Source organism: Amphiura filiformis, chromosome 16 (genome assembly GCF_039555335.1).
Source record: "Amphiura filiformis chromosome 16, Afil_fr2py, whole genome shotgun sequence".
NCBI classification, from domain to species: domain Eukaryota; kingdom Metazoa; phylum Echinodermata; class Ophiuroidea; order Amphilepidida; family Amphiuridae; genus Amphiura; species Amphiura filiformis.
Genome location: NC_092643.1, coordinates 55,267,213 through 55,411,391, shown reverse-complemented (window position 1 = coordinate 55,411,391; position 144,179 = coordinate 55,267,213). Strand labels below are relative to the sequence as shown.

At 35.8% G+C, this 144,179-nt stretch overlaps 2 protein-coding genes and 9 non-coding genes across 13 annotated transcripts; 10 read left to right on the top strand and 1 right to left on the bottom strand.

Annotated features, from left to right (window-relative positions):
• Nucleotides 1–26,346: 26,346 nt before the first annotated feature.
• On the bottom strand, nt 26,347–108,471 carry LOC140136231 (protein APCDD1-like). The gene is made up of 4 exons (XM_072157955.1): nt 107,988–108,471; nt 103,459–103,630; nt 77,304–77,850; nt 26,347–27,286 (listed from the first exon to the last, which is right to left on the bottom strand). Exons 1-4 carry the CDS (start codon nt 108,055–108,057, stop codon nt 26,534–26,536), a joined length of 1,542 nt encoding a protein of 513 aa, XP_072014056.1. The 5' UTR covers nt 108,058–108,471; the 3' UTR covers nt 26,347–26,533.
• Nucleotides 108,472–111,315: 2,844 nt separating this feature from the next.
• On the top strand, nt 111,316–136,963 carry LOC140136230 (uncharacterized). Of its 3 annotated transcripts, XM_072157952.1 has the most exons (25): nt 111,316–111,332; nt 116,144–116,196; nt 116,544–116,596; nt 116,854–116,926; nt 117,364–117,446; nt 117,832–117,893; nt 118,137–118,174; nt 118,702–118,766; nt 119,245–119,293; nt 120,130–120,189; nt 120,639–120,683; nt 121,086–121,132; nt 122,238–122,281; nt 122,954–123,000; nt 123,685–123,729; nt 124,041–124,090; nt 124,417–124,459; nt 124,740–124,789; nt 125,147–125,189; nt 125,534–125,576; nt 125,874–125,926; nt 126,317–126,360; nt 127,703–127,781; nt 129,618–129,678; nt 130,977–136,963. In XM_072157952.1, exon 25 carries the CDS (start codon nt 130,979–130,981, stop codon nt 132,158–132,160), a length of 1,182 nt encoding a protein of 393 aa, XP_072014053.1. In that variant the 5' UTR covers nt 111,316–111,332; nt 116,144–116,196; nt 116,544–116,596; nt 116,854–116,926; nt 117,364–117,446; nt 117,832–117,893; nt 118,137–118,174; nt 118,702–118,766; nt 119,245–119,293; nt 120,130–120,189; nt 120,639–120,683; nt 121,086–121,132; nt 122,238–122,281; nt 122,954–123,000; nt 123,685–123,729; nt 124,041–124,090; nt 124,417–124,459; nt 124,740–124,789; nt 125,147–125,189; nt 125,534–125,576; nt 125,874–125,926; nt 126,317–126,360; nt 127,703–127,781; nt 129,618–129,678; nt 130,977–130,978; the 3' UTR covers nt 132,161–136,963. The 3 variants fall into 3 exon arrangements, with proteins under 3 accessions (XP_072014053.1, XP_072014055.1, XP_072014054.1); XM_072157953.1 differs by lacking the exon at nt 111,316–111,332 and having other exon boundaries at nt 116,127–116,196; XM_072157954.1 differs by lacking the exons at nt 124,417–124,459; nt 124,740–124,789.
• Nucleotides 122,096–122,158, top strand: LOC140136674 (small nucleolar RNA SNORD31). The gene has a single exon (XR_011856735.1). It is a non-coding gene; the product is annotated as a small nucleolar RNA SNORD31 (small nucleolar RNA).
• LOC140136667 (small nucleolar RNA SNORD27) lies at nt 122,782–122,855 on the top strand. The gene has a single exon (XR_011856727.1). It is a non-coding gene; the product is annotated as a small nucleolar RNA SNORD27 (small nucleolar RNA).
• Nucleotides 123,545–123,610, top strand: LOC140136672 (small nucleolar RNA SNORD31). The gene has a single exon (XR_011856733.1). It is a non-coding gene; the product is annotated as a small nucleolar RNA SNORD31 (small nucleolar RNA).
• Nucleotides 124,275–124,340, top strand: LOC140136671 (small nucleolar RNA SNORD31). Its single transcript, XR_011856732.1, has one exon. It is a non-coding gene; the product is annotated as a small nucleolar RNA SNORD31 (small nucleolar RNA).
• LOC140136670 (small nucleolar RNA SNORD31) lies at nt 125,006–125,068 on the top strand. The gene has a single exon (XR_011856731.1). It is a non-coding gene; the product is annotated as a small nucleolar RNA SNORD31 (small nucleolar RNA).
• Nucleotides 125,376–125,441, top strand: LOC140136677 (small nucleolar RNA SNORD31). The gene has a single exon (XR_011856737.1). It is a non-coding gene; the product is annotated as a small nucleolar RNA SNORD31 (small nucleolar RNA).
• LOC140136673 (small nucleolar RNA SNORD31) lies at nt 126,174–126,239 on the top strand. Its single transcript, XR_011856734.1, has one exon. It is a non-coding gene; the product is annotated as a small nucleolar RNA SNORD31 (small nucleolar RNA).
• Nucleotides 126,616–126,681, top strand: LOC140136668 (small nucleolar RNA SNORD31). The gene has a single exon (XR_011856728.1). It is a non-coding gene; the product is annotated as a small nucleolar RNA SNORD31 (small nucleolar RNA).
• Nucleotides 128,370–128,435, top strand: LOC140136669 (small nucleolar RNA SNORD31). Its single transcript, XR_011856729.1, has one exon. It is a non-coding gene; the product is annotated as a small nucleolar RNA SNORD31 (small nucleolar RNA).
• Nucleotides 136,964–144,179: the final 7,216 nt, after the last annotated feature.

The window sequence follows — 144,179 nt, the reverse complement described above, 5'->3', positions numbered from 1 at the left end:
TTTTAATTAATAAAGAAGTTACCAAAAGAAAATCAAGTTTGGCACTAACATTTTTGAAGAGAAAGGTCTTCAGTTGCTGTTTTGAAGTGTTCAACTTTTCAATACAAAGTCTGAGACAGCTTTAATTCATTTTTGATGCTCAATTCAACATCAAATCAAAAACCTCTCAGTTCAAGAGTCATACCTGGGAGTCATACTTAAACGGGCTATTCCAGGTGAAATCCATACTCCCCCTGTAGAAGTCATGGCCTTCATCTCCCCATAGACCCTAGAGAGAATCTAGGGTCTATGATCTTCCACACAGTGGGTGTAGATTTCAAACGGAGTCACCCATTTAGGTAACCCTATTTGAAATTCACACTCCATGTGTGAGAGATTAAGGTCATGTTTATCATAGGGGGTGTATGGATTTCAACTGGAAGAGCCCAATGGCAAAAGACCAATTAAGCTCAATTAGTAACACTTGATGCAATAAAACAGTTCAATTGGCTGAACCACTCCACACATAACTACATTTATATGTTAATCTGGTGATTCAATACATTATTTTGCACTAAAACCACTTGAAAAAATATGAAGAACTCTTCATGATTTACAGTGGACAGGCTTTTTGAACTTGAGTATTACTCAAGTGCATCCAATGGTACAATCAATACCTTACTCAAGATGCCTGAAGGCAGGAGGTCTGATCAACAATTATCACTTTTCGAAACAGAAGTGATTTAAAAATTTGAAAATGGTCAATTTTTTGCTAATTGGGTATTCATAAAATGTTATAAAATTAAATTAATTAAATTAAACCTAGTACAGTTCAAGTTAAGTTCTGGTGTATATTCATAAAATTTTATAAAATTGAATTAAAATGAGTATATAGTTCAAGTTAAGGTCTGGATAGGGCATGACACTTTTGATGAGTTTACTTTTATGTGCATAAGTTCACTTGTAAACTAATTGCACTAAATAAAAATAGCCCAGATCAAACTGATTTTGATCCATATCAAAATTTAAGCTAACCTGATTACAGATTATTTTATCTGGAATCCTAAGCAGATTTGATCTGAACCTGATCGTATGTGATCTGAAGTGGATCACATAATAGTAGAGTTCTGGATCAGATTGATCCGGAATGGGAAAAACTCATATCTGATCCAATTCAAATTTGATCCGGACTTACTACGAGCATGGCTAGGGAAGTCTCAAATCGCAACCAAGCAATATCATAAATATTCATAAACAAGGATGCTTGATACATCAGGTGTAAGACTGAGAGAGAGCAAAGTCAAATTAGCCTCGTAGCTGTCTGCCCTATTTTTGTACACATTTTCCTCGTTGTCATGGTTATTCGATACTGGAGGTGAAGATGCCCTTGGTAATATTGGTAAATTAAATTCAGCCATGTTTAATAAGAAGGATGTGATATAGTTGGTTGATGTGTGACCCTGCGGTAATGATTTTAATTATGTTACAGATTTACATATCGGTTTAAAATGTGATGTGGTATTTTCGTCAGAAAAGTGTTTTTGATTAATTTCATAACTTGAAGAGATATCTGTATAGATTTTTATTTTCCATAAAGTTTAAACTCTTTTAATGTATGAAAAATGTTACTATAATCTCTATAATCCTAATCCTGTGGCTTACAAAATCATTCTTTGTTCTTCAAAATATATCATTATTTAAGCTTAAACTTCTGTTCCTAATCAAGAAAGATGTGTTACGGATTATTTAGTAATTTTGATGAAAAATTCAGACATGATAATCCAGTTCACATCTGTGCTATGGGCTATTCCAGTTGAAATCCATACACCCCCTATGGAAGACATGACCTTAATCTTCTACACATGGAGTGTGAATTTCAAATGGGATTACCTGAATGGATGACTCCATTTGAAATCTACACCCTCTAGAGATTAGGGTAATGTTTTCAATAGAGGGTGTATGGATTTCAACTGGAATAGCCCAAATATTATCGGTGCCATGATGATTACCCCGTCAACCAAAATTTACATTCATACATCTATCCTGATAGGCAACAAATCATATTTGATATTATATGAAAAGAGCCTTGATTGGTTTATCAACTTAACGATGATGTCATCATTTTCATCTGCGTTTTCATAATCAGAATTTGTGCATGCAAGAGTGAAAGAGATTTATATTTGGGCAGAGAACCTAGCCAACTAGTAGCCATCCAAATTAACTCGGAGACAATTTGTAAGGTATTTGTAATTCATATTCATAATGGACTGTGCAGAGCCAAATTTCCTTGTTTTGTATCTTATCCAGGACAAACATGTTTTTTGTTTGTATCTTTAACCAGGGAAAGTACGTTTTCTTGTTCATTTGTTCATCGGAAGTAGCGTTTGGTTTTATTATCTTGTACTTTGTTCTTTTGTCATTGAAAAGATATTCAGAAATTAATAAACAAAAATTTAGCATTACTATTCCATAAATGTTATCAATCACAAAATAATGGTGATATGTTTTTTTATTCTTGAAATAGCTGAAGGTTTGGTTTGCAAATTTGATGAGATTTGCTTGCAGTTTTGTTTTTGTTGGCAATATTATGCTAGCAAAAACAACTAGTTTCAGATTCTTGGAAAAAGCTGAAAGAACATGTGTTTAAAGGTTTGATGTCAAAGACACATGCAAAACATATCAAATATTTTCTGTGACTTTAGATAAACATGCAATAAAAATCAAATTTACTGAGTGCCAGCTTTAAGCGAACTATGCATAGGGATACTTTTTCCCCCATAACAGTAACTACAGTACATACACATTATGGTGAAGTGGTACAAAAATACTAGGAAGTATATGCACAAGAAACCTTTAACAGAACTTAATTTGCATTAAGCTTTTGCAACATTTTAGACATTTATGGATATGTGTACAAACCTGGTTAACACTTGTTCAGTGCATAGGGGACTCTGACATGCCCACTCTGACATTACAGATGCCACCAGTCCTACTAGAAGGCCACTTTGCGGCCGTGCATACTTTGCGTGCACCCTCCTCCTGGAACCAGTTCTATAAGGTTTGGTCTGTGTGTGTTTGATAGGCAACTGCTATCTATTGAAGATAGCAATATGAGAATTAGGGAATGAAATTCAAATGAAGCTATATAGTTTTACATTATGTCTCAAAAAGGCTAGCTCTGAGCCTGTCAATTGAAACAAAATGTACACAACATCTCAGAATTGATGAAGAGTTTACTTACTCAATAAGATGTTAAGAATGCCATAAATGAAGCAAACCTATTCCAAATACAATCACACCAAGCCTATTTTCACTTTTCATTCAAATTGGATTAACCACTATGAAGTTTTGCACAACAGCACTGGACAATTAAGTTGGGTACAAATAAATTATTTGGTAGTATGCGAAGGCATCTCAGAATCTACATTGATGTATATAAATGTGGACCAATCTGGATTCCAAGCACCATATGAAATGTGCAATAGGTGTGTCTATCTAGTGTAAGCAGGGCACCAGTGCATTAATCCCTATGTGGATCTTAACCCGCTGCAAACTTTAACAACATATGTGGACTAGTTAACACTTTTTGATTACAATTTTCAAAGAGGTTAAAAATTTAATTTACCTTGCTAATATTTAAAATCTACTTGCACAAGTATGCCTAGTTTTAGACAAGGAATTCTTTTAAGAAAAACCTGTGTGTCAGTATATCAGCCAATTCCTAATCCTACAGCCACATTATTCACAAATTGTTATTAAAAAGGTGGGAGGAGGCGGTTGCTAGGATCATGAGGTATGTGCCGACAAGATGTGCAGTTATTTCCCCAGATGACTCAGAAAGGGGGAAATTATTACCGGTGATATGGTTATCCCGCAGGGGAGAAACGCTTGCTCATTGTGTCTCCAGGCACAGTGCTCTGATTTAACACACTATAAACAGGTATGGGTTACTGTAGTTATGTTTTGGGTTTTTTAGGGGGAAAATGACTGATTCTAGCATGTTTCAAAAATTGGTAGTGGAACCATGTCACTGAAAATCTGTGCAAGAGAGCGAAAACATAAGATAGTTTGGGGTTATATAGGCCTACATGTATTATATAAGCCAGAGTTAGAAGCTCTTATAGGTCTGTAGCCAGGATTTACCTTGGGGGTGTGGGACTTTTTGTGCACAAATATTGGCTTGTATGTTAAAAGGGGATTTTAAAAATCCCTCAAAAGTGAAATGCCTGAAGAGTCTCTTTAGAACAGTTTACTAAAAATGTGGGCACTTTGTGTGCATTTTGCTTAATAATTTGAACCTTTTGGGTGTATTTAATTTCAGCATAATGTCTACACACAATTAAATCTGGTGGTGGATTTGGGCCAGCTCTGGGTGTGCTTTGCTATCTGAGGAATATGAATGAGTCAGTACTATGCATTAAGTAGGAAGAAGACCTACATAATGGAGTTTCATAGCATGAGATGAAGCGAGATGGAGATGAACCTGGTAGTGTGGTTTGGATGATTGGATCACTTGTCCGCATCTCTATCATCTTGCAATATCAGTGGAAATTGTTGGGATACTTATAGTTGACATGTTTCTATATTATGCTTCCTATTCTAGCAGATCATTGTTTGAGTCATTTTGTTTTGTGTATAGGTAACCAAATTGATTGTAGTGGCATTTGATTTGTTAGAATGTTTAATTTGTTAATGGTGAATCAAATTGCAATAAGTTCTTAATTTAAAACAATATTTGTGTACTGTCTTGTCACATTGCTTTTGATAAAGATCCTGCTAGGATTGAAAGCTCAGGCCCCTAAAATATTTTTTAATTAATAAAAAAGGTACCAAAAGTAAATTAAGTTTGGCACTGACATTTTTGAAGAGAAAAATCTTCAGTGACTGTTTGAAGTGTTCAACACAAAGATGGCTTTAAATTTCATTTTTTAATACTCAATTCAACATCAAATCAAGAACCTCTCAGTTCAAGAGTCATACCTGGGAGTCATACTTATCATGGGCTATTCCAGTTGAAATCCAGACACCCCCATAGAAGACATGACCTTAATCTCCTGTACAGGAGGTGTAGATTTCAAATGGAGTCACTCATTTGAAATTCACACTCCCTTGTCACCCATTTAGGTAACCCCATTTGAAATTCACACTCCCTGTGTGGGAGATTAAGGTCATATTTTCCATAGGGGGTGTATGGATTTCAACTGGAATAGCCAAATGGCAAAAGACCAATTAAGCTCAATTAGTAACACTTGATGCGATAAAACAGTTCAATTTGCTGAACCACTTAACACATTTAACTACATTTATATGTTAATCTGCTGATTAAATAACTTATTTTGCACCAAAACCACTTAAAAATATGAAGACCTCTTCATGATTTACAAAGGACAGGCTTTTTGAACTTGAGTATAACTCAAGTGCACCCAATGGTTCAATCAATACCTTACTCAAGATGCCTGAAGGCAGGAGGTCTGATCAACAATTATCACTTTTCGAAACAGAAGTGATTTCAAAATGTGAAAAATTGTCAATTTTTGTTAATTGGGTATTCATAGAATGTTGTGAAATTTAATGAATTAAATTAAACCTAGTACAGTTGAAGTTAAGGTCCGGTGCATATTTATAAGATGTTATATAATTAAATTAATTAAATTAAACCTTGTACAGTTCAAGTTAAGGTCCAGTGCATATTCATAAAATGTTATAAAATTAAATGAATTGAATTAAAATTAGTATATAGTTCAAGTTAAGGTCTGGATAGGGCATGACACTTTTGATGAGTTTACTTTTATGTGCATAAGTTCACTTGTAAACTAATTGCACTAAATAAAAATAGCCCAGATCAAACTGATTTTGATCCATATCAATATTTGAGCTAACCTGATTCCAGATCATTTTATCTGGAATCCTAAGCAGAGTTGATCTGAACCTGATCGTATGTGATCTGAAGTGGATCACATATTAGTAGAGTTCTGGATCAGATTGATCTGGAATGGGATAAACTCATATCTAATCCAAGTCAAATTTGATCCGGACTTACTACAAGCATGGCTCATAGAAGTCTCAAATCGCAACCAAGCAATATCATAAATATTCATAAACAAGGATGCTTGATACATCAGGTGTAAGACTGAGAGAGAGCAAAGTCAAATTAGCCTCGTAGCTGTCTGCCCTATTTTTGTACACATTTTCCTCGTTGTCATGGTTATTCGATACTGGAGGTGAAGATGCCCGTGGTAATATTGGTAAATTAAATTCAGCCATGTTTAGAATGTTTAATAAGAAGGATGTGAAGTTAGTTGGTTGATGTGTGACCCCTGCGGTAATGATTTTAATTGTGTTACAGATTTTGATATCGGTTTAAAATGTGATGTGGTATTTTCATCAGAAAAGTGTTTTTGATTAATTTCATAACTTGAAGAGATATCTGTATAGATTTTTATTTTCCATAAAGTTAAGCTCTTTTAATGTATGAAAATTTTTAGTTTTTTCAACATAACTTGTGAATTGAATGTGTTTTAGTTTATCTGAGTATATGGAAAGCATATGTTTGCATTTAACAAACACCCTTTTTGGTCCTTTAGTAAGTGCCCAAAGGTGTTGCAGTACTTTCTGATGGCATGCAAAGTGAGAAAGTTTGGGAGGGCTGAATAAATTTAGAATTCCCAAAGCTTGTTGTTGTTTACAACACCTGATAGCGGGCCCCAAGGGATTCCAGAGTCTGACAAGATGGGTTTTTTCCGTCTTTTGTCACTGATCAATAAGGGGCTGTGCAATAATTATGAGCCCTGGTGGGAGGGTAAAATTAGGGATAAGCAAGTTTTGGCAAGCTGAGGTGGGGGGGGGGGGGGGGCAAGGCAAGCATTTTTGGCACACATTCATGGGGCACCTTTTAAATTAAATGCTCTAGGAAAACAGTTTGGACGCACTTTAATATGCAAATTTTCCAACTCACAACGCTCGCAACATACGTAACATAGACCATTTAAGGTCTGCAAATTGGGATCCCACAAATTGGGCATGTGCAAAGGGAGGGGCCAGGGGGGCAGAGAGGGGGTAAGCAATTTTTGGCGAGCCGTTCAGAAATTTTACCCCCAGGGGCTCATAATTATTGCACAGCCCCAAAAGAGTTTGTTTCCAAAGTGTATTTTCTCTTGACATATTTTTGAATTTGCAATTTCTAATTTGAACATTTGTTGAAATTGATATATTTATGATTCATTTTATTTCTTAATTTTTAATTCCTCCGTTGAAATTTCAAACAGCAGGCAAAACATAAAAGCGAAAATTCACTATTTTGGTCCAAAGTTACACAAATTTTGATTTTCGGCAAATTTTTATATTGACAACAAAAAATTACTTTTTCCCGCATACCACCTAGACAATAAGTGATTTAGGATTTACTCAGTAATTGAGAAAAAATGCTTAAAAGAGCGTTTCAGACAAAGGTTTAAAAAAGAAGACGTTAATTCCTAGTATTTGTTGTGCGTCAATCAGCTGTGATTCTATACTTGTTATGTTCCATGTTATGAACATTGGGCTATTCCAGTTGAAATCCATACCCCTATGAAAAACATGTCCTTAATTTCCCACACAGGGGGTTTAGATTTTAAATGGGCTTACCTGAATGGGTGACTCCATTTGAAATTAACACTCCTTGTGTGGGAGATTAAGGTCATGTCTTCCTTAGAGGGTGTGTGGAATTCAACTAGAATAGCCCGTTGAAGATGCTGCTTTCCTTGTTGACAAAAATCACTTGGTGTAAGGTGTCAGTAGAAAGAAAAACAAAGATTGTCACTGAAGACGTGTAAGGTTTACTGGGATCAACAACAAGATTTACTGGTATATCAGGTATGAGAAACAAACAAACAAACGAACAAGTCAATAAACAAACAAATGGAGAATGGGTGTGTGCGCAGTGGCAAACTGGCAGCACCAGAATTTTGTTTTCGGAGAGTGGACTTGATCCCCAATAAAATCCCAAAATTAGGAAAATGTCCTCTTTTTATGGTAATTTTGCACAAAATTCATTGATTTTCACATCCTCTGAAACTCACTTTGAACCCACCCCATATATGCACCTCCCCCATGTGGCACTACCACTGTGTATGGGTTTGGGTACTTGTATCTGGTCATTCTGGTGCATAGGCTACACTTTCAAATTTAACCCCTGATGGGGCCAGAAAGAAAAAGAGAGAGGAAGGTGGAGTAGGAGAGAGTTAAAAATAAATAAATTATTACACAAAGACAAATTACTAAAAGAAAGAAATTGTGAGAAAGGAAAGAAGGAAAAAGTTATTTGCAAAACAAAAGTGACAAAAGTAACAGAAATTCAGATTACTACTAAAAGTGTACAATGATTTACCCTTAAGAAATATTCCAATATAAAGCCAAAAAAAAAAAAAGTTTGTCTCAAAGCTCACGAGAAATTTAAAAACAAATGCGAAATGCGATTTTTTTTTTTTTTTTTATTCCGACTTTTTTTTCATGGTATATTGAGAAAACAGTCTGATTTTCGCCGATTTTTCTGGAAAAACTAAAAAAAAAAAAAATTTGAAATAAAAAAAATGTCCGCATTTGTTTTTTGTCAAATCGTGGGATTTTACAAGCCTTGCGCGCATAATCTATGAGACGAACCTTTTCTTTTTTTGGCCTAATGTATGTGAACTTTAACATATATACATGTTGGATTATAGGCTAATACAATTATGTTACAAATTCAGTAGTTTGGGCATTTTACCAAATCTACGAATTTAATTTAAATGAAGAAACAATAACCCTAGATTGGTCAGTTGACATATCTTATCCAAACACAATCAGTACCATACGCAAACAAATTTGTAGATTTTATTCAAAAAAATTCTACAATATTGGTAGACAAATTATTAAACATTGTGCATCACATCAATTTTGAAATGGCAGACAAAATTGACATGAGCTCGAGGATGAAAAAATAGCATAACATAAGATATATGAGTATTGATTAATATTGGAGCTACTCCATCATGGCAGAAGCCTTAGACCAAACAGAAGGGCGAATAAACATACGGACCAGGTCAGCGATGAAATGGGCTATTCCAGTTGAAATCCTTACACCCTGTGGAAGACTTGACCTTAATCTTCCATACAGGGAGTGTGAATTTCAAACAGGGTTACCTAAATGTGTGACTCCATTTGAAATCGACACCCCCTGTGTGGGAAATTAAGGTCATGTCTTACATTGGGGGTGTATGGATTTCAACTGGAATAGCGCATTGATTTGAAGACCTGATTTATCTTCAGTTGATAAGATTTGGGGACGATGTCACACAAGAGTGGAAGCGTTCGATATCTTGTGGTCATGTAATATCTTGTAATGAAATCATCAAACAAATTGCTGTGGATTTTGGTTGCATTTGTTTTAATGTTGCAATATTTATTCATTCATTCATCTTTATTTCCAACATTTCCTCCACAATGTGTTCATTTTTAACCTGTAAATGATCATGCTGTCCATGAGCCCAAAGCAGGCCCTTGGTAGACCCTGCTATGCATAGACTCACCAATTTATGGTTCAGTGGAGGGGTGTAACCAGAAACCGACTATTATACGCCGGGTGCTGATTAGCCAAAATGTGCCTAAAATAGACTGATTTTGCATGATTTTTCAGAAAACCCACAGATGCGCACACACCATCACACAACCCCTCCCGGATCCGGGGTGGGAGGAGTCTTCAAAATATTTTGAGCGGGGATGTGCCACACATACTTTTGGGTGATAGACTTTCCCTATGCCTACTTTTTGAACTTTTTTGCTGTTCTTGCAGCCTATCAGTATACTAATTTTTCACATAAAGCACTCATTAATTTCATTTGCCCAAATTACATGTTTTTAAGGCAGTTTTGCCCAAATGTGCCCAATTGGTTGCATTGGTCTCTGTGCCAAATTGGGTGCATTGGTCTCCACTGAAAACCCACCCATATACCAAAATTGCTGAAAATGTACCCCACAACCATGGCACATCCCTGTACACGCGTTCAGCCAGGAAGAACCCGCCCTGGATAATGCTCCTGCTGTACCACAGACCAAAACAAAAGCCAAATTAATGTAATACATAAGAGTGTTCAGCTTTAAATGGCAGCTACTTTCACCAATGATAACGTGATAGTTTAGTTTGCAATGATGCTATGTAATTCAATATGACAGAGTAAACTGAGTGAATTGAGTTGGGATTGACATAGGTATTTACAGAAGCTTAGGTCGGCATCATCAGCGTCATCATTGGATTCTGTGATGCCAAACAGGACAATCAAAGATTTTCTGTTCATATTATTTTGGCAACCTGTCTAGTGGCATAGCTAGGGCCAGGGTCTTAGCTAGAAATTGAGGGTTGCCCGTCATTTGAATAAAATTGTCTGTCCTAATTTGACCTTTAAAACATTTACCAGACATCTATAGCCCATTGGGGGTTCAAAGAGTTCAAATATATGCTGATATGGCCTTGTTCTACAAATTGGGTCTACTAAAAAGGTCAATTAGCTTCTCAAAACATACAATTTATAATATAGCATCTGTCAAAGGCATTAATTTTGCCCGTCCCAGGAGCAAACTGGCCGTCTAAAATGACGGCCAGACGGGTGGCTAGCTAAGACCCTGGCTAGGGCCTACGGGTGGGCAGGACTAGCACAGGCTCTGTGCTGTACTCTTAATAACTATGATGATCCATGATATTGCACCTCGCTACACTCTGTGCTTGATTCGCTTGCTATTCGAGAGAGACGTCACTGTTTGTGGAAAGGGGCTAGTTCTAGGCAGGACTTGCCCACCCTGGCAAAATTTGGCGAGAAATTTTGCAGCGACAAGGTGAAAAAGGAAACGAAAGGAAGAAAGAAAAAAAAGGAGGGAAAGGAAAGGAAAGAAGGGGAAAAGAAAGAAGGGGAAAGAAATGAAGGGAAAGGGAAGAGAGAAAAAGGAAAGAAAGGGTCCAGACTCCAGAGGGGAGGAAAAGCAAAGGAATGGATACAAGAAGGAATAAAAAAAAAGAGAATTGAATAAAAACAATAGGAAAGTCTAAGTTGGAAGAGTAAGCTAAGTGAATTGAGTTGGGATTGACATAAGTATTTACAGAAGCTTAGGTCGGCATCATCAGCGTCATCATTGGATTCTGTGATGCCAAACAGGACAATCAAAGATTTTCTGTTCATATTATTTTGGCAACCTGTCTAGTTGCATAATTAGTCCTATTTGTGGGCAGGACTAACACAGGCTCCGTGCTGTACTCTTATACCTATGATGATCCAAGATATTCCACCTCGCTACGGTCGGTGCTTGATTTGCTCGCTATTCGAGAGAGACGTCACTGTTTGTGGAAAGGGGCTAGTTCTAGGCAGGACTTGCCCACCATGGCAAAATTTGGCGAGAAATTTTGCAGGGTCAAGGTGAAAAAGGAAACAAAAGGAAGAAAGAAAAAAGAAAAGGAGGGAAAGGAAAGGATGGGAAAAGCCGGGGGGAAAAGAAAGAAGGGGAAAGAAATTAAGGGAAAGGGAAGAGAGCAAGAAGAAAGAAAAGATCCAGAGGGGAGGAATGGAAACGAGGATGGATAAAAAAAAGAAGAGAATTAGTCTAAGTTGGATGCAGGAAGGAATAGGGGAAGGGGAATGAAAGAGGGAATAGAAGACAATTGCCATTTTCAGTTTTGGTCTTGGTGACCCAGATCTTAGCTTTTTCTTTCATTTTGAGCATATTGCAGTGCTTTTGCTCTTTTCCCCTCTTTTTTGAACAAAGTTCCTCTTTTTTCATAGAGGTCACTCACACCCCTGCAATATTCAAAATTCCCACGCCGAAATTGTCTAAGTGCAATGATGTAATGGTTATTGTGCTCAATTGTCTTCAGCCTTCATTGTATTACTGGGACATGCACTTGACAATTTTGAATATCACGTGTTGAGAGACGGATGTTTTTATTTGTTTTCATGGTCAATATGAGTTTGTTTTAAATAAAACCATGTTTTTCGTGCTTGATAATTATTTTTCTTACATATAAGGCATAATGTTTTGATTGCCAGAGACTTCCTTTAAGAATCCAATGAGCAAATTATACCCCTCTTGATTATTCCTTACACAAAAGTGAAATGTGTCAATGCAGTTAAAATCTATGATGTGATGATGAATACGAAAATATATAACTCTTACTGTTACTTAAATATTTACATTGCATGTGGAAGTAGGCCATGTCACCCATGCATACAAGTGTGTATATAACCTTATATCCTGGCCTTATATACCTGTTATATTTTCAATTAAATCCCTGGTATAAATTAACACACAATGATTCACTATATGCTAGGAATGACAAATCCAACTTATAACAAACACCAAGAGGGCATATATTCTTGTATAAATATTATGCTTGAGACCTATAACAATCTTTACTGGTCCAATATATCACCATAATATTTTTTTCCATATTTGACAGATGTGGTGTTACCCAGCAAAATTTTACGCCTGAAGGAACTTAAAAATTAAATTGATTCTTTAGGTGATTATTCCACTTAAAATTAATCATTTCTCTGCTCAAAGATATGGTATGATTAGGGCTACTATATGTATACTAACTGTTCCTGATCACATTGGTAAGGAAGCTACCTTACCCTAAAGGTTAAGATTTGTTTTTGTATGTGCAAATATGTTGTCCAAGTCCATAGAAGTCAACTTTCCTGTGTAAATGTTTGAAAAAGAGCAGTAAAAATCCATCAGGTCCACTTTTCAAATGCAAGCTGATTTTGAAGCGCCTGTGCATCCCTTCCCCCAGAATAATCCTGACTACTGCATGGGCTAGATTTTTTAAAGTGCATTAGGAAATAGCTAAGGTATAAAAAGCAAAAAGCCATTTAAATATTACCATGTTTTATCTATTTGTCATTTTGACCCAAATAATTTATTTTTCTTATTTAGTCCTTCATCACTAGTCAATTCTTGATGTACGTCTATGATGTCATCAAAAGCGGTATGTTTATTCAAACTAGTTCTTGGTTAATAAACTTCATCTATGATTTATATTACAAAATGTACTAACCCTAACACTGACCCATGCTTTTTGATATCGGAAGTCAAAGAAGATCCGAATTTTTCAAGAAGAAGAAGAATTTTGACTTGGCACCCCGGGATTGAACCTTTTACCCCCGCATGCCAAGCACATGATCGTGGACCGGTAGCTGCACGGGTTATTGCTGCCCGGCCAGCAATTCCATGAGCATATCACACTTAGGGCGATTGCGTCATCGCAGACCCTGGGATGCATGCATGCGCCAAATTTTTCATCGTGGTATTTTGTGGTTTTTACTGGTGTTAGGGTTAGAAGACACTCTAATCTGGAAAAATACATCTTACCTAATAAGACACTCTAATCTGGAAAAATACATCTTACCTAACCCTAACACTGACCCATGCTTTTTGATATCGGAAGTCAAAGAAGATACAAATTTTTCAAGAAGAAGAAGAATTTTTGACTTGGCACCCCCGGGATTCGAACCTTTTACCCCCCGCATGCCAATCACACGATCGCGGACCGGTAGCTGCACGGGTTATTGCTGCCCGGCCAGCAATTCCGTGAGCATATCACACTTAGGGTGATTGCGTCATCGCAGACCCTGGGATGCATGCATGGGCCTAATTTTTCATCGTGGTATTTTGTGGTTTTTAATGAAATAGTGTCATTGAGGTATAAAACTGGCTGCATTTCCTGTCACTGATCGACTACATAATCTGCTTAACGTTCATCTTATTATAAATAATTCATAAATATAAGCTTCAATACATTACTAATGTTATCTTTTGTGACATTTCACAATTATTACATCACTAATGATAGTATACCAACATGTGCAGCAGCAATTTGAGGAACATTTTACGGTGTATAATTGTTGCACTGAACCATTATCTATTTTATTTCTATAAGGGATGATTTGATTCTCAGGGGGTCATGGGAGTTGGGTCAAGCAATTTTTTTTTTCAATTATGATGTATACCTTTATACAGAAATTTGTTTTTGTTTTTTTACTTATCAGTGGGGATTTTTTCCCCATCTCACTAAAGTGGGCAAATTACTAAAAAAAACCTCCCATGCCTCTCCCTGGAAGTCAAATGGTACCCCCTAAATGTGATCAAAACACAGACAGAACTGGCATATATTAAATTGGAGAATTTTGAAATGAGGAAATGTATATGGGATTTTTTTCTCATGTATGAAATAGTTTAATATGTGTATCACTTGTTGCTTGAGAACTGTTCAAAATAGTGCACTTGTACTGTGTTTTGAAGCATCTAAATGCATACAAAATTGTATTAAGGGCATACTACACCCATATATTGGTTTGATTGGTCTAAAAAAATATTTTTTCATTTATAGCTAGGCGATATATGCACGGATCATGTGAAATAAAAAAAAATGAAAAAAAAGAAGAAAAAAAATGCTTTTACACATTGTAGTAAGTCATTTTAGCCCTATATATTTTTTGTTTACTGTGTATCCTAGTAACTCAGATCTGTGTTTCATAACAAATTGTTTGTAGTGGGGAATAAGAAAGACCTTTTCAACTTCTTTAAGATTCATTGTTATTTGCAACATGAAGATATTAATTCATCAGAAAGAGAATTTGTCAAATATTATGGGATTTTCAGCATTGCATTTGCACCCTGTTTAATTTGCCAGGAAAAATTATTTTGTGCAACTAACAATATTCATTTTATAAGATCATGTCATATACGGTGCTATTCCAGTTGAAATCCATACACCCCCTGTGGAAGACCTTAATCTCCCATACAAGGAGTGTGAATTTTAAACAGAATCACCCATTCAGGTAACCCCATCTGAAATTCACACTCCCTGTGTGGAACATTAAGGTCATGTCTTCCACAGGGGGTGTATGGATTTCAACAGGAACAGCCCAATAGGAGTTAAACATGATACTTGACATATTTACAATATTCTAATCTATTACAATATGCGTGAACAGGTACAATCTCTCCAACATTTGTAAGATATTAATAAGGCATGTTTTATATAGCACATTCTACATGAACTACTTCAATTCCCACTTCAATACAGAATTATAGTTGCAGATAAAAATTTCCTTCTTTTTTATGCAAATTTTGAGCAGTGCATAAGGTGACAACCACAATGGCCTCATCCCAATGGCATAGTTCAATAACATCAATTAAACAATCATAGTGAAAAATTTGACCTCAAGTTGCGGAGTATGAGTTTTTGTACCCAAATTTTTGTACTCAAAAGGTCATTCAATGAATGTACAGATGTATTGGGGTTAAAGAATTGTGCCCTGATAGATGAGCATGTTGAGGATCCTAGTGATAATCATTTTTATGTATCAAATTTTGATGTGTTGGAATTTAGACTTGAATAGAAAATATGATTTGATAGAATGTTTCCTATCAAATTTCTTGATGGTTGAGTGTAGTGTGCTGAGGGTGATCACGCTTCGTTTCTAATTAAGCCCTTTTCTCCTTGAGTAGACACCTATTCATATGCAAATGTAACACTCTCTTGTCTTTAGGGCGCTTAAAATCATGCGAATGCACGCAACTGTGCCGCCACCGCCGTCGTGTAAGCTTAATACTCATCAACAAATTTTTAATTAATCTAATTCTCATGCCCTCAAGATTTATAGTGAGACTATAAACAGTTGGCCTTTTCCTGTGGCCGATTATAAAAAGTCATGCGTGCCGCTAGAAAATATGAGCTAATATTGGAAGTTACTTTTTTTATGGAGAAGTCTGGCTAGATTAGGACTAGGTACTTGAGATATAAATCAGGATTTCAGTGTTGTATATGCATGTATGTATACTTTGAATATTGTAGTGCAAGGTTGTGTGAGATATTTTTGGTGGGACTTGGTAAATGTGAAGGTGGATTTGGATGCTGCTGGGAGTGGGGGGTACTCCGGTTTGGTTTGGATAGGGATGTGCTACTGCATGAGAATTTGAAATTGGACCCATCAATATACCAATTTATCAATAAATTTAGCCCCATCGATATACCAAAAGTCACAATTTTCAGCCAAATTTGACACACATTGTCTTAGTTTTTACAACTTTTTCCTCAAATTTTGGGGAAATTTCCAAAATGTTGGCTACAATCAAAACAGTGGTTTTTAAGTGGAAAATTTGCCCGAGAAAATGTACCCATTAATGTTGACTGTCAATCTTGTGCTTGCAAAATGACATTTTAGCCAATGTTTGACCACTTTCATTCAATTTTTCCCCTTGAAAGATACCATACCTCCTTGCCCCCCCTGAAAAACTCCTAGCTTCGCCCCTGTTCAAACTCTAAAGCTTTTCCCAAAAGCACACAAAACTCACAATTGAAGAAGTGGCTTGTCTTTATCCACCCTTCAACTAGCAGTAGTAACACACATGTGAAAAATTAACCTGGATATGTAACGGCACCAGATCAAGATTTTGGTTATCACAGAAAAAAATCTTCCTCCAGATGACCATCTTTAATGATACTAAGTTGACCCCTTAAAAAAAGGATAATATCTGATGAGTAATGATCGTAAAACTTTAAGCTGGTTAAGATTTTATGTAGTGCCTCACTGTCTTTGTTGGCCTCTTCATTAGTGTAGCATAAAAATCAAGATAAAAATTCTAATTTAGTGGTGAGTAATGATCGTAAATCTCTTCGGTTGGTTGAGGTTTTTATATTAGGCTATGCCTCTTTCTATCATGGTCAGCATCATTGGAAATGCAAACGATGTTTATATGACAGAGAGAGAGAGAGAGAGATATGTTATTTTTCAGGAAATTTTATGAATTTATGGAAAGATAGCTCAATCGATAAAGTATTCGAATATGGTGCGAGAGGTTGCGGGTTTGAACCCAGAAAGTTGTTTGGTACACTTTTATATAAAAATCGAGTTAGCTTGAAATTCCCCTGGACAAAGAACTTATTGCTAATAGTCTTGTTGTAACCTGTATGAAACTCGGGGAGCTGATCCTGGCTGTGATGGCCAATTGTGGAATGTCTAGGGCGTGAGCTCTTAAGGTGCAAAATCTCTGAGTTGTTGTTTAATGGTTTATGGAATGATGTAGGGCTGTAATGGTCAGCGAGAACCTTCAAAAGTGTGCTGAGGCTTGTGGATCAACATCTAGGCATTCTGCATGTGCCTAGCGCATAATAAATCAATGTGCTACACAGGATTGTTATAGTATAATAAGGAGCCACAGAGCTTCAAAGAACTCTGTAAGTTCTGTAACATATCTGTATGACATATAGAATTGGGGATTTTTATCATTATTTTGTTTCCAATTTATTTCCAGTTGGGATAATCATTTGGGGAATTGAGACCCATAAAAGAAAAGAAGAACATAACAACATTTTTTATCAAATCACATCAAATTCATATAGTTTATTCATCTTTGTTTTCAACATATATTTACAACATAATGGTAAATGTGTAACAATTTATCACCTTTGAAAAATTTGTATTTTTTGATTGTGAACATGTTAGAATGACACATGTAACCATGCATAATACACAAATAAATGGGCAATTCCAGTTGAAATCCATACACCCCCTATGGAAGGCAAAGACATCACCTTAATCGCCCACACAGGGGGTGTAGATTTCAAATAGAATCACCCATTCAGGTAATCTCATGTGAAATTCACACCCCCTATGTAGGAAGTTAAGGTCATGGTTTCCATAGAGGGTGTATGAATTTCAAATGGAATGGCCCTTTATTAGTGTGTATTTGAAAACCTTAGAACCGTCATGATCTCTACAAGATAGCATATTTGATGCCATCTTCAGTAGAAAGCAAATTTAATGTAATATGTATCTTTGGTATAGATAGCAAATTTAATTAAACATGCTATATTCAGTAATATCTAATTAAATTAAAATACTATCTTCAGTAGATAGCAAATTATTCTTATCTTCAGTAGACATGATATTATCAGTAGAAAGCAAATTAAATTTAACATGCTATCTGGGTATGTAGCAAAATCTACTGAAGATACCATATTTAACTAATGATGTTAAATATGCTATCTTCAGTAGATAGCAAATTAAACCGAAAATACTATCTTCAGTGTATAGCTAATTAAATTACACATGCTATCTTCAGTAGATAGCAAATTCAATACCATCTTATCTATATCTATAGTAGACAGCAAATAAAATTTAAGATGCTATCATCAGAAAATATTAGTTTAACATGCTATCTTCAGTAGATGGAAAATGCCAATTTAACATGCTATATCATTTTGGAGATCTAACATGATGTCTTTAGATTTCTTTTTCACAAAATGTTAGTTTTCACTGTAAAATATGTAAGAAATTTTAGCCAAACAAATTAGGCAAAACAAAGTAAATCACTATTTAAATCCAGTGTCCATGCTGTAGATCCATGTTACTCCATCAGTCATAACTGAGGTGGTCTTTTGACAATTTGATAATTCTGTTATGCTATCTTCAGTAGATAGCAAATTGAAACTAATATATGAAGCTCAGCTGATGTAGAACTAGTTCTAGTTCCTCGAGGGGGGTGCGCGTGAAGCGCACATGTCCGTGAAGCGGCCAACGAGGCGCTTGCGCCGAGTCAGAGAGGGGTTGTCATGGTCCCATACAGGCACTGAACAAGTGCTAAGATGATGGCAAACTAATTCAAAACTCCTTTGGTAGATAGTAAGTTAGTTCCATTATGCTGTATACAGCCAAAGTAGATAACAAATTGAAACTTGACATACTGAGTTGCTATCTTTGGTAAATAACAAATTAATCCTATCTTACTAATTATCTGTTGAGAGCAACTTAAATATAATATGCTGTCTTCAGTAGATTGCATAATAATTATTGTACAATGCTATCGTCTGAAGTTAGCATACAAAATATAACACCGTGCATGTATTTCTAGTAGAAAACCAGTCAACACAAAGTCAATATCTTAGTAGATAACATGTTACTTTCAGTAGAAGTTCTTTTTTTTAAAAATAAATAGAACAAAAAGTGAATCAATGAATCAAAAGTAGTTTCAGTTTCTATGCTGAAAATGTAAGAATTCAATGGAATGTAAAAACAAAAATAAGTAGACAATTCAAGGGAAATATGGTTACAGGATTGGTATGAAGCAAAGTTAATTTGTCCATGTTTCCAAAGTTTTACTTGATCATTTCAACAAATGAATAAATCAACAAACAAAGTTCATCATAAACAAATACAGTGTGATTTTTAAACCAATACGGCCATTTTTGCCCAAAATATGCCCATTCTCACCCAAAATAGTGGAGCTTAATCCCCTTCAGCTCTAATGACTATTCTTACAATATCTGTGATTGGCTCAATACATGATATAACCCTGTTGGTAACCAATCAAAATGGTTCTTTGAGGCTGATAATTTGGCTGGTAGTGCCCATGGGGTTAATAACAAATGGTTGGTAGGTATTATTTGTTGCACTAACAAGACCACAAGACTCTCACCCAGGTCTGTAGCCAGGATTTATTGGGGGGCTCAAAAGTAGACCATTTGTGAATTTTCCTTCAAAAAAGAGCCAATTTAAATGTTTTTATTCAAAACTGGACCTTTTGTGAAGTTTTCAATTAAAAAGGGCTGATTTTCAATCTTTTTGTCGAAAAAAAGTGACTTTTTTATTTATACAGATTGACATTTGGAGGGGTGTCACAGCCCTGCACCCCCGGCCCTGGCTATGGCTTTGCTCCCACAATGCATAGGTCAAAACAGAGAGACTGAGGTCATAAAAAGATTACATAATATAATAATACACAAGTCATATTACAATAACAATATAAATGTACGTACATATTTGCATAATAATTATAATATCAATTATCTTTTAAATATATTATTAACATCATGTATACAAATAAAAAATTACATTTACTTTCTTAATAGTTGTACAAAACATTTCTGATCATTCTATATTTAATTCTCATGTAAGAGTACACTTTAGGTATAAAAACCTCACCTACGTACCAAATTTCAAACCAATCTTCATGTTAGTTCTTGAGATACTGGCACAAAATTGTGTGTCTAAAATGTACTCTTGTGTCAAATTAGTTGATAATAAAAATCTTAGGCCTCTGTTGGAAGTCCACATTGGTTGAATGCAGCATTATTAATTTGCTGTTCTTTTCACTTCTTGGGCTATTCCATCTAGAATCCAATCCACACTACCTCTGTGGAAGATTTAGCTAAAGTCTTCCACAGAGGGAGTATAAGTTTCAAATAGAATAGACAATTGAGTAACTTCCATTTGAAATACTCACTCCAGTTGTGGAAGATATGGGTAAAGCCATAATACAGGGGGAGTATGGGTTTCAAAACGATTACCTCTAACCAATTATATTTAAAAAACATACTCCCCCTGTGGAAGATATTTCCAAAATCTTCCACATGGGTAGTGTAGATTATAAATGGAATAGCCCATTATAACTTAAACAAAGTAGGTAATAATTTTCCTCAGCTTTTTTTTTTACAAATTAAGCAAAACAGTTACAAGAACATTCAAATAATATATGCTGTAAATTTTAAACTTATGAACAAGCAAAGCAAAAGCTGAAACAAAATAGGCCAGATTAGGTGAACTGAGACTCTGTATAGCCCTATGTGTAATGCTATGGGAAATCCAACATAATTGATTCTAAATATTGGATCGTTAAGCATGGGAACTAAAACAGTATACTCTGTGATACTTAGACAAATGTCAGTATCAAATTGGTGTAACTATTAGCCTAAGTGTTAACAATGTTTGCCCTTGCAAAGCTGAGTAATTTCCCTTATACATGGATTGGATTGTACACCAATTGGTTATTCCAGTTGAATAAATAAAAATATGGTGGAATCTGAGCTCTCCTACTCTGAACTCTTTGATGGAAAACATAAATAAATGCCAACATGAGCTGCTATACATCATATGTGAGAAATGGGAGGCATCAAGAAATGTATCCATTGCTTCCGAATTAACACATTTGTAAGAAAGGGTCATCTTCTTTGGGGCACCCTGTACATGTAGATGGGTTACAGAAAATAGTGAAAGTTTGATTTTAAAAAAAATGTCATCAACTGATTTGCATAATTGTGACTTGTGGGCTTGTGGCGCTAGTTGACAATCAACAAGAACAATAATTTCTATGTACCTTGAGCACCTTAAAGGCACATTGTACATGGTGGAAATAAAGATACTGATATTGTTCACACTATAGAGTGACATCAAAACTGTTAAAAACTATCATTGACATTTTCTTGTCAAAGTGAAGTATACAAACAAACAAACAAAATAATACAAAACAAAGGGCAAAACATGGTTTTCAAGTTTAAGAAATTCTTGTCATTGTTGATGTCATTGTTGAAAGTAACATTAATTGCCTACTTTTAAGTATTTGTGTGACCCTTAAGGGATCTAAAATGAGCGTTTATTTGCGTTTCAACAGTATTTTTGTGGGACATGAGCACCTCAGACCTATCGAATTGCATTCTGAATACGAAGCATGTCTTTCTGATATCAAATAATTTACATTTTTGAAAATCACAATATAATACAAATTTTATGACAAATTATAAAAATTTGATATTTTTCAAATTTTGATATATAACAGTCCTCGAAGTAAATTATATAAATCTAATGATATATTCTTAAAGTATATGTAGCAGGGAGGAAAAGCCGACGGTCAATTGAAAATTTTGACCTTTCATATTGAAGATATGGATTTTTTCCCAAAAGACCTAATTTTTTTTTGGTGTTTTGGGAAAAAAAATCCATATCTTCAATAAAAGGTCAAAATTTTCAATTGATCGTCGGCTTTTCATCCCACCTACATACACTTTAAGTATAAATCATCAGATTTATAAAGTTTACTTCAAGTACTGTTAAATATCAAAAATATCAATTTTAATGATTTGCCATAAAATGTGTATTAAATTGCAATTTCAAAAATCAAAATTATTTGATATCAGAATGACATTCTTCGTATTCAGAATGCAATTCGATATGTCTGATGTGCTCTAATGTCCCAAAATAAATACTGTCCAAACGTTCATACCCCAGCCCTTAAGGGTATCCGTAGGGAGAACACTTTGTTTTACGGCCAGGTCTGGCCAGGTGCATGTTTGTTCGCAGTCTACAGGTGTAACTAGGTTGTTGTATATTCTATAATTTTCCTGGTGTGTTAACTGTGATTACATCTAGACACCAGTTTATTTTTTATTTGAACGGGACCCTAATTTAATGAGAAAATCGCCGAAAAAGAGAGGCCCGGCAAAAGCCGATTTGCAGACAATTTTGTAGCTACAGACAGCTCGTATTCCATATAACAACTACGGAAACCAATCAGTGCCAGAAGTGTTGATTTATATTTCATCCACTTAATAGATTTGGCTTAACCCACTAAAAGGTAAAACTTTAAGGCTGATCATTTTAATTATAAATGTAGTGTGTGTGTAAAAGTATATTTCTCAAAATGGAGGAGAGCGCCTATGACTATTGTCCGTTCTGTCTACATGGTCTATGATAATTATTTTCTTATCGAAACAGACCACGGTTGCCAAACAAATGAGGGCAAACCATGGGTCAAATCATTGAAAAAAATTTTTATCAACCGTTGGTTTCTATGAGATAAAAAAACTACCAGAAGTCGCGTAAGCCAATGTTGAGAAGTCATGCAATATTTTTCTTAACCATCAATTGGTGTCTATAGGACAGGAAATTGTCGCGAGGAAAATCTTCAAAACTCATCCTATTGACCTAGGCCTATAACATCGCACCGCATTGTGAGGTGAACGAACTGAATGTTGACATTGTATTCAGGATTTAAAACAAGAACTGTCTTTAACCAGACAATGCGGTTGGTATAAAGCATAGCGTGTGATATCATGATATCAACTTCAAAATCTAAAAACAAAAGTAAAGAAATAATTTAGGCGAAATAAATAAACAGCGACAGCAGGTGCTATCTTGTCAATAATGATAAGAGGAACATGAAAAAACCAGCAGAGAGCATGCACCCCAGTAAAGAGTTAAATAAAGCAAGGAAAAATCATAATGTGCAGAAGGCCTACTTTTCGCATGATATTCACAGAAACAAAAATAAAGAACTAAAGATCTAAAAACAAAAGTAAAGAAAATGAGGGCGAAATAAATAAACAGCGTACAGCATGTGATGATAATTATACACTTCGACCAAAAATTAAAAAAATACTTAACACGCGACATAAATAAACAGCCATCTATCAAGAATGACAAGAGGAACATGAAAAAAAAAAACACCTAATATATGAGAGCATGCACCCAATAAAGAATTGCTTTAAAATAAAACAATGAAAAATCATGACATGTGAAATGTATGTTGATACACTTATAAATAATACTCAAGGGTGAAATAAAAACACCTTATCTACCGATATTTCCACAGTTAAACATACTCAGTGATCACTTGTACTAAAACAAAAATAAAGAAATACTTCACAAATGATAAGAGGAACACATAAAAAATAAATAAGCGAGCATGTCCCAAAAAAAATTAGTAAAAGATAAAATAATGATAAAACGTACAAGAAGGGGCAAAATATTTGTCGCAAAAACTTATTAAATACTCATTTGCTCTAAGATATTTAATGTTTGCAATTTACTCCTAGTTTATCATTTATTTATTATTTATCTAGGCTTATATATCTTTTATTTATTTATCTATTAATTTATCTATTTATCAATTTATTTCAATATCATTATTATTAAGTGCCTATTTATAATGATATTTAAATCTATCAACATTATGCTTACGTCATCCAGGAGTTATTATCCCACTTGAAATCGCCATATAAACACAAATTAATAAAGAAATACCCAATGGGTGAAATAAAAGCATGATCTATCTTTTCAAGAATGAAAAGAGGATATAAAAAATATAACAGAGCATGTCCTATAAACATGATAAAGAATTATTTAAAATCGTACAAATGTGAAACATGTAATATGACATATACTTAAGGGATCTGGAATGAGCGTTTTGAAGCGTTTCGACAGTATTTTTGTGGGAAATGAGAGCACATCAGACATATCGAATTGCATTCTGAATACGAAGAATGTCTTTTCATATCAAATAATTTTCATTTTTGAAATTCACGATATAATGCAAATTTTATGACAAATTATTAAAATTTGATATTTTTCAAATTTTGATATATAACAGTCCTCGAAGTAAATTTTATAAATCTAATGACATATTCTTAAAGTGTATGTAGCTGGGAGGAAAAGCCGACGATCAATTGAAAATTTTGACCTTTCATATTGAAGATATGGATTTTATTTCCCAAAAGACCTATTTTTTGGGGGGAAATCCATATCTTCAATATGAAAGGTCAAAATTTTCAATTGATCGTCGGCCTTTCCTCCCAGCTACATATACTTAAAGAATGTATCATTAAATTTATAAAATTTACTTTGAGGACTGTTATATATCAAAAATATCAATTTTTAATGATTTGTCATAAAATGTGTATTACATTGCGAATTTCAAAAAAATCAAAATTATTTGATATCAGGACATTCTTAGTAGGCCTATTCAGAATGCAATTCGATATGTCTGATGTGCTCTAATGTCCCGCAATAAATACTGTCCAAACGTTCATACCCCAGCCCTTAACATAAAACAAAATAAAGCGGTCATGATAATATGACATTAAGGCGTAACACCACTAATGAAGCGTCTTGGTTGAAATGCACGTGAAAATTAATGTCTTTCTTTGCTCAATTTGAGGCCTTTTTGGCTCTCATAGTTGCCTGATGTACCCGTTACATTTTATTAAGAAACAAGGTAGTATAGTTTCTCTCCATTGATTTTGCAATAGCGTCTCCAGGAGGGGGCTCAGAGGGGCTTTCAGATTTATGCGGTGGGGGGGCTTAATGGCTAAAATCGCCAAAAACCGCCTGATTTTACATATATCCTCTAGCGTTGGTTGTCAGTAGATTGCAGTCACTCCTCATCAAGTGTTGACAAAGACAACAGTGGTTGTTGAAAGCATACACAGTAAGTGCATTTTCTTGGATCAGATACTACGAACTCTGGTTTACTAGTTTACTCTACCGATCTGATGAATTTGTTCAATCAATAACGATATCTGGGGGACCAATCACAAGCCAGATTCATTTAAAGATGCATTACATCATGACCAATTTTAGTTAGGCCAGAAATTGGCCTAACTCTCCATAGAATCCCGTGTTAAAAAGTTATCCGCAATCCAAAGTCAGTAGTCCACTTGGGAAGCTAACAAACAGAGGCGACGGTGACTGAAAAGATTAGATGTGAAAATCTATCAATTGTGCACAAATAATAATCAGAGTTTTAAGCTTAAATGCAATAGCCAGAAGCACAATTGGCAAGTGGAGTACGGAGAAGTCTAGCTACACCCTGGAAAAAAACAGTATTTGAAACGAGGAAATGTGCAATATGACTTAATGTAATACATTAGAAAAGCCTTAAAAGGCAACTATTAGGCCCTGATTCATATTTAATCATCATTTAGGCCTGTAAATTAGATTGTCTGTGTAAATTTAGCAGGATCCGACTTTTTATGACGACTTTCAAAATGTGTTACATTTCAGAAACACCAAGCTGTTTGTGAGGTGGCGTTAGCTGTATGGGTTATAGGTTGAACTTTTTACAATATTTCTGGAAAAAAATCCTGAAATCCATATATTAATTTTTACAATGGATGTCGTCATCTGACCTTCTGCTTGCAGAAAGGGAAGTTTTGAAGAACTGAGTTGTTTTCCGGCCCCTGTCTGTACAGAAAGTCAGTGGGGTTATTTACTGGTGTGCACCCTAAAAGGCCCTTGTCATAACCAATGGTGGCGGCATGATTTTTTTTTTTCTTTAGGGTTTAGGGAAAATTAATTTATATGTCTAAACTTGAGGTTGCATGTGTAAAACATGGTCTTTTTTTAACGCATGTTTGGGGTATTGAAATGATATTTTTTTGGCTTGCACAATCATGGTAAAGATCCATGTCATACATAAGAGATTATAGGACATACAATACTTGGTAGGCCTAATGATAATGCGTAAACTTTGTACCTGTTAGGGAACTGAAATCAGACTGAAAACACAAACGCGTCATTCGAGGCTCTGTCTCACCAGTTGCATTTACAAGGCCCTTGTTATAAGCAGTGGTGGCGGATGATTTTTTTCTGGGGGAAGGGTCACACAAGGTTCTGAACAGAAACGTCACATACGGACCAACCCACACTACCGAGAACCGCGAATGCCGAGAACCGCGAAAGCCGAGAACCGCTCTAGTTGTATTTGATTTGAGTAAAATCAAGTCTAAATGGCAACATGGCTCAATGGGAATGCACTGCACACATTTTAACTAAGTTCAGTTGAAGTTGCACAACTATTTGCAGGCGCACAAAAAGTTCAATAAAACATTTAAAAATGATATTTTGTGATAGTTTGATAAATGTAACACACACAAAACATTGGAACAAAATAATAAACAAACATATACTTTGGCTTATGAAAGTACTTAAAAACCACATTGTCAATGTTGCACTGTTAACATACTAAAAACCATTAAAACTAATATAAAACAAAGACTACTTGTTAATCCAGCTGCACCCCCTGTTCCGTTGGTGTCAGCAGTCACTGCTAGCTGCATAAGGGGATTAACCCCTGAACACCTCATGAGTGGTGTCTGATAAGATGTAGGTCTTAGTTCTTCAGAACTCGGAGAAGTTTGTAATGTCGGTCTTTGACCGGTAAAAAGTAAAACACCGCCCTCTTTGGTTGTTTCCATCCTCATTAGTTCATATTCCGTATATGGAAGTGATATTCCTAAGGCTGCACAACCATTGGTACTCGTAACTTCTTGCGGTCTATTAAGTCTCCAAGAGTTTCTTCTTGCACAATTATTTTCATTAAAATTATTTAATTGGTCTTTTATCATATTATTTTGAGGCGTAATCCACATTTCTATTGTTTTGAAATCAAATTCAGTTCCACCTGAGACTTCAGTTGAATGCACACCCATCGTATGTGTGCCTTTCACATATATGCTATATTCAGGATGGTGACAGTTGGGGTCGTTGTAGTAGTGATAATAAGCCTCCCAGCTGTAGTTATGGTGAAAGATGATGTGTCGGATCACGAAGTAAACTTGGCGGACTTCGCAGCGTGTGCTGATGAATTCTCCTTGTAGCGTCACCTCAACGTCTGTCTTGTCCATATTCTGCCACATCTTGGGCGGGCTGTTTTCGTCAGCGTCATGCATAAATTGGCACACAGTGCAGTTTGTCTGAAAAATATAAGATACGTAAAGCATTTATTTAGTGATGGCATAATATTTTATGATATTTTATAACAATTTTTGTTACTGATTAGTCTGATTATCTATGGAGTAGTATGAATAAAATAAATTGATGTTTACATCACCAAGAAAGTTGGTAAGAAAATTGATTATGATTATTGAGTGAATGAATGGTTGGATAGATCACCGGTGGGTGGATGAAGGATGGACATACAGACAGACAGACAGACACACTGACACCCTGACTGACAGGTGAGTGGATGGAAAGTAGGATGGAAGGAAAGAAGGGAATTGGTGCACTGGGAGCTGTCTTGGTTTGTCTTACCAGCTGAATTTGAGGAAAAGTGAAGGGACTCTTGAAGTGGAATACGCAGATTTAGGGTTTCTCTACCGGTAGTCAATTTGTACCGAAATTCCTTCCACAATGCAATATGCATATTGCATAACAAAGAATATTAATTAACCTCCGAACTGTATCTATTGTTATGCAAAACGCTTATTGCATTGTAGGAAGGAATTTCGGCACAAATTGACTTCTGGTAGAGAAACCCTAAATCCGCATATTATAGCACAGGGGGCACGGTAGCGCAGTGGTTTCAAGGAGGATTGCGAGTTTGAGTCCTGGCACAAGGTGCCATCATTTTGTGCACTTGGGCAAGACACTTGCCGCTTTACCTCCCTTGCCTCTCTCTACCCAGGGGTGAAATGGGGAACTGTTATGAATACTGTCCATTGAGCACCACCTAAAGATATGAGCATGCCTTGGCAGCTGATATTCTAACAACAGCGGAATGAATGTAAAGCGCTTTGATACACATCATAACATAATATGAAAGTCGCTGTATAAATGACAACATTTGTTTTTTTATTTTATGATTTATAGGGAAGAGGTCTGCAGAATTGCAGAGGAGCCTGATTTCAGTGTCTGAACAGGAGGAACTGACCATTATTATAGTAGTACCCCCTTTTACCCAATTCAAAGTATAAGTATCCAATATATCCAGTATTGTAATATGTCAAGCAATAATACAATTCAATCATAATCAACTTCATATCATGAATAAAATCAAACAGATAAGGTAAACTGAGAACCCCAACACTTTTCAAACACATTTAACAAGAACTTTACACTTCAACATGTCAAAGTTTTGTTTGGAGTATGCAATATCATACTTGAAATCTGAAAATTAAGCAGAATTTAGCTACAGGCGTACGGTGTCTATTACAATTTACACATATCGTACAGATGTAAGAAAATAAATATATCTGACCTTTGTAATGTTTATCTGAGTGAAACAATCTTATTTGTATGAATGGTTTGTTTGTGTAAGGAGCTAATGACTTGTAAGTAAAGATGGTAAAGATCTTGGAGGTAAAGTTTGTTTAACGTTATGTAAAATATTTAAGTTTGACAACCTGATCAGGGAGAAGTTGAAACACAAATCACACTTTTGGGTATGAGGTGAGATATGGATTGAAAGTTGTAACTTCTGTAAACCATCATCATGGCTTCTTTTTCAGGAAATATGCCATGGAAGTTTTCTTGATAATGAAAGTTGTACCAAAATATGATTTTTGCAAGTTTTTATTTTCACTCAATCTTAATCATCTTAATCTAGTATGCTGGTAACAAACCATTACCATTTCCAACCAAGTTTCAGAATTTGATAGTCTCAATACATCAGACAAAGTCTAGGAACTATTGTCTGTTCTATGTGAATCACTCCTGCTTCTGGGGAGGAGGTTTGATACAAACACATCAACAAGTCATTTTATCTATGTACATGTACATCATCTATGTAATCTAATAATGTTACAAGCAAGCCTTGAAATAAGCATGAACCAGGAGCAATTTGTTTTTGAACATTGTTCCTGGTTCACTGGGATTTTACAAGAACCTGGAGCAATTTCTGAAGAAACAGGAGCAATTTTCAATAATACAATAGAGTATACAAGCACTACTGCATCAAGTGCAAAACTGGAACCAGAAGCAAATTGGTTTAGAAGACTTTTAGAAAATTGCTCCTGGTTCATGTGAATTTTACAAGGACCTGGAGCAATTGGTGGCATTTCAATGGCAAATTTGCTCCCAGCACCTGCTTATTTCAAGGCTTGGTTACAAGCATTCTCAGAAATGGACACTGTCAGAACAAGATAACATCACTGCAAATAGCGTGTAATGGTTATTTGTACATCTTAGATAATCTTGTTTGCAACGATAGATAATCATGTTTACAAAGATAGCTTCTTTAATTGCTCTTTGTCTTGTAATCACGGGTTATTGTCTTTCAACCGTGTCTTTGTAATGTTTCTAGGCAACTGTAGTATGAAGATTTCTATAGCAGCTGTTGTCATCATTAGTAATCGTTTTATTTGTGAGTTATGGTTAGAATTATGGCCATATAATTTACAAAGTTGTACAGAGCATGATTTGATTCAGTTGTTCTTGAGTTGTGCCTTAATAATGTAGGTAACACCTGATTTTCTTTGACAAAATCATCAACATCAGACGTGGGTGCAGTGGTACGGAGAGGGTGATAGGCCACTGTCAGCGATCAGTAAATCAACCTAGTCCAGGTACTAACACAATAAATTTTAGCCTCTCAGCCCCCCTGCAATTTAAAAAATCCTTTATCAGCCACTGAATATTAAGAACCTTAGTATATTCGAGGAGAAAAATCATAACATTACGGCTCATATGTTGAATTCAGTTCACTAGACATGAAAATAGATGTTTCTGCTTAGGCGGTAATCTATGGTGGTGGTAATCTACGGTGGTCTGTGTACCATTTTAAAATCTTGATGTAGGAAATGTGCCACAAAATGGGACTTTGTCTATTCAAACATTATGAGCAACAACAATCTCATGTTCAAAGACACAATTCAATAACCTATATTTACCAATGAGATCAATGAAATAGACCTCATGTCGTGGGTATGAGTTTTAATGCCCAAATCGTGAAAGGTCATCACATGAATCAACATACATATAAAGGTTTAAGGAACTGAGTCCTTAGCATTGAGATTGACATGTATGTGATCCTGATGTATTATAGGGATCTGCTACTAATGCATTTCTATTATGGCAAGCTCCGTTTCTTTGATTCACTATTATTTGGACAAGAACTGTGCCTGGAGTCTATCTACTTTAAGTTAACTATGCATCTATTTTAGGAGCTATGGTAATTATAAAGTATGACAGCAAGAAAAATGTGCTATTCTAGCTGAAATCCTTACACCCACACCTTCCATAGAACCTAAATGCATTACCCAGGGGTGTGTGTAACTTGAGAGAAGAGCCACTATAGCAGATGGGGAGTTTAACAGGAGACTCTGCTATCTACTGTAGATTTCAATGTGTTGAAAACAACATGTTTTCCATAGAACATATACTGCTATCTACTGAAGATAGCAATCTGAAATTCTTCAACAGACCTACCAGAATTCTACCAAATACGTGTTCTGTTTTGTGTGGGGGTGTGTGTGTGGGGTGCATTTGCATTACAAATACTTCCGAGGACTCTGACATAACAACACATAAAATTTTTTTACCGAGGACCTAAACACGCGTCCTCACTACGCAAACCTTGTTAAACGGTGAAAAATGAGGTATTATACCCTATCCCCTCTATAGCTTAATGTCCTTGTAGTGTTAACCCGAATCGAATTTATTCGGTATTACCGACCTCTTGAGCACTTGACATAACAATCCACCGACACACCGAGGACACACACACATTTGGACTTGTACAAATTTCGTCATTTTTTTTCAGGTCCTCGGAAGTATATGTAATGCACGGAGGTCCGTGTGATGAAAGAAACAAAAGGCAGAAACCCTCCAAACAACCATTACAATACACTAGTCTTACAATAATACAGGTTTGTATAGCCACCTGTATCAGTAATATAGCTGCTGAAACTCTCATTTACAGGTATAAATGCTTATAGATTGAATTCTACAATGGGTTCTGAATTGAGTTGGGTTACAGCAACCCCCGGGGGGATCACTCATGTATAAAAGTTGTAAGCATCCGCGTGAATTGACTTTCAAAAATGACCCTAAGCTAGGATGTCGAAAAACAAGGATTGAACTGAAATAAAAACACCCTAAGCAAGGAATTGTCTTGAATTTTACCCCTAAAACAATAGACATTATAAAAACACCCTAATCGAGGAATTGGTTAGAAATTTGCCCCAAACAAGGATAGACATTGCGTGTGTCGGTACAGTGATATCAGTAAGCTTAAAATTGGCACTGTTGAAGTCGGCTCCATTTTTAAAATCTGGTTGGTAAAATTGCTCAGAAACCACTCTTTTGTGCCGAATAATTTGATAAATATGTCACCACTAATGTCCGTTAATTGGGTAATTTTATAAAATTACCCTAAGCGAGGATCATCCTTTAAAAAAACACCCCTTCTTTTACTAAAATGAGTGTTTTGAGACCCTAATCCCGGATCCGCGCGGATCCTCGTTTTGCTTTTCAAAACCACCCTAAATCCGCGTTTTCTTTCACGCGGATGCTTACAACTTTCATATATGAGTGGCCCCCCCGGGCAGCAACCACTTGCTCCAACAAATCTTCAAGAGTATCTTTCTCACTTGAGCTTAATGTATAATGTCAGGTTACAAGATCAGAATAAACAGAGTCTGATACCAGGAGATTATACAATCTAATGTTGATATAAAGATGAGTACATTTAATCAGTGCTGCAATGGACTAATTGCTGTTACTATTGTTAGTGTTAGATAGTGTTCTGACCATAGTACACCACTGAAATGATTTTTTTATTATGATGGTTTTGGCTTGTTTATTGGGGTATTGAACTTAGAGCATGGTGCAGTGGTTAGGATTTTCTCTTGTAGAACTACAATCAACGAAAAAAGTCTTGGAACGCTTGCGTGTAAATAACGGAAAACTGTCACCCCCTCTCCCCCGTGCAATGTTGAGAAATGCCAATGTCTTCAGCGGTTCCCCAATGTGTTCCAACATTGCTTGATGGGGAGAGGGAAGGGGAAATCATTGTTGTAGATGTCACGTTTCTTCCCAAACACAATATAGGTCATTTCCATGAACATAAGAAATTCTGCACGGAATCTTGACAGAGTCACTGAGAGTGTGCCAAGCGCCCAAGGACTTTTTTCGTTGATTGTCTCTACCGAATGCAAAATATTTCATCTAAATTTCGTTTTTTGTCTCATAACTCAAAAACGGAATGTCGATGAGCTTCAAATTTCACACGATTTGAGCGTGGATTATATGCTTTGCAATCATAATAAAATTGTTGATAAAGAATTTGGTTTATTTAGGGAGTGGTCACCGAAAACACCCCATATGCTAAATTACACACGTTTCATAATTATGGCTCTAAACTGCTCTAAAATGTCGTTTTTTTCCATAGCTCAAAAACAGAATGTTGTATGAGCTTCATATTGTACACGATTTGAGAGGGGATTATATGCTTTGCAATCATAATAAAATTGTTGATACAGAATTTGATTTATTTAGGGAGTGGTCTCTGAAAACACCCCATATGCTAAATTACACACGTTTCATAGTTATGGCTTTAAACTGCTCTAAAATGTCGCTTTTGTCCATAACTCAAAAACAGAATGTTGTATGAGCTTCATATTGCACACGATTAGGGAGTAGATAATATCCTTTTGAATCATAATAAAATTGTTGATAAAAATGTTGAGTTATTTAGGAGTGGTCACTGACAACACCTCCTATGCTAAATGACACACGTTTAGTAATTATGGCCCTCTTCTGTATGATACTGAGTCAATTTTCGTTTTTTGTCTCATAACTCAAAAAACACTACAAATGAATTTTTCAGTACAATATCACAATGTTTTGCAACATGTTTTCCAAAATGTTTTTTAATGTTATTAAAACGTTTTGCACCCTTTATGATATAACCTAACGTGTTAAATTTATGTTTTCACTAAAACTTGTGTTTGCTGAGTATAGGCACATCCGGCGAATCAGAAAGATTATGATGTAACAATTTGAAACAACTCATTTCTGAATATTATTTATAACAAAATACGCTTTTTTGCGATGAGAAAAAATAAAATGAAAATGAAACAACAATTTAATACACTTAAAGAAAAATATAGACCACCATTGGGACTCGAACCACGCACATCAGTCAATAGCCAATAGGTTAACAGTCGGAGGACTAATCCACTCATGCGCTGTCATTACTGAATCGAAGTAACAAGTTTTGTTCTTTTATCAAGTCAGGTATGGAAAGTGTAAACTTTATAGTAGAAATGGCAAAGTGTATCAGTTTACCATAATGACAAAATGGTCCAAAAACATTTCAATTTTTTCAGCATCTCATGTAAAGCGTGACGTTCATGAGATTTACATTTGCTATACCAATTGAGAAATTTTGTCATTGCAAAAATGATACACTTGATCTCTACTATAAATTTGTTACACTTTCCCATTTGAATTAAAAGAACAAAACTTGTTACTTTCGATTGCATGGTAAATGGCAGCGTATTGAACGGATTAGTCCTCAGACTGATAACCTTTTGACTATTGACCGATGTGGTTCGAAAGTCCCATTGGTGGTCTTTTTTAAAAGTATATTCAATTGTTGTTTTTTTTTCTTTTCTTGTTTTTTTTTCTCATCGCAAAAGCGTATTTTAATATAAATAATATTCAGAAATGAGTTGTTTATATGCGTATTTATTTCAATTCAAATTGGTAAACTTAACTGCTAGCAAATTTCATATATAAAACGAATGTTTCATTTCTTTTGCAATAAAACATTTTCAATTGGTATAGCAAATGTAAACGAACGTGACGCTTCGTGAGATGCGGCCTAAAAACATAAAATGTCGCTTTTGGACCATTTTGTCATTATGGTAAACTGATACATTTTGCGTTTCTACTATAGGGTGCTTGCATGGAAGATCATTAAGTTCAAACTATCCTAAAGACACGCTCCAGAGGACGTGCAAATGCACGGAGTACAATACCAATCACCTGTTTAACTGGTTTTGATCGATGTAATTCTTTGTACTCTATGCATTAACATATCTTATGGAGCGTGTCTGGAGGATGATTTGAACCATGACCTTCGTGCAAACACTCTATACAAGTTTACACTTTCCCGATACCTGACTACTATAAAAGAACAAAACTTGTTACTCGATTGCGAAATGGCAGCGTGGCGAAAGCGGAATAGTCCTCAGACTGATAACCTTTTGACTATTGACAGATGTGAATGGTTCGAGTCCCAGTGGTGGTATAAAAAAAAAATAGTATATTCAATTGTGTTTTTTTTTTTTTTCTTTTCTTTTTTTTCTCATCTCAAAAGCGTGTTTTAATATAAATAATATTCAGAAATGAGTAGTTTCAAATTGTTATATCATAATCTTTCTGATTCGCTCGGATATGCCTATACTCAGCATACACAAGTTGTAGAGAAAACATTAACATGTTGGGTTATATCATAAAGGGTACAAAATGTTTTAAGTTTTAATAACATTGAAAATATTTTGGAAACATGCTCCAAAACATTGTGATATTGTAAAAATGATGTATTTGTAGTGTTTTTGAGTTACGAGACAAAAACGAAATTTGACTACAGTAGAGAGCATAATTACGAAACTTGTGTAATTTAGCATAGGACGTGTTTTCAGTGACCACTCCCTGAATAACTCACCATTTTTATCAACAATTTTATTATGATTCAAAAGGATATTATCTACTCTCAAATCTGGTGCAATATGAAACTCATACAACATTCTGTTTTTGAGTTATGGACAAAAACGACATTTTAGAGCATTTTAGAGCCATGATTAAGAAACGTGAGTAATTTAGCATCGGGGGTGTTTCCAATGACCATTCCCTAAATAAACCAAATTCTTTATCAACAATTTTATTATGATTACAAAGCATATAATCCACTCTCAATTCGTGTGCAATTTGAAGCTCATACGACATTCCTTTTTTGAGTTATGAGACAAAAACGAAATTTAGATGAAATATTTTGCATTCGGCAGAGACAATCAACGAAAAAAGTCTTGGGAACGCTATGCGTGTAAATAACGGAAAACTGTCACCCCTCTCCCCGTGCAATGTTGAGAAATGCCAATGTCTTCAGCGGTTCCCCAATGTGTTCCAACATTGCTTGATGGGGAGAGGGGAAGGGGAAATCATTGTTGTAGATGTCACGTTTCAACCCAAACACAATATAGGTCATTTCCATGAACATAAGAAATTCTGCACGGAATCTTGACAGAGTCACTGAGAGTGTGCCAAGCGTTCCAAGGACTTTTTTCGTTGATTGTAGCAAGAATCAGGACACGTCATAGTGGGGCATTGAATATGAAACTTTTTTGGTATATAAATGTCTATAGTTTGAATTCACATTTCTGCTCTCCCTGTGATGCATTTAGAATTGGTTTAAATGAATCATGAGAGTATTCTGTCCTTGGGAGGGGGGTGTTAAGATGATAGTTCTGTGCACAATGCTCATTAGAAAGCCACACCTGTTTAAGTTTGCAATTTTGAGAATGAGTACAGTTTCGAATTCACAACTCCACAGAGCATTGATCTTCACATCATTGAAGTTTGCACTGAAGCCCAAACCATCATAATCAAAAGTTCATATCGTAGTGTAGTATGGTCATAATATTGTCATACTAACATACATTGCAATTGCCATTACCCCTCAAAATAGGAACTCACTCACTCGCTTATTCTTTGATCTTATGGACATTTCCAAACATATGTAAACATCAAAATTATGTGTCAGAAGGAAGAAAGTAGGAAAATAAGAAACTAAATTAATAAATGAAAACTACCCCTTTAATTGTCAATAATATTAAATCCAACCATTTAGTTCATTGCCTGGTCTCTCATTGCAAGTCATGCATAAATGGTTCTGTCTCAATCACATCACACAGCCCTAGTTTTTAATTCCAAGGTCCAAGGAAAGGCTATTTGTATTACTGTCCAAATCAAATTCTGCCAATATTTATATCGATTGCTCTTGATGCCATAAAATGCCCATGGGAGAGAAACACTTAAACATGTTTACCCTGGCTAGGTTTGATCAGCTACTGACTGCTAATGCATGGCTATGGTATAAAAAAGTTTCCAAATTCTATGTTTACCATACATATTTATAATGCTTGTTGACAACAAATGGGTCTGAACTGGGCATGTTTGCACCAGAACAAACATCTCACAACAAGTAAGTGAACCTGGAATTTATTTAAAAATGCAAAATTTGACAATTTATGGCATTTTTTGACAATTTCGAAATAGTCGTCTGCTTCTCATAATCTCATCCAGTAGAGGGCTAATCAATCATGCATAAGCCTCAATAGTCTCAACCCATGCATCATATCATCAATTCAATTAGTATCTCAATTATGACCTATTCCATATGGGTATGAGGTTAGGTACCCAGAGACATCCAATATAATCTATGAGCATATTGTTAAATGGAACTGTGCCTGCAAGATTGTGTTATAAGAGATCATAGTCATTGCTGCTGCTTCAGCCTGTGAAATGAGTGGTGGAAAATTAATTCTCCATCTATTTTCCACATGATGAATTTCAATCCTGCCGTAGAGTTATTAGTTAGGTGGATTCTTGTTGCTTTATTATATACAATTGGCAAATGCGTGTTTCTGTTAGAGGGTGAAAATGCACTGCACATCTTAGATCCAAATACTGTTATCCAGCATTTTTCACACAATAGAATTTTTACAGTGCTCTTCTATATGCTATCAAGCTTGCACAATGTTAAATGTGTATAATGTTTATTGAGTCTATAGTAAGTACATGTTGGAAACTCTTTACATTGTTAATTGGAATTAGAATATTTAAGTGGAATAAATAATGTTTCAATTTTCTGTATACATTGAAAATTAACCACCCTAAAAATAACTACTTTTTACAATATGTTGGAAGATTTTTAGTTAATATAGATATTCAAGCAGTATTCTGTGATTAGTTTTGAAGGAAACCAATACACTGTAATAAGGTATTGTATTTCACAACATACAATGTGTGTATGATATCTTCCTAGAATATAACACACATTGCTATCTTCAGTAGATAGCAGTGATATGCTCAGTGCTGGACCAATTGTACTGTACCCATTACTATCTTCGCCACTGCAGTAGAAAGTACACATATACCTTATCGTAGTACAATGATTCAGTACAATGGGTCTAGTTCTCATTACATCACTGCTATCTACTGAAGATAGCATGTTCTGCTAGATATACAATCTAAATTACAAGGATTTTAAAAATAAATCCTTAAGACTGTAGTTAGGGACCAATCAATTTTAGATTTAAAATAAATCTTATAGATTTGAATTTTAAATCTAAAAGATTTAATTTTAAATCTTAAAGATTTAATTTTAAATCTAACACTTGATTGGTCCCTAATCACAGTCCTTTGGGATTTATTTTAAATCCTTGAAATTTAGAGTGTATCATTTTTGTAGGAAATGTGCCACAAATCTGCTGAAGAAAGTAATGTGCACATTGACACAGACCACTGCTATCTACTGAAGATAGCAATCTGGTATATATAAGAGATGGTACAATGCTATCTACTGAAGATTGTAATACAATAATGCATGTTTTCTGTACAGAAATGAAGTTAGTATAATGCCTAGCACTACACAAGTCATTTCTATCTACTGAAAATAGCAACTGTATTATACTAGAATTAGATGAAGTATATTTATGTATCTAGTATGCATCTATTGAAGAAAATAATGTGCACTAAGACAACTGCTATCTACTGAAGATAGCAATCTGGTATATATTAGAGCCAGCCCAAGTCTATCTATTGAAGGTAGTAATCATGGTAACAGTGTGTATTTTAAAGTAGCAGTTGTTAACATTGTCTTCCATAATGTGCCATCTACTGAAGATAGCATATTGTGTTATCCACTGAAGATAGTAATATGCTTCCTTCTATTTAAGAAAACAATGTTCTCTCTTATAGAGATAAGAAGATTTTACTATCACTGGTGATACTATATGTGGTATCTACTGAAGATGACAAGCTAATTTATCGTAAACATCTTCATCTTTTTATCTTGAAGATGTAGACCGGTAGCAGGCAATGCACATAATCAAGTAATACTAATAAATAAGACATTTCAATACCCATATTGAATTCATAACATCAGAACCAACTGGTAGAGTCGAATCAAATTGGATTTTGATATATGCAATGATCTTAACAAAAAAATTAAACAAAATCTAATCATATTTTCAAGTTCGCCAGCACGTACGAGCGATGCAAAAGCTTATTTAAGAATCGTTGACATTGATACAATATAATATGTCATGCAATTGAAGTATTCTTGGCACTCTTTCTTTGTGCAATTACTCTCAGTAATATTTGGGCTTAAAGATATGAAGTTACTGACCTTTATTATAAGTAAAATTTTAAATGATTGTTGATAATTTAATCTATTTGAAACCTATTGCATTGATCCAATTATACACATTTCCTTTGATATAATTGCTACAGTTGCATATATGACATGAATATGATGATATTAGTGGGCAGAATTGAATGTTTTTCATTTTGTATGTTGTTGAACCATTTGCTCTTTTCACAATAAATTTATTCATGTAATTTAGCCACTTAGTTACCTTTTTGCTTTTATTAAAATTTTGACCTCCATATAGTCAAAATAGTCATCATAGTCACAACTATTTGATGCCAGCTAGTCGACTAGTCAAAAAGCTGAACCCTACAACCTTAGTGGTGACACTATGCTGACCAATCATATGGTTTTATCCTCAAGCATTTGATCTCATACCATCAATAAAGATATGATTTCCTAATCATGAATCCTTCCTGTCTTGTCCATCATATATCGCAAAATTAGAATAAAAACAAAATCCCGAGGCAAATAATTGCCTCTTCAACATGTGTTGTTTCCTGTTGTCTTCCTACTAATGAGGAATTAATAACTTAAACAGCCTCTTGTGGCATGACTTGGCATAACTTAATACTTTGAGTGGTGGCCATACAGGCTTCAACATAAAAAGTCCACATTTTAAGATATTTTATCAAAATATCGAGAGCTATCTCAAGAACCACTGATCCAATACAGGGCTTGTTTGTACTCAATTTAATGCATTTTATATGCTGATATCAAATATGGTCATACAAATGTGCAATTCTGAAATTTTTGAATTTTTAAAACAAATTTGGAACTTGTCGTCTGCGCTTGGAGAGGGTTAAGTTTTATTGGAATATATAAGTTGATTACTAATTTGAAGATGGAACCAGAATATAAGATGGCTAATGGCAAATTATGTAAGCAACCGAGCTGGCAACTGTACAATGCACATGGGGGAGTAATAATGGGTAATTCCAGATGAAAATCATACACCCTATGGAAGACATGACCTTAATCTTCCACACAGGGAATTTTAATGGGGCTAACGGAATGGGTTACTTGAAATCTACACCCCCTTTGCGGTAGATTTAGGTCATGTCTTCCAAAGGAGGGTGTATGGATTTCAACTGGAATAGCCCAATATGCTTGGTGTTCAAATGACGTGTTTGGTGTTAATTTATTTCTACATTTTTACAACAATATGTTTTTTTCTCAAAAAAATATGTTTTGTCTTAATGATTTCCCAAACCAACAGAACGGTAGAGATTTCCGGATCTTGAAAGGTGTATGTATATCTTCAATTCATTAAAAGTGCATATTGAACATGCATATTTTTCTTGCACCTATTTCTGAATCTCCTGTTTTCTGAAAGCAAAAAGTTTTATTATTTTTCCTATGGGCAGGGATACATGATTTGCACTGAAAAAGTTCCGTGCAATCTCTGCGCAATTGGCTATTTTTTTCCGCGCAAATCACTTGTCCCTGCTTATAACTGGTTGCCCCTTTGATTGGTAGCTCAAAATACAAAATCAAACAAAAATTGTGTTAAATGCATAAAATATATCATTTACTGGGCAATGAACCAACCAAAATAGTGTAAAATTGTACATTTTCATGAACTATTTGTACATTTGTCTTGGTAACAGTTATTTTGGAAGTGGGTAAGAGGGATAACATGAAGACATATCTTTTAAGCTTATATTTTGCAAATACTTTGCTTTTGCTCTGACATGTACCATATTTAGTTCTTTCAGAAGTTTCAATATTATGTAGAAAATAGTATTTAAAGTTCATTGTATTCATATCATAGTTACTACCTTTCAACTTTCAAAACCTTTCAGAACCGGTCCAGCTGCTCTTTCTTGACCTATATAAATTGTGACCACTAAAATTAAGCTTTTCTTTATAGAAAAATATTCCCATGCATATGGTAACTTCCTAATGGCACACTATCCAAAACCACCAATGTAAAGTCAGAAATCGCCTTGTGAAATCAGTAGAAATAGGTCTAGACCATTCAACTTTGAATACATAGCGTTTAAGCTTACAAATTTGTTCATTCATCTAGAAATGATTAGGGACATGTAATCTTGTGCACTTACAAAGTTTGGTTTTGTATGTCAAAAATGATTAGGGACAACTCAACTTACCACACCTGTATAGCAAATCATAGAATGTGACTGAAAATATGTTACTACTAAAGTTGGTTTTTTTAAACTTCCGTGGTCGGGGTACGCGCTGGTGAATTGCGATCGCGTAAAAGTGACAAGGTCGCCTAGTACGCGCCGAACAGACAACCAATGGGTCAAACGACTTGTTGTCAAGTGCGTTGATCAGCCAATCAGCGTGATTGCTTATTTTTTCCGTGTGTACACTCGTAGACGCTTGGCGCACAGCTCGGACCACAGAAGTTTAAAAAAAATAACTTTAAGGATTTCACATCTATAGTGCACATCAACACAAACTGGAGTTTGAGCTATATTACTGATACAGGTGGCTGTACAAATATATATTATAGTAAGACCAATCTACTGTAATGTTTTTGGAGGGTGTCTGCCTTTCGACGCTTTCATCACAAAAATAACCCCTCATTTAGAGGCATATGCAGAATTCTATGGTATATTGCTTAATTGCTCCAAAAACTGATACATTGTTCAGAATAAGTATATTTGATCATAGCTCAAGTACCCTCATGTGAGAAATAATTGTCGTGGTGTTGACTTCATATGGACTTTATAATAGCCTACATTGTATTTTGAATGTTTATGTATGTGGGTTCCCATTTGTAACTTCTTTCTTAATTTTGATAAGCACCCATGAAATTGACTGACTTATAAGCTCGAGGATGCTAATTAGGTCGAATTTTGATTCTTCTGGTCAAGTCAGATCACTGAATGAGAATGACATTTACGAAGTTTTGACAACCTTATATGACATGTACCTTTAAGCTCCAACACGCTTCAAAGTTGCAACATATAATCATCCCCAAATCCTCACCAAAGGTATCAAAATAAATTTACATTATCAGAACCGAAAATAGAGATTACCAGGATTAAAAACAATACAAATCTTTTCCCATGTGAATTTACAGGGTGATTTAATTCTCTCAAAACTGTAATCAACTAAATCAGCAACCATAAGAAACAGTAACTACACCCTTAAGGGATTCATCTTGAAAAAGTCTCTGTCACATACTTAAGTATAACAAAATAACAACATCTTGCGATGAAATATGGTCTTGGGAAGAGGCTACTTTGATGTAATCTCCTTGTTTTATAACTTCAGGACAAAAAATGGCAACAAAAGTTTAACTATTTCATGGGCGTGTATTTTGGAGGTCAAAGTAGGGCAGATTGTGGCGTTTTAAGCTGGTATAAATATTCATAACAGTAACGCAATGCAAGCTAATGCCCGATATTGTTATAAACTTGTTATGTTGTGTGTAAGTACAGCTTTTAGAGGTTAATGACAGTTTGAATTTGACCGATTTTGAGTTTACAAAAAGTTTGGTCTAACACCATTTGACTCTGATTTAAAATGAGTTTAATTATAAAATTTGTATAAAGTGTCTTTAGGTGACAAAAAACCGCTGTTCTATTGGCCCGTTTTGGGTCTAATAGTAGAAAGTTTCTAACAAGTACGGCCTATAGAATAAGTCATCAAAATTGGCCATTTTGAAGGAAAAAAATGAGGAAAACATCAGTATTGACAAAGTTGAAGCCCCATTCAAATACATAGAGCTAATTTCTCTACAATTACATGTAAAATGTCATATTTTGTCTTTAAGTTTAATATATCAGCTTTCGGCTCAACCACTTAACAAGCTATGTTAGCACATCTGTGATATTAACAAAGGTGCTAAAATCTGAATTTTGATCATTTTTATGATTTTCGGAATGAGCAAATCATTGAATGGGCCTTTAAGTAGCTTTTGAATAGTAAGGATTTTTGGTTTTGGTATCATCAAATAACTTCTTTAATCATAGTTTTGGGCCACGTTACATTATTTCGTTTCCATGATTTTGCTTAATTATGGTAGTAAATTTATAATTCACTGCATTGTTATCCTAGTTGATTGTGTTTCTCAAAAGAATGTCTAAACTGTGCAATGAAGGAAGCAACTTCTTCACTGACAATACCAGGATTAATGTATGATTTCCTTGAAATTTTAAATTTGTCATTATATACTCATGATGCTGAAATAATACTAGTAATAATTACGGGGAATGGTTTCTGTCCATTTTGAGCTGAAATAACGAGGTAAATTGAAAGAAACACTGCTTGTTATTTTGGCCGTTTAACACGCAGTTCTATAGGAGGACATAAAGTCATAATTCTTGAATTTATGACTTTATGTCGAACTTTGCTCTGTTTACCTACAAACACAACAAATTTGGCTGATTCCATTTAGGTGCAAGTTGTGACATGTGTAAACATTACAAATATGCCAAAAATCAGGTTTGAAAAAAATTAACCAAATTCATATTATAAGATCGTACATTATGACTTTAAACATTGGTAGTTGGTCAAACAATAACCCTTCGGTCACATGTAAGGAAGATGGGGGCTTAAACTTGGTCAAAGACCGAAAAACTTGTATTTTAAATATCGGAACAATTGTATTGTTGTATATCCGAGGGGCATATAGGAAGTACAGGCCTGGTAAGTGAATGGCCATACAATCAATGACTCCACCATTGTGTTCAACTTCATTACATGTTTTAGACATTGTGATTTTAAAAGAAATTGCATAAAACCACAAGCTGAATTCAGACGGGTTTATAAGCTTTATAATTAACATGTTTTTGGACGCATTTAGAGAAAAAATTTAATAGAACCACAAGCTGGGTGACTACTAAAAATATTAAAATTGTGTGCGAGTGTGCATGGTGCATGCATGCATGTCAAATATGTAAGCATAGTTTAATCATTTTACTTTCAAATGTGAAATCATTGGTTTAAAATTGGACTATTGCCCAGGTGCAGATGACCATATTTTCCCTTAAAATATGAAATTATTGGTTTAAAGTAACACAATGATAGTCCAGCTGGATATGGTAATTTTGATGGTCACAGCTTGTCCATCTAGATATGAACTGGCTTGGTCCATGAGGACTGGACCAGGCCTATTAAAGACCATCTTTGTGAGATCCATCATTAATCACTTGAATATAATATCTCAACTTGCCTTTGTTCTCTCGTTACCATGGTTACTGAAGAGTGGAAAGACCAATTTTATGGAAATTGTACACGGTTCGTAGTCACTTTTTACGTGATAGTTACTCCACTGTCCACAATTATAGTGCACTGGATCAGACCAGCTGATAGTAAAACATAAAAGATATGCATGAATCATGCTGTATATTATTATTCTACCACATAAAAGGTTAACAACACCAAATTTCACAGATACCAGTTTGCAGTTAATATTACTGATGTTAGAAGATGCCAACTAGTTACTGGCTGCTACTGGGAGGAAGTCACTGATGGTGTCTTCATTATATGCATGGGTATAGATAGCTCTATTAGAAGCCAATTTGCCATGTCTGGTCGCTACTCATTGTCATTCAATCATCGTCAGTATTTGGCGGGATTTGTCAGATAGATTTCACATAGCAATGAGACTGATTTTCTACATGGTAATTGAGATGCAGATGAATGTGGACTGGATCCAGATCCCATTCAGCATGTGGCGGCCCGGTGTGACCGGATTGGTCGCTTAGATTTCACATCAATGGGACTGACTTTCTTAAATGGTATTTGAGATGCAGATCTATGTGGACTAGATCCGGATCCCAATCAGCATGTGGTTGTCCGGTGTGGCAGATTTAAATTGAGATTCACTTGTCACTTAGATTTCACATAGCAATGGGGCTGACTTTCGAAATGGTATTTGAGATGCAGATTAATGTGGATTAAAACCAGATCAGATGTGCACATCCAGCAGGACTGGACATTAATCATGTTAATCCTTCCAAGACTTGAGTTCTCAAGAAAGTTTTGGCATTTGCAGAAAAATTTACTTCCCCCATATAGAGAAATATAAGAAATTGTAGTTTGGGTTTAAATGCATTTCCATATTTTAGTTTTAATTTTGCTCTGGAAATTTGCCTTAGCAAGGCCCGGATTATTGCATAAGAGGAGCTGGAGAACAAGATCTGACTGTTTGATTAGCCAATGACATTTAGCGATAAATTCAACCCACCAATCAGAGCTTTGCTTTTATACTTTGCAATGTTTCGTACTACATCAAATCACAGAAATGTCTCAGACAATTAAGAGTTCATTGAGTACTGCTAAATTAAGGTCATTTAACATATTTATGTGAATTCTTTTCATTCTTACAACAAAATTATGTTGTTTGTTAAAACTGCTTCTCAATCTTAAGTAGATGCAGATAAGACATTTATACACAGTTAACCTTACTCCTTTCATCAAATGTTTTTGTCTTCATCATCATAAAGAACAAAGATCAGCGACCATCACAATAACTCAAAATTAAGCTTATTAAATTTAAAATCACCATATGACCCTCCACAAGATGAGTAAATTGCTCTGATTATCTTGTTCGTAAATAGGTCTAATTATCAAAATGTCCTTGATGAATAGTAATTAGATGGGTTACAAGCTGTTCTTTGTCTTGAAACAATACAATGGTAATAATTGGACTATCATCAGTCAGTTTTGTAACTGATAAATGGGTGTTGCAGGCAGCTGGTTTGAAAAAGCTCAAGAATTGAGCCTATTAAATGGAGCTTTATTATATCTCATGAAATAATAAGCTATGTTGCTATTGTTGACAAAACCAGATATGGTTTTGTCATTAAAATTTAAAAGGAAAATATCATGTTGAATGATTTCTTTTGATATTTTAACATACAAATATCATAAGCTTATCATTCTATTGATTAAATATTGACTGATATCATAATTTTGATAAGTATACTCATCTTCTCCGCAACAAACACACTTTTTCTTGCGTCATAATAAAACAACATAATAGTACATTTATGTTTGTCATAAATGCTTCAATTCTTGTTTTTCAAAGTCTCAAATTACTTTTTATAAAATGACAAAATAGTTTCACATCTTTGCTGTTTTTAAAAGTCATAAACCATTGATTTACATTAGACTTCTGTGCAGTGACTTACAGCCCTCCAGAGTGATGACTATTTCCAGGAGTGTTTTTTTCTTCAGTGTTCAACCGCCCCGCCTACCTAATTCAATACCAATGACCTACAAAATACTTTATTATTGTCCTATAGATTTATAATCCAACAGCTGAAGTTGCAACCTTATAAATCCATTCTTAGCTTGTGTGTTGTTTGTCATGTTCAAGTCCAGGTTCAGAAGAGCTGTAAAACATGCCATCAGCTGGGATCCATTCAATTATAGCCTGACAAACTTGTGAGTTATATTTTGCTGAAATGCAAGTTATGCTGAATTTTTATTTTCTTAGATTTTGGGTATCCATAATAATTGGTCCAAGAAATGCAATAATGATAATAATAATAATGACTAGGCATATAATATTTGTCCGATTCACAATATGTCACTAAAATCCTGAATCAAGTTTCAAATTTGCTTTAACAGTAAGGAATACAATGTAATCAAAGTTTTTGTTGGAAAATGCTGTGATCGTATTTAGGCGCTACTTTCACTACCATGACTACATTTTGGTCCAAAATATGATCACTTTCCGATAGTATCAGCCTCATGCATTTCATATAATTTGATTGTGCATTCTTAATTAAAATTTCACATCAACAACTTATTCATCTCAGATAATATATACAGGTTTTTCAAACACGCAACTCTATGAATAAATATACATTTAACTCCATATAACACAACTCATTAAAATAGAATCCTCATCATTTTTGGAGATTATTATTTCATTGCCAAGTCAACATGTGAATATTTAACTAGAAATTACTTGCAGACATGGTAGACACACTGATTTAATTTGTCAAAATATGAACATTTGCATGAACAACATAAAATCACAATGAATTTTAAGTGTAACTCCAATACAAAACTCCATATTAACACTACTCAACATTAAATCCTCTCTATTTTTGCCTACTCCACACACCTGAGACATCCAATAGCTCTTGTCCCCAAATGACCTATCCTGAGGAAACTTGAAAATCTGTTTTCAAATCTGGCCTAATCCTCAGGATTGCATATGGTTGAATATAAATGCTTCCTTTGCCATACAAGTTTGTGGCATGCTTGTGGGTTTGCTACTATTAAATTTCAATTAGACGGCAACATTGTAACACAATGAATGGTACTGTTTTAAAATTATATAAAATCACAGCTGGTGCTATAGATTTACTATAGAAAATTGCCAGCATGCATGGAAATTTTAATCACTTCTACATGTATGGGCACCAGATATGCATGCCACTGGAGCCAGCAACTATTTTTTTTGACGAATTTGAAAGAATTATTCAAGTTATATTTCTGGTTCCAAATTTGGTACTTTTGCCATTTTATAGCATGTTGTAACTAGGCCTGTCTGTATAAGGCTGTAGCCAGAATTTTTTTTGTGGGGGTACGGCCCGGGATGCGGATTTTTCAAATACCTCCCTCAATTTCAACAAAATTTGGTTTTGTCAGCCCTCCCTATGTTGAAAATCTTCATAAAGCGACTGAGCTGTGTCTATTGTTATACTCCTATTATCTTTGGGATAGAATTTGGTAGAAACTGCTTTCCGATAGAGCAATCCACGTACACAATACTACGGTACATTATTTACTGCACATGTTGTTTACTGCACATGTTGCACATAATTACTTAACCTATTAAGAGCACAGATAATAAGGTTCCCATCATTGTGATGTGTTAATGCATTTCTAAAACTATTAAACTTTTGACGTTTCATAAAGACAGAATTTGCTTTGGTGAATAATTTTTTCAATGCACATTACAATATTGATTGCTTTCAAATACATTTTGTGATGTTTTAGCCATGTTAGCAGTGTGGTGACTTATCCTTTTTTTTGTCACACAGGAAAACTGTGTTAACTAACAAATGCTACTTACAAAATATCATGCAAAGTGAAAATATTTGTATCCCCCCCCTCCCAGCACCTAGTAAATTGAGCAAAGACAAACCATAACCATACACAGAAGAATGCCCAAAGGCATGAAGACACTGATTAATATTTTGCTGGAGGGGAAGTTTTTCCTGAACATGCTGAAAAAGGGACAACACAAAATTGATGAACTCCGAGGATGAACTTTAGGAATCAGGGGGAAAGGCAACTTTATTTGAGCAAATTATTAAAATTCAATGGAGGAATCATCATACAATTTTTTGTCCAAAAATTCATCAATTCACCCATTGCCTGCATCATTAATTAACGCTTGATTTTTTTGTTTTGTTGTTTTATGTTCGTTGTTCTCTTCTATAGTTAGCCATAATAAAATCTAGATGTTTTTGTTAATATCAGGAACCAGCTGAGCCAATTAACACAATATTTGGTGTCATTTCAATGTTTGTACACTGCGATGAACGATGCATCAATTCTGCTTATAATGAGCCGGTGATTTAGATTAGATGTTATGTTTGGTTCTCTCAGGGCTTACATTTACCAGTATAGGAAGAGTTAATGTTATCTTTGGTTCTCTCAGGGCTGACATTGCCAGTAGAGGAAGATTTGAATAGGATTACCAAGCTACCTGGCTTTGCAGTCTTCCAGGGTGGATTTAAAGGGCCAATCAGGGATTTTCTGTACAAAATATTCTGCCTAACTACACCAAATGATCAAAGAGCATAAAGAAATAAAATGTTATCACAACAGCCTGGAAACCAGCTTATGCTATTTCCTAAAATATCCCAAATAACTTGTTCAGGATATCTCCTTGGATTTGTATGTAAAACATGGTTCTAAATTTGACAGATTCAAGATTCACTTGCACAAGGATAAGAGAACATTTATCCCTTTTTCATGTCAAATGTTGTGTTTTATTTACTTCCACTTGCCATTTGAAAGATTTATAATTGTTGCACCACAACTGGGGGGTTGACTCTTGCCCCCCCCATGTAAACCCAAAATTTCCACTTTTTGTGGCAATTTGGCCCAAAATTGGTAGATTTTTACCCCATCCCCCACAATTAACTTTCCCATAAGCCCACCCCCCTTCAAAAACATTTTTTCTGGATCCACCACTGATTGTTCCAAAATGCTAAAATCTATTTTTTTTATTAAAGTACAGTGTACATAGCATTCTGTTATAGCAAATAGCTGATTGTTCCTTTAAAAACAATTTTCAAATATAACATGAGCTGCTTCGTAAAGTTAAGTACTGTATGCATGTCCTATTTAGTTTTATTTGAATATGCTTCCAGACAGAGTCATTATTTGCATTAAACAGTTCCAGATAGATGTGAATGGACTTGGACTGTCTGAACAAAATAACACAATTTGTGTACATAATTATATATAGATCTATATTCATGATATCTGAGCCGCACTTGATCCAGATTTACATAGATATCTGAGCCGCACTTGATCCAGATTCACATCATGAGAATAACTATGGATTGAACCCCATGAGAACTACTTGCTGATTGGCCAAAAAGAAGTTTTCATTATCAATTGGCCCAACCAGCAACATTGTTAGAATAATTTCACCATGCAAAAAAAATTGGGGTGAATTTTTTGCAAAGCTCCATTCTGATTGGTGACTAAAGTGAAGATAACATGTAGGCCTAATTGACCAATCAGAGGCAATGTTAGATTGGCAGGTAGTGTGCAGAAGACAAGTAAATATGGCTCAGGAGTTGAAAATTAGAAATAATTCCACAACAAATACATTAAGATTTATGTACATTTCTTTAAAACATGGCTACAAATGAATGTGTGCCATGTCACACACTTCCCACTGTTTGCCAGTTGCAATATTTTTTTCCAAGTAATATTAATCAAAATGTCAAAATGATATTAAAGTAAACCTTTTGCTCTTTCAGTAGTGTTTACTTAAAACAGGAAAGTAATTTATCACACTTTTTGCCACATCACACAGTTATTTTCATCAGAAAATTTTGGACTTTGATCTTGTTTTGTACAACTACTGTATCACCTTCCTATCAAATTATGGTTAATCATTCATATGTGCTTGCACATCATTAAGGCCTACCATGAGAGATGCAATAGATTAAGCTTAAAGGAAACTTTGAACTGACAAAACTTAATTTATAATTTATAGCTCACTATGCCAAAACCACCAGAACTCTGAACACATTGAACACTTGCAACATATAGAAGCACAGACCCTGGACATACCATAATCAACCTTCACAGCCAGAATCAGTTCCCAAGTTACATATACCTGGACAGTTAGCAGTAAGGGAATAATCCGAAAGAACTCATTAGAGTTGACAAAAATCTTGATTATGTTTGTAAAGAAAAACATTGGATGTGAAAAAGTTAAAATTTGCTACATTTCTGGCAGGTAGGGAAGGAATCGGCCAAGAAATGATACTAGTGTTGTTTAATAAGGACTTCGTCAATCTGAGTGGTTTTTCATGGGGGACTGCTCTATAATCCGACGCTTCTATAATCCGAAGGTTCTTTAGTCCAAAGGTTCGCTAGTCCGAACATGTGTTCATAGCATTCGCTAGTCCGAATTTTAAAAGAGGTTCTTTAGTCCGAAAAAAATTAAAAAGAGGTTCTTTATTCCGACGCTTCTTTATTTCGAAGGTTCTATAGTCCGAATTTTATAAAAGGTTCCCTGATCCGAATATTAAAAGAGGGCCTTTAATACGAATTTTAAAAACTGTTCTCTAGTCCGAATATGAAAATAGGCTCTATAGTCCGAATTTTAAAAGGGTTCTATAGTCCGAATATGGAAATAGGCTCTATAGTCCGAATTTTAAAAAGCTTCTGTAGTCCGAAATTGCAAAACGGTTCTATAGTCCAAACAGATACCGTGTTCTTTAGTCCGAATTGGTAAACGGGTTCTATAGTCCGAATTTTATTTTCATCATTTGTTTCAGTGTCAAATCATCAATTGTTAAATACATATCCGATGAAGTTCAACATGGTTGCCTTTTCTGGATATTTTCCGTAGCATACATCGACGTTTATCTTAGTTTATTCTGATGGTATTTTCATCATTTTTATCTGTTATTCATTCCGTTATAATATTATATACTAGTAAGAGACTCAACACTCTACGGTGTATTTGAGCTCTAGTTTTATTAGCGCTATCCTGCGATGCATGTAAATGCTGCGGCTTTTGTCTAAAACAAATTTGTTTACAGAATAGTATGATTTTATCTTGCGATTTGAAGGGGGTGTAAAATATCCTGGCTGGCTTTTATCAAGGATGCGAAAGCGGGTAACATGCATGCAATTGGCAGTGATGGCGGCTGGCCCTGGGATTGCTTGTCCCTTTTTGTGTTCGTTTTCATTCTGTCTTTCGTTGTTTTTTTTTTTTTTTGTATACCTTTTTCCGAATCGTTCTTCTTTTGTTCGTCGTTTAGTTTGTTCTTTAATTCATTTGTTCATTGTTTCATTCTTGATTTCGTTCGATATTTTTTAATTCCCTTTCCCATTTTGTTTGTTTGTTCTGTTTTCAAAATGTAGTATACGTTAATGTTATAAAAATTCGGACTATAGAACCTTTTTACCAATTCGGACTAAAGAACACGGTATCCGTTTCGGACTATAGAACCGTTTTGCAATTTCGGACTATAGAACCCTTTTTTAAATTCGGACTATAGATCTTATTTTCATATTCGGACTATAGAACCCTTTTTAAAATTCGGACTATAGAGCCTATTTTCATATTCGGACTAGAGAACCGTTTTTAAAATTCGGATTAAAGAACCTCTTTTAATATTCGGATTAGGGAACCTTTTTTAAAATTCGGACTATAGAACCTTCGAAATAAAGAACCATCGGAATAAAGAACCTTCGTAATAAAGAACCGTCGGATTAAAGAACCTTCGGACTAAAGAACCGTCGGAATAAAGAACCTTCGGACTATAGAGCTTCCACCTTTCATGGGACAGTTAGCAGCAATTTCTTTGTTGCTGCGAGAGAATTTCAAGGTAGCTCCAATTTTTCCATGCTAGCAAACTAATGACAGGACTGTGGCTTGAAATCCTCACAGACCATACAAGAGCTCAGAGGATAATATAGTATGACTTCTGAAGTTTTTGAAAAGGGCAAACTTAATTGAAAGAAATTGACTTCCAATTTCATTTGAGACTTTTTCTCCATTGGCTATCTTTCTCCTCCATCAAAAAGGAATCCAAATATTTATATGGTCAAGATGACCAATGCCCTTAAAGACCCTGGTCAAACATGTGAAGTCCATTGGTTTGCCATTCTAGAAAACAATTCTGATCATATCTTGGGACTCGCTTGCTCTCAATACAGTGAATTCTTATGTTATTTCAATTTTTATACAGCAAAATGTTCACAAGAGTAAGTCTGGTGTTATAAATGGCTGCCATAAGTTTAAAATGGCTGTGTATTTAATTCTATCCAAAACAATGACAAGGACAGGCAAATCACAATAAAGCTCCAAATAGGAAGGAAGCTTAATAGGAACATGATGTTTCAAGAGTACAGGTGGACATCTTGGATAATGAGAGATTGTGGGTTCGAGCCTTGGTAGAGCAAAGCTGTGTCATTGAGCAAGATACTTCATCACATTTGCCTCAACATAAATAAATAGGTATCTATAATATTTTAAGTTTGTAGTGGTAGTGAACTTTGTTCAATATTGTTGAAATTTTATATTGATTCTCTGAATACACATAAAGTGTAAAAACCAGAAATTCAGAGTTTAGCTTAAAATTATAAGGGGACATAATGTGATCAGTGAAAACTAACATTTTATGGAAAACAAAATGGACATTGCACATTATTGCTTGAAGTACAAAGTAGTAGTCATCACATATTTAAAAAAATTACTACACCACTATGCATCATCATGACAAACTTTCATCATTAATATCTACAATCGTATTTATTATAAAAGAGCAGCTAAAATGGTATCTAGTCATTAGAATCATGACATCTAGTATTTACTCACTCCATGGTGTACAAGAGCAAAGCGGAGGATGAGGAGGAGGATGTTATGCAGCCAATTTGAGTTGTGTAGTGGTTTACAAGCATCCCTGTGAGATAGTAATTGACCAGATAAAATTTCTCTCATAACACTCACGATTTCTATTCTGCTATTTGATGTGAGTGGGTTATATGTAAACAAAATCTTGGTTTTTGTTTTAATTCATGATTTGGATATGACATTTTTTTTATCGGTAAACATAATATTTGTAATGAATGTCATCTGATAGCAATGTTCATGATATATCAGTTCAAAAGTCACCTGGTCTACTAACCCTCTCCACACCAGTGTTGTTGACTCCAGAAGATATATCAAAAACAAAATTTGAAATTCAAAAATTTCAGAATTGACATTTTCATGACCATATTTGGAATCAGCATGAAAAATGCATTAAAATGAGTACTAACAAGCCTAGTATTGGTTCAGTGCAGGGGTAGCGCTAGGTTTTCAAACAAGGGGTCAAAAACGTCTAATTTTTTGAAACTATGGATCCAAAACAATAGAAATAAGGGGTTCAAATGACCCTTTAGCAACCTCTAAATGGTAATTTTGTGCGCCAAAAGTAAAAAGAATGCGCCCATGACCCCATGGCGCAAGTTAGCGCTACCCTGGTTCAGTGGTTCTTGGGATAGCTCTGGATAGTTTGATAAAATATCTCAAAACTTGGACTTTTTATGTTAAAGTATGGGTAGCACACAGATAATTAAAGATGGATTTATATAATATTAAGGTCAAATGTTGAAATCGTAGGTAAAATATTTTTAGAGTTATGTGATATAATGTAGGCCTAGTTCAATAGTCTTTCAAACCAAACAAACATAGACATAAATTGCAAAACTGATGGTGTATGTTGAAAATTACATTATTTTTGTACAATCCAAAAGGTAGATTTTTGTAACACATGCATTCCATAAGTAAGCCAACTTGGCATGCATGGGAAAACAAGTTTGAAATGCTACCATGATACCACCCTACATTCCGTCCTTTGAGTTTTTATGCTGTTTTCTTTTATTTGCTGCATTTAAATCCAAGACGCCCTTTGGTAGATTTTGTAAATACTAACAACAAAATAGATGGCACCAACTGTTTGCAAAGTAAAATGTTTCAAGATTTATCAAGGGTTGAGAATGTAGACTATATAAAACACAATAATATCTGCAGAATGTAGGCCACAGTGGAATGACTTTGAGTATCAGTCCTACGTGCCAGAATGTGTTATGAGACAGTTGGGTGAATTCACCTCATGATATTTGCCAGCATTAAGCAGTATTAATTAAAGAAAGGTTCAGACTTGAACATGAAATGGGCTGTTCCAGTTGAAATACCCCCCCCCCATGGAAGACATGACCTTAATCTCCTACACAAAGAGTATAGATTTCAAATGGAGTCAACCATTCAGGTAAGCCCATTTGATATTCACACCCCCTGTGTGGGAGATTAAGGTTATGTCTTCCACAGGGGGTGTATGGGTTTCAACTGGAATACCCCAATGCAGGTAAGGTAAGATGAGACGTACGTATTTACTCATTTTCATGATCTTATCACAGATTCTCTTGATACGTGATGCGATCTAATCAGACCAAAGATGGCAATTGTGAAATTAAAGCAACTATGTGTGATTTCATAAAGAATAGATTCTTACTTGTTTTCAACAAAATGTTAGTTTTCAATGATCATGTTATGTCCCCTTCTTATTTGAAGGTTATGAGGAGCAGAATAATACAAAAACTTTTTTCAAAGTTATTCATGTTGCTTTATTAACCTTTTTATCATCATAATGAATTTCTAGACCTTGTAAGTAAAAAGTTATAATTGGAAAATTAAAAAAAAAAAATATGGACAAACTCTAAACGGCGGGGATGAGAAGCAAAATAAATAAATAAATAAACAAATAAATAATATGGCTTAAAGATATTTGTTTTTAAATAATTGAGCATGAAAATTTTCAATTCTAATCAATTCTGATCAATTTGTACTTTCCTGAAATGTTTCAATCAAGCTTTTTTTTGCAATTATTTATAAAAGAGGCTAATAAGCGTTGCAATTTACAACACATCAGTAAAAGCATCTTGACAGACATAAATTTTTGAAGGAGGAGAAATCAAGAAGGATAAATCAGTGTAAAAACTCTGTGTTATTAGCGTGCATTACTGAGACGACAACATTCTGTGTTTGGCTGTAAGAGACACTATGACAGGCACCTGTAACATGCCTAGAGCTTGGATGATAGAGTTATAGATGTGATGGCTTCCTTAGATTACTTTGCTTGCTTCCACCAATGGGCTATTCCATTTAAAATCCACACTACCCCTGTGGAAGATTTTGGAAATAGCTTCCACAGAGGGAGTATGTTTTTCAAATGTAATTGGTTAGGCTTAATCATTTTGAAACCCATACTCCCTCTTGTGTTATGGCTTTACCTGTATCTTCCACAGCAGGAGTGAGTATTTCAAATGGAAACTACCCAATTGTCTATTTTATTTAAAACTTATACGCCCTCTGTGGAAGACTTTAGCTAAATCTTCCACAGGGGTAGTGTGGATTTTAAGTGGAATAGCCCAATCCAGATCAGTTTGGACTGCAGAAAAATTCTAGATTGAGTAGTGTTTAAGAACATTATTTTAGTGTTTTTGCCTATGTGTAACATAGTTTGCACAACATCAAAAGTGAAAAAAGGTGAAAAAAATGTTTATGTAGGGGCCTACTAAGTACAGTTAATTAATAATAGAATTTATCTTAATTATTGATATGCTGATACTTGATCAGTTAATGTCTAGTAATTTGAGGTCTTTCACTTAATTGCCTCATGAATATTAATCAAGTTTATGAATTCTTTTCAATGTTAATGACAATTATATTCCAGTTGCTACTAGTAAATCCAATAGAATACTGTAAATTGTGATTTTCTTTCTTACCAAATTATTAAAACGGTAACCATACATTATGTGCATATAATTCACAATTTATAAACAAAGTGCTATTGTTTTGAATAGTTGTAGCGTAATCTTCATTGATATAAAAATGTGATTTGTGAAAAACCGTAACCACATATTAGATAGATATTCATATGAAAGAGTTTAAATCATGATATGTGTCCAAGGACCTTCCTAATTCAGACCTTCATTCTCCACAGGCTTCATTCATGGATCTCATTAGAGCTACTCTAAGAAAATACTCAATGTCTTTGTGTACATTAACATGATCAAACCTAGGTCAAAATCACCCCGGAGCGCATCATCTTTTGATCATGACGACCGTCTCGGCATGTTCTTTTATGACTGTGTAATCAGAGTTTCCTGGGACTAAAAACACAACAAATGCGACAGATTCATCCATGCTTAAGCAAATTTGAGTGAAATATGAAGAAGTTGTGGCAAAATCCAATTTTGTTCACTCCAAAAAATCTTGAATCGCTCAAAAATCGGCAGATTCAAAACCGTGCTTCCCAGCTGGTGGTTCTTAAGAAAATAATCCTAGTCTTTATCATTGTGCATCCAATTATTCAATTGACTAATTCACAATAGCGAAATGGTTTTGGCATTGTCTTATTATTTAGTGATAGGTTTATATAGCTTTTCTTCATGGTTGGGTGTGTTCATGCTGCGTCTAGCCGTGCTGGATTGGTTTGTCGGTAGACGCATCAGCAGTTGGTATTAGCCGCCTTAGACTTACGCCGTTGCTTCAGGGCTTCTGAGGTGAAATTTGGATATGCTTGAATGGACCATCTTAGTGTGCTAAATCTGTGGCTTTTGAATTCACTAGGACCCACTACATGCTCATCTATCAGGGCACAGTTCTTTTACCCCAATACATTTGAACATTCATTGAATGACTTTTGAAAATTTGGGTACAAAAACTCATACTCTCCAGCTCGAGGTCAAATTTTATACTATGATTGTTTAATTGAGGTTATTGAACTATGCCATTGGGATGAGGCCATTGTGGTCCATAGTGATTTAATGGAGTGGGATTGAACTTTCTCCTTATTAACAGACAAGTCTGGGTGTAATTTTCTTTGGCCGCAGCAGATTGGATTTTCTTCTTCTCAGCCTGTCATTTATGTTGAGTGGTAGCTGGTGGTGGTGGATTTCAGATGTATTTGTGCTATTAAGTTACCATCATATTGAAGTAAATTTTTATGAAGACAGATTGGATTTTTCTGTTTGACAAGATTTTGATGATGCTGATGTGCATGTTATAACAAAGACTTTAAAATATATTATTTATAGATATAATGGTATATGCCTATATTTTCTGTTTTCACTATCACTAGTTAGATATAGAGCAGTGAAATATATGTGTGCTCTGTTCTTTGTTACTGTGTTGTTTTTAATTGATGTCAAAAGACAGACAGTACAGATGAGTTTCCTGTAGACAGTGGTGTTATCTTCAGTAGATAGCATGCTATTAACAAGATATGAAACTCAAACTTTTCTTTTAATGCATGCATAATTTCTAATATTGGGCATTCTGAAATTTATATATTGATATGTGAACAACCCCATGTCTGCCAATTTGACTTATGATGCCACTTATTATAGAGAAAAGATCAGCCTCCTATAAAGATGTCTCTAATTATAAAGGGGAAGGATAACCTCTTACTTATCTATATACTACTTATCCTGGAAAGATATCTTCCTAGGATTTGTGTCTATATATCAACCTAGACAACCAAGTACAATTTCAAATCAATGTTTGAGGGATTTTGTTTTTGTTTGTTTTGTATTGTTTCATCATTAAGGAGTATTTTGTGATCCTAGCATCCTGGGACATTTTTCAGTACATTTTTTGTACATACATGTAGCCAAAGCTTTCCTGTGGTATAAAAATCTCAACTTTTTTTGAGAAAGTAGGGGATGAGGCTGTGGATCATGAAGTGCCCCTTTAAGTAACAACAAATAGTTATAACAACAAATAGTTTGTTGAAAGAACTGTTTTTTTACAGTTTATGAAATATGAAGTCAAAATTGCAGTTGTATATTGAAGATGTACACTGCATGTGAAAATTGAGAATAGTCATCCATAAATTAGAAATATTCTAATACTGCTTGGCAGCGTATCCTGCTCTGTTTTTCTCACAGCCTCTTGGGAATTTGCATTATGATTATGTATTGTTAACTTTTTAAGTTAAGTACTTTAAAAAGGTGAGAAGAAATCCACCATTTCTATTAGAATAGCAAAATAGGAATTTTCTAGCTCAATTAGTACATTATTTAACTCTTTCCTTGAACTGCTCACTATAAAAAAAGAACCATCTCAATTAAAAGAGAAAAAGTGTGATTTTATGGCTCACTTGGAGTCAAATGTGCAGAAATAAATTGGTGCTGAACAGTTTTCAGGCCTCCTCTAGAAAGGTATGAGAGCGTATGATTTGTTAATTTGCATAGTGGGTATTAGAGGTGTGTCGGAATACTTGAAAGTATCAATTGTTTTGCTTCGTTAATTTTTATGGGATTTACCCACTTTCAAGTGGGTGTGAAATATATAGAAACTCACAAATATGTTTACTTAAGTGTAACTCGGTGTATTATACCCAACTTTATACAACAAAGTTCAAAAAGTTGAAAGTAAGAAAAATATTTTACAGTGTTATTGAGGTGTTAGAATTCTTCCAACACCAATTGTACATTGATTGGTAATGAAACTGATATCAAAGGCTTAAATTAAACAAAGGCTTTTGAAAATTAAAAAATTTACAACTAGGTTACCGGGCAAGTACAGATATGCTAAAACTTGCGACTAGTGGCACCAATATTGTTATCGCAGGGAGGGGCATGTGAAATTGGGGAGGGGAAATGGGTGAGGAAGTGAAATTGGGGTGGGGGATTTTTTTATAAAAATAACTTAATATTTGGCATTTTTGCTCAGAATAATGAGATTTTCAGTGATTTTTTGTTCAGAATAGGGGTAACTGGGGTAGCCCAAGTTTTGAGGTAATCCTCCATCCCTTGGTCATGTTGGTAGGCCCATTGGTACCACCACTGCTGCTTGGCTGGATCTTGTACAACTCCAATAAGGAAAACTTAGCTTATTCAGCCCTGGTACATGCATGTAGTTAACATTAATGCATATGAAAACAAAGCTACATGCTTACAAATTACAAATTAGACTTGCCCAATTAAAATCCTTGGGATTACTAATTGTCTGATATCTCAATTATGCAAATTAAAAGCAGTGATTTAATTGAGGATGCAATTGTGGTTTACATCATAACACTGATGAGGACATAACGGGAAAGGTTCCATTGAATTTACATGTATAAAATTCATGTGATGGGAATTAGACATGTGTAGTGCTTATTTACACTGTCAATTCTGAGGATGCTTGCCAGTTTCAATCATGTTTTGTATAGGGAGTTTATGCGTATCAGGCTCTAAAGTCTCGGTAACTTAAAGTCAGTCGATTTGAAGTACTATAAAAATATTTGTGTGCATGCCATTTTTGCAACTGGCAAGAATTCTCAGTTTCAAATGGATGTTAAATTTCTAAATTCCAATTTACATGTTAAATACTAGTGTTTGCACATTCTTGAAAAAAGAAGGAAAAACTCCACCCAATATGTTCAAATTGTAAATATTTCATACCATGAAAATGTTTTGCTCTATGACCCTTTCCAGGGTCTGTGTCTATATTAAGGATGTTTAAAAATTGAATTCAATGATGTTATATTATACCAGAATGAAATTTTAATTGCCAATGCATAGTGTGAAGTTTTCCTTTAACACTTTCCATGGGGGTGTTGTGTGCAGACGACATATTTAAAGAAAAAAATCAAATTAAAAATTTCAGAATTGTAAATTTTCATAACCATATTTAGAACCAGTATGGAAAATGCATTAAAATGAGTACCAACAAGCCTGGTATTGGTTCAGTGGTTCTTGAGATAGCTCATGATATTTTAAGAAAATATCTCAAAACTTGGAACTTTTATGTTGAAGCTTATAGCTAGCATGTAGTGCATTAACTTATTTTGAGCAGGTTTTGAGCATGTGTGAGGGGAAACTCACTGCATGCGGTTTGATGAAAAAGTCATTGTTGCTATATTTAGCCAAATACAGGTGAGATTGGAACATGAAACATATGCAGAGGCAGATCATCTGACTCTTCATTGCCACACTATATAAATGACACATACATAGCAATAAATTCAATCATCAGGGGTTCTTTTTTTCGCTTATTGTGTAATACAAGTTTACAATGTTGTGTTATTCAGTTTGAAGCACTATTTGAAATAGAAACAATAAGAACACTAGACCTCAATTATTATTTTAACAAAGAGAAAAGAAAACTGTGTAATGTCAAAGTCATAATTAATGAATTAATGTCATAAATACAACATTAAATCCCGATAGAGCTGCACATTGAGGCAGCCGGGCCCGTAACCGGAGGCTGGGGGATGCCCTCCAAGTCCCATTTGTGAGCGAAAAAAATAGGGTAAATTTTGAAATAGGGTAAACTTTTTCAAAATCTGCCCCCTAGTCCAAAAAAGGTCCAAATTTTGAAAAAAATGTCCACTTTTTAAAAATCTGCCCCCCGTCCAAAAATTTTGAAAAAAGGTACACTTTTTCAAAATCAGCCCGCCCAAAAAATCCTGATTACAGCCCTGGAGGCAGCCAAGATAGCCAAATTTTTTCAACTTCATTTTGGATGTAAGAAAAATGTAACATCTCTGACAGTTGCTACTAATTTTATTTCATGATATTTTGTAAAGAATAACAATTATTGTAAATTTGACCAAAATCATAAATTATGTGACTTTATTGTAGAATGCGAAAAAAAAAATTAATGGTGAAAATGTTGATACAAAATGATTATTTACAAATTACATTGTGTCCATATAAAAAAATTATGTTGAATGTTACATAGCATTATGTCTGTAGGATATCTTCAACCTCATAAAGGATTTCTAGTACGCATTCATCACATTCATGTTGCGGAACTTGTTGTATGCCATTGCAATGCTCACATTTTATGTTGTTGAGTATAATGCATGTAAGCTCATGCAGGAAATGTCTTCAGCCTCTTTCTCCAATATTTAAGTGCTGGTCTTCATGTTATACTTATGATGCAGCAATGCTCTGCTAAACCAGCTGGAAAATTGTAATTTTGTTGAGCAATTTTCCTCCAATACTGTTTCAATTCAAGCTTGAAAATGGATTGCTTGAAACTCAATTTAGCTCTCCCTTATAGTGTGTCTCATAGTGAAATGGTTGTGGATTGGTTGCCTGTCATCCAGTGTCATTACATTCACTGCTATATTCTAGCTACTGCTGCAGAACTGAGCAGTATAAAGGCCTACAATGACAGCACCAGGAAATGTTTTTGGGAAAAGTGAATTTCAGGGGGATCAAAAATCATTAAATTTGTGAGTTTTTTGTTTTTTATTGATAGTACAAAAGTCCTAAAATACCGGTACTCGAATAGTTTACATTCACAGTTTTAATGTTTATAATCATTCAAGTAATTTAAGTTATACTTTTGTCAGAGATGTATTGTAGAATATTTTAATGGTATCTAATTCCAGTCTACTAATAGCAGAGATACCTAAGTGAATTTTAAAAAAGGAAAACAATAAATGAATGTTTTAAGACTTCTTCAAAATACATAGAAATGTTCAATGTCACTCTACATAAATCTAAATTCAGGTATTGTTTTTTACAACATGTCTCAGCCTGATATTCCAACTTAATATAATTTGACTACCATTTTTCACCTGATGTGGCAGTGACATGAACACGTTGAGGCAGCTGTTTGGCGCGCACATATATGCAGCATCATAAAACGTGTGTGGGGGTGTATGTACGCCAGCGATTTGAGTGAACACTAGCTATTTGAACCTGCGCCCAGTGAAATACGCACTGATGTTACTGCCACATCAGGGTCAAAAATGGTAAAAACATAATACATGATTGCTCTGACATGGGGGGTGGGAAAGAAATAATGATTGACTTCCTCTAATGTGAATCCATAACCTTCAATTTACTAGTTAAGTGCTTTAGATTATGTACAGTTACACGAAGAACAGTCTTTATCAATCTATTGTCAAACCCCCATCCCATCTGCATCATGTAAACTGTTATGATGACTGACTGAGATAACACTTAGGCTATACTTAACCCAAGTGCCCTTTGATGCTCAACGAATGTCAGTGGACAGCTTCATTTCATTGTCATGTGCAGTAAAGATGGGTAAAATGGTGAGGTGCTAAATGGTGAGTCCTTAGCAAGAATTGAGTTACAACAATGAAGATGTATGTGGAAATTGTTAGTGGTGAGGAAGGGTCTAAGGAGAGGTTAGAAAGTTTTAAAGTGGACATTGTCCCCCTCCCCAAAATTTCGTTATCAATGTGTGTGAACACAATTTATCTGGTTTGGTAAAACTTGAAACTCTCTCACTGGGCTATTCCAGTTGAAATCTACACTACCCCTGAGGAAGAGTTTGGAAATATCTTCCACATTTTGAAACCCATACCCCCCTTCTATTCCCAGGCTTCTATTATGGCTTTACCTATATCTTCCACATTGGAGTGAGTATTTCAAATGGAAGTTACCCAACTGTCTATTCTATTCAAAACTCATACTCCCTCTGTGGGATTTAAGCTAAATCTTCCACAGGGGTAGTGTGAATTTTAAATGGAATAGCCCAATTTGCATCAATCCGCTTCCCAGACCATAAGTTAACAGAGGATGCCAGCGCACACCATTCAAGAAAAAATGTTGCCGAAAGGCTTCTGTCTCTCTCGCCTGGTTAGGATCTGTGCAAAGTGTGACTGCTGTTGAACTCAAGTTTATTACACAGTACCCCATGTAACAATTATGTCTGCAGGCAACTTGTTCAATGATGACCCCATCAAGAATTAAAAGCCAACAAATTGCATGTTGTTGTGTTAGAATAAGGAGTGTGTTTGGGTGGGCTTTTGTTTGCTACTAATCTTAAGGGTATACCCACTGCCTCTTTGGTTATGTTCCACTTTACTCCAAGTGATTTTCAGGAAATGGAGGAAAAGACCTGAGGTGAACTCTGTGTGATTTATTTACTTATTTTGTGGGGATATTTCCCATGGTGGAACATGAAACATGAAAGAGTATCTTTTAAGTATGTTTCAACATGGTAGTTTGTATGTTAGCACTGCCATAAATATGGTAAAAAGATAGATGAAAAGTGGACCAACTGAAGGATGTCATGCATGGGTTGTGAGAACCTGGATATCGGTGAAAAAGATAAAGAGAGGTTCTGTTCTATTTTTGCATGTATGCTTTATTACAATAACATGGGTCAGTGCAAACACCATCCCCACGGTTAACATACAGACAGACGATATGTGACATGATCAAGCATAATTATGATGGTGACTCTTTTGTTGCTAAAATAGCTTTTGAAAACTGTCCTTCCCCCCAAAAAAGTGAACTTCTTCTGTTTTATTGTCTAAATTGTCTGTATTGTCTAAATTTGACTAAAATCATGAAAATTTGTTGTTTTTAGAAATTACACATTATCCAGTTCATAATTATTATGGCAACAACAGAATTTTGACAGAGAGTCCCAGTCTTTGACTCTTGGAGGCATCTCCCGATTTAATACTCACGCAGAGCACCCCCTGGGCTATCTCTTGCGATTTCACCCATGACAGATACAGGTCTACGGCATACATCACTGATAATGGCCCTTAACTATTTGACTAACCACCAGCATCTTGGGGCATTATTTTCACATCTTTTGTTCCATATTTGATTGGATTTCAATAGAAGTATATTTTCTCAGCAGAAAGCATGTAATAGCTGTGAGTAGGCAAAATCAACATTGAAAACAATTAAGAGAAATCCAATTTGTGGATTTTATTCACGGGCCAGTGGAGTTATATGTTGTTGAACTTTATGGACATGATAGACCTAGTTTATTGAAAGTTTGATTGGTATTGTTTAAAATGAAGTCTTTATGTCACCAATTTCCCACCAAAAATCTAACTATTGTGCTCAGGTGCTCATATTCAGAAGGGGCTCATGAAAATGCACAATTTCCAACACTGATTCAGGGTTTTTTAATTAAAAGTAAATAAAAATGATTTGTTATGCATTTATATACTTATTTCTTCCTTCCTTCATCGCTCATTCTTTTCATTCATACATTGCAATAATTAATTGATTTATTTTTTCATTCATCCATTCATTCACTCATTCGTTTGTTCATTCTTTCATTTTTTCATTCATTTTGCAATACCTCCGCTGCTCAGTCTGATACCATTTATGAAACACTCCAACTCCATCGGTCGTCACACGCCAAGTGCTTTGCGGCACAATCTCAGCATTGTGCTGAGCTAGTTCTATATTCATTCATTAATTCAATTCATTCATTCATTCATTCATTCATTCATTCATTCATTCATTCATTCATTCATTCATTCATTCATTCATTCATTCATATGCACTTAATACTTTATTTAAAAACAATCTGTTGTAATAATAGGATGTAACCATGGTATAAGATGTATTCAAAAACATCATAAATATGCAAGAACTATCAAAATTGGGACAACCATTCCCAAAATTCAAGATGTTATCCATCATGTTGGGAAATGGGAATACTTTAGTAGTAGGCACAGATGAGTTTTCATCATGGTACTCAGCAATGGAATTTCAAAAGACAACAGGTCATGCCCCCACCCACCCCCACATCAATGTTCTCACATTCATGTTCTTATAATATTAGCGTGGGACCAGCTGTATGTTTGGAATCTTTATCAATTTCTAATGCCAAAAAACAGAAGTGTCTACAGTAAATTTGACACAGGGACCGTTCACAAACACTTGTAAGGGGGGCCTGATGCAAAAAGGGGGGGCCTGAAAATTGTTGACCCTCCTAAGGGGGGGGCCTGAAAAAAATGGCCACAAATTTTTGTGTGAAAATTGAGTTTATATGCTTTTCTATGGGGTTGACCGATAATTTTCATGTCAAAAAGGGGGGCCCTGAAATTTTTGAGGTCTGTAAAGGGGGGCCCCGAAAATTTTTTGCGATAAAATTTTTTTGCATCAGGCCCCCCTTACAAGTGTTTGTGAACGGTCCCTAAATATAAGTGAGTAGGGGGGAGTATGGGAACCTTGTTTTCAAATTCAAGCCCTCAATATAGCAGTCATAGAGACCTGAATGGAGCTTACCCATAAGAGGAGGGGAGTGGAATTCAGTGGCTCAGAGCAGCTTTGGCAGTGGGGGAGGGGAGGGGGCTGTAAGAGATCTTTCCCCTACTAATACTTTTCCCCTAATAAAAACTCAAGGCCTATTTCATTTTTGATACTGATTCATATTCAATGAAGAAGGGAGAGCAAAGAGAAATTGGCTGAAGCATGGTTCGAACCGGTGACCTCTGGTTTGCTGGTTCTGTTTGCTGGACCATTGAATCATACAATAATTACACCTATTGAAATTAATCAAATCCCTTGTTTCAATTTGTTCCATTTCTTAACATATTTTCTTGCAGATTAACAACATGATTTGTTCACATTCATGCATGCATGGATGGGAAAATGAACCCAAATAGCAATCCAGAAAATATGTCAAAATAATTGGAAGTGGAGCAGCAAGAAAGTTGACTGAGCTGAATGAAAGGAGTTCACAACCATCAGCTTGAGGGTATGTACATGAACAAGTAGTGAGGAACAGGGCTGGATTTGGGATTTGATTATGATGACTTTTGCCCAATTTTTGCTGACATTTTGGTGACCTTTTGTTGGGATATTAGGCAGGTGAATGAGTCAGGGTATGTATGGGAGTTTGATTGGATTTGGCATGGGAGGAGCAAAGAGGCCTGGGTATAAAAGCATTGAACCACTGAACTGAGGTTTCTGATTTTGACAAAAAGCAGTAATCAAGACCGCTGTTTTCAGTGTTGTAGGTCTCGAGACCGGCCTCGGTCTCGAGACCAGCTAAGCCTGGTCTTGGTCTCGGTCTCGGTCTCGGACGTGCTGGTCTCGGTCTTGGTCTCGGTCTTGGCGCTCCTGGTCTCAAGGTCTCGGTCCGAGACCGGCTTCGAGACCAGTAAAATAGCACCATTGTGGTCATCTTGGCAGCAGTTAATTCTGCTCAACAGTTTTCATAAATTGAATCAGTGAAGATTTAAAACTAATTATCCAATTAACATTCTCATCCTTTACCTTACCTCAAGACCTACTAAAGTAGTTATAATTAGACCCAATTATTAATTAAATATCATATAAATTCATAAACAAACTCTATCTCGATCTCCAGAATCCTAGATTATATTTGCAGCTCTGTTAAAATATATATTCAGCAATTCTAAGCCATTATATTGCTTTGCATTTGCCCAAATAATCATATACGTATACATCATTCTAAATGGAGCAACATTACAGTTAATCCTAGAAAACACAGAAGTACGTCCTTCTTGCTTTTCTTCATAGCATTAAAAGGACTCACAAAGGTTACCAGATATTGTTAACATGTCTGCTCTAGACACTAGGAAAGATTATGAAATATTTTCTTCTTTTTTTACAATAAGGTTTCACAGGTTCAGAATTTGCAGAAAATATTTAACAAACAACATTTTTACAATATGGCTGATATTAAATATATAGTTATTTTGAAATCTTTCCTAAAGTCCACATTATAGACCTTAGGTTATTATAGACCTTAGGTCATTAAAGTGTTGTACAACTTTTGGGGAAATGCTCTGCAACACGTTTGGCTTCAAAATTATATATGAATGATTTTTAAGTGAATTTATTATCTTTTTAAAAAGCAACATTTATTTTTTCCGAAGATCTTTTTTTTTCTTTCAAATTCCATACATAGCAGATGATGCTGCATAAAATTTGCACCATGGATCATATAGGCCTGATGATCAAAGGCGCATCATAGAGCTCTATGAGTGCATGTTTTGGGTATATTAATTATTATGTTGTATAGTGATCATTTTAACTGCCCTTATTTTCTCTTGTTTTGGGATCCAAATTTTTGTGAAGAAATTTTGGTACCTTGCTTGAAAAAATCAAAATAGAAGAAAAAATAAAGCAGGATTTGCTCTGTGTATCTGTGTCTTGTGCCCAAATATAGGGTAAAATTGCAGCATTTTGCGTGTGTATAATCAAAACACCTTCCTTAACAGCTAATTAACCGATATTAATTTTTTTGCACGTTTCGCACGCACAAAAGGTCTCAATAAAACCAACATAAATATGCCTATGCTTGTTCCCAACTGACCACTTCCCCTAACCCCCTAAATTTAATGCTTGCGGCACCACTGTTCATTGATATTACTTTCAAGCCCGGTCTCGGTCTCGGTCTTGGTCTCGGACCTGCCGGTCTCGGTCTTGGTCTCGGTCTCGGACCAGCCGGTCTCGGTCTTGGTCTCGGTCTCGGACTATCTGGTCTCGACTACAACACTGGCTGTTTTACCAGGGGTAGCAACCGTAGCATAGGGAAAAACGTTTTTGGTCCTTTTGTGAATTTTCCCTTCCAAAACAGGTCTGATTTCAATGCTTTTACAGAAAAAATTTAACTTCTTTATTTGGCTCCCCCTATGGCTTTGTACTTGATTTCATTATTTTCCAAATCATTGCATGCATGGGATGGGATAGATAGCTAACCATTCAGCTCCCCTCAACATAGTGGAACACATTAAAAAGGTGAGGGGGGGAGATAAAAGCAAACATCAGTTAAAGTTTGTTTTACAAGATTTCCCTGAGGAAAGTTGACTATGAATGGTTCACATAGAAGCTTAAAACATCTTGTATTCTTTAAATCCACATTATATCCCAGCAGCAGCAGCACCTCAAGACAAAGTCTGGTAACTCTTAACACCCAAGTTCACACCAAGGTTCAACATTATGACTTCAACATGGAAACTGCAGTGCAAATGTTTTACTTGCTGAAAATGTCAACCTGATGAATGATATCTGCATGGACTACCTGAGAAAACCAACTGGTGACAACTGTGTCTTTATAATGTACTATAAGAGGAGGTTTTGAGGTGCTCCCAGAATCCTTTGCAATACTATCTTTAATGATTTGATCTTGTTGTCCAGATCTGTGTCCCACTCCCGGGGGGATCACTCATGTATAAAAGTTGTAAGCATCCGCGTGAATTGACTTTCAAAAATGACCCTAAGCTAGGATGTCGAAAATTGGTCAAACTGACCCTAAACAAGGATTGAACTGAAATAAAAACACCCTAAGCAAGGAATTGTCTTGAAATTTACCCCTAAAACAATAGACATTATAAAAACACCCTAATCGAGGAATTGGTTAGAAATTTGCCCCAAACAAGGATAGACATTGCGTGTGTCGGTACAGTGATATCAGTAAGCTTAAAATTGGCACTGTTGAAGTCGGCTCCATTTTAAAAATCTGGTTGGTAAAATTGCTCAGAAACCACTCTTTTGTGCCGAATAATTTGATAAATATGTCACCACTATATGTCCCTTAATTGGGTAATTTTATAAAATTACCCTAAGCGAGGATCCTCCTTTAAAAAACACCCCTTCTTTTACTAAAATGAGTGTTTTGAGACCCTAATCGCGGATCCGCGCGGATCCTCGTTTTGCTTTTCAAAACCACCCTAAATCCTGTGTTTTCTTTCACGCGGATGCTTACAACTTTCATATATGAGTGGCCCCCCAGGGTCCCACTGATGGTATGATAGGGGTGTATTTCCAGACATATTGGCGAAGTTACAGAATTAACTGTCATATTTCAGTGTTTTGGCCTTTACTATACCTTCTTGTTATTGAAATCCTAAAATTATAACTTTAATAAACATCAGTCGGTTGGTGGGTACGGTGTGGGTGGGTGTGGTGAGGGTGGGTGTCGGGGTGTGTGTACATAGGGAGGCATAGTTGAGAAGACACAAGTTTGTTGAATTTCATCCTCCGGGATTTCATCTAATACTGGAACTTACTTGATTTTGCAACTTGCTATGTCAGGGCCGTATTAAGAGGGGGGGCAGCCAGGAGGCCATGGCCATCCCACTTTTTGAGAAATTTATTATGTTTTTCTTTATATCTTTAAGTTTCAATTGCGCATATACAACCATCAGACTTTGAGCAACATACCCAATGTGTTGGTCATTCCAGTACTAGATTAAATTCAACAAATTTGTGATTTCACCCAGGGATTTCAACGATGGGATGACTGAGAACATTCACTATTTTGAAGTTGAGAAGCTATGGCTAATAGGCACAAAGTATTATGGGAAGGCCGTAACCTATCCTTTGGCATGGCTGTATCTGGGCTTGGTAGATAAAACCAGATTAGTCCCATCTGTTGGATAATACTTTGATGAAATTATACGTAATTCTTTGGGATCTCCAGCCAAAATATTATGAGTTTAACTATACTCAATACCCAGATACCACAGTTCAGTAACCTGCATAATATCTGTGCAACTAATGTCATTTGGGTATTGTGATATATCCTCTAAACCAGAGGTCCAATGCCAAGATTACAGTAATGAATGGTAGTTCATGAACTTTGCCATAATGATGATGTTTTACCTCATTGGATTTATCTGACTAGTTACTGACACAGGTGCAATATATATTGTCAATATTATTTCTAAGTTTATAATGGTGGGAAAATGGCATTTTATTTCTGCTAGATATTTCAGCTTTAGAGCCTTTCTTTTGACACTTAGTTGCTAAGTGTCAATTCATAATAATTATTGTTTCATGCTACTGAAATATAAATCTGAAAACAATGGAAATTATGGATTACATAAAGTGTAACACAAAATTGGGAGTACTGCATTTTAGAAATTTTTGATGTTTTGAAGGGAAAGTGATTTTTATATAGCAGGATGAGGATGACAGTGATGAAACACATGTTGTACTATGATCATAATATGCTAATCTTAATTAGGAATACATATGTAAAATTCTCAAAAACTTGTTTAACAATAGTTGAACAATGATCTGACCTCATTTGGTACAAATTACTATTAATGCAGAAATTTATGGAAACAACAGAAATAACATTTTGCCTGTTTTTGATATTGAAATAATTTTACCAGAACCAGCAATTAAAAGCCAATAACCATGATAACCAGAAGGGTTTTGTCTGAACTTGTATGGACATCAGCAAATTCAATAGCCTAAAGGGGTTTTGTCTGAACGAACTTGTATAGACATCTGCAAAAGCTGTGTAGCAAATTGCTATTGTTATACTAGCAAAACCAGGACATCCTGTTGAATTCAAATATTTGTAGCTCTACATGTTTTTGCCTCATTATCTCCTGTGTATAACTTGACATTAATGAAATGTAAAATGGCTGATTCCACATCATCAGTGAGTGCAATAACTTCGGTTAAATACCATTTTTGTGGAAAGTGAGTTTTTGGTAGATTTATGAAAATATAGGTAAATACACATGTAATTTTTTGTACACATATTTAATGCTATTTTACAAGTCTTAACAATTAGTATTTACTCGAACATTAAAAATTTAATTCAAATTTAATTTTAAATCTAAATTTTTAAAAAAATTAAACATTTTTTAAACATAATTTAAATATAAATTTTTAACATTTTAAAAATAAGTAAAAAATTGAAACACAAAAATGCTTCTCTTACAAAATGACCATATGACTTTCTTGAACCAGCACAACAAAATACTCTCTCCTAAAACAACAAACACATGCTTTAGCTATGATATTAAAGATTAAGAAGATTTTGTTATGCTTATAAAATCTTCAATCTTCTCCATGTGCTAAAATGTTAAAAGACACAACAATGCTCTTTGAGATGTTTGTCTAGCATGTTAGATATCAAAAGTTTTGAAATTGTTAGCCGGTTAAAAGTGATGAGTGTTATGACAGAGATGTGGGGAAACAAGAAACATGAGATGTTTCTTTGCCCCTTTTTGCTGATGTGGGGAGCAAACGAAAGGGACCAAAAATCACCCAATTGTTACAAAAATATCAATATTTGATATTTGCATAGATAAATTCAGAATCTATGAACAAATTTCTTTTTCAATGAGTACTAACAAGCCTAGTATTGGTCCAGTGGTTCTTAAATTAGTGCTTGTTATGAGCCTAAGAAATGCAAGATGAGTTGTTGCAGACAAACTCTTATAACCATCTGCAGGGCTCAAGAGATGATAGGTGCTTTCTTTCATCATAGATCCAGTCACATCTATACTTAAATACGTCTGTGATTCTGTCACCTTTTCTGTTAATTCGTACATAGATGTAATCTTTTTTTAAAGAAATTAAATTAAGCACTATATTTAATCATATATAAAGCTTTCAAACAAATTGGTTGTGTTAAATTCACTTAACACTGAAATATTTTATAATGTTATAAAGATCATAATCTTTATATCTAGGTGCATTGAGCTACTCCATTTGAAATCCACACTCCCCCGTGAAGATTTTGGAAATATCTTCCACAGGGGGAGTATGAATTTCAAATGGAATGAACACATTAGCAGCTCCATTTGAAACTCACCCTCCCTCAGTGGAAGATTCAGGTTGAATCTTTCTCAGAGGGTGTATGAAATCCAAATGGAGCTGCCTAATGAGTTCATTCCATTTGAAATTCATACTCCCCCTGTGGAAGATACTTCCAAAATCTTCCACAGGGGGAGTGTGAATTTTAAATGGAACAGCATATTTTGCCATTTTTGATTACTTTCCAGTTTGTTTGGGTATAAATTGAATCCTTTGTCAACAGACAGCATCTGTGAAGATGGGTAGAGGATTGAAGGATTTGTGGCAAGGATGGAGAAGCTATCAAAGTGTAATAAACTGTTATCTGTTGTTGGTTTTGGTGGATCAATGCTACACATCATCAGATGGAAGAAGGATGTGTGTTAAAGTACAAGTAACTTTGAATGCTGATGTAAACAGTTCACCCCATAAATGTTAGTGGGTCATTGATATGTATTCTGTATGTTGCATGTTGTTGTATGTAAGTTTGAATATGAAAGAAAGGATTGTGTTAATTACTTTTTGTTAAAATTGTGTTAATTACTAGTGAATAAACAAGTATGAAGTTAACCTATAAAATTACAAAACCATTATGTTGAGTACTATAAACCAAAGTATGTTTTCACCACATTCAACAAGGAAAACCCATTTTGAATTCAAATGAAGAGTATCCAGATGTGACAATCTCTAAAAATCCAAAAATAAGGCCCAAGTATTCCAGATTTAATATTAATCAGACCGGGACCAAAATATGTGAACCGACCAATCGGTTATATTCCCATTTTACATTTAATGCAGAACTGATGTCAAATTTGAATATAATTTGCTATCTACTGAAGATAACTTGGGAGCATCTAATGCAGAACTGATTGCAAATTTAACCCTAACACTGACCCATGCTTTTTGGTATCGGAAGTCAGAGAAGATCCGAATTTTTCAAGAAGAAGAAGAATTTTTGACTTGGCACCCCCGGGATTCGAACCTTTGACCCCTCGCATGCCAAGCGAACGAACCCGGACCGGTAGCTGCTCGGGTTATTGCTGCCTGGCCAGCAATTCGGTGAGCATATCACACTTCGGGTGATTGCGTCATCGCAGACCGTGGGATGCATGCATGTTATGAATTTTTCATCGTGGTATTTTGTGGTTTTACTGGTGTTAGGGTTAAAGGACACTCTAATCTGGAAAAATACATCTTTTCTAACCCTAACACTGACCCATGCTTTTTGGTATCGGAAGTCAGAGAAGATCCGAATTTTTCAAGAAGAAGAAGAATTTTGACTTGGCACCCCGGGATTGAACCTTTGACCCCTCGCATATGCGAACGAACGCGGACCGGTAGCTGCTCGGGTTATTGCTGCCCGGCCAGCAATTCGGTGAGCATATCACACTTCGGGTGATTGCGTCATCGCAGACCCTGGGATGCATGCATGTTATGAATTTTTCATCGTGGTATTTTGTGGTTTTTACTGGTGTTAGGGTTAACATAATTTGCTATCTACTGAAGATAACTTGGAAGCATGCAAAACTGATTTCAAATTTAACATAATTTCTATCTACTGAAGATAACCTGGAAGGATAGATACAAAGCCATACCCAAGCCCACAACATTCCAGCCTTAATATTTGTCCACCAAACCCCAGCTGTGGTAGTTAATGGTGTGTGGTCTAATTACAATTCCACATTGATGTGAGGTTGTAATATAGATATCATTGGACAGAATTTCTCAAATTTCTTAGTCCAAGTTATACTAATGGATGTCTGTCAATCTCAACACATAAGACTCATTACGGAACCAGCTCAGTCATTAGACTCTCTTTCTACAGTCTGTATGGTCTACTCTCAACTTTGCTCTGTTCAACCTGTACCTGCTCAATGGCAGTGTGAAGGAGGCATGGAAGCATCCAAAAAAAAATCTGGTACCACCACACATGCCATTAGATCTGCTTCCATGTGTGACTGTGTGTTGAATACTGCTAAGAGTAATTTATCAATGATTTCATATTTTACAAAATGATTTAAAAATCATTGGAAATTCCAAGTTAAGTAGGAGTTTTTTCTTTAATAATTCAAACATACTATATCAGTTTCATATGCGAATTGGCAGTGGCGTAGATTTCTTTTTGACATGGGGGGGGGATGGGGTTGGAAAAAATTCTTGAAATATAGTGAATCCAGCACCTTTTGCTTACAGAATAAGTTTATGGAACAAAATGTGTGCAAAGTGGGTGAAAAATTGGCCATAAGTACAAACTTACTGGTGAAATCTGGTGCAAAAGTGGAATAAAAATTGGCACTTTTGGGGCTAAATATGAGGTTACTTTGGTCAGAAACCCACATACAACATGTGGGGGAGGATGCCTCAACATGGGGGGATGGACCCTGGGAAAATATTGTTATTCCCCCCCCCCCATCCCCCCAGGATCTACGCCTATGCGAATTGAAGAACCAAATCGATCAAAGTGACAGGTAATGTTCTGCAAAATATTAAGCTTCATTTTACCATTCTTTATTCAAGTAAAGGTAGTACTACAGTAAGGTCATTGCCCGTATAATGTGTCCAAGTGGTCCAATCCAAATTGTAAAGGAAACACCATGTATTATAAGTTATTTCTTTGCAATGAGCTGTAGCTAATTTGTTCCATATAATAATTACTGCTTTACCTGCAGAGTCCAATGAACTTACAACTTTAAGAAAGTTTCCATGATACCACACCGTACCTGGTGGACATTATCATAATGTCACATAGTTCAATGACTTTCCCATTGCATGACAACCCTACCTTGCAAGAGTGAGTTTCATTGAGAGCGGGGTGAGAATTTTGGTCCAGTGTCTTTAATTTGACAAAGGTTCAAACTTGTTAGAACAGTCACATATCCTGGAATTTCTTTCCAGGATCTGTGGGGGGATTTTGAAAAAACAAATGTCAACAAAAATCTTAAATATCAGCAGGGCGGGGTGGCAAGCATCACACAGAATGGAATCAACAGCTGAATTTTAATTTCAGTTGAAATCAACTGAACTTTTGGGAATAAGTTTGTTTTTTTATCGATATCTACTGAAAATTGTCATGAAAAGAGGATGCTAGAATCACAAAATACTCCTTTAATATGTTGTTAATTTAATCCCAGTTTTGTTGAATGTTGAAACTGTGTAGGCCTACCCATATTTTGACTGGCAAAGTTCAAAGATGATTGTTTGGTAAATTCCAACCCTCTGGGTTTGTGGCTAGATGTCCATAAGCTATTGATGACAAACAAGAATCAGTCTCGCACTCCTCCATATGGAAGTTCAGATACTTCGACATTTTCTTTCTCTTTAGTTGCAAAAATGCCCATATATGGTAAAGAAAGTATTTTGTGTTGTACTCATTAACTTAGGAAGGGTTTTTATTAAGAAAATAGTATATTTGCATTTTATTTGTCATTTTTATTGTCACTCTACGAAGAATAGGCCCTATGTCAGCAGATGTATAATAATGTATAAAATATGCTCTTTAACTTTTTAGAGATCTTTGGTGTTGATAGGTTATTACATAGACATTGTTTAATAGAGCACAAAGTGTATTCAGTACAACTACTCTTGTAATTAATTATTACCATAATATCCTATTCTACCCATCATTAAATCAAAAGGTGGTTTTCATTGTTGTTGTTGTTGTTGTTTTTGGTGTTTGTTTTTCAAAACACATGTTTATTGTATATTCTATGGGAGTGTTTGATTACATGTAGTAATATTAAGACAGCAAACTGAGTTGTACATATAAGCAGCAAACTATGATGATCATCGGCGTGAAAGAAGAGCACTCTTACAACACCTCTGTGACATTTCAGTTTTCCCCTCAATAAAAATATACAACATAGTGTTTGACATTTCTACATGGCAGCCATATTGATATACCCTCTGGTGATTAGCCTCAGGGGAGAGATCCTGCAAGATCTTCTGACTGGTAATATGGGAATGAATTTCACCAAACATCACGTCCTGTATTCAAAGCCATAAACAGATCAATTCTTCATGAGAATCAATATCATGCTACTACTGCTGGTTTTGCTCTGTGTATATTATTCAGCATAATCAAACTTGCATGCAAATTCAGGCAACTACAGTTTTTGAACAGATTTTCCTCCCATATTAAACCAAATACATATAATCTTTTTTCAATTTGTAGTACATGAACTAGTACATTGAGGCTTACAAATTTGTTCAAAGATTTGCTAATATGACTTTTCTATACTCCTCAGTAAGTCAGTATGAGACTATTTTTGCTTGTGAATTTAGAGTATCTTCAAATGTATCAAATACCAACATTTGGTATACAACTTTTTTTAACAACCAGGATTTTAAAAATTGCTTTTACCACAATTTTGACAAGCCATTTTTTGTTCATGTTGTCTTTTGCAAGTTTAAGGAAAAAAAGAATTAAAACATCAATAGAGAATGGATAAGAAAGTCTACAAAATGAATGTATGGTACAGAGTGTCTTGATTCATTTCTCTGCATAGAGATGGTAAAATAAAGAAGGAAAGCTTAGAAATTGAAGAAAATGAAAGCAGATAGAAAACTGTTGCAGCTCGTACATACTAGCAAATGTCAATGGTTATAGTATTCAACCTAATTAGCGCCACAGGCACTTAAGTTAGCCATGTTTGGGGGAAGCTACTGAAATTATGAAATAAGAACCAGGAATAAAAGCTACAAATGAAAATTTCCACACATAAACATTCAAAATAAAGTAATCATCATCATGAATTGGAAGGTTTAGAATGTAGTTTCATCCAGCCACTTGATGGCATTTAGTTGCATAGGCATTGAAAAGGGGCTCTTAAACAGTTTAAACACCTGAAAAATGCTATAATGAAGGGCACTTATTAGGAAGATGGCCTAATTAGGTCGAATACAGTATTGGTAATCAGTGCTTGAAACAGATATATGTTTCATGCATTTTAAACATACATAGCTATGTGCTTGTAATGTTTGTTCAGTATATGGGAATGTATCAAAGCGGAGATTTGTATACATTGAAATTCAATTACCCTAGCTGTGGCATCGCAATTGGAAAGTTGAGTGATTTAGCCCTACATTGTGCTTGTAGTTTTAATAAAACATCCCATTGGATGTCTGATGTATAACTAATGTTTCATGTTATCTTTACTATAGCTCTGTAATACATGTATAAGCAATCAATTTGTAGAACTAAGGCAAATTGATTGTTGGGCTATTCCAGTTGAAATCCATACACCCCTAATGGAAGACATGACCTTAATCTTCCACACAGAGTGTGAATTTCAAATGGAAGTACCTCAATGGGTTTATTCCATTTGAAATCTATACTCCCTGTGTGGGAAATTAAGGTCATGTCTTCCTTTGTGTCTTCCTTAGGGGTGTATGGATTTCAACTGGAATAGCCCATTTTTGCACAATCTTGAATGTGGCTCCGGAATGTGGCCCATTTTCAAATGTTTGAATGTGACCATTGTCCATCCATCAGATCCAATGATATTATGTAAATTGGATTTACAATGTAAAAGGTCAGCTTTTCAATAGTGAGTGACATGTTTTAAGGAAAAGTTGAAAATCCAAAAATCTTTCAAGAAGGAAACGCAGCTTTAATATGCATGCATACAAACATTTTATAGGGTTGTATATCTGAATCCATATCAGGGTTGTATCTCTAAACTTTGCAGTGAGGAGGAACCGCATTACAAGGATGAGTTACCATCAGATGGGGGAGTGAGACAGCTTATACCCTCTAGGTCTGATGTTGAAGAGGAAGCCCCACCAGAGCAGTTTTTCTGGGATAAACCAAACCTGCCTGGTTATCATATTAATCAGTGACAAGGGTAACTCTGAATGTGACAGTGCTAAATGATGTTAATGTTATTGCATCAATTAGCTCCAATTAACATCAAATTCAGAGATAACCTTGTCACTGATTAATTTGATCACCAGGCAGGTTTGGTTACCCCCCGAAGAACTGCTCTGGCAGGGCTTCCTCTTTAAGGCACCTTATGAGCTCTTATGTCAGAAGATAAAATATTTTATAGAAAACCTACCTGATATTTCCTCAAAGGTGTCTGATACGTCTTTGGTCTATGCGTAGTCCTCAAAGAGTTATCAGTGTGAACATCTCCTAAAAATAACTCATGCCATGATACAAATTCCGATTTCTTGTCATCAAATTCCGTATGAAATTCTTCTCTCATCAATTGCAACTCGTGCATTGTAAAGGCAACCCCTTCTATACAATCTCCATAAGGGTCGTCCCTATTCCAATCAAACACAGTGTATTTTTCAAAAAGTTGCAGAACTTCTGGATAATATTCTCCTGGACAAGTTTTATTGAGTAGTTTAGATAACGCCTTTGCGTAGTTGTCTTTATAGACCATCAAGATGACTTTATCTAAGATATAGTTGGCTTCTCTGGCACCTTTGAGCATGAGGGAGTCACTTTGTAAGGCTAGAGCACCTTTCACTTTGTATGTATAGGCTGGTTCTGTACACCTATGATCGGTGTAGTAGAATTGGTGAAGGGTGAATTTGTTGTCATGGTGGAATTTGTACTGTCTGGTCAGATATTGTGGCCCAGGACGAACTTCACATCTGTAATTAAGGAAGATAAGATAAGATATCAAACATCAGTTAGTCTATACGGCACACAATTTACATAGGATGATCTCAAATAATAGGCTATTATGTTCCTCATGCTGCAAGGAATGACTCAAAATTCAGTCTATAGGGGATTTGAACCTGGGACGTCTGCATGGATCCCTAGTGCTCTTATCAAGTTTACTATTTAAATATGTCCATTGTCACATGGTATGTGAAGGTATTTTTAGTGTACGTACATGCAAATTTTACACTTTGTTTTAACCTGTATAGTGGTCTGCAATCTCAAACATCATGGTTTTGTGACTTCTAGAGGATGCACCCAATAAAGCTAAGAAATTTGCAGTTTCAATTTCATTCAAATTTATTCCTTGTTCCAATCGTATTCTACAGAAAAAATGCAACAAGCATGCAGATAAATGAAGTGATTGCATATACTTTTCATTCGTAGAAGTAGTATTTTTCTATAATCAGCGATACTTCACACTCGCAAAAAATATTTTACTCAACATTGAGTAAAAAGGTCACAACTCAACAGTTGAGTAAAAAATTACTCAACATTGAGCTCATATAGGTCACAACTCAACAAATGAGTAAAAAATTACTCAATATGAGCTAAATGTTGAGTAATTTTTTACTCATTTGTGACCTATATGAGCACTTGAGTAATGTTTTACTCAGCTGTTGAGTTGTGACCTTTGTCAATTTGAGTAAAATATTTCTTGCAGTGCAGTAATTGGAAGACAAAGTGAAAATTTGTAAATAAAGCAACTGGATTTGTCTCAGATTAAATTATATTCGATTGTGAATCAATTACACAATTACCATAGATATTATTGGAGACGTGCGGTTTTTTACATGAATTGCTGTACGGTTTTTTACATGAATTGCTATACTGGTGTCCCTAGGGGTGTCAGAACGGTTCACTTTGTATGACATAAGTGTTCCGACTTCTGGCGGGTTGAAAACATAATGCAACCAAAGTAATTAGCTTCCCAATTTTTTTAACAAAGCAACCGCTCATTGCAACAAATAAAAAATTTAAGTAACGGGGTATTTTATAATTATACTGGTCCTCCGTGTGTTTATTAGATTCCCGTATGTTCACGCACCAGTCGTGCCTTTGTCTTAACTGGACTTTCGGCGGGGGAAGGGCCTTTGCAGTCTTGCCGCCGATACTTTGAGCTTCTCTGGTCATCAATGACCGGGAGTAACCGATGTGGAGGCGGAAGAATCCCGAGGTCTGGGTTAGCGATGGTTCATCTCCAACACCTGGACATCAAGATAATAACAGATATCAAACACAAGTTTTGTAAATGGGGCGTGACCATCACTTGGCGATATCTACTAATTACGTCCAGTTGGAATGTCCAGCCGGTATGGTTTGGCTGAAATGCCAGGAATAATTTCTTCACAACTTTAAACTTAGTTTAAATGAAAATAGTTTTAGCTGATGAGTTACACATGGACATAATCGGTGACAAAGTGTATTCGTATGAGAAGTTGTGCCATTTCGGGATTATCAAGTGTTGCAAGTCCAAGTATCTTATTTAGGGTTACAATTTGCCCGGGTAATTTGCACACTATGCACATGTTAAATTAATCCATCTTTTGTCCAAAGAAGCTTATAATTACCACGAATACACTAGCTCATTTGTAAACCGCAACATTGTTTTGCAGAGGAAAAGGCACCCTGATTTGCGTCAGAAACGTTTCTATCATGAGAGTAAAGTTGAATTCATTATGTACCTCAGCTGTACAGCATTATTTCTTTCATTCAGCACGTTATAAACTTGGGTCATAAACCCGACAAATTGGCAATATGTTGACAGCTATTGTTCAATATATTGTTAAACCTCTTTCATGATCAAGTTCTAGTATAAGAAAGCGCGGGTCACAACATCACCTCGGGGCTACAGATTTTTAAAAAGTCCCTACACCAATACTAATTGTTCTGTTTTGGATTTGGAGTACTTAAATCGATGTAAAGGGGTTGTAAGACATCAGAGGACGTAGTTTTTCAAATCTGGTCACCATGGTCACTGACATCTGGGATTGCTGTATGGGATAAATCTGGAAATCAAGTTTTGAGGCACGAGTATGGGGAGTTTTTGCTGCAAATAGCTACAGGCGCGTTGGATTGATCATTGATGAAGTCTTGGGTTCTAGAAGAGTTTGCATGGTTGGGAGTCGTTCGTGCCTTCTGGCAGAAAATAGCACAAAACAAACTGATCTAGTGGTCAGCCTAGATCATGTAAATGGTCATTAGAATAAATTAGCCGAAATGACCAGTCTATAATTATGGACATGGTAATGGCACGCGTACACCTGCCTTTTAAGACAATTACTTGTTTGTCTTTCATCTTGTTCCACCTGCCTTCAGATATGTTGATTTGATGTCAAGATCAGAATCGGTGACCGCAAAAAAAGGACTATTAAAATACTTGTACATCTTTCTGCGTCCTAGATGTCCACTGACCATGATGACCCGGTTGTAGGACGCGTATGGAGAGCAGCTGCCTCTTCCTCAGCCCTCAGTCCATTGACTTCTAGGGAACCACACATATCAGCATGGTAGGGTCTGAAAGAGTTCTGTTTATATTTTCACTGTTTATAGATATTTATTAAAAAATATTGTGATAACGCTTATTATTAATTGATCTTCAAAAGTTTTAATGCAGGTTTGGAGACCTTCAGGTTTGAGCACACTGAAAACAAAAGCTTGTTTTTCGTTGTGTTCTACTAATTTAAATTAGTAAAATAAACTGCTTGAGCGCATTCTACCAATTTTTACGATGTCTTACGATATATGTAACTAAGCGGACGTATGCAAGACTCGTAAATGAAGGAATAATAGTTGTTGAGTGGGTCCTACCAATTGGATTTGGAAGTTCTACGACAATGCAACATTTAGTACAGCATCGATAATTCGTAAACCCTGTCATCGCAGCATTTACGAACTCGTTGTACCATTTGGTTTTACAAAGCTCTGGTGGTTTTACGATGTTTTAAACATTCCCGCTGTTTCGATCATGTGTTCTGCACTCGACCACGCTTGCAGACGACTGACCGAGTAGCGGTTGTGCAGCGACAAACTTGAAGGTGAAAAACTATGCTAACAGGTAATATTTCAAGGTATTTCTTTCAAAATGAGCACTAGATATTGTATTGATGGTGTAAGCTTCTTTTCTGTATGATCAGAAATGCTGTGCCACATGTACATTGTGGTCGTAAAGACTAAAAGTCACGATGCTGTGTCACATCGCATGTAAGCTTAAAGCTACATGTATAAGCTTACATGCGATGTGACGCAGTTATGACTTTTAGTCTCTACGACCACAATGTACATGTGCACAGCATTTCTGATCATACAGAAAAGAAGCTTACACCATCAACACAATATCTAGTGCTCATTTTGAGAGAAATAACTTGAAATATTACCTGTATGCATACTTTTCCACCTTCACAACCATCGTACATCACATTTGTACAACTGATTCGTTCCGCCAGTCAAACGAGTTCTAATCTTTGTTGAGCCTGTCCAACTAACCAATATTAGTTAGTTGAGCCTGTCCAACTAACCAATATTAGTAGGATGAGACATCGTTTTTACGATCCTATAGGTTAGTACGGCAGGTTTGAAATTCGTAAAACCCATGCCGTACTAATCATTTCGTTGGTAAGGCACGTTAGTTAAGCATGCCTAACCAATATATAGCATCGCTTGTCATGCCGTACAAATCATTGATTAGTAGAACGAGACATCGTTTTTACTAACTTTTACTTAGTAGAACTTACGACATTATGTTTTCAGTGCATGTGCGATGTGGATGTCTGGTCGGTTAAAGAGATTGCCATTTTGCTACTTTGTTTTACAAATCTTACATCGTCTGCAAGCATTAAACATATTCGGTATAACGTCATGTTCTTTTTGATTCGGCCCGCCGGCCTTTTTAAATATATTATATGTAGACCAATCCCTTGTTTCAATTTAGTTGTCATGATGCTTTGATACTTTTGTAAATTTCATTCTTAAAATTTAGGATCTATCTTTCGGTCAATGACATTTTCAGAAGTGCGTTCATAACATTGATATCACTCAATATTTAATCAGAGCAACAAAATTATTCTTAGAACAACCCCGGAGGGAACAGAATTCGGACATATTCGGACTCGAGCGTGAAGGCGATGAAGGACGGAATCCCGATGGTCAAGTATAAGTTAATAAGCCTATTGTATCAATAATAATCTGAGGACATCCCATTATAATGAACTAGGTGAAAACACATGAAGAACATGAACAATTTGGCTTAAGGCTTGTGGGTAAACTGGCGGTATGTGCAGGTCATTCCAATTAATGTAGCGGCTTTTTGACTATCAGCAGTAGACAGCACTCAACACGCAGTTTGCACTATTCGTCGTATAAAGTTCAATGACGATTTTTATGATCATGATGATGCCAGCAGCTTTCCATCCAAACGAAACAAGTTGCTCCAATCAAGTATTTAATCAAGACATTGGCTCATCAGACACATAAGAGGATTAATGCATAAATCTTAACTCACGGAACCACATTATATAAATGGTGAAATATAGTGTTATAAATTCGACATATATAATTAATTATGTATATGGCATAAATTCGAGTGGAAACCAAAATAATAGAACGTGTTCAGTTTTCTTTCACACAAAAGAGAAAGATTCAAGATATTTGACATTGCGTACTGTTGATAAATGCATGAGGCGATATCAACTGAAATCAGTTTAAGACAATGATTTGACAATTGAAACAAACTGTTCTTGAGTTTAACCATAGACCGTACCATCTAAAGTAATAACATGTTATTAGAATGTGTGGGTTTAATGCACAGATTTTCAAAATGGGGCAGAAATGCATGGTTGCCATTCATGCCATTTAAACAACAGCTAACAACAACATGATAACCAATATGCTAACCTAAAAAGTTACACTTTCACATCACATCACACGCTGGGTTTGAATTTCGCAGCGGCAACATTTCAGACGCATCTGAAGTTTGCGGAACGTTTTGGATGCCAAGAGCAATCAGCGCTAAATGCGATTGATGAAGACGTTTGCATTACTCGTGTTACTGTCTGGACCAAGGACCAAGTAACATATTGTGGACGATAAGGATTCTGTGCCTTCAACAAAGTACTGGACCAAAGTGCAAACCTTTTGATTTTAAGGTAATAATAATTTTGTTCAGGAAGATCCCGCACAGTGCTTATTATAGATGAGCAAAATAATTAAGATACCAGTTATCATAGTTATGTTCACCCCTGTGTATTTACAAAGACAAAGTATGTCAAAATTAAAACCCAGTTTCTGATTTAAGACCTCATTTGTTGACATTGGTTGAGCATTAAAGAAAGTGTTCGAAACCCACTGAAGGAACGAAATCATACATTGCATTTTAATGATATAATCAATGGAAAGTACTGCGCTAGTTCTCCTGTTCGGGAACGCTTTGAGTGCAAGGGCTTCCAAAATGGAGCATTCTGCAACTTATGAACTAATTTGCATCTTTCTTGGGACATTGGATCACTGTGTCTTTATTTCTTGACCTATTTCAATGAATTAGGTTTTAAATCCGAGCTAAAAGATACAGCTATTGGTTGCTGGTTCTATAATTATGACATATTATGTCTTCGTTAGGATATACATGGGTGAAAATAACGGGTACCTTAATTATTCTGCTGTCTGTATGTATTATAATGTGTGTCAAAATGGTCCAATATCCGATGACAAAGTTCAATAACCTTCGTTTAACAATCATAGCTCAAAGACCTTTTGGAGTTCAAGAACTGTGTCCTGACAGATGGGAATGTTTGAATATAATGTTATTTAAATTAAGACACAGTTGAAATTCACATTGCCTTTGCAAGCGAAAGGTGAAACGTTTGAGTCTATATATTGTAATGTGAAACAGTTACAATACAGCAATGACAACCTGTTATTTTGACCCGGTCACATCTTCATCATGTTCATAATTGATATCAGCAGTCATCGGCGCAACTTGACTAGCAAAACGCTTGAACTTGCTGCACTTTATCAACTTTCTCAAATCACAGATGTTCAAATATATTGCATGCATATGTGAACATTGTTAAATTGTTAAACGTTCAACTTGATGTTCAACGAGGCTAAATACCGAGTTGTTTATAGCCTATGTACTTTGACATAAACTATATTTTTGTGATATACAAGAATGGTAAATGAAAATTGCCATTATCATACATAAACATAACGTCAGCCAATGCGAACAAAAATAAAGATCGTAGTCAAGTAGAAGACCATTGGAAGTCTCATAGACTCTTTTAATTTGAATATCTAGAGCTTAACTATAACTTTATATTTAATCCTCTCCATGCGGGTATCGACTGCAGACGACAGATTTCAAATTTTCTTTAAAAATTCAAAATTTCAGAATTGTACATTTCCATTATAAAAAAAATATTTGTAATTACTATATTTGGAATCAGAATGAAAAATGTATTGAAATGAGTGCAAAGAAGCCCAGTATTACTTCAGTGGTTCTTGAAAGAGCTGTTGATAGTTTGAGAAACTTTTTTTTTATGTTGAAGCTTTATGGTTATAACACGTATATTCAAATTAAAGAATAATACTGAGGATGCTACTATATAGGCTATATGTTTTAAACGACGATGGAAAGACATCTATCTGGCTAACTCACCACAACGAATTGACTCCGAACAGCAAGCAACCAAAATCTAGGTTAAATAGGATAAGGAGCAGTCGCTGCATGTCATCCCATTTGAGACCATTTGGACTTTAATTCCCGCTGTGTGTTAACCATTCGAATTCGACAGACATGACAAGAAATAACTTGTAGGTCTATTACTGGCATTCCAGTGTACGGAAGTGATATACCTACTTTATCGTGGTTTATATAGAGTTTCACAAACCTGTAAAACGTAAGGTCGTAATATTTTCAAATCATATGTTGAAATGATGTGGATTAGGCCTATTGAGCTTTTGAGCAGATCTTTATAGGTTAAAGAAACCAATTGAATTTACACATAAAGGAATAATTAATGAACACTTCGACTGAAAGGTTTAAATTACTTTCACGTATATGCTTCAAATCAGAAGACGCATGTTTCTTAAAGGGGCACTTCGTGATCCACAGCCTCATCCCCACTTTTCTCAAAAAAAGTTGAGATTTTTATATCACTGGAATACTCTGGCTACATAATGTTTATGTACAAAATATTTCTTGCAGATTAATTCGTTTAGCAAAGATATCGCGAAATTTGAATTTCGTTCTGGTGCACCAGAACGAAATTACAACGTATTGTCTATGGAGCAGTGTAATACACATAATCATGCATAACTCGCAAACGCAAAATCGGAATCAACTGAAATTTTGGGAATATGCTTTTTCGTGGATATGTACTGAAAATGTCATAAAAAGAGGATGCTAGGATCACGAAATACTCCTTTAAGATTTGGGCTTAAAATTGGGAAAGTTCCTTTGCATTGTTGAGTTTGCACGATTAGCCTGAAACGTAAACTTGAATTAGACGCCGGAACATATTGCCAAGATGTTTGAATTGTAGTTAGTATCACAGGCATCTTCTGCAATTACCAAGATCCAAACTGTTCTCACTGTCAGTAGCATAGTTCGATAACCTCCAGTTACGGTACTAATCATGGTTCAAGACATGACCTCAAATAGTGTATGCGTTTTTATACCCAACACATTAAAAGGTCATTCTGTCAATGTACAAACATAACGAAAAGAAATAAATACGCGGAAATTTAAACAGGAATTCTTTTTTAAAAGAGAGTGACTGCTTTCAAATCTACGCCTGTGACTGTGATTGCATTTAAGTCTTCCCGAACCGAGGTGACAATATTACGGTTTAATCGGTGAAGCTTGCGGCTAATTGGAGCATGCGGCAAATAACCGGCAGTTTACAAAATTACGAAAATTAAGAGGTGTGTTCCGTCAAGTCCGTGCTTTATTATATCGCTAGCCTGTGGGATGTGTTCTTAATGATGTCACCACTTGGAAGCTTGCTTCAAAAGGCTCATTTCCTAAAACACAATTAACTTTATAAGTGTATTGAAATGAATGTATTATTATATGTGACGTGTCATGTCAAAAGGAGACACTTTTGGGCAGGATCGTAAATGGAGAAATAGCCAAATATCTGCCCGGGGTGATTTTTTCACAATTTGGGTTTGTTGCGAATTTGTAATGTTCTTAACGTTTAAAATATTGTCTGATAGTTTCAGACCGGAATATAACTGGCATCTTGTATTTTTTGAGACATTTATTCAAGGCAATTCCTACTCTCAACATTGTCAATGATATTTTTAAAGGCCAATATCTCAATTTCCAATTTTATGATACCATAACTTACGAACTCAATATCTTTACTTAGGAATGTCCGATTTCATTGGGGAAGACGGCATTGTGGAGCAAAATATCTCTATATTTAAGATATGTAAAAACCTCAAAATTGATAACCTGCCCAAAAGTGTCTCCTTTTGACATGACACGTCACATATATGAATGGCTTTTTATGAAATGAAATTAAATCTGTTAATGGTTATTAAATATGGCTTTTGACTGAAATGAGACGCAGTGACAGACGAACAGGCTTGGACAGACAAATTAATATTTAAGGTAAACAAATCTTTAAATACAATTTACATTAAACTATTTGCTTTCCAAGTGTACAAACAGCGTCACTGGATGTGTTTTTGTTTGTACGCAGTATCATACACATAAATCAGACAGAGAGAGACACATGGTCAGGGACAGAAGACAGGGACACACCCATGAATGGATGACAGGAGCATTAACTGTTAAGTACATGATTGTGTATTGTTAAAAATCTAAAGTAAGAATGTGCACGCGACACAAAGCTATATTTCAACGTGACAATACATAGGGTATCTTCAGTAGATAACACCGTTGATGAACTACGTCAGATATTGATGGGGCATTCATATCATGAATTTCTGATCAGAGAGAGGGAAGAGAGACACGGTCAGGGACAGAGAGACAGGGACACGCTCATGAATGAATGACAGGAGCATTGAACTGTTAAATATGTGTATTTTTAAAAAGCTTAAGTAAGAATGTGCAAGCGACATATAAAGCTATATATTTCAGCATCCCGATACACAAGTTATCTTCAGTAGATAACACCGTTGATGAACTACGTCCGATATTGATGGGGCATTCATATGAATTACTGATCAGACAAAGAGGGGAGAAAGACACGGTCAGGGACAGAACGACAGAGACACACTCATGAATGAATGACAGGAGCATTGAACTGTTAAATGCATGTGTATTTTTAAAAAGCTACATTAAGCATGTTAAGTAAGAATGTGTAAGCGACACATTTCAAGGTGATGATACATAAGTTATCTTCAGTAGATAACGCCGTTGATGAACTACGCCAGATATTGATGGGGCATTCATATGAATTACTGATTAGTAAATGAAATATCTAGGGCACAAACATGGTGATAAACACATCAACAGGGTCATATACAATGCTACATTTATAATGTTAAATCTATCAACTGCGCGGATACGTCCACGTGATTTATCTTCCATAATAAGTTATCTTCATACGATGGCACCATTGATAAACTACCCTACATTAAAATAATGAGACATTAAATCTTTATTTAAGACAAGTTATTCATTAATATGCTACTTCACCGTGTCCATTCCATATAATAAATGGAAATTAGCAAAAACTATACATTTAGAACGATGATGACTGATGATGTATCTCTCGCTGATGGGATCGTTGATAAACTACGTGAACTAGTAAAAAGACATTAACGACTCAGCGATATAAAAGCACACATATCTTGCACATACTATGATTTGTGATATACCAACCATCAGCCCATGTCAACAAGATATTATGTATGTTTTAATCAATTAAAAGCTGACAGAATTATATCCACGTACAAGATTTAGATCTGCCGGAACATTAGAGACACTTTCGTGATTGCTAATAAATATGTCATACTTCTGTGTCGTAAAGTTGTTTGTAATGATAGATAGGGGTACTGCAATATACATGTATATAGTGTAATAGTCCCTGCTTGGAGGATTCTCATAATGAAGACTTCGTTTTATACATGTGCTGTTTGCCTTGATTAGTCTGAAAAAAGTCGGCAACGTATTTGGAGCTTCGTGGATTCAAGTTACTTCCAGTATAGAGTTTCTTCCGCTTTATAAGAGCTAATATAAGAGTCGTAATTCATGTATACATATATATTGCGTGATGCAAATTTTCTCCATGCAGATATCTATATATCAAACAATTTTTGTGAACAAAACGATCATCACAATTGTTAGGCGAATCAATTAATAAATTAAAACAGTCAGATATCATTCAGACATGATTAATCTGCCCACAGAGCCAAACTTTTGCAGCGTATCTCGCCGACACACATCATGACATTTGGTTGCTGAATTTCATTTGTACAATTATCTGTGAATCTGGACATTCTGATGATTTCAAAGGATGGGTGAAACTTGACCTCTCGACCGATGAGATTAAAGGACTCAGGCTTACAGATCTTTATAGGCCTACTTGACCTTTTCGAAGACTGACCCGCATTTAAGAACGTGCTGAATTCAGTCTGCAAGTTCGGGTTTCCATGGAATTTTGTGTTGCTCCCCTCTCATATCTAAACCCGTCCCCGACCCCGGACGCGGACTGCCGACCATTCCAATTTTGTGTTGCTCCCTCTCTCATCTGAACCCGTCCCCGACCCTGAACGCGGACTGCCGACCGTTCCCAAAATGCTGCTTCTATTAATAGATTCCCCCCACCGCCATGTCGAAAAAAAGTTAACACTTCCCAAAAGAATAGTGATTTAACATCGTATAGTGCCTCTATATTGAGAAAGACACTGATATCCAGGCGATTAATAGCAATCAAGCAAATGGTGACTGGATAGGAAACTTCCATGTTTAACTGATTGCTCTTTAATTTGTCAAATTATTAATGTAATTGGTCCTAATTATCGTTGGTATCTGTGTTTCTCATTAGATGGTGAGTATTGATGGAGTCCCAATGGCCTCATCCCAGTGGCATGGTTCAGAAACCTCAATTAAACAGTCACAGTGCAAAATTTCATCTCAAGTTGCAGAGTGTGAGTTTTTGTACCCAAATTTTCAAAGGTCATTCAATGAATGTACAAGTGTATTTGGTATTAAAGAACTGTGCCTTGATAGATGAGCATGTTGTGGATCCTAGTGTTAAGATATGCAACGGCGCGGGGATATTAATCTAACGTACACAAATTAATTATACTAAATGTATCTTAATAATTGTTATAAAGTGGTTTTTATCAGATTAAGCTTCTATCCATGATTACTTCAATACTTGCCCGAGTCATTCAAATATTTTTTGCTTCGAAAAGTGTGAAACTCACATATAAATTTAATTACATATTGATAACCACATTGTCAAAAACAATTAGGGAAGGATAAGATCAAACAAAATGCCAAATTGGAACGATTTTCACTCTTTTGGAGAGTGAGATTTCACTGAGTGCTTTTCACTCTTCTCACACTCTTTTGGAGAGTGTCTTTTCATATCATAACCTGAGGGTATATGCTTTTAAAAGTTAAACTCCTGCTAAAATAATTTTGTCATCGCTAGTCTACCCCCGTTCAAAGTACCGGGTCAAAGTTTAACTAATCACGATATGGTACTTTTTGTAAATCAAGGCGTTATAAGGTCAGTTAAGGTCATACGATAATTGTTAAACCGCATGACAGCTGGCTGACCCGAGTGAGGGGTCAAGTCTTAATTTGAGAGTAAATTGACCTTGCATGTTGTATGCAAGATGTTCTTGAAATAAAAGTTTGTTTCTAAGATGTTTCTAAATTGCAATTATATATAGTTTTTATAGACATAATAGCTGTCAATAATGCGGCAGAGTACGGATAACCTCTGAAAGTTATTCTTTGAAATTGAGACTGTGGAACATGCAGACAACAATTTAGAAAAAACTGAGATTTAGTCACTTGGTTTATCTGGTTTAGTCACTTGGTTTAGTTGGTTTAGTCATTTGTTTTTGCTGGTTTAGTCATTGGTTTAGCTGTCATCTTTTGGAAAGAAGCTCATCTTGGAAGAAATAATAATGTTCAAGATGTTCATTTGTTCATATGCTGGGCGCATGCAAAAACACACCTCAGTCCTAACGGGACCATGCTTTGGCAAATTTCTTGAGCAAAGTTAAACAGACTTTACACTCTTGTATCCTTGTATAAATAGAATGTGTGCATGTGCAGACCGTTGTCACTAGGATCCACAACATGCTCATCTATCAGGGCACAGTTCTTTAACCCCAATACATTTGTACATTCATTGAAGGACCTCTGAAAAATTTGAGTACAAAAATTCGTACTCTGCAACTTGAGGTCAAATGTTGCACTATGGTTGTTTAATTGAGGTTATTGAACTATGCCACTAGAATGAGAAAATTGTGGTCCATAGTGACAAGTTTCGCCCACCTGAACTTTGTCAAATGTGATCCCTCCTTTCTCTTTGGTCTTTGCAGTGAAATTATAGACGCACCAATGATGGAAAGTAATTAAAAGGCTTTCTCAAACTGTCCCAGCTAGCAAGAGCATCGTGTCATGCATTCCTTCCGCTTCTCCGATTCCAAAATTAAATGTCCAAACAATAATAATGCATCAATTGAGCTGAGCAATGATCCCCAGTGAGATATAGTCCGTATTTTTACATACCGTACAACTTAACTTAATGGATTTTTATAATGGGGCATAGAATAGAGGCTTTTCGTGGTTCTGCCTTTTGCTGCTGTTTTTATTTGCAATCACGGCTCATCCTGACATTGGGGTGGCTAGAAAAAACAGTTCTAATGGCGCAAAAAGCCAAGGGGCGTGACACAGTGTTTACGAAGGACTTATGACCTAAGTGCGCCCTTTAGGCATCTGGAGAAATTAAGTGATTTGATGGTGGAGGAACGATTAAAAATCATCTGCACGAAGTCAGATTAAATCATGATAATTTCAACCGATTTTAAAAATGAGAGAATATTTGCTCATTTTGCTTTTTGGAAAAATTCACACGACCTATACTAAGAAATGTTTTTTTTTTTTAGAAAATGTGAAACCTGTAAAATTACATTTTAGGGGCTATATGAAAGGTCTAGGTGATAGCTCAACAGATGGTAAAGATTACTTTCACCATAGACCATTTCACGTACGTTAAATATAAAGCTTAAATAGTACAAACGTATAGGCCTATGAATCAGTAAAATGCCCCACATATAAGAACTAAAAACATACATTCCAAAGTTACATTAAAAAATCTTGTGCTTGTGCTGTGAATCTCATTTTTGAAGTTTTTTTTTTACATCCTGCAGATGTTTTTACCCCATAAATGAAAGAGCAAAGGCCTACATTGTTGACAAAATCACTATGGTTAAATATAATTCAAATACACTCTTGTTCCGGCAGTTAACAGTCGCCAAGTATAAGAAGAAAAGTTTAAGATTTTTAAACAATTAATGTTCAAAGGCGTGATTTTGCGCTTAATCTGCAAAGTTTAACGTATGTTAAAAGACTGTTAAACTCGAGCGTATAAAGGTGGTTATTTTTTGTTACGTTAAAAGGCGTTAAACTGTGTAATGTTTAGTGGAATTGTAATTTACCTGTTTAACGATACATCTCGCGCCACGGAATTTTAACCAATTATTGTTTAAAATGACAAAAGCAAATGGCGGCCACGAGTGAATGCTGGTCGTGCTGCTTATGGTATCCTGAAACTTCGTTCAAATAGGTAGGTTTGAGTCAATCAGGTTGCACCAAACTCGAGATTCGTTTGATAAGTTATGCATAGACATCATTGAGACATAAAGGATAGATATTGATGCGTTCATTTGCTAGATTTAACAACGTCATTGGGATTGCCATTCTAGCGATACTGTACTGTACTGTTCTACGTGCACGGTACATGTATATCACCAATGTGTGTACCGCCGCGGCAATGTTCAGTTTTGGGCATACGCACAATAGCTTACAATGTAGACGAGATGCATTGAAGTATCGGTATGCTGGATACCGTATCGAGTGTGTGAATTTATTAGCGTTGATGTATTGTATTTTAGCATTGTATCGTAATGCATGCGAGACAGAAAGGCTTACTAGATTTTAATTTTTTACTCGGATACATTGCCCGGATACATAGCGGGTTGAACTGATTAAAAAAAATACTTTATGCATGAAATTGTATTTTTGAACGAATCTCACAGTTGACCAAGATCTGATGACTTCAAATCTATCATGAATTATGTTTCAGTATAAAATTTTTAAAAAAAGAAAGAAAGAAAGAAAGTCCCAATCATAATTAAATCCAATACAACCATTGATTAAGCAGTTGTATTTCTTAAACAATCCTTAGATAAAATAGAACATATAAATCATTATCTGTTTAGAGTTATTAAGCAAATATTGATTAAAAGACCTTAAACAACCTAGTTGGTTAAGCACTTAAACTTGAAGCTGGTTAAAGTGCTATATGCATTTATTGGTTAAAAGTTTTAACCAACTATTGATTTGAGCCTTAAACAACAAGAAAATTAAGGGCCCTTAACCAATATTTCGACGAGAGGACCACGTAACTAACACGAGTTTAAGATTGATTAAGATTGTTTAAGACTTTTTTAATTGGCGAAATAAGAGTGTAGGCATAATCTGCACACAAATTTGGATACACATGATGAACTTTTTACATAGCACCACAATGTTCCAAGACCCTAAATTGAATTTCATGCCATACTGAAATGAAATTACGGCGCCGATTCAGCTGTTTGTTTTATTAATTTTAGTTTTCAGCAGGGTATCTATACTATCCCGCTGCTCAAAATTTAACACAAGGTTCAACTCGATTTGAAACACTTATTCAGTTTCCATATTTTCTTAGATTCACTGTAGCGACGTATTTAGCTAGTGTTGCCAGTTCCCGGATAAAATCGCCGATCTGGGCTATATATTAATTTGACGGTGTCCATGCATATGCATGCACATCCTGAAAACACTTAATTTCCGAAACCAATTAGGTAAAAAATAATTGTTTGTTTCAATAGCCTTGGTCTGGGCGGACACACGCTTGAGTCCTGATGGGACCAGCCTTACGCAAAATGCCCATACAGTAGTGTACAGGCAAAGGTGAAAAGCCGGGGTGAAAAGCTTTAAAACTAGCAATAAACCCCGGGGGGTTCTTCGAAAAATTTTGTACGGGGGTGTGCCACGCAGGCTTTCGGATGCTGACTTTCTCTATACCTACTTTTTGCTGTTTTTGCAACCCATCAGTATACCAATTTTCAAGAAAAAGCACCCAAAAAGCACCCAAATTTACCATAATTGGGCGCTTTAAGGGCATTTTTGCCAAAATGCACCCAATTGGGCGCATTGGTCTCCACCCGAAAACCCACCCATCGATATACCAAAATCGCTGAAAAGGTACCCCAAAACCGTGGCACATCCCCGTATACCTTCAACCAGGAAGAACCCCCTCCGGGCAATAAACATCCCAAGAGTTGAACTTGAAGAACTGAGAGTAAGGAAAAAGAAGCTAGAAAGGTCACTCCCAACACATTTCTTATGTTCATGTCCCAATGCAAAGGCATGCATGGATGGTTCATCCCGCAGGGTCAGGGGTTCCTCAAAATTCTTATCTGAGAAGTTGGCATCCAAGAAGGGTTGCGGGTAGATGTGGCATATAGGGAGGACCACGCGATGACCGATTATTCCAAAAGATAACTTCATCTTTCAAATTCAAAAGAGCGTCTGCAGCCTTCCCTCTCGTTTTCTATTTAGAAATCACTCCTAAAAGAGTAAAACCACTCCTAAAAACCACACTTTCAATGTATGATTTTAGGAATGGTTTTCATTCTTTAGGGGTGATTATCACTCTTTTGGAGTGATTTTCACTCGTCTCACTTTTTTGAGAGTGAGTTTCACTCTTTTGGTGCATGTGATTTTCACTCTTCTCATTCTGTTGGAGAGTACGTTTTTCACTCATTAAGAATGATAGGAAACATTTTCAGAAATCATCAAATTTCCTGAGAACATTACTAAGTACATTCTTGGAAAATATTTCAATTCGGGACCTCGTAATAATGTTATAACATCAGTGCAATCATCTTTTCAGTCTCAAACAAAAGTCACTTGGGCGTCTTGTCAAAGCTTGTTGTGAAATCTGCGTGCGCCATGATAAATAAGATTTGGCAATGCAATGTGATTGTAGCAGCAGACGACATTGAACATAATCCGATTTCATGTTTTTCAAGCTTTTAAGCTTTAATATTATGTTTTGTCATCATTTTTGAGTGTAATTTCTGTTGACGTGACCTACATGGGTTATCCAAGTCTGAAATGCTGCCGGGAAAACGTAAACACTGAAGCCAATTTTGTGATTGCTTTCCAAGCTTTTAGCATCATGCATGTTATTATTATTACTTACTTCACAAATATTCCCATGAATGCAAAGCTTTTACTTTGGCTTATTTTTGAGTGGAGTTCATATATCACAGACTGGGGAACCTATTTATACATTGTAAGAGTAATAAGAACTCAACGAATCATTGTTTATGTTACTTTTATGTTGTATCATCATTCATTCTTCTCTTTTTATGCCAGCACTCCTACTATCCCATGCATCTACTATACATAAACACTCAGAAAATGCTTTATACCTGGTTGTCAAAATAACTGTTGGGATATGCAAGAAGCGTTTTTCAGAAAGAGAGGAGGCATGCAATAAAATATGAAAGTAACGACAAATCAGGATTTGAGGAACGCAATAACAGAATTGCAAGATCGAATAAGAACAAAAGTGGATGGAGATGTGCAGGTCACCTAGGCCTAGTAAGACGACAAGATGATCATGAGTTAAATTCCACATCGTTCATACCACAAAAAATTAACCAAGATTGTCAAAATACCAACAGAAATATCTTTTAACTTTGAAATGATTTTCAAGTTACATCTATTTTTTTTTTCAGACTCATTTAGCTTAATATCACATTATGACTTGCTTTTTTCCGTCGTGTACTTTTTGAGGTGATAATTAAATTTGATGGAATAGAGTGGTAGATAATTAAATTTTTGAACCTCCATCAGGGAATCACCCAATGAAATTACACCACCACCACGACAAATCTAGGATTAGAATTCCGATGAGCAAAGGTGCGCATGGGTAGACCCTTCGCGTATCACCTCAAATCAAATGTGTACTTTTTTAATCCATTAATTTGTAAAAGTGCATCTTTTAACAATGTTTCACTAATTAAACCAATCACGGAACTTCCAGTATACGTTTAACATGTTTAGAGGTTCTCAAAGGTATGCAAAATAACTTTCACCCCGAATTACGCCACAACATGCTCATCTATCAGGGCACAGTTCTTTAACCCCAATACAATTTGCACATTTATTGAATGACCTTTGACAATTTGGGTACAAAAACTCATACTCTGCAACTTGAGGTCAAATTTTGCACCATGATTGTTTAATTGAGATTAATGAACTATGCCATTGGGATGAGGCCATTGTGGTTCAAAGTGATACCTGTAACAGTCTTTTCTTTGGTATACCGATACAATTTAGCAAATAAAGAGCGACTTGAAATCGAAAGTCACTAAAAATAAGATTAAACCCGCATTTTTAATACCATCACATCGCCAGTTAAAAGGCCGACTTTTGAGTGACTCAACCATGCAAGATTGGATAATATAAAGTGCCAGAAGTGGGTAAGTGTAATAGCTGCCCTGTGAACATTTGGCAATTTACATACAGTATTTTGTACTCATCTACACATGGCAGCTATTGCAGTTACCCACTTCTGGCACTGAGCAGTCGATAAGCCCAAGACGAAAAGAACATTACATTTTTGTAGGTGCATCCCTATATAACAACTCTTAGGGGAGTTTTATTTACGTGATATGTTACGAGAGCTTAGGATAAATAGTAATACCAGAAAAGATGGTAGGATTCATTAAAAATTCTTCTGTGGATGCGAGTCACAATATGTGCACTTTTGAAGGGATTTTTGATGAAGAGTTTTAATTATACAGTATCAAGTATATCATAATGAAGACGTCGTGAGTTGGTGTATAAAGAATTGGGATTCATATGGGGTTAATGAGAATTATATTATAATTATTCTCTTGTATATAATGTATATGTTAGTTACCAATATAAACTTAGCTATAACCCAAATTGCGATAAAATATGATGTTAATGTATGTCGCGATGTCGATTTGGAGAAACTTTGGATGGATTTTTCAATATCTGTGGGTTTGAATGTCGCAGCCCTCCCTATAATAATTCTGTATAAACGCTATTGACTTGCATTCATCTTAATTACAGAAAAAAATTGATTCAATTATCGAAGTCAAATGCAAATAAATGAAACAATTGTCATGGATGGTTAGGAAACCGGCAGATATACAATCTTGGCTAACAATAGTATACGAATGACTTGGTATGATACATCATGACGTGGAAATATTTCTTTGTTTTCAATTATCATTGTATCATCATGCTCATTGACCTTATACAATAGATCTTAATTTGAAAGCTAATTTATTCATCGATTTCTTGTTTTGACTTACTCCGGTTATTAAACTCAAAATATTGGGGTTAATAAGCGGGAAAAGAACCCAATTGATATGGAAATGGAATGATATTAACTCTCGGTGTTGACTGCAGACGACAAGTTTCGATTTTATTTTAAAAAAATCAAAAATTTCAGAATTGTAAATTTTCATGACCATATTTGGAATCAGCATGAAAAATGCATTAAAATGGGTACAAACAAGTCTTGTATTGGTTCAGTGGTTTTTAAGATAGCTCTCAATATTTTGAGAAAATATCTCAAAACTTAGACTTTATGTTGACGCTTATGGTAGCACGCAGATTATTATTACTTGGCGGATGACGTATAGTGATTTATCTCTCGTCTACCGTAGATAGCACAGATGATAACGCACACATGAAATGCGGTGCGTGATTTTAGAAGTATGGCAAAGGGCATACAGGATGCAATGATATGAGAGCGGTCTCGTATGTGTGTGTCGTAGGAATCTGATAGCTATCTATGGGGTCTAATTACTTGAACTTGGAACTTGAATTCAAAGGTGCGCTTCCTATTAAAAAATAAGATGCTTTAATATTTATGATCAGATAATGAAGGGATTTACCGGTTTTATGTAGTTTTATTGTTGAGTTTATAGGTTTCATTGATTGATAAACTGTAAGATCTAGAAGCGACGAACATACAGAAGACTGAGGAAAGAGAAGAAACGAGAGGCAGAGATATATAGAAAAAGAAAGGAAAGAGGAAGACGGAACAGGAAAAGCAGGAGAAGATAGGGAAGTATATAATTAAAGGAAGAGAAGGAAGTGAAATAAGCGAAAATGGAAAAGAAGATTAGGTTCTTTGATAAAACCTTAGTCGAACCTTTATTTCTTCAGCATTTGCAACTTTAAAGCCATATTATAACATTTGTTGAGGAGGACGCCCTCAATGATTTTTTTTAATTCACTTTTTTACACGATTATATTGTATTTTATTAAACCAATATACCCTGCAAAATTCAAAACTCTAGGTGCTGTAGTTTTGTCAAAATCCGAGATTTTGAATAAAGCGCCGGAACCGGCGTCTTATTATTACGATGGAATTATTAGTCGAACGCATACACGATGTTCATAACACACAGTACACACGGCGTGCGGGCCGGTGATCTACACAACAAAGGGTCGTACCATAACATGACCGAAGGAGTGGTACGTATTGGCGACATACGCGCTGGTAGTAAATTCCAATTTACTTTGCTTTGCCGTAGTTGTTCGGCTCAAAAATAAAAGGGATATATCTAACAGTAAAACTAACATTTTATGTCAAAGAATTGCTAATCTATTTTGTATGATAATGTTATAATATTGCTTTAATTGGTTCAAAATTCTGCCCTAGATTTGGTCAAATTAGGATTCCGCAAGCAGGTGGAGGAAGCATGGTTATTTGCACGTTTCCTCTTTTTCCTTCTGCACCATCCAGTCATCTCTGTCACAAATCATATACACCTTACCCATGACAGACAGACGGTGTTACATTTTAATGAATTATTGATTGATGTTTGAAGTAGTCGTGATTGAGACCAATGATGCGAGTGATTTGCTCGTGTTCGAACATGGAGAAGGAGAAATACTGGGTTTGTCGATGAAAGAGACGATCTAGCGAAATAAGACACTTGTCGGCAAAACTAATTTAGTTTTACAATCTTAAATACTTGCTAATTAACAGACATGTTAAAACTCCCATAAGATATGAACCTAAAATATGACAAGTAACAACGTTTTGCAACGACTTTATTTGAAAATCATTTCGATTTGAGCAGTTAACCAAGTCTTTTGTTTCCGAAAATTTTGACATTATTTGAACGTTCAGTTTCAAATTTACCGACTTTCAGATCATTTTGCACACACCGAAGGTAATAGTGTATCGATTGATTTTGTATTTCCACCTGCACGTACTGATCCTGAATATAAAATAAATAAGTTTTGCCGTAAAAAAGCAACAGTGACAAAAATTACAAAATAGTGTAGAGCAAAAATAAAAATTACACAAGGGGCAAAAATAATAACATAATTCAATAGTTGTAATGAAAAGTAAACATGACTCAACCTTAACAACAGTCACAAGTTGAATTAACGTTGATAACATTGCCCTCACTTATAATATATAGGTCAACCCGAGGCCTACGACATATAAATGTTTGTGTTATGGCATTTCTGAAGTCAAGGCATCAAGTTCAACGTGATTCAAGACTATATATATGGCCATGCAGTGCTTCAAGTACATTGTGCCATTTATATTCAAATTCGACTTCAACACTTAATTTTAGTACTTTTAAATATTGCAAGTACTCTGTTAAAAATGTTAAACATTACAATTGATGTACTCAAGCTAAATATAAACATGACAAATAAGACTATATTATTTATGCATCATCAACTTGGAAATTAGGAATATGGTGATACACTAGCACTAGATCATTGAGCAGGTTACAAATTGAAGTCGTCAAAGGGAATTTTTTTTCTCCGAATGCATATTTATTTCACACCAGCCACGATGATTAACCACTCAAATTGCTTTAAAAAGAAATCTCAAATATCACAATTTTCTCATCAAACTTTCGCTTCAAGCATCCATGACTTATCAGTGACACAAAAGAAAGAGGCATGCAAGATATTGTCTTTAAGTTTAACCAGCCCGCCAGATCCCGCTATAGAGATCGAGAATGTCGACGTCGAAATTTTTCAACAACAAAAAATATGATGAAAAAAAAATGACATACTTTCGCATCTCATCTCAGCTCAGTCAGCAATATAATTTGAAATAGAAAAATGCATTGAAATGAGTACATAAATTACATATCCAGTTGAGCCAAGCAGTTCAATTATTACAGAAATTATCGAAAGAACCGCATGCTGCTGGTGTTGAGTTCATAGAATTCCGAAGACGACTCTCTCTGGCATAACGTGTTTGACCCGCCCCAGTTCTGACACAAAGACGTATTTTCTCCCGATACAAAGACCATTTCTGTGACACAACCATGGGTTTGGTTTCAACTCAAGTTCAAGTTCATCAGACATATTATCCAAAGTGAATTAACTTCTCCCCTGAAGATTGTATAGCTCTAAAAATCATTACAATAATTAAATGATGGGTCAAATTCGCTTTTTGGTGTAATATTGTCTCACTGTGAGATGTACGTATACCAGTACCTTTTTTACCAGATCAAGTTGATCAAATATACCGAATTTGATTTTGATGCTACCAAATTCCACTTGTAAACTCCTGTCTATAATATTAAATAAACCCAAATCCCCAAGGACTTCTTTCAAAATTAACGGTACACTCAAGTTTAAAATTTTATGTAAATTGAACACTTGCACAGGTTTCAAATTTGTGTTAAAAATGTCAATTACGGAGTCTTTTGTTTTGATCACATCCGCACTTTTGTGTAGTTACTGACAAAAGCTTTAGTGGTGGTAAGAACTCTGAGTGGAGGTCTTTGGGTAATCAAATACTCCTTAAAATCGAAAAAAGGAAGCATTTTAATGTAGATTTAAAACTATAAGGTCATGGTTACCGAATCTTACTGTTATTCCGAAAGGATTACAAGTTTTAGGAACAAAACTGAAATGGGTATTAAAGTATATGCAATATTATTTACGTGGCCGGGTCAGGTCAGTTTTAAACAGCTGAGTGTTGTTTACGCATTGGGACTGATGGATTTGGAAGAGAATGTTTAACCAGATGTATCAATATTAATATTGATTCAGAGGCGTTATTACAAGCCGACGACAAAGTCGGCTTGTTCTGTTTTACGCTAATTCTTTCTTTCTTTCTTTCTGGCAATCTGCCTCTTCTTCTACAAACAAAATGCGCCGAAGCTCTAATTAATACATGTTGGTCACTAGTGGCATGGGTATTCAGGGTGTTCACAGCTTGACCATTGCTTGACCTTTGACCCCGTATGCAATACAAACTAAATTTGAACAACAAGATATGTCAAGTTATAGTGCTGCATATGATAGACCTTAGTGAGACAAAACAAAAGTCAATGGTGACCTCCTTGTACAATGTTTACTTTGGGGTCAAAAGGTCAAAATGTGTAAAATTTCAAACAACGAGGTATAGCAAATCTGAGTGCTGTATATGATAGACCTTAGTGAGACAAAATAAAAAGTCAATGGTGACATCTTTGTACAATGTTTACTTTGGGGTCAAAAGGTCAAAATGTGTATAATTTGAAACAACGAGGTATGGCAAATCTGAGTGCTGCATATGATAGACCTTAGCGAGACAAAACAAAAAGTCAATGGTGACCTCTTTGTACAATGCTTACTTTGGGGTCAAAAGGTCAAAATGTGTAAAATTTGAAACAACGAGGTATGGCAAATCCGAGTGCTGCATATGATAGACCTTAGTGAGACAAAACAAAAAGTCAATGGTGACCTCTTTGTACTTGGGGTCAAAAGGTCAAAATGTGTAAAATTTCAAACAGCGAGGTATGGCAAATCTGAATGCTGCATATGATAGACCTTAGTGAGACAAAACAAAAAGTCAATGGTGATGGTCAAAGTTTAGGGGTCGAAGGTCAAATTTTGAAATTGGTCAAAATTGACCCATTAATGTTATATTTACTGCCGGCGGCTTGTACTCAGAATCTATTGACTCTAGTTTACTCTGGATCTTGGAGAAATAGGACCCTGGTCCTTTCATTGTAGAACAGCAGGAATAAAGTGGAATATTTGTGCCAACAAACTTTTTGCGAACTTTTTTCTCGAAATTGCCACTGGTTTTCTGAAATTGTAAATCTGGTTGAAAAAAAACCCGATTCTTAAAAACAGATTCTTTTAAACATTTTTACATCATGCAGTACTCTGATCCATCGCGATATAGGAAGCCATTTGGCGCGCAAGAGAATTGCTATCCTCGATGAAAAATATTTACATTTTTACCAAAATTGGGTCATTTTTGAGAAAACAAATACACATATGGTACACCATCATTCTACAGAGAGAGTGAAAGCAAACAACGCATAACTTACAGCTGCCTTTGGTAGGGACAATTTTGTGCAGATAAAACAAGCCAAAGTTTGCCATCTTCCCTCAAACGTGGCACAAGACTAAATTAGTCGTGTGTTTTTCTTTAAAATCCCCAAGTTTGGACAGTAACGGGTCTATCTAGTATTTACCGACAAATCCATGCGTGCCGATTGAACATTTTGGAATAATAACGCAGGAAAGGAGAGAAATGCGTGACGTGATTTTCGCCCGTTTTTCGTGTGTACCATGACCTATCTGATTTCCGCAGGCACACACGACCGGTTTCATGGTTTTTGTTGTGAAGCTTACAAAGTAACAAAGTATATTTTACAATTTTTATACAAGGAATTCGTTTTTATGGACCCTATAACACGACTCTCTTTCTTTGCATATTATAATTATATAGTTTATTTACAAAGGAAATGCGAACTTGAACAAGTTAAATAGCGTCTTTGATTTGCGTGATTTTTTTTGTAATTTGACAGAGTAACAGTTGCTTTGAAGGAAATATAATGTGACGGGCAGTGCTTGCATAACAAAATGGTTATGGAACATATAATTCGCTGGCTGTGTGTTTCATTTTCTTCATAAAGCCTGCGACGCACCTAATTTGAAAAGATATACACACTAAGTTTACAAATTGATTACTTAAACTGTATGTCCTAACTCCTATAATGAATGTATGAAGCGTGATGCCTCATTTTCTTTGCGTGGATAGATACCAGCTTTGATCAGTTGCTATCTTCAGTAGATAGACATACGATATAAAGTGTGTTGTTATCTTCAGTAGATAGTTATGCCGCGTACATACGATATAAAGTGTGTTGCTATCTTCAGTAGATAGTTACGCTGCGTACATACAATATAAAGTGTGTTGCTATCTTCAGTAGATAGTTACGCTGCGTACATACAATATAAAGTGTGTTGCTATCTTCAGTAGATAGTTATGCCGCGTACATACAATATAAAGTGTATTGCTATCGTAAGTAGATAGTTTTGCCGCATACATACAATATAATGTGTATTGCTATCGTTAGTAGATAGTTTTGTCGCATACATACAATATAATGTGTGTTGCTATCTTCAGCAGATAGTTATGCCGCGTACATTCAATATAAAGTGCGTTGCTATCTCCAGTAGATAGTTATGCCGCGTACATATAATATAAAGTGTGTTGTTATCTTCAGTAGATAGTTATGCTGCGTACATTCAATATAAAGTGTGTTACTATCTTCAGTAGATAGTTATGCCGCAAAGATTCGGTCTCGTAGCTTCTTGCAATTTGGACACCACACTTTGCTGTATGCATGCATGATACTTCAGGATGAAATAAAATACATGACAAACACAGTTTTATATACAAAATGAATCCATGTGTTACTGTTATGTTTCTGCGTGACATTTCACATCGCTTATTCTTTCATCACTGTTCATAATTGATTATAATGTCTTCAGCACTTTTCACACTTGTTTTAAGCAATCCATACAAATTACTAAAGAAAATGAATTCAGACTTTGAGAGCAATGGAACTTGACGCCCGGTGTTCTTTCAACTCTGGCGAACATTATAACCATCAGAAGCCGGGCCGATATGATTCCGATCTATTATGTTTGTAACAATGTTTTGCACTCACATTTAATTAAGTATATCGCATCAACATCTAAATATTAATGTATAACAAAATTAATTTACACCATAGAATGAAATATGCTCATTTGTCGGGACACAGTTCTATATAACCCAATATCATTGTACATTCATGGTAATGGTATGACCTGTTTAGCGTGTTGGGTACAAAAACTCATACCCACAAGATGAGGTCAAATATTGACCTATAAGTTGTTAAATGAATGTTAATGAACTGCGTCTTTAGAAATGCGATCATTCTTAAAGGTATAAGCTAAGACTCACCTTGTTGACATCCATTCTCCTTTCAACTTTGGCGGTGACACCTCTCTAACGGCTTCGTTACCTTGGAGATGACGTAATTGGCTTCCACATTCGGACTCCATTAATTGTTTTCCTGATCGGGTTGTGGCGCATATGGTGCCGCTTGGTAAGTAGATGGTAGCCACAAATATAACTGATGGATGAATCAAAAATGAAAATTATAAAGTATGAAAATGCCCATTTAAAGTAAAATAATTGCAACTACTTAGATGTCGTGACGTCAAACGTTCAGATTTTGCATCATGGTATAATTTATAAGAACATTATTTTAATCGGCTTTAACTTGATGTAAATTTATGCAATTAAAATTTGACAATTTGAAGAAAGCCAAGCTATAGTTAGTGAAACATTGATGGCAATAGTTATTTAAAACTTTGTGATTTGTTATAAGGCACGTTTTTCAAACGAAGTAACAATAAATTAAATGCATTTTAACACACTATTCACACTCAAGATTACAGGCAAGAGGAATAGCGTGTTTTATATAGCAGATTAGTATATAGGACGGTCAAAGAAATAAGCACGCCCATTTCTTCCTGATTTATACTCGATGTTCATAACAACTTTCACTGCTATCTTCTGAAGATAAGGGACCGTTCATAAATACTTTGGTGGGGGGGCTGGGCACTTGGAAATTTTCGAGTCAAAACTTTTTTGACCCCCCTCCAGAGAACCATAAAACTTTTTTTGACCCCCCTCTTTAGACATACAAAACTTTTTTGACCCCCCTTCCATGAGGTTTAAAAACAGTCTGGGAAGGGGGGCTACTCCATTTGTGCAAACTCAGTCACAATTATAGGCCTGCATGTTTGTTCATAGTCATACATTTATTTATAATAGGCCTGTTTCCAAAAAACATGAAAGTTGAAGGTGTTTTTCACATGCTGTGACTTGTATGAAGTTTAATTTCAATTTATGCATTCTAATTTTTTGAAAATACATGTTTCATTCTTATAACCAATAATTAAATAAATAAAAGTAACACAAAAAAGGGAAATTGACAGTGGCGTAGCTAGGGCTTGTGGCACCCAGGGCTAAGGATACATGTAGGTGTTGCTTCCGATTCTTGAAATAATTATTGCGCCCGGAGCACAAAGGGCCTACCATTAATTAATTTTGGTTATAATGAAGTTGAATATTGGTCTTAAATTGATCTTATGACTTTGACCTTTCATGCGCGCAAAGCGCGCGAAAAATTTGACTTTAATCGCTTAGAGGGGCGCAGAATCAATGCTGAATTGGTCAATTTGGCGCCTCCTAAGAGTGGCGCCCAGGGCACAAGCCCCCACCTTCCCCCCGTCGCTATGCCACTGGAAATTGAGAGCAACATCTGGGCACATACTCAATTTAATACTTAAGACTGTTTTATCAGGGGCATAGCCAGCTTTCTTGGTCAGGGCGGCAAAATATAAATTTTGGGTCAAATACAAAAAAATGCTGGTTGCATCATTTTATCAGTGGGATACATACATATACCCTTTTCTTATAGTGACTGTAGAATACATACATGTAAAGTCTTTGAGATTCCAAAAAGGCTTTAATGGGATACTGGAAATGAGCGCGCGTAGGTCTATTTTGCACTATTTTGAGCCATAATCGGGGTAAAAAGGGCTTTATTGGTCGATATGCGCGCGTAGCGTGCAAAAATGTTGTATGCTCTTGTTCTTCTGGTATTTTCTTGTTAAAAACTTTTTTGACCCCCCCTCCTTTAGTAACCAAAACTTTTGGTCCCCCCCCATTCTGCAACTCAAAACTTTTTGTGTCCCCCCCCACACTTTGCCCAGTCCCCCCACCAAAGTATTTATGAACGGTCCCTAACAGGCAGTGCGCACTTCAACATACCGGTAATCATGATGATCTTTCAGTGCAGCATTAATGTTGTCAGTATCTTATCTGACGATTATACAATTACAATTTACTCAAAGTCCATGAGGGAGGGTTCTTGTATGGGATGACCTTTTAATGACAATAACCATATTTATTAATATCGTATTTCAATACACTATAAGAATATTATTAAAAGTAAATAAACCTCCGTGGTTTGTTTCCCGAAGGTATGGTCAGTGGTCAATTCCATCATTTACCACACTGCTCAATATTAACTAATCAACAAACGGAAAAAATGACTGAAAAATAATAAAACATTGTATTCAGCGCAAAGGGACAAGGCACGATTTTAAACATCACGATTTTATGGACTTGAGATTTCTTGTTTTTCCCACAGGCAAGATAAGGGGTTGGCACAGTCAGGTTGTCCAAACACGGTGGCGCGTGGCAGGCAATGTTGGGTCGTGGCTCATCTGCCCGCTTTTTAGAAAAACTTTGCGCCTGCAGGGTTTGTATTTGATTTAACCGTTTGTACGTTGTAAGTCAATAAAACGCTCATTTCTCACAAGTTTACTCAAATATGTCGTACCTTTTCAAGCCACTTTATATTTGGGATGTATACATTTTTGCAGCCAACATGGTCAAGACCGTAACAACATATAAGGTGCCTCTCGTGACCCGGGTCGTGACCAAGGTTTAAACTGAATGTCCATCCCGCGGTTTTTCAAATTCTGACAACAATTTTATTAATTTTTCTGACCAAATTATTATTCATATTTATGCAAAATGAATATGGTGTACAACACATGCCTAGTTCTTGATTTTGGGCCTTTGATCTATATAATGTTTTGAAATTCTATCAGAAAATGGCCTTTTTCGACATAACTTCTTCCAAAGCATGATGTTTCCAAAATTTAATTGGTGGTATTTGGAAATTCACTGGTATAGATCTGGTAAGTATGATGAAGAGGTTAATACCCCCCAATTGAATGATTTAACCTTTTATTAAATATTATAATATTGGTTTATTATTGATTTAGGGTCGACTCGATAAATGATTTAAGTATACAGGAGAAGATGCTCATTTCATGGGTATAATCTAATGAAAAAACGTGGTAGAATATTAAAAACGAAGTAAAATGTTATTTATTTTAATGCGTGGTACAACTTTGTTCCATTAGTCACGTTACTGGAGTTTTTTTTTTAATTTTCCAGGAAAAAAGTACAAGTAAACTCTGTAGTCGACTGTACTTAAGGGGTCGGTAACCTACCTTTGCACAGTATTTTAATTTAATTGATTAAAAGTGAAGCCATTAAAATATTTTTTGAAATCAAAAACTTGGCAAAATCGGCAATGTTGACAATGGTTGAGGACACATTGCCCCATTCAAATGTTCAAATATAAGTATTGATATAAAATGTCTTCTAGTTCTATTGTCTTTAATACACGGATTTCGGCTTATCTACTACACTAGCAAGCCAGCTATGTTATTGTTAGCACATCTAATTTGATGATCCAGATGAGCAAGTCACTGAATAGGCTTTTAACTTTAAGGCAGAAATTGCTTGAACTTTGTGGAATGAATCTAACTCCAGATGTCACCCCTGACGAAGCAAAGGTACACTGGTGTAAAACTTGAATGGATTATTCCAGTTGAAATCCATACACCCCCCTATGGAAGGCATGGCTTATCTTCCATGCAGGGAAAGCAGTCCTGGAAAATATGTTTATTTCCTGGCAAGCAAGATAATACCCGTCCAACTTATAGGATAGGGTGCTTATGAAAAATACATATCTTGCAAAGTCATTCCAATATCAATTTTCGATTTGTGGCATAGCAGGTTTAATTCAGGCAGACTTTTCTTTTGTGATGTAAACTGATAATCTTCATGATCTTATGCTCTTTTTAAGCAGAATCTCAGTCTGTCTCGTTTTTACCGGGAAGTAAAAGAAAGTCCTTGACGTAAAACCCAGATTACAACCTATCATCCATACCGTTCATTTCACTTTCAGTTGTTCATTCAAATTATTGATGACATACAGCTTTGTAAAATTGAAGGATGTTTGTTCAAAAAATCGTTAGGAGATTTGTATTGCTATTGTGTTTTTTATTGCCTGATCGAATAATATGCCTCCAAGATAATTCAATAATATTTTCTTGGCTATCATGATAATTATACCAAGTACCAACGCTTCTTGTTTTCACACAAATCAGAAAATCTAAAACATCAACAACGTTATTTGCAATGAACTGAAAAACGAGAAGGCCTATTTGTGGATGTTGAAGGGGAGGAGTTTGTTGCCGTTCAGTGCGTTTTCTTCGTTTTTGCTAATATAATTTATTTACCATGTTTATGGGAAATGTACAAATTACAATTTTATAATTTATTGACTTATCCGGGTTCCTTTCAATTTTAATGTTGAATTCACGGTAAATTGTAGGCCTATACTAATGTAATAATTACTCGGACCGATTGTAAATGTAAGAGTGGGATCATAGACCTACCGGATATCATATCCGTGTGACGGGGGGGGGACTATCAAACGATTAAAAAAAACACTGTTAGTATTAAAACATGGTAAATTAATCATATATTTCACCAATGGTCATGACCCCATGTTCCGCCCCCACTCACAGTGACCCGTACACTTCATGACTTACCTGTGATTGTGGTAAAAATTCCTGGCCATGCTGACCTAATATCACTCTGTAGTTGCCCAAGGATCTTCATTGCAAACGCTTTAAAAACACACCTTTAAACAACTTTGTATAAATAATGCTATTCCTTTAATATCTCCAGTTAGCAATATGTAAATCCAAATGGTGCAGGGTGACAGGAAAATGAGTAAATCAAACTTATTTACAAGTAAATAAAGTATACTGGAACTTCAAAGTTTTATAGAAATATGGGTTAATCAAGTTGGTATCGTCGCAACGCCAAGTTTCAAAATAACTCATCAAATGCAAAATGTGAGATAGTACAGTGTAAAATCAGTAGAACCCTGAGCTCAGTCAATCTAATAATCCAATAAATAGTTTCCTCAGAAGTTGTCAGATGCTACCAGAGCCAAAAAGCTGCCAACTCCAACCTTTTTTTCCAATGGTACCTGTGTGCAGCTGCAGAGCTGACTGTTCGTATCTCTTCTGTTTGCCAACTGCACTTTGCATTATTGGTGAGCTGGCTGGAAAAATCACCCAAAAGCGGCGCCACGGTTTGGAGTGTAATAGCGCCCTCATTTCTAAAAGTGTTGCCAAATCTAATTACCGTACCTTCTGAATACGTCTGAATTCAGGTTCGACACAATTTGCGGCTCCGCGATATCGCATGATCACATGGTATTAAAACTGGCTTTACTTGTCCGATTGGTCCAGTGGATCACGTGACAGCAAATTATTAATAATGAATATTACTTATTTACTAACTTATTTTCTAACAAAAGGAAAATGTTTGCACAAATTTTATTTTTAATATGATGAAGCTAGATAATGTCTTGGCATGCATGCTTCAAAATTTAATTCTGGTTAGTTGGATTGTTGAGTCGACCCCAAAATTATAGACCTACTTGTAGGCCCTCAGTATTAAAAAGTCAACTTTAACTTTAGGCTACTGAAGGTCTTTATAGGCCAATAGTATTAAATAAAAGCAACTTGGCAATTATGCAGAGCTAATGAAACTCAATTTCATTTTTACTACACCCCTATAAAGTTGAAAACTTTTTGCCCTCCCCCTAGCCTTCGGGAGGTTAAACACTTCTTGGGCCCGTATTTTGCCCACCAGAATATTTCTGAATTCTCGACCTCCCTTCCTATTTTACGGTTTATGCACGTTAGAAAAAACGGGTTCCCGGTATAGGTCTTGAACTTGTCTTATGTGGAACCACTGAGATTCTTCACGATCGTTTCAGTATAGGTTTTTGCCCTTGAAAGAACCCTAGGTTTTTATATATCGGGATAACCAAAAAGTAAGAGCCCTTGCACGGGACCCTGCTGGCTCTCTAAAATTCTTAAAAGAACCTCTACTGAAACGGTTCTTGAGAAGCCTATCAGTGAAACGGTTCTTAAAAGAACCCCATCAGTGAAACGCTTACCCCAGTGAAACGGTTCTTAAAAGAACTTATGAAACGGTTCTTGAAAGAAGCCCATCAGTGAAACGGTTCTTAAAAGAAGCCCATCAGTGAAACGGTTCTTAAAAGAAGCCCATCAGTGAAACGGTTCTTAAAAGAAGCCCATCAGTGAAACGGTTCTTAAAAGAAGCCCATCAGTGAAACGGTTCTTAAAAGAAGCCCATCAGTGAAACGGTTCTTGAAAGAAGCCCATCAGTGAAACGGTTCTTAAAAGAAGCCCATCAGTGAAACGGTTCTTGAAAGAAGCCCATCAGTGAAACGGTTCTTGAAAGAAGCCCATCAGTGAAACGGTTCTTGAAAGAAGCCCATCAGTGAAACGGTTCTTAAAAAGAAGCCCATCAGTGAAACGGTTCTTAAAAGAAGCCCATCAGTGAAACGGTTCTTAAAAGAAGCCCATCAGTGAAACGGTTCTTGAAAGAAGCCCATCAGTGAAACGGTTCTTAAAAGAAGCCCATCAGTGAAACGGTTCTTGAAAGAAGCCCATCAGTGAAACGGTTCTTAAAAGAAGCCCATCAGTGAAACGGTTCTTGAAAGAAGCCCATCAGTGAAACGGTTCTTGAAAGAAGCCCATCAGTGAAACGGTTCTTAAAAGAAGCCCATCAGTGAAACGGTTCTTGAAAGAAGCCCATCAGTGAAACGGTTCTTGAAAGAAGCCCATCAGTGAAACGGTTCTTAAAAGAAGCCCATCAGTGAAACGGTTCTTGAAAGAAGCCCATCAGTGAAACGGTTCTTGAAAGAAGCCCATCAGTGAAACGGTTCTTGAAAGAAGCCCATCAGTGAAACGGTTCTTGAAAGAAGCCGTTTTATGCCATAAGCTTTCAAGCCTTAACGATCATCTTATTATTATGAAAAGATTGGTTAATTTTTTTAAACCTGTTTTTTGGCATATTTGTAATGTTTACACATGTCCCAACTTGCACCTAAATCTAATCAACCAAATGTGTTGTGTTTCTAGGTCAACAGAGCAAGGTTCGACAAAATGTCATAATTCAAGAATTAGGCCCTATGACATTTAATATGTCCTCCTATAGCTTTACCTCGTTATTTCAGCTCAAAATGGTCAGAAACCCTTCCCGATAATTATTACTATAGCATTATTTCGGCATTTTGAGTATGTATAATAACAAATTCAAAATTTGAAGGAAATCGTACATTAAGGTTATTAATTATTTTAAACTGTTGCGATTTGGTAGTTCACAGCATCTTACGAATGGTAGGCCTAGTGAGCTTTGGCAAAAACTGCATTGCTCAATTCGTAGCGAGCGTGTAGAAGAATTAAAACATCACATATACTTTTATAGGTGCTGCGGTTCTTGAGTTACGTTGTAAAGAGGGCTGAAACAACAACACTTTTGTAAAACATAGGCCTACATAACTAATTAACAAACAATAAATTAAGCAAGTATACGATTTGTAGAATGAACTTTTGCAAAACATCAAGGTGTTAATTTTCAATGATATATTGATCTAGATAATGAAAATCGATTTTTAGGTTACTTCGACCAACAATACCTCGTCTACCCTTAAGGCTTTCAATAAAACGAGAAAATATCATCATGTTTTCATTTTTCGGCAGTAGGCCTATTAAAATATTTCATTTACCAATCCATTTTTTTTAAAATAGAAACACTGGTACAGGTTTACTGCCAGAAATGAGAGTGACATGTAACTGTAGAATTAAAGACTAAAATCTGAATGATGGAATTATTTCCATTTTATTGTTCATTAGTAGCCTAAATATTCTTCAAGATTGCAATGTTGAGAGCCCTTGTTCATCAGATTTGGAGTCTTTTTTCATCGCGATTTTGTTATGGGATTTTAAGGGGATTTATCCTGAAACAATCTGGCAACTCCATCTTCTGGCTTCACGATTCGCGATCAGGTGAGTGTGGCAAGAAAGAGTTGCCAAAATTGTTACGAAATTGTGAAGTTTTTTGGAGTGTTTTTCACATGCAAATAAATTTACATGTTAGATAAGAGCTTAAGGAAATAGATGTCAAAATTTCATGTGAATTGCTTGTATTTTCAATACATTTTTTTTTACTTTTTAAAAACGCACATGGTTAGCTCACACGCATTGCCATTGGCATTGCACAGTCCACGCACGCAGTGCACGTGCAGAATTTTGCTTTGGAATTTATTTCATATGACTTTATTATATGCATGTTATGTAGCCCTTTAAAATGATTGAACATCTGCAAATTGGAATCATTGTTGTTAAAGTACACTTATCTGAGGAAAGAAGTAATGCTTCCTTAGTTCCTTCAGTTTGTTCCATTTCTGTTTTTTTAATTCTGCATGCCATACTATGCATATTTCTAGCCCGAAACATCATGGCCCAAGTTGTTCCTTCCTCACCATAGGGCCATGAATGCTGTACGTACGTAGAAACGGGGCTCCGTGAACTCACGTCGCGGTAGATGTCGTCACACTGACGGCATCTATTATAGGAAGAATTCAAAACATGGCGACGATAATAAATAGTCACACTCACAAGTCTGGTCTTTTACATCCTCAAATGCACCAAATATGTTTTGTTTAAGTCTCATCTTCACGTGAGGAATGGTAGGAAGTGGTATTTATGAGAAAAAGTGGTATTTTATGTGTACCCTGGACTAGTCCTGCCAGCAAGACCTCAGTCTTTATCATAAACATAATGACATCTACGGACCTGAAGTCTTGCAGCGGTACATACACTGTACGTTTAAGAAATCCAAACTTCAAGCATCAAGAAATATACCTTGTATTTGTCAGTTTTACCTCAGAGATGCTGTAGACCCTCTCTACACAGTGTAGAAACATCACACAAGTAGAATGCTGCTCAATATGATAAATCCATATCATGAAAATCAAGACATTTTTCAGAGCAATATTTTGACCACTTTTGCACTAAGTAAATTACTCCCATGAAGATTGCAGGGTTTGCCAACTCAGGAAATTTTGAATTCACCCAAAAGATGAGATCAATGTAGATCAATCACCTCAACTTTGTGAGTATAGACTAGTACAGTTGGATTAAAATCATCCAGGCACGCCCAAACCCTGGTACAATGGGATTAAAATCATCAGGGCATGCCCAAACTGTCCTTGAGAGAGTTCCTCAGCTACATCCTTAGAACCCAAAAGGAGGCCACATATTGTGATGTTTCTTATTTGTGGAATAGATAAGAATAGAGTGCGCTGTAACTCTAGGTACGACGAGTTACAGTTACTAGGCAGTTCAGGCAATATTTAAAACAGTGATGAAATGTTGCATAATGGACATTATTGGATAGAACATAAATTCAGCATGAAAATGCTTTTTGAATTTTTCAAAAAGGCCAACCGGTTTTCGAGCTATGGCTTGTTTTGTCGGGATAACTTGGCAAAAAATTTGAACGTTTTAGGAACCTATTTCTTATTATAGTCTTTGTTTTGGCATGGCACCATCATAATTTCATTAAGAAATTGTTTTTCTATAATAATTTTACAATTATCTTCTTTAAGCTATCCCACATTTGTTTTCATAAGAAAATAAGTTGTACCAAATTTTGATCAATTATTTTGAGGAAATAGTCGCTAATTTGCATAATTAGTAATTTAATTAACAATTTTAATTAATTTTTGCAGTGGGAATTGTGATTTTGATCAATTAATAAATGAAATGTTGCTTTAAAGTGACTGACACACAAAGAAATCATCAAAGTATCAAAAACATTTAGAAAATGTGATTAAATTCATTAAAAGGTCTAAAATTGCATTAATAATAGTGTTCAGTGAGCATGAAAACTGGCAACACTGTACGTTGGTTTTCCTCATATGAAGCCCAAATTTCCTTGAAGTAAAGGGTTTTCTTTGATTATTGGAGCCTTGCTGCAGGGGAATTTCTTTGAAACTGTGGATTTAGAACAACTTTATAGGCATGTATATTGATACTAACATGCATAAATATTGCTTGCAACCATCATTATAAAAATTCAGTCCTAAATTTTCAAGAAACTAACTTTCCAACCACTACGCCGATTTTGACGCAGGTTGATACAGTTATTCATCTTGACATACTCTACTTGGAAAATCAATTGCTTTCAGCACAAAACCAGACTATAGTACCAATAACAGAGCATTTATAGAACTATGCACTCACTATATGGCAACACTGGTTTCCATGTTTACTGTGCCATGCTCACTGTGCAATCAGTGGATGACCTTGTCAACGAATTCAGTGAGCACACTGAACTACCTACAGTTACTGGAACTAACCCTGGACCAGATAGTAGGTATGCTAGGTGAATTCAAATTTGCCATCAAACTGCATCATTTTACATATCAAATTAAAGCCCTTGAGTAAAGAAAGCCAAAACTGAAAACATTTTTGTCATAGCACTTTCTGTAACAAAGTTACATCTTGTCGAAGATTGACTTTCATCAAAAAGATTCTGCTAGCAAAATTCCCCAAAACAGCATTTAGGGGTGTTTCTAGATCTTGGTCTCATGGCGATAGCAGGTTTTTTTAATGGAACTGCTATCAAAATCCCTCTAAAATTCCATGTGCGACTTGATTATCCCCATAAAAAATCATATTTGGGTCAAGTGAAGTATAGAAAACATATTTAATGTAGGTTTCCTTCACCGACCTGTTCTCGAAAAAAATTCAAATTTCTATGTAAATATGCATTGTGTTTGGGCCCCGGTCTAGGCGAATTTTGCTGACCAGCAAATGTGTACATCCATATCAAAACGATGCACTTGTCGGCTGCTACATGTGTCTCATTTCACATAATAACTAGGAATAATATCAGCCTCCTCTCCAAAGTGGAGGTCACTTCAAATCATCCCAAGTCACATGGTTTAGGAATACATAGATCATTCCTAATATAATTTGACTTGGGGATGATTTGAAGTGACCTACACTTGATATGAGTCTGGTATTTACTCCTAGCTATTTTGTGAAATGAGACACATGTAGCAGCCGACAAGTGCATCGTTTTGATATGGATGTACACAAATGTGTTAACTAAGGTTTGCCTGGGATACCTACAGAGGCTCAGGAGTCTCAGACCTTCGTACGGAGAAGGCCAGTGGAAATCGTAGTGTCGGAGGTGTGAGTACCTCGGGCTACCATATTTCATGATTTTGACTTCACCGAAGATTCACAAAACTTCACACCAATATCAGCGAACAAAAAATGATATAAACAATCATTCCTACCAAGAACACTGTCACTAATTGATGTGAATTATCAATAAACTACCAGTACCCAAAGAAATCACCATCATAGAAGAGAAAAGTTCAAAGCAGCAGTTGATAAACTTTTCAACATCAATTCAAAGAAGAATAGCAAAAAATAGCAATATACGCCGCTCATTACTTGCATGCGGCTTAACCTGCTTGAGTGACTCCTAATGAAAAGGGGTGTTAGGCAGTATTCATTGATAAGAAGTCAAGACAAGACGAGCGCCAGTTTGAGTTAAACGCTGAACATTGCGTTACGGGCATAAACGTGATGAGTAAATGGTGTATTTGACCATTGATGGATCTATCTACCAACATTGGCATTGCCAATGTCATTGGATCTAGCGATCATGATGACGTGGATGATACTCGATCGAGAACTTGAATTTGCACAAGAGTTACGCATTCGAGGCTAGAGTACAGGGTCAGGGTTGTCACATTTTCATGTTTTTTGCAACAGGTGTTATTTTATATTCTGTTGAAATTTGCAGTACCGTAGTTCATGAGTTATTTTGATGAGTCAACTATCTTTTGACTTTATTGAGATTGAAGCAAAGATTGCTTATTTTGAACAATTCCAAAAATTTGTTGAAGTGCAATTTTGGCAACATTTTTGATGCGATCGCCCGTCATGATAAGCTGCGTTTCCGTGAACTTCAATACAGTATCATACTTCAGTAAATCCGACTAGATTTTGAATGCAATTTTGTTTGTAGCCTAAATTGGGAAGCTTATCGGTCATGTCGGTGAGCAAATTTGTGGCTAGACTTTTCGAGCATTCGAGCAAACTGACCAGGGTTCGATTTAGAGGGGTTTTACATGCACAGATGCATGTAACAAATTAACAATAGTTCTGTGCATGTAAAATTTTACCTGCTGTGTGCATGCAAAATTTTGTGATATTCAGCCCATATTCAGGGAAAACTGCAGTATTAACTTCATTGTAACTGAATTGTGAGTCATGCAACAATATTCATAATTCAGTACAAAATATATTTTTATTATTTTTGATATTGGTTTTTGCAAATAAATGATTTTAAGTGAAGCGAATCTGGCTTAAAATGTCGCATTATTTGCCGCAGCATAATTGGTGTGTAAATCTCCATTTTGTTGAATGTTGTTTTTCATTGCCAATCATGCAATGCGCAGCCATGTGCACTTTTTTATGGTAGTTTTTCAAAATGTGTGTATGTGATGTTTAGGCCTACAGGTGGAAACCAGCACTGCCCACCTAGCATATGACTGAGCAATGATGAGTCAACTTGTCTCGTTCGTATGACATCTGATTACAAACTAATTATCTAGCTGAGCTCATTGGCAAGATGCTGATTGTTGGACATGCGTTTTCTCATATTGGGGTTGACCTGTAAAGCTTGGTACTTACTCTTATAATATAGTTATGCGGTTAATGGAACAAATACAGCAATTTTAAGTGGCCTTCCCTTGATTAATAGTTTGGCATTTTCTTTTGTTTTGTTCCAGGTAGGACCAGGTTGACTGGATCATGTAAATGATAGATGAAGCAAGCAAGCCAGGTACGGTAACTGAAGTTTTGATGCAATTCGAATTTCCAAAATGTCCACTTTCAAGGTGCGGTGGAATAATGCAGGTTCTGCAGGTTCAACTCAAATCATTGCACATCCTTGATTTCAGGCCTTATGATTTGTGAGTTTTCAGTCATTGCACAAGACAAAATGATGAATATGAAACATTACAGACCTGTACTGAAAGAACATTGATGATTCATGTTTCTGATTGTTTTGTTGTTAAAATTACATTGTAAGATTGAGGCACTTTTGTACTCGTTTGACGAGGGAATAAAGATCATGTGTGTATGCACAGCATATTTATATAGTCATCCTTATTTTTGTTTTACCTCCAGGTGAAGTGGTGAAGATTTGAAATGATTTCTAGGCTGACCTGAAAGCAGTATTGGTAAGTAGTATTAAATTACCAGTTATGTCGTGTTATGAAATATAAAATGTGTGTCTTATTTTCAGCCCAAAAAACAAGTTGCTATGATGACACTCTCAGCTCGCTTAGAGTTCCTAGAACACTGAAGAATCATTTGTTCCCTATTAGATTTGTCTGAGCAACACCAGAAAATTCACTCTTTTAAAAACATGAAGTTTAGAAAAAATATTAGATGCAAAGTTTAACACATAAACTGATTTTTGCGCCTTTTCTCACAGGCTAGGAATAGCACTCAAGCAGAAGACATTTAGGATGAAGAAAGTAAGCATCCTTCAGCTGATACAAGTTATGGTAAGTTGTTTCACTATTGTACTCCCAATCCCATACAGTCTAGTGTTGCAATTCCTTGCAGAGCAAATTTATTTATCAAAGTGTTTTAGCAACAAAAAAAGTATGATTAAAGATGTAAATTTGTCAACACTGGACTGAGTTCAATACATTTAGAAGATCTTCACACTCTTCTACTTGAAGTCTGTTAGCTGGCTGATCTGTATTAGCTGTTCTGGCTTTGTTACTATGATGATTCTCTTTGCTTGGAGTCACAGACATTGAAGATAGAAAGTTCCCTATTAATCTGAGTAACAAATGGCTGCTGCAGGAAAAAATAAGTAAAACGGTCTTATAAAGCAATTCTGGTTAAAATAAATGATTTCTGACGTGTGATGTTGCACCATGTTTATATATTACAGAAGTAATGTATTGACACAATTTGATGCATTATCTTACAGATGTAGCTGTCTATGAAGTTTAGAGAAACAGGCAGGGAACAGGGATGAAGGAAGTTGATATCCTTTAGCTGATACAAGTCATGGTAAGTCTTTTCACAATTGTACTCTCATCCAGCCTGATGTTGCAATTCCTTGCATAGCAAATTTACACTTAAAGTAAAGTAATGTGTATTGAGCAAAAAACAGTATGTAAACTAAGTAAATTTTGTTAACACTGGATTGAGTTCTGTTCAAGATCTTATCACTTGTGTACTTGTTTGTAGTCTGTTAGGTGACTGCTCTAGAGCAGCTCTATATTGGCTTTGTTACAATGATGATTCTCTTAGCTTGGAGTCACAGACATTGAAGATAGAAAGTTCCCTATTAATCTGAGTAACAATTGCCTGTGCCAGGAAAAAATAAATAAATTTGCACCATGTTTGTAAATTACATAAGCAGGGTATTGACAATTGATGTATTTTCTTTCAGGTGTAGCTGTTTATGAAGTTTAGAGAAACTGGAAGTTGTGAAGTTTCGATGGACAAGTTAAGGTAAGTGTGTATGACTTGCAAGCTTCTGAAAAAAAATTAACAAGAAACTTAAAAAAAGCATGTTGCTATGATGACACTCTCAGCTCGCTTAGAGTTCGTAGAACACTGAAGAATCATTTGTTCCCTATTAGATTTGTCTGAGCAACACCAGAAAATTCATACTTATAATCTTACAAAACCAAAAAGTAATGCAAATTGCAAAGTGTATAATAACACAGTGTGATTTTCTCCCTTCACTCGCAGGCTTGGAACAGCATGAATGAGGAAAGTTAGCAACTGTGGTAAGTTGTTTCACATTTTCTACTCCCATGATTTTCTACTCTCTGATTGTGTAATTCCTTGAACATCAACCTTGCACAACATTAGAAATAAAAATATGTATAATTGAGCAAAAACAGTGTGGTAAGACTTAAATTTTGTTAAACGCTGGATTGAGTTACAATTGCATTATCAGGATCAAATCATTTATCATTTGTCCTTGGGCATGAAAACCTCTTTGTATCATTGGCCCCTGAACATGTTTAAGGCAAAACCTCTTATGCAACCTCTTGGCAGTTTTATTTTAAACATGTTCAAGGCCCATAAGTACATTTCTTTTCCTGCCCAACGACAATTAGCTGTTCTGGCTTTGTTACAATGATGATTCTCTTAGCTTGGAGTCACAGACATTGAAGATAGAAAGTTCCCTATTAATCTGAGTAACAGTTGCCGCCAGGAAGAAATTGACAAAATTGTATCAAGCAATTCTTGTCAAAATGATATGGAAGTATACAAACTTTTGCCAATTATATTATGAATTCTATAACAGGTACATCTGTTTTCTGAAGAATCAAAAAAATGGAAAGTTTCTGATGGATGGATGGACAAGTTGAGGTATGTGTTTGACTTGTTACACTTCTATTGTTAATTACAATTATTCTAAATCTAAAGATCATGTACTTACATTATGATGGGTTCTTATTAATGGATTTACATTGATTCAATCGAAGAAGTATTCAAGATTCAAGAAAAACACCAGCCTTTAATTTATTTGCAGTATGATATTCTGTACAAGTTGCTAGAATTTATGTTACTCTACCAGGTGGAAGAGAAAAAATACGGAAAAGAAGGAAAAGAATTTGCTATTATAAAATGGGTGGAAGTAAATGTTCAACAAACAGTATATTGCAATGATGTTACACCTAGCTCGCTTAGAGTTCCAAAAGAACGATGAAGAATCTTTGTTCCCTATTATCTTTTATCTGAGCAATAACTGTTTTTTTTGTTGATCAAACGTATCCAGGCCTAAGAGGCTATGAATTTTTAAATTTAGCGTTTATTAACAGTTTTTAATATTTAATTTATTACACAGGATCAGACTGTTTTGATCATGTCGTAAGGCATTGCTGACAGGATCCAAGGTAATTATGAAAGTAATTGTATAGTGTCGTTGGCCCCTAAACATGTTTAAAACAAACTGCCAACAGGTTACATAGGAGGTTTTGCTTTAAACATGTTTAGGGGCCAATGACACATAGGAGGTTTTCCTTACCCAACGACGATAGTAACTTGAGATGTTACAATGATGATCCACTCAGCTCGCTTAGAGTTCTCTGAACGCTGAAGAATCATTGTGTTCCCTATATCATGCTATCTGAGTAACACTCAAGTCGTGCAGACCTAAATTTGTCACTTTAAACTAATAATAATAATAATAATAATAATACGACTCTTATATAGCGCTTTACACCGAAGTCCCTTAGCGCTTAAACATGAATAAACAAATAACAAACAATACCTACACAATACAACCTATAAACAATTTATGCATGTGATATAAATGAACAAAGTAAAACATGAGATAAATCAATTGTCACAAAATGCTAGAGTAAACAAATGTGTTTTTAAGGAAGATTTAAAATGACAACTTGTTTTCAGGTAATGGGTGAGAGTATAAGTATGTTATGCCTGTTGCTTGCTTATACCCTTGAAGTGGTTTAATAGTAGGCCTACAGATTCAATTCTATTGTAACTGTCTCTTGTAGAAGATTGCTGAATAAACCTACATGAAATGTGCATGACAAGAAAAGAAATTACAGTGCCAAATCTCACAACTTATGACGTAGCTGAATCCTAGCACGAGTACATGCACTGCATCTTTTTGGGCAAAAAAGAAATAAGTGGAAGTGGTATTGGATGTTTTAGTTATAGCTATTGTGATCTTAGTTTTAACAAACATTGCTTTTGTTGATTTCAGGTTGGCTATGTCCTGTGTTATCTCGCAGTTACACAATAGATGTCTGATAAGTTTTTGAAGGTGAGTCTGGGAATCTTTTGTTTTATGGACTCTTGAACTTTTGCTCTGTAAATGTTATGTGGAGTACTTATGTATGAGGCAAGTCACTGTATCTCCCTTGTCCCCACTCCACCCAGGTGTAACATGTGGAGCTGTTAGTGGTAGTCAACTGGCGCCGTTGTTGTTGGCAGCCACATGGTGTGACATACTGTAAAACAACTTAATTTTGCGAGGTATTTAATTTCGCGAGGACTTTCGATTATTGAAGCATAATTATTAAAAAATTGCACAATGCCACCTGTGATGAACTAAAACTAAATGACAAGCATATGTCGGATTATTGATGAAGAGAAATGGTTTTTGTTCTGAGGGGCATCATCAATCTTTTCAACAGAATGAAATGACCATATTTAGGATATCTAGTTTCATTGAAAAAAAAATCTTATATGAATTTTATATTTTGTTCACAGCTGGTTGCTTCATGAAGTGTGGTAACCAAGAATCAACAGTCAAATGTAAGTTAGCTCTTATTCAAACCTTAATGGCCGTTATGTTCCAGTTATATATGTATTTCCACAAAAAGTAAATTCGGATGGGGGAGCAAAAATTGGCAAACCTTTCCCAAAAATTACCAATTTTTGCCCGAATTATGGCCATTTTCATCCTAAATAGTGAATATTCTGTGGTTTTTAGGGGGGTGGGGTGGAGGGAATGGCCCCCTGGGAGTGCCTTTTTGAAATGCTCCAACATCCTATGATGAACTAAAACTAAATGACAAGCATATGTCAGAATATTTATTGACGAGAAATGGTTTTAGATCTGAGGTGCCATCAACCTTTACAAGTGGTATTGATATGGTCACAAGTGTTATTTCATACTTCTGGGTTTTAATAAGTCATTTTATACTTTGTTCACAGCTGGCTGCTTCATTGGATCTGTTAGCAACAAAGAATCCACACATAAGGTGCGTAGTCAACTGTTAATGAACCAAATATTCAATTACAGATACAACCAAATATTTTATTCAAACAAGAAATCACAGCTGTTTTAAATGCTGCTGGAGCTGTCAGGGCCAAGTTTGCCAATGCATTTCAATGTTAAAATTCCAATGGGAATTTACTTTTGATTCTCCCAGAGATTCTTGTACAGGCAATATTCTAGTTGAAAAGAATTGCATATAGTCTGTCTCGCTTGTCTCAAGTTGAGAGTAGTGCCATGTTGGATTTCGCAGTGGCAATTTCGAATGGCATGCGCTAACCTAAAAAAATAAATCTCCGCTCTCCCCGTGGTTCATCTGGTGGGCGGGGCAGATATCCATGATAAAAGACCTCGTTTACAGGCGGTTCCGATCAGGGTAACGCCCGATTGTCGGCTACACTTGCCTGTCCTGTAAAAATACCCCGACCAGCTATCTACGGCGACCCCCTTCGTTCACCAAGTCACTTGTACCTGGCCGAAGTATCATCAGCGTTATCTCCTAGATTTCAGCTGTTAATGCCTAGATATGCCCGACATAAAAAAAAAAAAAAAAAAATATCCTAATTTTCGTAGGCGTGAGACAAGACACAGTATAGCAGGATGTTTGTGTGAATCAAATGGAATCAAATCAAAAGTTAATTCTGGTAAATTAGCCACCATGTACTCTGTGAGAATCAAATGATTCTGGCGAGATACCATTTGCAAGACTTTGATTTGATTTGTTTCATTGCTTGCATTGTGCAATGAATTCTAATCATACATTGTCATCTTGCTTTATAGACAGATTCAAGTCAACCAAATTAAACCTTGCTAGTAAGTTGCTGCCATGTTGATGCACTTAACACTATTATGGGATCTGGAAATAACTTGATACCAAAGATTGCATGCCAGTTGCCAATATTGGTTTTTGTACCAGTTTATCTCTTAATACTTCCATAATTGATGTGTTCTTACAATGATGATTATCACCGCCCCAGTCTGATGACTATGACTGATTGGTATATCTGATGAGAATACAAGATATGTAAAAAATCGCCCCCACTGTTAAAGTATAAAATAAATGACCACATTATGATATTCATTATTTTCAGCATTTGGTAGATAACAATTTGAGCTGTGAAAATTGAGTCAAAAGGTAAGTCTAAATCCCACTCTATTCTTATCAACTTAGATTTTCGCCAGTTAAAGGAGCATTTCATGATCCACAGCCTCATCCCCCACTTTTCCCAAAAAAAGTTGAGATTTTTACACCACTGGATACCTCTGGTTACATAATGTTTATGTACCAAATATTTCTTGCAGATTAATCCGTTTAGCAAAAATATCGCCAAAGTTGAATTTCGTACTGGTGCACCAGAACGAAATTACAACGGTGGCCTATGGAGCTGTAATACACATAATCATGCATAACTCGCAAACGCAAAATCGGAATCAACTGAAATTTTGGAAATAAGCTTTTTTTGTGGATATCTACTGAAAAATGTCATAAGAGGATGCTAGGATCACGAAATCCTCCTTTAATAAGACAGTCCTTGATTGTCCTCAACTTCATTTGTATTGAGTTTGTATTTGTCAAGGAGCTTTAACAAAGAATTGGGAAAATGATGATGATGATAATGATGATGATGATGAAGATGATGATGATGAATTAAACAAAAGACAAGCATATGTCTGAAACTTATTGAAGATAAATTGTTTATTCTGAATCATTTGGTAAACAAATCTTTACCAAACTTTATTTCTGAATTCTGTAATAAGTGTTTCATTATGATTAGTAAAATCTGATTTCCTCCCCTTGTTTTTACAGAATTGAGGGCAGACACTGCAGATCAGGCAGCATGACAGAACTTTAAGGTAAGTTGACTGACCTCTGTTGATTTGGAACTACCTGTAATCTGTTGGTACAATGTATTTGGTATGCATTTGAAACCCACAACAAAACTAAACGCATCAAAAGAGAAGTTCACAGTGTCCTGTAATACATAGCTGTCGGCCGCTTTCTGCAGGAAAAAAGAGACCATACTGATTTTGGCATATCAACGTTATGTTATTCATGACTATCTTGAAACCTCGACTGTGCACTCTTCGCGTAAGTTTTGAGAGTTCATCTATTTTAAACATTAATTGCTTCATAAAAGAATGGTAAAATATGGATGTGGAAAACAACATGGAAACGGCCCACTTACACTCAACGTGCTTGAACAGTAAACCATGCAGTGAACATTGCATTGGGTGCTATGGAAATGGACCCAATGCTTGCAGCATAATAGTATTAACAGTTTTATAGAATGTTCTTGTCTTTTTTGGAATTGCTTGGATGCCAGGGTATTGCATGCTAGTTGCCAATAAAGAGTGATGTTTGTACCAGAATCTCTTATTATTTCCATAATCGATGTGTTCTTGCAATGATGATTATCACCGCCCCAGTCTGATGACTATGACTGATTGGTATTTCTGATGAGAATACAAGAAATGTAAAAAATTAGCCCCTCTGTTAAAGTATTTAATAATTACCGCATGTTGATCTTTTTTTTTCAGCATTTGGAAATTGTCAAATTGAGCTGTGAGAGTTGAGAGTCAAAGGTAAGTCTAAATCCCACTCTATTCTGATCAAATCAGTTTTTTGCAAGTTAATCGGACAGTCCTTGATTGTCCTCAACATAATTTGTATTGAGTTAGTATCAAAGAACTTGTATTTTTTATAACAAAGAATTGGGAAAATAATGATGATGATGAATTAAACAAAAGACAAGCATATGTCTGAAACCTATTGAAGATAAATTGTTTATTCTGAATCATTTAGTGGTCAAATCTTTATCAAACTTCATTTCTGACTGAAACAAGTGTTTTTCTATGATTACTAACATCTTGATTCCCTTCCATTGTTTTTCCAGAGTTGAAAGCAGACACTGCAGATCAGGCAACGTGACAGAACTTTGTTAAGGTAAGGTGACTGATGGCCTGATAAATTAGAACTACATGTAGTCTCGCTGTTTGTCCGGCACGCTTTCTACAGTGTGGGGGTTGGGAATTCCGAATATGGGTATAAAGGGTGGGGGTTAAAATGTTGCCAATAAAGCGTGGGTTTTGTACCAGTTTATCTCTTATTACTTCCATAATCGATGTGTTCTTGCAATGATGATTATCACCGCCCCAGTCTGATGACTATGACTGATTGGTATTTCTGATGAGAATACAAGAAATGTGAAAAACTGCCCTCACTGTTAAGTATTTAAAAGATAACCGCATGTTGATCATCTTTATTTTCAGCATTTGGAAATTGACAAGTTGAGCTGTGAAAATTGCATCAAAGGTAAGTCTAAATCCCACTCAATTCTGATCAAATCAGTTTTTTGCGAGTTAATCGGACAGTCCTTGATTGTCATTGTAATTTGTATTGAGTAACAAGAATTAAGAAAATAATGATGATGATGAATTAAACAAAAGACAAGCATATGTCTGAAACCTATTGAAGATAAATTGTTTATTCTGAATCATTTGGTAAACAAATCTTTACCAAACTTCATTTCTGACTGAAACAAGTGTTTCGCTATGATTAGTAAAATCTTGATTCCCTCCCCTTGTTTTTCCAGAGTTGAAAGCAGACACTGCAGATCAGGCAGCGTGACAGGATTTTGTTAAGGTAAGGTGATGGATGGCCTGATGAATTAGAACTACCTGTAGTCTGGTGGTAATTGGTATGAGTTTAAAACCAGAGTTCAAAAACTAAAGCAATGCCTCAAAGGAGAAGTTCACAGTGTCGTATAATAGTACATAGCGGTCGGCCGGTTTCTGCTGGAAAAAGACAATACAGATTTAGGCATGGCAAACCCCGACACTGTTCCATAATTGATGTGTTCTTACAATGATGATTATCACCGCCCCAGTCTGATTACTATGACTGATTGGTATATCTGATGAGAATACAAGATATGTAAAAATTGCCACCACTGTAAAATTACTTAGAAATAACCATTATTCTGATCATCTTTATTTTCAGCATTTGAAAAATGATAATTTGAGCTGTGAAAATTGCATCAAAGGTGAGTCTAAATCCCACTCTATTCTGATCAAATTAAGACTTGTACGAGTTAAATGGACAGTCCTTTGTCCTCAACATAACTTCTATTGAGTTGTATTGTCAAGGAACTTGTATAACAAATAATTGGGAAAATAATGATGATGATGATGAATTAAAAAGACTATATCTGCTAACGTAATCGATGTGTTCTTGCAATGATGATTATCACCGCCCCAGTCTGATGACTATGACTGATTGGTATATCTGATGAGAATACAATGAGTGTACACAATTGCCCTCGTTGTTTTTAATAAATAAATAAAGTATTTAATAAATAACCGCATTCTGATCCATTTTTATTTTCAGCATTTGGAAGATGACAATTTGAGCTGTAAAAATTGAGTCGAAGGTAAGAGCAAATAACGCTCGATTCTGATCAAAGTAGATTTGTGCGAGTTAATTGGACAGTCCTTGAATGTCCTCAACATAATTTGTATTGAGTTTGTATGGTCAAGGAGCTTGTATAACAAAGAATTAAGGAAAATAATGATGATGATGAATTAAACAAAAGACAAGCATATGTCTGAAACCTACTGAGGATAAATTGTTTATTCTGAACCATTAAGTAAACAATACTTAACCAAGCTTAATGAGTGCTTCTATGATTAATAAAATCTTGTTCTCCCTGTAATTATCATTTATCCAGAGTCCAAGAGAGCAGGCACTACAAATCAGGCAGCATGGCAGAACTTTTTTAAGGTAAGATGATTGATGCTCTGATGATTTAGAATCATATGCGCCACCTTTGATCACACTTGAAAAACATACCAGACTTTCTTTGCGTCGACACACACAATTTAACACTGCCTGGAGGAAACCAAATGGCCCATAGGTTCACAGTATTCCAGAGTATTATGGGATACTGTTGATATCCCTTCTAATATGCCAGTTGCCAACAAAGTGGGGCTTTTTTTTACAAGTTTGTCTTATTCTATAATTAATGTGTTCTTGCAATGATGATTATCACCGCCCCAGTCTGATGACTATGACTGATTGGTATATCTGATAAGAATACAAGATATGTAAAATAGCCCTTACAGTAAAATTATTTGAGAAAATAACTGCATTCTGATCATCTTTATTTTTCAGTATTTGGAAAGTGACTGTTTGAGCTGTGGAAATTGAGTCAAAAGGTAAGTCTAAATCCCACTCTAATATCATGTAATTAGAATTGTGCAAGTTATTCAGATCAGATAGTCCTTGATTCTGCTCAACATAATTTGATTTTTTATTGAATTTGATTACCCGTAGCCCACAAACACCAAATTTATTGGAGCAAATCTGACATCGGATATGGATTCTCTCCAAATCCAAAAGTTTTTTTTAGTTGAAGAGTGACTGAGTGCGATTCTTGACAAAACTATTTTGATTAAAGTGGAAAGCACAAGTTATCCTGTGATGATTTTCACCGCCCCAGTCTGATTTCCATGACTGATTGGTATTTCTGAGGATTGCACACGTATCTGACACATTGTTTAGCTTTAAAATTGCGCTTATCCCATCTTTTGAATATCTTAAAACTTGTCATCAGCATAAGGTTAGGTATCGCATATCACAAAAATGATGGTGCCAAAAAAATGGTATATCATGTTGATTACTTGATACTCGTTGTGCACCAATAGAAATGTACAATTTCCATCAATTGGCTTAAAAGGAATCTAAAACATCATTTTTACCACCCAAATATCGGTGTCCTCAAATGAATCTTTTTCAGAACTTACTTGAGTACTTCGCAACTTGAATGTTCTCATTTTACGATGTAGTGATTTCTTGTCAAGATATGAGGCTGATCAAAAACGTATACCCTCGGCCCGAGAATTTTTGCTTTCCCTTTGCTCACATGCTAAACCAGTTGAAGTATGAAGGCACTTGCTATGTTTTTGCATTCTGATTATAGGTTAATAACTGCGCATTAGTTATTTGGAGGGCATTGTGAAAAATCTAAACATTTTGCCTTTGGAACCGAGGGATATTCCGAGGTCCAAAGCAAAATGTTTAGATTTTTCACAATGCCTGACATATAACTGATGCAAAGTTATTAACCGAATTCATAACCGTCATTTTTAACTCATCACGCAACATCAAGATTTTATTCTCTGAAATTTGTTGAAATAAACAATTTTTATCAAAACTTATATTTTGCCCTTCCAAAAAGTCGAACAGGCTAAAATGGACTTGCCAATTACAGCACTGCGCAATCACGCCATGTGCAAATATGGTAGTTGCATGTGCGCGTGAAGTGTTCCTGCGCAACAGATGCGCACACGCGGAAGTCATTGTACCGCGTAAGCATACGCGGAGGTCATTGATGGATATCAATAACCTCCGCGCCGGTACACCGCAGTGTGCGTAAATGTAATGACCAATTTGATTGGGACACACATATGGCGTGATACGCGGAGGTTATGAATATTGAATAGTACAGGTCTGCAAAAGTGATCCTAATTCTTATCATTACGCTTTACATTTACACAGAAATGACACCTAGCTTAATGCTTCAGACCAGAACTTGGATGAGCTGCCTTCCAGACCTGAATGCCAATCTGTAAAGCAGGTAAGCAAGATATTGACTTTGCACTTGTGTGAAAGCAAACATTTCACCTCGGAAGAATGATGGGAGCACAAGATTTTGCATCCTGCATATCACTATGTAATTATAGATGTTTGTAATGGTGCTACTACAAGCCAACATCTTGTTTTCTATGCATGCAGGGACTGCCTTTTGAACATTAGAAACGAGCTGTAGAATGCTCTTCTGGTCTCAAGATGAGCTTAAGAAAAGCTTTTTTCACCTGTGGCCATTAAAGCATAAAGAATTTAACGAGTCATTTAGAGTAGCTATTGCAATTATGCAACTTAAGAAGAGATGTAGAGGAGTGATTGCTCTCCTCTCAAAAGGCAGTCCCTGTGCATGATGGTACTAAATTAAGCACTAACAAGTATGAAGAAGCAAAATTAGGCAAACTTTATTTGCAACATGATTCTGCTTCTCATAGTTTTGTTGAGTAATTGTCCTATTACATGTATGTACAACAATGTAGCCCACAGAAATTCAATCATAGGTTCTTCTGAACTTAGTGTTTCTTGAAAAGCATAATGATTTTGGGTTTATGGCCGACATTTTTTGATTGCAAAGCATACATTATCCTGTGATGATTTTCACCGCCCCAGTCTGATTACCATGACTGATTGGTATTTCTGAGGATGTATGTCTGACATGAAAATTTGTGCTTGCTTTTCCTGTTTTACTAAAGCATATCTGAAAATTTAGGTGACCATATTATCAAACAAAGATGATAATTGTTCCGACTTGGGGATGATTTGAAGTGACCTCCACTTACGATGAGTCTGGTAATCCTAGCTATTATGTAAAAAGAGACACATGTAGCAGCTGACAAGTGCATCGTTTTGATATGGATGTACACATTTTTTTATGAAAATTAACTGATCTGCCATTTAAACATGCAGTGGTTTCTCTTGCAAGATAGTGGGTCATAACAAACAACATTAGTATACAAATATTGACTGCTATGAGGGGCACAGTTAAAATTATAGGCCCTCGGTGATGTCAAAACCATGACTATGCCCGAAGCGAAGCTGAGGGCATATTCATGGTTTTGACATCACCGAGGGCCTATAATTTTAAACTGTGCCCGAATATTAAGCAGTCAATATTTGTTTTATATACCGAATAATATAGATTCTTCTCATTTGATTGGTTAAAAGATTTCCTGACTGACAAGGCCTACAAGCTTTTAACTGCATAGGCCTTTAGGCTTAAATGCACACAGCATGACAGTGCATGCAAGAGCAAGGGTGCAGAATTTGGACCGATATCTACCGATGTCATAATCTAAAACAACCCTACCGTTTCTGTGCTAACATCACACACTGCCGAGTCTCCAGGTCGTAGTAATTTGTCTAAAAAGTGACATTTGGCAGGTATAAATCCTTGACATGTAACATTTTGTAAACAATCACTGCACTCACTACGGCGGCCGATGAAAGATCGACGTCAAGCAAGGAGAGGTCAAATTCATTGCGAACTGTGACCGCTATAGTCTCAACACTCGTAATCAACGCCGGCCGTATAGTGGGTGCGCAATGTATCTGAGCGATCTGTGTATTCGGGTTGCGAATATCCAATTATTTTCGGGCATAGAATCAACTGTGCCCGGGGCACAGTTGTTGTATGACGTCATCTTGATAGAAAAATGGGGCACAGCTATTTTAATGACTCCACTTTTAACCAATCCGATGAGAGGAATCTATATATGAGGTATATAATACCCTATATTGTCTGAGAGTGCTTTCCCTTATTGTAAGAGTAATAATAAAGTAGGTAATTGGTTAATCATAACTGATGTTATTTCTGTTTATATGTACACAGAATAGTACAGAGCTTGATCTCTTGATACGTTACCAGACTGGAATACCAATCTGAAATCCAGGTAAGCAAGATGCAGTTGCAAACAACAACAACAACAAAATACACCCAGGAAGAACAACAAAAGCACATTTGGAACTGGGCATCACAAGGTGTTTGTAATACAGGTTGTATCAAAATGACCGGTACCTACAAGACTGCCACATCACATCAAAGTGCAACATCGGATTCACCTAATTTGTAGATAAATGTTGTGAAAGGATGTTGTGAAAGGATGTAAACTCTAAATTCGGTATGAGCCAATGTTGCATTTGGAGGCAACAGGCTTGTCAGTAAACATGAAAACTGATTGGTACCAATCATTTTGATACAACCTGTACATCATGTGGGTCTTGAAAATGCTCATAAGATAAGAATTTTTAGAATATTGCTCTTGACTGGGCTTGGGCCAGGTTTCTGACTTCTCAAAGTTGGCAGTTATGTTAAAATATTATGTGCGAGATTTTTTCCATAGAATTGTCCTTGCTTGTTCGTAAGATAGTTGGGATAAAAAAGATATTGTTAGTGGTGAGGTGGAAAACTACTCGAGTTGACATGTAATGATGATAATTATCACAGACCTGTACTGAAAGAATACAGTGATGAATAGATTATCTGAATGTGTTCAAGTAGTATAATTCCCAACATGGTGGAAGGAAAGCTGGGGGGGGTGTTTGATACCGACAAGAAAAATTTAACGAATGGGGGAATGTAAGGAATAAGTTTCTTTGTGGCTCAGCATGTTGCAATGCAATATGGAGTTAAGATTTGTCTTTTACTTGAATGACGACTTACAACTCTTAACTAACAAAAATAGAAGTGTTTATCTTCTGGAAGAGGTTCATTTGGATAGTTCCGATGTTCAGTTGGTAGTTGGAAGTTATATAAAACACATCCATGTACAAAGTACTGGCTTTTATGGAGACGCGGCGTTTCAAAACCTGCTTATCTGGTTTCTTATTCATGAGTGATGATGACTTGATCCAGCAGCACTGGTGGTGTTTCTAATGTAGTGTTTCTAGAATTGTTCTAGGGCATTTGATCCATAACAATTCTTAAAACACCACATCTTCTAGAAATGCCACCATTACTGCTGGATCAAGTCATCACTTGTGACTAAGAATCCAGACAAGTAGGTTTCGAAACATCAAGTTTGTTATCTTTTTGTGTGTTTTCCAACACAAAATGAAGGATCAATTATTACAGATTATTATTATAAATAATTTGATATTATGTGATTTGTGGTGTTTATAAGGAAAAACAGTAAATGAAGGAAGAAATGAAGCTGGACTTACTTAAATTGATGTTATTTTTCATAAACAGAGATGGAGAAACCAAAGCGTCCCCGAGTTGAATTGACTGTTGCACAGAAGCAAGAAATATGCCGTTACTACCAGAAAAACCCTACCAAAACCATTAGACAGCTTAAAGAACATTTCTCACAGTGCTTTGGCCTAGCAATTGGTCTTTCAACAGTTGGAACCATTGTGAGTCGGGCAGAACATTGGAATTCTATTGATTTCCCAGACAATGTGCGGAGAACACCGAGCACCAAATTTGCCAAAATGGAGAGAGACCTCTTTGACTGGATATGCAAACGAGATGTCGCTGCGACAGATGAACAAATTCTGGACAAGGCAGCTGAACTCGTGCAAGAGGACCAGAACATAGCTGAAGAGTGGAACAAGTTACGAGGGTGGATTACCAGTTACAAGAGGAGATTCAACCTTGTGGTAGTGCAGGAAGAAAGCCAAGAAGGTGAGAAAAGATATCGCCCTGGAAAGATGCCAGAGGAAAGAGAGGCAATCTATAAGGTACAGTGCACAAGGAAGGGACGATGGCCCATTCAATATTCCCCGCCACAGGGTCCAATGCACAAGCCCAATACAAGATCCATTATATATGATGCCGCTATAGAGAACATATTACAAGATGCTGATGATACGTCGGACATTGATGATGATGATGGGTTAGAAGCACCATGTGAGGACACGCCTGTGAGTGTGGCTAGCCCAAGCAGGTCAAGTACTACCTCAATTACTGTAAAAAGGGAAGGTCAAATTAGAACTAGAAGTTCTGCTCGCAAAAGGACAGCAACTATCAGTGCAAATTCCGTCGAACAGGAAGTTGTCATTGAGAACATACTCGGGAATGAGCGACTGAATACCATTGAAGACCCGCAAACCCACAACGGCGTTCTACAGACATCGGCTACAGAGGTATTCCCAGTGCTGATTCACAGTAACGTTGCAGCTGAGCCAGCAGTGACGGTATCAAGTGCCCAGAGTGCAATGAAAACATTACTGACATATTTTGAACAGAATCCTAATACTTCAATTGAAGATCATAATCGCTTGCATGCTGTGGATGCTAAATTGAAATGGTTAGCTGCTAAAGAGGCAGTGAGCAATTTAAAAACGTATTTAAGTACAGACAGAAAATACCAAAAAGATATGGCAAATTTGACAGATTTGGACAAAAAGTTGGAGGGGAAAAATCCGAAGTAGCAGGCTACATAATCAGGGCTGCAAATTCAGCAAGAATCAATTGATTTTCATAACGATTCTCTGTAACTTAATTTGCTAGAATCAAAATTGATTCTCCTCCATTCATGCATGTGCATACATGCGCAGTAAGTTAACTTGATTCTCACAAGATGAGTTTGTGAGAATCGATTTTGATTCACATAAAGTTCACTGAAATTGCACCCCTGCATGATCCATTGGGACTTGGGAATAATCAGCACAGGGTTGTAAAGTTTGAGATGGATTTTGTAAGTGGTTAAGTGGGATTGTTAAATGTCAGCAAGAAAATTTCAGCAGTATCTGGTTCTTGGTAGTTTCACCTGTGCATTCCAAATTCTTATTCCAGTGAAATCCTGTAAAAAATTGAATGGTTACAATTGGAGACCACTGACTCATGTTTGTGTGTCAGTCACAAAGGAAACTAGAGTCTATCTCATCTCAAGTTGAGAGTAACCTCATGTTGGATTTTACAGTGGCCGCTTTGAATCGTGCACACTGACCTAATCCCTTGGTGCGTACGCACACACGCAAGGGTGATATATCCATACGCTGGCAACACAACCATGAAAAGCACCAATTCAAATCTGTTGCTGGAAAATCCAACATGACATTACTTTCAACTTCAGAGAAGACATACTATAGTGTATTTACTTGCTATTATTATGCACCATGTGCCTACGCTATTTTGACATTCTTTTCAACTGATGTTGATGTTATTTAAAGTTTGCCAAAACAAAATGTATTGAGATAACTTCGCTATGCATAATCTTGGGTAAACTGAATTGAGAAGCTTGCATATGGGCTATTCCAGTTGCAATCCATCTATTCCTTATGGAAAACATGACCTTCATCTCCTAAGATGGAGTGAATTTCAATGTTGCTGAAGTGAAAGTGCAACTCCATTTGAAATCTACATCCCTGTGTGAGAGATTAAGGTCATGTCTTCCATAGGGGGTGTATATGGATTTCAAATGGAATAGCGCAATAGCCACACAATGGAAGGACAGATGTGAACTGCTACCACCACATGAGTGTTAAGTCGCAAGTTGTTAGTTTCAAGATATCCTGGGTTTCCTGGCTGCAGAGTTTTTTCACAGTGCACCGGTACATGGCGGTAGTATGTCCTTCGTGAATGGCTCCCATTCACAAATGACATACAGACATGTTATTGGCTTGAACTTGTTGAACAGGTGGATGTGAAATACAGAACACCAAACACAGCAGTAGCCAGGACGTCTAAAACTACCAACTTGCGACTTTTCGCTCATCATGTGGAAATGAGAGTTTTTTAACTATTATAAACTGACCAGTATTTGTAGTCCTACTAATTCATGACATATTGGATGCCTATGGGAAAGTTAGCCCATATGTGACGTGTCATGTCAAAAGGAGACACTTTTGGGCAGGTTATCAATGTTGAGGTTTTTGCATATCTTAAATATAGAGATATCTCGCTCCACAACGCCGCCTTCCCCAATAAAATCGGACATTCCTAAGCAGAGATATTGAGTTCGTAAGTTATGGTATTATAAAATTGGAAATTGAGATATTGGCCTTTAAAAATATTATTGACAATGTTGAGAGTAGGAATTACCTTGAAAAAAGTTTCAAAAAATACAAGCAAGATACCAGTTATAGTCCGGGCTGAAACTATCAGACAATATTTTAAACATTAATAACGTCACAAATTCGCAACAAACCCAAACTGCAAAAAAATCACCTCCAGGCAGACTTTTGGCTATTTCTCCATTTACAATCCTGCCCAAAAGTGTCTCCTTTTGACATGACACGTCACATATTTGCAAGACTATCCATGCCTTCAAGGTGAAATAAACTACTCATGTTACTATTTTACTATGGTCCTGCCTGCTGTCTACCGTTTTTCAAGGAAAGATTTACAATGTTGGGGTGTAAGAATAGAAAGTGGGTAGAAATAATGAGAAGAGACCAACCAGGACTCGAGGAGGTACTTTTGTAATATGAAATGCCATGATCAGACCTGAGACTTTGCTCTTTTTTAGCGGATTTCAGCTTTTTATGTTGATCAAATTTGTGACCATCCATCACGAAGTGGTAGTAAAGTTGGCTCTTTTTGAAAGAATTAACTTTCAGCTTCAAAATGACACCTCAACCAGCTTCATCGAACATCTGGAAGTGAAGTTATAGTTCATCAAAGGTCAAATTCCTAGCATATTCAACATAGAAATCCAATTACTGTTTTTGATTGTATCTCAAAATGGAAAATACCGACTTTACGACCAGTTTGTGGTGGATGGGCACATTTACGCATTTTTTCCCAGCCCAAATTGAGCCATTTTACGCTGTTTTCAGCTTTTTTAGCATTTTTCACTAAGGTTAGTTTCAGGTCTACATGATACACATGTTATTGTATTTAATATTTGTATTGTTTTGTATAATTATAATATGGGTATTGAAGGTACATGCAAGGTGTTTTTTTTGCTACTTGGGGTAGTGGTCAAGCATGGATTGCTTTAATATGCCACCTGTGCTGATATTTTTAGGGCACTTTTTATTCCATATGCCCACCAGTTGCACTTGAGCGAGAGGGATGTTCAGGTATAATGGGCCTTGTGAGTTGATGCAGCAACAACCCTGTCACTTACTTCACTGCTCTGAAGTTGCTGGTGGGGATATTGAATGAATGAGATAAAATAACAGATTTGCCTCAATTGTATAATGCACTGGCCAGGTTTTGTTTGAGGAGAGCTAGAGTGATTGCTCCCGCATCACTCTCCCGCATCACTCCTGAAATAAAGCCGAGGAGAGCTTTTTATTGCTCGCCTACATTGGTGTAACAATAATAACCACATATACAGTACATTAAAATGCTCTCCTAGTACTCTCCTGTAGCACTCAAGGAGAGCAATTAAAAGCTCCTCTGCAAATTTCAAACGTCAAAGCCTTCACTGCCATTGTGAGATGCCACTTTCCAGGGTTTTGCCTGAATTTGTTTTTTCCTCCCCAAGTCTTATGTTTTTCAAAGTTGGTATATTCTGAGGCTTGAAATTGTGTACTATTTTGTATCAGTTAAAGGTTTTTTGAGTGGCACTAAGTGTCATCTTTATTGAACTTAACAACACGATGGTGACAAGACTAGGTGACCATAATACTTTGCACAGCATGCACCACGTGTGAAATTTTCAGTTTTGTGCTTTAAATCATAATGTATGATCTTATGAAACTGGTTTGTTGTTTTTGGTATATTTTGAATGTTTGTACATGTCCCAACTTGCACCAGGTGACAATTATACCCAGTCACATGCACAGTGCACCATGTGTGAATTGTTCCATTTTGTGCTGTAAGTCGTAATGTATAATCTGACATCCACATCAAAAAGAAGCACTTGTCGGCTGCTACACATGTCTCTTTTTACATAAAATTAATAGCTGTGAATAAATACCAGACTCATTTCAAGTCGCATGGTTTAGGAATGTACTCTGTATTCCTAAACCATGTGACTTCGGAATGATTAGAAGCAGGGGTCGCGCTAAGTTGCGTTCTTGCGCGCCACGCGCATTTTTTTAAGTTTTCTATTCATTTTGCATACCAGTTCGGGGGTTTTCATGCGCGCAGAAAAATGAAAACATGTGAAAGAAAAATAAAAGCTTCGATCTCCAATATTTACGACCTGTCCAGAAATTATGTAACATAAAATGCAATAACATAAATGTTGATGTGAAGTCGCCGTAACATTGTAACATAATTTAAAAATAAAAATAAAATACACACCTCCAGCGTAATTTAACACAGATTGTGATATTGTATAGAATCACTGATGAGTTTTATTGCAGTACTGAATGACGACACGTACGTGAGTTGGTAATTTCAATTCTAGGGATCGGTAAGGAATGCTTCAAGGGTGGTGTGTAGAGATATGCCAGCGGTGAAATACGAGGCCGTAGAAGGAAAAGGTGACAAAAATTTGCCCTTGAATTATGTTTTATAGTCAAAATACTCCAGTAATTCAATAAATATCATGATATTTGGCCTAAACTTGAACTCATTAGCAATGAAATGTCATTTTTTATTGAGTAAATCATGGCTTTTTCACTCGTCACATGTGACTTGCAATGCTGTTGAATTCTGCACTTTGCCAAAGTTGAACTGCATTTTATGGAATTCGGCGAACTTTTATGGCATAAAGCAACACTTTTATAGCAAGTACACTGCGTGGGAACTTTCTTTAAAAGCCAGATAGTTGGTTAGGGAGTGATCGTTATTTACGACAGGGGGGTAATGGGCGTTTTGAGGGGGGAATCCGAATTTTTTTTTGGGTCTTGAGCCTGAGGGGGGAACACAAAATTTTTCGTTGAACCAGGAGGGGGAACGCGAAATTTTTTGTCGATATTTTTTCCAAAGCGCCCATTACCCCCTGCCGTAAATAACGATCGGTCCCTTACATGACATTGCCTTAATAGCGAGAATCGCGGCGTGAAAGGGAGATCGCGTTTTTGCCAGGCCATAAACTATTTACACATAACCAAAATCACAAAATCTGATACTGATATATTGAAACGGGCATTCAATACTTGACTAGAGAACCCCTCATTTTAGGATTTGAGCGCATATTTTTAACACTTTCAGGGGGTTCAGGGGTTCTGAGAACCCCTGGATTTAAAACCTAGTGCTACCCCTGATTAGAAGTGATCTACACTTAAGATGAGTCTGGTACTTATTCTTAGCTAATATAGAGGAACTTGATGATGTTGCTGATTGTTGGCCCATGGTTTGGTTTACTAAATAAAACAGATGGCAACATTTTGGGATTTTTGCCCCTTTGATTTGTATATTTTTATTGAAAATAGCAAACGAAAATTTTAAAATCTAGCCTTCAACATTTTGGTGTTTTTTGTTGCACAACATCAAATTTTGGTTGTCTCATGCTAGATATTTTGCTAGACCTGCTAGAATTTAAACTTTTCACGTACAACCTTGTTACGACTTTTAACTTCCTCTTGTTATTACCATTAAATGTTTGAATTTAAAATGTTAATGATTACCTCCAAGGCAACGGGGGTAAAAACTGTTCTTATCCATAGCAGCATAGAAGTACCTCTACATTTTCAATATAGTTGTACTCCGTATATTAAGGGATCTGGAATGAGCGTTTCGACAGCATTTTTTGTGGGACATGAGAGCACATCAGACCTATCGAATTGCATTCTGAATACAAAGAATGTCTTTCTGATATCAAATAATTTTCATTTCATGAAATTCACGATATAATTCAAATTTTATGACAAATTATTAAAATTTGATATTTTTCACATTTTGGAGATATAACAGTCTTTCGAAGTAAATTTTATAAATTTAATGATATAATCTTAAAAGTGTATGACTGTATGTAGCTGGGAGGAAAAGCCGATGATTATTTGGAAAATTTTGACCTTTCATATTGAAGATGTGGATTTTTTCCCAAAAAGACCTAATTTTTTTGGTGTTTTGGGAAAAAAAATCCACGAAAGGTCAAAATTTTCAATTGATCGTTGGCTTTTCATCCCACCTACATACACTTTGGTAGAAATCATCAGATTTATAAAGTTTACTTCGAGTACTGTTAAATATCAAAAATATCAATTTATAAAGTTTACTTCGAGTACTGTTAAATATCAAAAATCTACCAAAAAAACGTTGACAACGTAAAGAAATCAGCAAGTTTAAAAAAACCCACCTCGTCTCACTTTTTGAAACTTGGTCCCATTTGTAAAAGGTACTGATTTAAACATTATCATATTTACATCAATTTAAAACATTTCCAGAAGTATTATGTATCTTTAATGTGCAGATGCGATATTAATTTGTAAGCTTTCTGGAACGACCTGAACGGTTATTATCTTGTTCTTGCATGATAAGCCAATATCTTTTGTGTTTTGTTTTATAATATCATGATTAATGATTGAATTAAACGAATAACAAGTAGGCTTGTTTGTAATCTTGTTGGAAACGCTGTATTCTGTTGAAATAAAATAAAAACACTGATTTGCTGTTGGTGTTCAAATGGGACCAAGTTTCAAAAAGTGAGCCGAGGTGGGTTTTTTAAACTTGCTGATTTCTTTACGTTGTCAACGTTTTTTGGTGGTAGATTTCTTTTCTTTTTATGAATGTAGCCAAGCAGCTCCAAGCTTGGAAAGTCAGGTTATGAAGTGCACCATAAAACGAATAAAACGAAAAATGGATGTTTGAAGTTGCCATTCTTGATTCATGACAATAAATAATTAAACAAAACTTTATCAGTCGTTTATTTTTAAAACTTGCTCAAATCACGCGTGACTGTAATGTTCAGAGGCGTACACAATGATCAATAAACATTTTAATATACTTTAATTATTCAAGGCTACGTAAATATGTAAATAAAATGTAAATATGAACAACACACACCCAATGTTGACAATGCCAGAGAGACACACATAGAGTAAATCCGATTTAGGCCTACTTCATGTCGGAACTGGTAAATGCGCATATATTTAAGCCTATACTACGGAAGCGTCTAAATGCCCCAGATAATCGTGTTTTAATGTTGGTGGTTCTTTGTAGCCCTGCGGGCAATCTACTTGGCTATCCAATTTCGCGGTTTGTGGTTCTTTGTAGCCCTTCGGGCAACCTAGTTGAATATTCCTATTAGCGGCGGTTGTCGGCGATCTTTCGTGGTTTGTGGTTTTCATCAAGCCCTGCACTCTATCGGGAGCTAATTTATAGTTTAAGCTTGTTGAATATCCATATTTCGTGGTTTGTGGATCTTTGTAGCCCTGTGGGGCAATCTAGTTGCATATCCAAATTTCGCGGTTTGTGGTTCTTTATAGCCCTGCGGTATAGTTGGTCATAGGGCCTGCACTTTGGCTCGTTTTTTGCAGGTTTACATGGTCCAATAATCACAAGATGACTGACATGTGGTAACAAAGGAAGCAGTCACTGCAATTTGATTATGTCCCATATGATTGGCCATTCAAGACACCCATGTGAATATACTATAGCGGCCTTTTCAAAATATAATACCTGTTTGCTTGATTGCATTGACAATACCCGGGAACAATAGGCCTACACACAGTATATGCATTGGACAAACTTTTTACAATAAGCATGATAAGTGATGATGTGACCTCCAGATTTATACATCGTTCGTCTCGCACACTGACAACATTTGATTGAATGGACTGTACTCACTGTAGGCTACTGCGCCGTGATTACGGTGAAGGACACTTTTCAAATCCTTTGTTTAGAGCCAATCAATAAAAGCATGCAGGGCCTCTATACCCATGTACAGTTTATCCCTTACATAACCTATGTCTTGAATACGCTGGCAAAGTTATGTAATAATCGGATTAATACTATATAGCAGTAGGTAAAAACAAGTTTTGAATAATCCGCGCTACAAAGTCCCATTCAGTGATCCCAGCGAAAGTGAAAAAAAAAATCAAATTGTTACGTTTATAAAAATTTTTAATGAAAAACAAATGGCAAAAAAACAAAACAGGAAAACGACAGTATTGACGAAGTTGAAGCCCCATTCAAATATATACATGTAGCTAATTTATATACTGTCAGTACCGGTATATAAATTACAGACTCACGTAAATGCATTATTTTTTGCCTTAGACACACGGCTTTCGGCTGAACCACTGCACTATCAAGCTTTGTTAGCACATCTATGACAATGACGAAAGGTACAAAATCAGCCATATAAGGCCTTTAGATAGCAGAAGACACCAAATGACCAAATTGGTGTTTTATGACCTTGACATTCTTTTGTGGCGAAAGTGACATGGTCTTTCAATTCACGCCGAGTGTCCTTGACAGGTTTGACTATGCTTCAGTGGTCATGAAAGAATTCAAAAGATAACCTCTGCCCCAATAATCCCAAGCAATTGTCTGAAACTGCTCCTCGGATCATAAGAACTCAGTCCTCAACTGATAGTCATAGTAATGTCCAAAATATAAAAATTACTGACTATCATTGAAGACCAGTTCCGAGTCTAGTATCCAAAATCTGAATTTTGATGATTTTTACGATCGTCGGGATGAAAAAAATCAAAAAATCACTGAATATTCCTTTAGTTCCTCCTCTCCTTACCTGGCAATATAAATCAAAGAAAAAAAAAAAGAAAACAAGAAAAGAAAAAAAAGACAAAGAAAATTAACCAAATTAAAGACTTAATGTACGATTTCCTTCAAATTTTAAATTTGTCATTATATACTCAAAATGCTGAAATAATACTTGTAATAATAATCGGGAATGGTTTCTGTTAATTTTGAGCTGAAATAATAAGGTAAAGTGAAAGAAACACTGCTTGTTATTTTGGCCGTTTAACACGCAGTTCTATGGGAGGACATTATGACTTTATGTCGAACTTTGCTCTATTTACCTACAAACACAAGCAATTTGGCTGATTCCATTTAGGTGCAAGTTGTAAACATTACAAATATGCTAAAAAATCAGGTTTGAAAAAAATTAACCAAATTCATATTATAAGATCGTACATTATGACTTTATGGGATCTGGAATGAGCGTTTTGAGCTTTTCGATAGTATTTTTTGTGGGACATGAGAGCACATCAGACATATCGAATTGCATTATGAATACGAAGAATGTCTTTCTGATATCAAATAAATTTCATTGAAATTTATGATATAATACAAATTTTATGACAAATTATTAAAATTTGATATTTTTCACATTTTTGATATATAACAGTCCTCAAGTAAATATCATAAATCTAATGATATATTCTTAAACAGTCCCTGGCATACCATACATGTATAGTCCTATGTATAGTAATTTTGCTTTATCTGTTTTGTGCTGTTTAAACAAATAGTTAAACATAATTTCCATAAAATGTAAGCTTTTACTGTCAGATATGTCCCCATTTAATTTTGAGCAGAACAAGTGAGGTAAAGCAAAGAAAATTGGAATTTACTACTACTACTACTAGCGCCAAAGAATGTTATACGATTGTAAAACGGTACGATCCTTTGGGTGTGTGGGGGTGTGTGGGGGGGTGTACGTATGTGTGTAACTATAATGGGACGCAATACGATACCGGTATGTTATAAGAATCAAACTTACAAGAAAAATGGCTCTTGTCAAATCCTACAATTCTGTCAGAGAAAATATGCATATTTGCATTAAATTTTTAATTAATTGACATAATTGATTAATTAATAAATATTTTATTTAATGATTTACCATAATTCCAAACATGTCAAACAATGTGTCAAATTAAAGCTAATGAAATGCTTTATAAACTGGTCAGATAGAGCACATTTTGCAGAATGCATTTAGTATTTTAGTTACATGACTCAAACATTCTATTCCAATTTTTTGCTATACACGCATAGGAGCTGTACTTTTTAAAATCCGCGCCTAATCAATAACAATAGTCTTTCACTCCATTGTCAAACCTAGAGTGTGATGGTTTTGTAGCAGATGACAGTGCTCATTCAAGCCTGTCAAGGTCAGTTAGTAGCCACTTGCTGAATGGATGGCCATTATCAGCTATCAAAGAGATGCCTTGTGCAGCTGCCAATCACAGTAGAGGTTTGATAACATTTTGTTAAAAACCCAAATGTGATATAAGGACAAAGCTGTGCATGTTGGTACTTAATTGTTTGGATTCTTATGTTGAAATGCCCTTGTATTAGTATTTTTATGTGTAGTGTATATTGTTCATAAATTATATAGCTTTTAAATTATGGGCATTTTTGCTCTGTTGCACTGTACCATTATGGAATATGAGCAAATCAATTACCGACACAAGCAGGTATACAGTGTATTATTTTATTTTTATTTCAGTATCTCAGGAGCATAGCTCACTTGGTAAGGCATCAGAATTTGGTACACGGCGCTTGAACTTTAAATCGGAAGGTGGTGAGTTCGAGCCTCATCACGGTCACATTAATTTTATAAACCAAATATTGTTCGAACTTTTCATTTTTTTTTTTTTTGTCTTTTTTTTTTCTTTTTTATTTAATGTTTTCTTTATTTTTCTTTGATTCATATTGCCAGGGTAAGGAGAGGAGGGAACTAACGGCCCATTCAGTGATTTTTTCATCCGGACGATCGTAAAAATCATCAAAATTCAGATTTTGTACTAGACTGCGCAACTCAGTCTTCAATGATATAGTCAGTAATAATCATTTGACGACTGAGTTCTTATGATACATCATCCGAAGAGCAGTTTCAGACAATTGCTTGGGATTGTTGGGGCAGAGGTTATCTTTTGAATTCTTTCATGACCACTGAAGCAGAGTCAAACCTGTCAAGGACACTCGGCGTGAATTGAACTGACCATGTCACTCGCCACAAAAGAATGTCAAAGGTCATAAAACATCAATTTGGTGTCTTCTGTTAGTGGTTCAGCCGAAAGCCGTGTAGGCCTATTTAAGACAAAAATAATGCATTTACGTGTATCTGTAATTTATATACTGACAGTATATATAAATTAGCTACATGTAGGCCTATTTGAATGGGGCTTCAACTTCGTCGATACTGCCGTTTTCTTGGGGTTTTGCCAATTTTTTTTCATTAAAAAAATTGATAAAAGTAACAATTTGATTTTTTTTTTCACTTTCGCTGGGATCGCTGAATGGGGCTTTGCAACGCGATATATTCAAAACTTGTATTCACCTACTGTTATAGCATTAGTCCGATTATTACACAACTTCGCCAGCATATTCAAGACATCCAATGCAAATAATCACCATAGATTATGACGTATCACTGAATGGGGCTTTGTAATGCGATATATTCAAAACTTGTATTCACCTAACGTTATAGCATTAATCCGATTATTACACAACTTCGCCAGCGTATTCAAGACATCCAATGCAAATAATCACCTAGATTATGACGTAGCATACCGTAAATATGGCGGAGTACTCAAATTCATTCAGCAAAAGCATGATTAGAAGCTATTGCAATCTATCGCGACAGCTCGTCTCACACACATAACAAATGCACTATTATACGATCAAATAGGTTGACGACAACGTTTGATTGAATGCACTGCATTGCGCCATGATTACGGTGAAGGACACCGGTTCAAATCCTTTGTATGGAGCCAATCAATAATTTCACGCACATCCTCTATTATTGCCCGGGATGATTGCACACTGTAAAAGAGCTATTGTTATAATGTTTGATGAAATCGTGTTTAACTATTTGCTTAAGAACGGCACAATACAGCAGACAGATTTACTACATGTGGTACATGTATAACCGTATAGGGAATGTGTGTGAGTCGAGTATTACCTAATTATAATAGGGGCGTATCCAAAAATGAATTCACGCCCCTTTCAAATGTCGAGCCAAAGTGCAGGCCCTATGATCAATATTAAGCGGCAGTTGTTGTTGATCTTTCGCGGTTTGTGGTTCTTTATAATCGAATAATCGATAGGCCTGCGGGCAATCTAATTGGATATCCCAATTTCGGGGTTTGTGGTCTTTGTAGCCCAGCGGGCAATAGAGTTGAATATCGTGGTTTGTGGTTTTAATTTCCCTCATCAAGCCCTGCCCTCTATCGGGAGCTAGTTTATAGTCTAAGCTTGTTGGATATCCGTATTTCGTGGTTTGTGATTCTTTATAATCGATAGGCCCGCGGGCAATCTAGTCTTTCGCGTTTGTGGTTCTTTGTAATCTTTCGTGTTTTGTGGTTTTAATTTCCCTCATCAAGTCCTGCTCTCTATCGGGAGCTAATTTGTAGTTTAAGCTTGTTGGATATCCATATTTCGTGGTTTGTGGTTCTTTGAAGCCCTGTGGGGCAATAGTTCCATATCCAAATTTCGCGGTTTGTGGTTCTTTATAGCCCTTTGTAATCTACTTGGATATCAATATTGAGCGGCAGTTGTTGGCGATCTTTCGCGGTTTGTGGTCTTAATTTGTTGGATATCCATATAATCGATATGCCTGCGGGCAATCTGGTTGGATATCCAAATCATAAGGTCTGCATTTTGTCTTCATAATTGAAGGGGTGTGAACTTATTTTT

Bases quoted from the DNA above. Each gene is read 5' to 3' on its own strand.
- LOC140136231 (XM_072157955.1), bottom strand. From the start codon at position 108,057: ATGAAGATCCTTGGGCAACTACAGAGTGATATTAGGTCAGCATGGCCA. The intron at 103,631-107,987 runs GTAAGTCATGAA...TTCATCCATCAG, and splicing joins AATTTTTACCACAATCACAG to TTATATTTGTGGCTACCATC. The intron at 27,287-77,303 runs GTAGGTTTTCTA...TATATTTTTCAG, and splicing joins CACCTTTGAGGAAATATCAG to ACAAACTGCACTGTGTGCCA.
- LOC140136230 (XM_072157954.1), top strand. From the start codon at position 130,979: ATGGAGAAACCAAAGCGTCCCCGAGTTGAATTGACTGTTGCACAGAAG.